At 37.5% G+C, this 144179-nt stretch overlaps 1 protein-coding gene across 9 annotated transcripts; it reads right to left on the reverse strand.

Moving 5' to 3' along the window:
• Positions 1-21392: 21392 nt before the first annotated feature.
• Positions 21393-89204, reverse strand: GUCY1A1 (guanylate cyclase 1 soluble subunit alpha 1). 9 transcript variants are annotated; one of them, XM_050791269.1, is made up of 11 exons: positions 88555-89047; positions 88356-88429; positions 58435-58528; positions 58162-58349; positions 51287-51348; positions 46599-46657; positions 43690-44399; positions 40854-41339; positions 34819-34962; positions 29892-30046; positions 21393-21779 (listed from the first exon to the last, which is right to left on the reverse strand). In XM_050791269.1, exons 7-11 carry the CDS (start codon positions 44068-44070, stop codon positions 21578-21580), a joined length of 1368 nt encoding a protein of 455 aa, XP_050647226.1. In that variant the 5' UTR covers positions 44071-44399; positions 46599-46657; positions 51287-51348; positions 58162-58349; positions 58435-58528; positions 88356-88429; positions 88555-89047; the 3' UTR covers positions 21393-21577. The 9 variants fall into 9 exon arrangements, with proteins under 9 accessions (XP_050647226.1, XP_050647224.1, XP_050647220.1 ...); XM_050791267.1 differs by having other exon boundaries at positions 58162-58528; positions 88814-89204; XM_050791263.1 differs by having other exon boundaries at positions 58162-58478; positions 88814-89063.
• Between the last annotated feature and the right edge of the window lie 54975 nt (positions 89205-144179).

Raw genomic sequence — 144179 nt, forward strand, 5'->3', positions numbered from 1 at the left:
GTTGGCCCTGCCGTGTTTCACTGAGAAAATGGCAATACTGGTGCTGTTTATATATAAGGTAGGATTCCCCTCTCACAGATAGCCACAGCTTTCTTTGAAAGAAGGTACGTTTCCCGAGGATTAGTTGTTAGGGAAATTGTTGGTTTCTCCATCCATCAAAGTTGTGCATCGCCAGCAACAGAAACCAATTATAGCTAACTTAAGGAAAAGAAACATATAAATATTGGGTAGCTCACAATATCATAAGGAAGACTGAAAAGATGGTGAGAGAAACATAAACTATGTATAAATTCTACTCATTTCCTTCATAAAAGGGAAAGCAAAACATCATTGATTTGGGTTAGTTGTGCTTCATATGTTACATAAGTATGAAGATTTGGGGTGACTTTTTACGAGGAGATAGCATTATTTAATCGTTTTTGATTTGGGGAGTTAAAAAAGTATCTTTGCTTTTTTGCTGGTAGGTACATTATAGGGTCTAAAGTTTTTTTCCTACCTTCGTTCTCACAGCTAGAGAACCTCCTTCTACTACCATCAATGTCCTTGATCTGTTTCCCAACATGAATTAACCTTTCCATGTTTTCATTACATTCGAATATCAGGAATGTGTAGATGGAAGTAGTTCATCCTGAGAGGTGAGAATGAGCGTTGAAAGAGCCATCAGTGAAGCCGTAAGGCTGGGAAAGAGAAGTGAAGGGGCACATGGAAGTGTTCATCTCTGGGGCAGGGAAAAACAATCCAGAGAAGATGAGTCACACCTCATTTATAACCCATGAATGAAAATCAATACTGTTACTTACCATAAATTTTACTGAACATACTACTTACACTTGAGTATAAATGCTGTAAAACCACTATGAGCCAACTGATTGACTTTTCTAGATCCAAATTCTATCATTCATCTTCTGGCTTAGCTACTATTTCCTAGCACAGATTCTTAGTAAAGATCCTTTCTCCTTGGTCCCAGATGTAACCCTACGGTGTATGGTCTGGCATTTTAGGGGATATCTATCTCTTCTGTTCTTACCTCAGTGTCCTGAACCATGCATATCATCACTCTAACCTATTGAGGCTAGGAAAGACAAGAACAAAAAAAATAGAAGGGGTTCTAGGAAGCTTGGTGTTTCTCTGTCTCCCTTCCTGGACCTCTGTCTCCATGGTCTAGGAAGTAGGGAAACTATGGATTGACATGCTTATCTAACAATCCACAAAGTTATGGAAATGTTAGCTGTTAGTAGAGCTTGCCATCCGGTGGGCAAATACTAATAGAGTTATCCCAACCCTTAGGGAAGGACTGCAATAGGCTCCTGGAATTGAAAATGCTGATAAATATCTCTTGGGGTATTTCTTTAAAATGCAGATCTCTTGGGTATATTCCCAGTAATGGGATGGCTGGGTCATATGGTACATCTAGTTCTAGATCCTTGAGGAATCGCCATACTGTTTTCCATAATGGTTGAACTAGTTTACAATCCCACCAACAGTGTAAAAGCGTTCCTATTCTCCACATCCTCTCCAGCACCTGTTGTTTCCTGACTTTTTAATGATCGCCATTCTAACTGGTGTGAGATGGTATCTCATTGTGGTTTTGATTTGCATTTCTCTGATGGCCAGTGATGATGAGCATTTTTTCATGTGTCTGTTGGCTGTATGAATGTCTTCTTTTGAGAAGTGTCTGTTCATATCCTTTGCCCACTTTTTGATGGGGCTGTTTGTTTTTTTCTTGTAAATTTGTTTGAGTTCTTTGTAGGTTCTGGATATTAGCCCTTTGTCAGATGAGTAGATTGCAAAAATTTTCTCCCATTCTGTAGGTTGCCTGTTCACTCTGATGGTAGTTTCTTATAAATCATGCTGATATAAAGACACATGCACACGTATGTTTATTGCCACACTATTCACAATAGCAAAGACTTGGAATCAACCCAAATGTCCATCAGTGACAGACTGGATTAAGAAAATGTGGCACATATACACCATGGAATACTATGCAGCCATAAAAAAGGATGACTTTGTGTCCTTTGTAGGGACATGGATGCAGCTGGAAACCATCATTCTTAGCAAACTATCACAAGAACAGAAAACCAAACACCGCATGTTCTCACTCATAGGTGGGAACTGAACAATGAGATCACTTGGACTCAGGAAGGGGAACATCACACACCGGGGCCTATCATGGGGAGGGGGGAAGAAGAGGGAGGAGGGATTGCATTGGGAGTTATACCTGATGTAAATGACGAGTTGATGGGTGCTGACGAGTTGATGGGTGCAGCACAGCAACATGGCACAAGTATACATATATAACAAACCTGCACGTTATGCACATGTACCCTAGAACTTAAAGTATAATAATAATTAAAAAAATAAAATAAAATAAAATAAAATGCAGATCTCTGGAACCCAACCCTGTTGTTTTAATTGGTAAATAAGTTGTTGTTTCTTGGAGTCTGCACTTTAACAAGCACTCCCTCCCTCCAATGACTCTCAAGCAGGTGGGCCACATTTAGAGGCCCACTGTCTGGTTTCCAAGTGAAGTCTCATTCATAGTACTCTGATTTTCTCTCACCTGATCTCAAAGTTGAAAAGTAAATGGCACCCAATGTGCAGAGAACTCCCTGTAAAAAACTATAAGAGATTCCTAAGCAGGTTGCATCAAATATAAGGAAATTACCTACAGATTATTTCCAGCTGTGAGAGTAATGAGCTTCTTTTAGCAACTGCGTGGCCAAACTCCTGCTCTTAGTGCAAAACTCCTCCTGGGAAGAAGCTATTCTTGGTATGGAATTGGCTGGGTGGGAGGCAACCAGACTGCAGGAACTGATAGTCCAGAACTCGGTTTCTTCTCCCTTTAACTAAAGATGGGAGACAGGAGGGAACTCGGAAGTCTCTTCTCATCCCACACTGCAGCCAAAGAGAAGTGGCACCCTGTATCTACATTTTTTTTTTAACCTATCAGTAAGAGATACATACCCGCCTTTGCCAGGTGATAGAAGTCCTCTTTATTTTGGTATGTCCTTTCGGGGGGGGGGGGGTGCCCTACCTCTCCCATCTGAAACCACTCAGGTTTATAATAGGTAGGGCAGGTATTTTCTCAACTCAGGTGCATTTCATCTTTACCTGTAGCTAAAGGATTCTGGCTCAGATTCACCAGGCTAATTGATGGGCACAATCTATGGAGCACTATCAGGGTTTTCTTGATTTGGGAGCAGGAAGAGGGGACTTCAGACTCACTTCATGCAGGATCAGATGGCTTGCCACATTGATTCTTCATTTATTGTCACTTACACTCAGGATTACATTGCTCCCAGGATTCAAGATGGGCCTGGTCTAGACAAAAACTTTCAGTCTCATTATTACGTGAACCTCTCAAATAATGTGTACCATGAAGTGTAGAACATTGCCTGACACTGAGTTAACCCTCAGTAAATCACTTGTAGCAGGAATTGTACTGATAATGCAAATCATTCCAGTCTTCTTTTAGCCTTTCTTGCAGTGAGGTTGGCTGTGTCACTTGTTCAAGGAAACAGAATGTGAACAGAAGAGATATGTGTCTCCTCCAGGACTGAACTTAACAATTTGCCACACATACTCCCCGAGAGTCCTTCTCCAACTGCCCAGTAGATATCTATACTCAAGGTGACATGGAAGATAAGAGCAATCCGTTGGTCCAGATCATGAGTGGCTGGCGAAACTTCAGCCCTCATCACCCCCATCCTTAGACAATATGTGAGAAAGGAACTGCTCCTGTGAGTCGCTCAAATTTTGGGTTTGTTTATTGCAAGATTAGGCTACTTTCAAAGACACAGTACCAGCTGAGGACCTTGCAGCCTGAAGATTGCTTACTGTGATGATAACTCTGCTCCCTGTACCATGAACATCCTTCTTAGGGCAAGAAGCTGAGTAAATTATTTATCCCACACTCTATCCATCCAAACAGGTGAGGGGCTGTGCCTTGCCCTTGTGTGAAGAAACCAGGTTCCATTCAAGGGTGTTACTCTTTCTGTGAACAGGAGGCAAAGGTGTGAGCTGAGACAGACTCTACCTGCTCTCAAAGTCATTAGAAAGAGGGCTCAGAAGGAGTCACAATTACCAAACTGTTGACTGAAAGACCCTCTGGGGACTCAACCCATGGCTATTAATGTCAGTGTCACTGGGCCAGCTCAGATGCAAACCCACCGCTACTGTGTCATCCACAAAATACATACAGCTATCTCATATCAGCATTGTGGGAGAACCGTATTAAAGTGAACCTCACTTTATAGAAACTATATTCCTGACAGCCACATACAGTTCTTATGACCATGAATCAAATCACATTTATATGAACCAAGGCAAGTAATTTAATAGAACTGTATTGTAGAATATAGGATTCTATACAGGAAAGACTTTACGCAGTGAACATTCACACTTAGTTTTATCATTAATTTTCATAGGGCAGGTTTGCTGTACTAGCTAGGCATGCAAAGACCATGGGGTTCAGCAGGTAATATAAAGTGACGAGGCAGGTTGGGTTGGTTTGAGGTAAAAGGGAGCATTGGGGAATGCAGTATATCATGAATATTTACCCCACCCAAATGAGGCAGCTCTCACTCAGGGACAACGATTCATTGGTGAGACGTTGTGGGTCCAGTGATGCCAAATACAATGAGTGATCTCGATTTCTTTGCGAAATCATTTGATTTAAAAATGCTAGCATGATACCCTAACCTGATCCTACTTGGAAGTTAATAAGTTAGCCTGCTGCATTTTGTAAATGCTGGCAAAAACCGTAAGATTTCTGGGTCAGTGAGCAAAGAATGTATTACAGCAATAGCGATAGCCAGAGTAACCAGTTTCTTGAGTCCCAATTCTACAGGGTGATGGAAAGAGGTCCAGGTAATACCTGTCCATGCAGTAGGCTACATTACAAGAGAGGAACCCTGAACGTAGGGAACATGAATCTCTTATATTGAACGGTAAGCATGCCTGCCGCTTGCTCCAGAGAGAAATACTCTTTCTATCTTCCAAGACAATTTGCTGTACAAACACTTTGCTGTACAAACAATTTGCTGTACAAACAATTTGCTGTACAAACAATTTGCTGTACAAAGCTAGTGTAGAACAAAGACACTCAGAACCTTTGCTCATAAGACACGTGTAAATATGAGAGACCACCTCCCAACAATATTCTCCCCTAGTTTCTACACCATCTTGTCTTCTGGAGAATTTTCCCGTGGATACATCATTCCATCAGCACTCTGATTAATCTGATAGAAAGAGCTGGGCCTAAATCTGTTCAATTTGGCTTATATAGCATTGAACTGCAGTTACTATCAACAGGACTCCTAGCAGTAGAATGAAGCCAACCTGCAAAATTGACCTGTCATGCCCTGCCTCACCACCTTATCCAGTCCTGGACTCAACGAGCTGAACAAATCCCTAAACCACCAAGTCTACCTTAGAGAAACAGGTATGTTTTTCTCCAAGTTTCTCTAGTGACCTTTCCCCTTAGCCAAAAGCATTATTCCAGATACTGCAGGGTGTATTTGCAGTTACACAGACTCTACCTTGGCCTGCAAGGGGAAAGTCTGGGATGGTTTTATTATCATTCATAAGGACCCTGGCCAGAAAGTTGTGTATTGACTGAATGCCTTTGGCGGACAAGGCGGTATATTTAATCCCTTCAGCTAAAAGGGAAAATTTTAACTGTGTGATTCCCATCACAGGGATAACTGCATGCATTGTATGCATAAATAATTAATTAGTTATTTCTCAAGAAAGCTTTCCTACAAATTAAGAATGGCTTCCCCTTTGGAAACATCTCATAGTCTCCTGCAGGTATCATGATCTACTCCTGGGATTTCCTTGAAGACACTTGAAGATCTCTTGTCCTTCCTATGGTGGTTAATTTTATGTGTCGACTGGCATCAGGGTGCCCAGATTAAACATTATTTCTGGGTGTGTTTATGAGGGTGTTTCTGAATGAGATTAGTATCAAATTGATGGACTCAGTGGAGTGATTGCCCTCCACAGTGTTGGTAGGCATCACCTGATCCATTTGAAAGGCTGAATAGAACAAAAGGTAAAGGAAAGAAGAATTCAGTCTTTTTTTTCCCTCCCTCATTGCTGAGCTCGACCATCTGTACTAGTCTGTTCTCACATTGCTGTGAAGAAATACCTGAGACTGTGTAATTTATGAAGAAAAGAGGTTTAATTGACTCACAGTTCCACAGGACCGGGGAGGCCTTGGGAAACTCACAGTTGTGGTGGAAAGCACCTCTTCACAGGGCAGCAGTAGAGAGAATGAATGCCCAGTAAAGAGGGAAGAGCCCCTTATAAAACCATCAGGTCTCATGAGAACACACTCACTATCATGAGAACAGCATGAGGTAATCAGCCCCCATGATTTAATTATCTCCTCCTGATCCTACCCTTGACATGTGGGAATTATTAAAATTCAAGGTGAGATTTTGGTAGGGACACAGAGCCAAACCATGTCACCGTCTCATCTCATTGTTTCCTGCCCTTGAACTGGGATTTAGATAAACTCCCCGCATTCTCAGTTCTTCAGTTTTGGAATGAATTATACTGCCAGCTATTTTGGGCCTCTGGCTTGCCGGCAGACAGCAGATTGTGGGACTTTTCAGTTTCCATAATTACCTGAGCCAGTTTCTCATAATAATATGTATTTTTGGAGAACTCTAATACAGATTTTAGTACTGAGACTGGCTCTAAAAGAACATATTAAGGATGAGTTTTCTGAATTCATTCCAAAGTTTATGGAATTGGCTCTCTAATCTGATTAGATTTAAATATACAAAGGACTCTATTTCCAGTAGTAAAGAGTGCAGGGATAATCACTGGCATGATCTGGCAATAGGGATATGCAAAATACCTGCACTGTATACTTCCAGTGAGCCACTAATAGTAAGTAAGGAGTTGGGAGACTTTGTATATGATATTTTTGAACGTTTCTGGAAAACTAATGCATATAACAACATAGACTGGTTGGTCCTAATGTCATTGGAAAAGTTGCACAAGAAAAGAATGAGTGCAAAAGTTCAAATTCCCAGCCATATAAATAATCAAAGAGCTTCTATGTGTACCCTGAAAAAGACCCTTATCTCCTGTAGCCACGGGACTAAAACTGCTAAAAATTAAACACAAAACCTCATTCTGCAACTGGCTAAATTACAACAAAGTTGACTTTCCACCTTTGCAGTATTTCTACGCTAAAGTGAGGACATCAATTAGAAAGAATGGGTTTCTTTAAATTAAAGATAAAGACATGTGCAAAGATCCTGATGAAGCTGGAGACATTGAGTCCCTAAATTCTGATGAGTCTTCTTTGCCAGTGGAAAAAGTCTCCCAACCCCTACTGAAAGTGGCCTCCCCAGCCCCAGTGGAACTAATTCCCCAACCCCTGCAAAGGGGCCTCCCAACCCTTCATGACAGTGGCATCCCCACCCCCAGTTGTATTGGGCTTTCCATCCTCATCTGAGGGGTTAACCCTGCATTACCTGACAAAATGGTAATAGTCTCTCCGAGGTATTGCTATGCAAGACAATGCTGTTTCTTCTCAGGGCCCACCCTGACCATCCCTCTTTCCTTTTTGACCTATAACTAGACTCTAGTTTTAGTAGGCCCCTGAAAGTGAGGTACAGTGTATGACCCAGAGGAGGTGCATCACACTCTAAAAGAACCACTTTTGTTTTCTAATTTATGCAGACAAAAATCCAAGGAATATGGTGAGAATGGATACAAAGCATGTGGGATGATGGTGGAAGCAGTATACAGTTGGATCAGGCTGAATTTATTGACAGCAGAGATTGAATTTAATCTCTGCTCACTGTGCAGAGATTCTGCATTTAGTGTCGCAGCTTAGGGAGTTAGAAAGGGCTCTAAAAGTTTCTTTGGTTGGTTGACTGAATCATGGACCACAAGATGGCCCACAGAGAGTGAACTGGAAATGTCAGACATTCTTTGGATTAATGTAGAAGAAGGGATTCAAAAACTTAGGGAGACTGAAATGTTAGAATGGATTTGTCATGTAAGACTTACTCACTCACACTGGCAGTGTCCAGAAGACATACCTTTGCCAATACAGTGAGAAATAAATTTGTGAGAGGAGCACTGGCATCCTTGAAGGCTCTATAATTTCTTTTCTGTAGGCTAGACCTTACTTTGGAATCTGCAGTCACTGAATTAAGAAACCTACAGACAATAAGGGTAATAAAATCCGGGATGGCAGGGGCCAAGTGGCAGTACTCAACCATCAAGAGCAAAGTGGATGTGGTAACCTTGATAGGGAGCAGAGTCAAAGCATCCATCAGAATAGTGTGACTCCTGTAGATATATATAACATTGGCTAGTTAATCATGATGTTCTTATAAATGAAATAGATAGACTTCCTACTAAATTCTTACCTGACATATGTAAGCAAAAATTTTCAGGTTAAGCAAACAAAAGTTTAACTTGAATCTTAAAAAGAGAGAATCATGGCCCTCAGTCAATTCCCAGATTTGAGTCAGTTTACAAAGGCAGAGCCCCTTGAATGAAGGGAACACTTGGCCCCTTTGAGGATGCACTCAGTATACCACCAAAAACATATACTGTTAATGTTTCTCTCATTCTTCCCCAAAGGAACCTCCAGCCTTTTACCAGGGTAATTGTGCAATGGGGGAAAGGAAATAATCAGACCTTTGGGGGAAGGAGTTACTGATATTGATTTGAGAGCCTTGAAAGGTCACTGTGGTCCTTTATTTAGAGTATGTCCTAATGGAGGTCAAGTGTTCAATGGAGTTTTAGCTCAGGCTTAAATCACAATGGGTCCATTTTGTCACTGAACCCATCCTGTGGTTATTTCCCCAGTTCCAGAATGCATAATTGGCATGTACATAATGAACAGCTGGAAGAAGCTCCACATTGGTTCCCTGACCTGTGGAATGAGGACCTGGTGAGAAAGGCCATTGGAACTTCCTCTACCTAGAAAAATACTAAACCAAAAGTAATACCGCATACCTGAAGGGAGTAGAAAAATCAGTGCCAATATAAAGAAGAAAGATACAGTGGATGGTGTTTCTCACCACATACTCATTCAACTCTCCTATTTGACCTGTGCAGAAGACAGATGGCTCTTGGAGAATGATGGTGGATTTTCTTAAGCTTAATTAGGTGGTTACTTCAATTCCACTGCTGTACCAAATGTGGTTTGGTTGCCTGAGCAAATTAACACATCTCCTGGTAACTGGTATGCAGTTATTAATCTGACAAATGCCTTTTTCTCCATACCTGCCTATAAGGCCCACCAGAAGCAGTTTGTTTTCAGCTGGCAAGGACAGCAATACACTTTCACCATCCTACCTCAGGGGTGTATCAGCTCTCCAGCTGTGTGTCATAATTTAGTTTCCAGAAATCTTGATCACCTTTCCCTTTCACAAAATGTCACACTGGTCCATTACATTGATAACATTATATTGATTGAACATAATGAACAAAAAGTAGCAACTACTCTCAACTTATTGATAAGACATTTGTGTATCAGTGTGTGGGAAATAAATTGGACTAAAATTCAGAGGGCTTCTATCTCAGTAAGCTTTCTAGGGGTCCAGTAGAGTGCAGCATGTCAAGATATTCCTTCTAAGGTGAAGGATAAATTATTGCATTTGACCCCTTGTACAACCAAGAAAGAGGCACAAGGCCTAGTAGGTCTATTTGGATTCTGGAGACAACATATTTGGGTATGTTGCTCTAGCCCATTTATCCAGCAACCCAAAAAGCTTCTAGTTTTGAGTGGGGCCTAGAACAAGAAAACACACTGAAACAGGACCAGGCTGCTGTTCAAGCTGTACTACCACTTGGGCAGCACGATCCAGCCAGTGTCCTTACAGAACAGGTCCTTGCTGTTGTTAATTTACATGAATAATACAGACATAATCGATTGCAATTTGTTTCCAGCGTTCAGGATCCCCAAAATGGGTGCCTCCAATCTGCCAATATGTAGTATTGCAAATGGCAGACCAAACAGCTAGGACATTAGCAACAAACTAAGAATAGGTAAAAATAGGACACAACTGGGTTTCAGGTTAGCTGAACCATCAGGGAAAGAGGCACAGACACACAGGAAAAATCTGTGACTTGAAGGTCCCATTGAGCCAGCAGCTTTGCTGTAAATGGCAAAGTGACAAATAAAGGTTTCCCCAGAGTGATAGCTGCTACTTGTTATGTTAAGACAAGGTGCTGCTGGCAGTGGGATAGCTGCTTTCTTGAATATGCCATTTCCACTTACCAAGTAGGGATTGTCAGGCCCTCTCCATCTTATTAATCAGTGAGTCTGAGTCAACCCACCCAAAATGAAAATATCAGGCTGGGGAGCCACAAGACTTTCGTGGGTCAGGTATTTAGTTTTGAAGGAGCATAGTAGCAAGCCAAAAAGGCTTTAAATCAAAGTGATTTAACAGCTGTGTCAAGGAGGTGATGGGTCCAGACGTCAACAAAGACTTCTGGGTAAAGGCTGGCCCCATTTATCATAAGAGGCTCCAATCACCAAGACTATCAGACATGGAGACTTGTGGCTCAGAGAGCCCATGAGGGTTGTGGGGCCCCTTCGGTACTTGCAGTTATCTACTTACTGCTGTTACTGATCAGGAGGATTTTCCACCACTTCCTAGACAAGGTAGTATGAGCACTTCAATTTCTAATGTATATTCAGACATTTCAGACATAGATATGACAAAAAATAATACACTGTATTGGCCAAAAAGACCACAAACACAAGGTCACACTTGCCTCCTTTCCCTACTCTAATTCCTGCCCAAACTCTATTAATGGAAGGTTTGCATGTCCCATTCTGACAAGGGCCCTGCGTGTCAGTATACAACAGAGGCATGAAATTATGCTTCCCTCCCCTCCCCAAAGTCTCTGCCCGCGGCTATACTTGGGCAGTTGCTTGTGGCCTTTGATTCCACTTGTAGGCAGGGAGAGCTTGACTTCATCTCTAATCATTTATCTCCTTAAAATAGCTGAGATCAGAGTAGAGAGAGAGGGATGGGTTAGGTATAAGATATAGAGAGTAGCTCGTAGCTTTCCACCAGTAAGGGGGGAGCACTTACTTTTAGTTATGAGCAACAGAGGCAGCTCAACCAAATGAATTTGCAGTGTATTCGACCTGGCCAACACTCTAATAGGTGGCAGAGTCCTCATAACTGACACTACCTATTTCAGCTTTGGGGGTCCCTTGACCAGGCAGCCATAGCAGCATTGTATTCCGACTGTGGGCATGGATTTGTACCCATCACCTGACATGGGATTGACTGGCACAGGGACAATGTTTTAAAAAGGGATGCACCTTAATCTGAGACATTTGGTGTCCCATTATCAAGAAAATATACTTAAGTTCTCGCCCAATTTAAATGCAAATGCTATAGGAGTTTTCCAAGGCTACAGGTCTGACCTCAACAATTTATCTACAATGTCAGTCTCTCATTCTCCAGTGAGTCACTTTTATCAGCATTGCAAACCCAATTCAGGGGCATTAAAAGCCCAAAGATTAGTCAATGCCTGTATTAGTTTCTTAGGGTTTCCTTGATAAAGAACCATAATGCTTGGGTGACTTAAACAACAGAAATTATTGCTTCTTAGTTCTGGAGGCTGGAAGTCCAAGATCAAGGTGTCTGCATCACTGATTGCTTCTGGGAGCTGTTGAGAAAGAACATGTTCCATGCCTCCCACTTAGCATCTAAAGGTTTGCTGAACATCTTTAGTGTTTCTTGGTATATCCATGTAACACTGACTCTCTGCCTTCATCTTCACATGATGTTTTTCCTGTGCGTCTCTATGTACACATTTCTCCTTTGTATAAGAACACCAGGCATATTGCATTAGTGGCCCACCCTGCTCTAGTATGACCTCATCTTAACTTACCTCATCATATTTGTCATGACCCTATTCCAAATAAAGACACACTCTAGGGTACTTGAGGCTATCACTTCTGTGGGGACACAGTTTAACACATAACAATGCCTTATGTATGCTTTCCTGTGGAAGTCCGTCAGCTCCAGAGAAATCTCTCCAAAAGGAACAAAGCTCCCATTGGAGCCAGGACCTGCTGGAAAACACTCTGAGACTTTTGACTGTCATCTCTGAAAGAATCCAAGGTTGGCATGAAAGACTGCAGGAAGGACTCAGTCTTAAGGCTTCCCAGCTATTGCCATTCTTCCTCAACAAGCATTATGCGTCTACTGCCCTTATCTCTCAAATGAACTAGCCAAGTTCTAATAACTTACTCGGTTTCTGCTCATAGGGGCCATATATTTTCTACTTTGTGGTCAGTGTAAATGTACACTGTGTTGCTCAAAGGATACAAAATTTCACTTAGGAGAAATAAATTTGGGAGATCTATTGTGCAATATGGTGACTATAGTTAATAAATATGTACTGCATACAAGAGCAGATTTTAAATGTTCTCTCCAAAAAAAAAGTGTGTGAGGAGATGTAAATTAGCTTGACTTAGGCTTTCCACAATGTATACATATATCAACAGATCATGTTCTACATCAAAAATATGTACAATTTTTATTTGTCTATTTAAAATAATTACTTGGCTATTTTTGTTTATAAAATGAATATATCTGTAACTCTTGTCTGAAGAAGGTCAGAACCTTCCTCTAACCTGTCATGCGCGTCCGTGTGAAGAGACCACCAAACAGACTTTGTGTGAGCAATAAAGCTTTTTAATCCCCTGGGTGCAGGCGGGCTGAGTCAGAAAAGAGAGTCAGTTAAGGGAGATAAGGGTGGGGCTGTTTTATAGGATTGGGGTAGGTAAAGGAAAATTACAGTCAAAGGGGGTTTGTTCTCTGGCGGGCAGGAGTGGGGGTCAGAAGGTGCTCAATGGGGGAGGTTTTTGAGCCAGGATGAGCCAGGAAAAGGACTTTCACAAGGTAATATCATCACTTAAGGCAAGGACTGGCCATTTTCACTTCTTTTGTGGTGGAATGTCATCGGTCAAGGCGAGGCAGGGCATTTTCACTTCTTTTGTGATTCTTCAGTTACTTCAGGCCATCTGGGCGTATACGTGCAAGTCACAGGGGATGCGATGGCTTAGCTTGGGCTCAGAGGCCTGACATAACCCAGGATGGTTATATGTTAAGACCTATGAGAGTTTTCCAGGGCTACAGGTCTAACCTCTCCAATTTATCTTGTTGACTTGAGGCTTGAGGAGTAGACTTGAGGCTGACAGCCCAGTGGAGACAGAATCTGCTCACCCAGTGACAGTTAACAACAACCAAGCCACTGTTTAGGCCACTGCTTTTGAACCCACTTTCTGATGCTTGACATGCAATGTTTTCTGAATTCACTCTCAATAGCAGGTGATAAAATTGGGGACCATTTCTCACTCTGCTGATTTGTAATTTGGTTACCATATTTGCCATCGATTCCCATGAACTTTTCCCTCCAATCCCATTAATCAGCTCACAATACCCTTACTCTTTCTCTTCCAGGAAGCCAGGTTTCTGTCAGCATCCCATCCTCATTTCCAAACTGTGAATAATTGTGAAGGGCCTGAGATTTTACTCTACCTGCAAGTTAACCAGCTAGGCTGCCACAGTTTCATGGATGCTGGCAGAAGACGTGAGACTCCTGGGTCAGAGAAAGAGAACTTCACTGACTCACACAACTATTGCACCTGACCAAGAGTATCAGCATTATCTTGCACTGGTTCACTGGGTCACACACAGCAACGTGAAAATAAATAAACTACACTTGCACACAGTGAGTTGCACGGCAGAAGATAAATCCTGAGTTTAGGAACACAAATCTTTTATAATGGGCAGTAAGCCTGCCGGCTCTTTGTTCTTGGGAGAGACATTATCTCTGTCTTCTAAGGCTGCTTGCTATACAAACATCTTTGAGAAGATAATATAAAACAAAGGTAGTAGGTAACCCCGCCCTCTATTAAAGTCAAGAAACATAGAAAACTCTCTCCCAACAGGGTGCAATGGAGACAAATTTATCCCCCAGTTTCTGCTACAAACCACTACACTTGGATAAGCCAAGCACAGTTTTGTTTCTAAAGTTGGTGTTTTTTAAAAAAGTTTTAACTTTATATATGATTTGAAAAACCGAGATTTTTAAATTTTGTTTTTTATAAATAGAAAACAATTTTTATTTTTAAATTTAGGTTTTAAAACAGTTGTGATTTTATGTATGATATGAGTTTTGTTGGAAATAGGCGCTTTAGAAATAAATGTATTTTGATTATTTTAGTACATTATTTTACAATAACTTTTTGAAAAGGGATTTAAATACATTGATTTGTACAGAGCAAATGCCTGACATAATAGTTGTTAATCTGGTTTTCCACACTGTTATGTTGGAAGTTTCCTCTCTCTTCAGTAGCAAGACCTACATCAAAGCAAATATATTTGTATAACTTGGGACAATGGTGTTTTTTTCTTGATACAAAGTTCATTTTTCTTTTTAAACATAACTCATTTTAAATTTTAAGAAGATTTTTATTTAAACACTTTTATTACAATATTTAGGTGGCAGCAATATCTAACAAGCTTCTGAGACAGGAGGTAACATTCTCATAGACTTTGCAACTCTGCCAGAAGTAGAACTCAAAATAAATGTGTCATTTAAAGCAACTATGAAGGTAATAATAAAAGGAGTGTTGTTAGTACTAAGAAGGTTTTCAATGCAGGGTCCAATAGCTATACTTATATATACAGAAAACATGAAATTAGTTACTAAACATAACAAAAACTTGGTATACCTACAGCAATGTGTATTTACCAAAAACTGGTGAAAGTATGTTGAGAGATATGTTAAATATTTGCTGAAAAGAAAACTAATTGTCTGTATGTGAAACCCCATGAATCATTTTATGTATCAGGACCAAAAAACTAACTTCTTTTATTCCTCAAAAATCAAAAGTGGTCTCATCTAAATCAAAAGTCACAGACTTGTCAGTTATTTATTGTCTTCTCATTGTGAACATTATTTACTATTTTCTCTCTCTAAACAGTAAGTTCTTAGTCCAAATTTATTATTTTGTCCCATCTAGACAATATGGTCTATGGTACTTCACTAGGGTGGTCTAAGAGTAGATTCTAGGGAGTTCTCCAAGCTCTGGCAGTATATGTGTCTTGTATGGGGCCATATGCACATTTTTGGAGGGGTGATAGTCTATGTCTTTTATCCAGTTCTCAAAGTGATAAAAGTAAAGACCCACTGGCCAACTGTAGCAGTTTCCCACGTAAAATATAAAGATGATTCACTGAGTTAGGTGAAGAAAATATGAAAATTTCTATTTATATTCATGCTTATTTAGAAAAGAAAAGCTGTACTAATATGTAGTATATGGATTGAGAGCAGCATGTATCAGTCTATAGAATTATTGTGCTACAATATTTTATCAACAGATCACAGGAATCTAAAAGGTTGGAGAATAGTGCTCTAGGGAAGTGAATATCAAGTTCTCGTATTTTCCAAAACATCTTTAATTTACATGTGCAAGGAGGTGAAGGAATAGTAAATTCTCAAATACTAACACATTTTCATTCACTTCAATGTTATAAGATACAATTTATTCAGGGAAGATGGCAGCTCACTGTGATTAAGCAGTGTCTGGATGCTGCACATCCCTGTATCACTGGGAATCACTATTTCTAAAGGCCCAGAATACCTAGACCACTGTTGCCATAACTTTCCAAAAAGCTTCAATTTTGCTGCTCTTGTTCCAGGTGTATAATACTTAACACATTGGGCTGTCCAACTTCTGTAATAGCCTTTTTGTTTTGCTTTGTTTTGTTTTCACTTTCTCTGAAACTAACTCATAGTTCTTTCCTCAGTACAGAAGGATTTGGCAGCATTTCAGATGGAACAAACATCTGAGCAGATACTTTAAGATTTGGGCATTATGCAAAGTCATTTTTGGCCAAGTAATTTTCCTCACAATCTGGAAGACTCATCTGTGATTTAATTTTCTGATATTATGTAATTAAAAAAATTAAAAAACTTGACAGGCAGCCACCACCTTATCTAAATATCTTCTACCAGAACATCTGAGATTAAGTCCTGGATATGCCATTTAAATTTTGTCCAGATTTCTACTCCAATGTTGAAATCCAAGATATTAACATTTTCATAAAACTAAGTTTATGATGATGGAAAAAACTGCACTGGTGATAAAAGAAGTGTGGCTTTTAGAATATCACTTTTTTTTTTTTTCCTTTTGCTTAGGTTTTTCTGACTGAAATCTATACATTGATAAAGCTTTTGCTACTATTTTGGCAGACACTATATAGGAAAACAAATGGATATAAATAAGAAGGTAATGGGATAGTTTTGGTTGAAAAAAGTGTGGGCTCTGTGGGCTAGTCAAAACAGATGCAGGTGTGGCTGTTACTGGCAAAGCCATTTTGAGGGAAATATAGATAGCAATAAAATGTACAGTGATTAATGCAGCTTAAAATGAGAATACTGAATGAGTCCACATCATCAATATAATAAAAGAAACATTTAAAGAGGAGCAACAGTTCATCCAAGATCTAGTAGCTGATGTGCTAAGAACAGAAGAAAACAACTCAACAAAGATGACAAAGGACTAATTGTTTCCGTTGCTGCAAGCTTATGGCTTTCAGTAATTGATTCCTCCTCTTTTCACTAAAGGATACAAATATTTCCCAGGTCTTGAAAAGTATCATAACAAAGACCATAAATTCTAACACTCAATTTTGGTTGAAAATGACAGTTTGCTTTTCTCTGCTTAGTAAGTTAAGCAGTCCCTGCTTTTAGCCTGTGTTTTAACAAGAGAACTGCACTTTGCTACCGTCTCAGTAGCACTGAATTTCTGTTTTGGAGGAGATGGTTAAGTCCCTCCTCACAGGAATTGCAAGGCATCTTGCCCTCCCACCTCTCACATATGCTGTGTTCTCCATCCCTTCACCCTTAAAGTCAGCCTTAATTTAGCTGTCCAAGTACAACCACCTAAAGAGTGAAATTGCATCGAAGTGCAAAATGAGGTGAAATAAATGATCCATGTTTTAGTGTTCAGTGAAAAGTAGTGATCTAACACGCTCCTCAACAAATATGTATCAAAGATTCAATTTTACTTATTAAAATGATTTATGTGGGTATAACCCATGCACCTAAAACCACTGCAGTAATTCATTAACCCATTCTGTTTTGGGCTACTAACATTTGCATCAACAAGGGCTTGATGGTGGATTTAAAGCATTATATAGCACTAGACTTCACTGGAGTTTTGCATTAAAGCTCCATCTGGGCAGTTTTCCAGCTGGTAATCTCAGAGGACTGATGTCTATTCCTCAGGCACTACTTAGACCAGACACTCTTGTTTATTCATCTCTTTGATTTGCTGGGTCTACCACAGACCACCCTTTTCCATCCTATGCCTTCTTTAAACCTAACTGGGACAGGGCTGGGAAGTCTTTGCCTTGGTGTGGCTGGAAATATCAGGGAAGAAATTTGGAAGAAACGTTAAAATGCTGAAGCAACTCTTCTTTCCTCCCTACCAAAGGATCTGAAAGACTAATAGCCTTGAGAGTGATATAAAATTCCAATGCCAGACATCCCAGCTTTATGCTTATACTTATGGTAAAATATCCAGGATATAAAATGAATCATTTTCCCTTGAGGTAAAAACAGATGTTCATTCAGTCACCTGTGCAAGTAAATATCCACCCTATCTATCCTTATCTATGCTGTTTCTGATAGTCTTTGGAAAACACACATCTGATCATACCATTCTCTTCCTTTAAGACTTGATGTTTCTCTTATCTAGTAGCTTTAAAACTGTTGGAGAGGGAGACAGAAGCCAATGGATCTAATTTTACTAGTGTTGCTGTTTCTTTTATTTTTTCTTATGTAAGATCTATTTTGAACAAGTGCCTCAAGTGAATAATAATAACTCTTATTATAGTTATTAATATTACTATTATGGTAATGTTGATAACTAAGGTCATGTAAAGCTGTGTCATATGTAGTTATTAATTACTATATATTAATATTACAATAGCAATACTAACAACTATCATGGCACACCTTTACATGACACACATACCCCTTGGTGATTTTTGCGCAAATGGTCTTTTGTCCTTATTCTCCTCCCTCCCAACTCATCCCAGGCAACTGGCTCTCCAGAATGTACTATGCACCCCCAATACTCCATCTCTTTGTGTCTGCTAATTTATTTTCCTGGATGATGTCCTTCCCCTTCTCTGCTTGATGAACTCTAAGACCAAAGGACTTTTCTAAGAACGAAGTCCCCTACTTTGTGCTCCCACAGAATGTTGTAATTATGTCTTACATTTGTCTCTCACTTTCCGTTCTTGATAGATTGGGCCATGCTCAGCACTTTGGGAGGCCGAGACGGGCGGATCACGAGGTCAGAAGATCGAGACCATCCTGGCTAACACAGTGAAACCCCGTCTCTACTAAAAAATACCAAAAACAAAAACTAGCCCCCCGGCGCGGTGGCGGGCGCCTATAGTCCCAGCTACTCGGGAGGCTGAGGCAGGAGAATGACGTAATCCCGGGAGGCGGAGCTTGCAGTGAGCCGAGATCCGGCCACTGCACTCCAGCCTGGGCGACAGAGCCAGACTCCGTCTCAAAAAAAAAAAAAAAAAAAAAAAAAAGTAATATTCCTGGCACACAATAGGCATTCAATAAATTCTTGATGAATGAATAAATGAAAATAAGTAAATGAATCTATTCTTATTTATGTTTTCTTAAAAATACACTTTGCATTTTCTTACAAAGTCTAGATAGATATAGAAAGACAAAGCAAAATGGGAAGAAACATTTTAATTCTGTATTTCCCTTTGCTTCTTGATGCAAAGCATCTTTAGGAAACTTGAGTATAACTCTGTGCTTGCCTGAGAAAAATGTGTAAGGAGCTAATTTATATAGTGTACTTAACACAAAAAATAGGACAAGAAGCCATGAATGGAAACTATATAACCAGAACAGAAGGATTTTCAGCCCCTGGATTTTCAGGAGAAACTGTTACGGAAGCAGTCTTGAGACCCAGTCTTATTTTTTAGGATAGTTAAATGGCAATATAATTCAGTACCAGTAGTCCCCAACCTGATTACAGGCTGTTTGTCCACTACTTTTCTATCCCCAATACATCAAAGCTCTGACTTGGGCCCCTTACTTATTTTAAGAATCTATTCTCCAGGGTCTCTACTCTGGCTACCATCAGTGGTCTGGATCTGAAAAGTTTCTCCCTAATCTCTATGCTTCAAAGCAGATAAGATAGAGAAAAAAGGAAATTCCTTAAATTTTTTAGCATCTGAATTGTGAATTTCGTGTGGACTCTGTCATGGAAATGTATGTTCATCCTCTTTAAGATCTACAAATTATTCTGTGTTTAATGGGTCTTTGTAGGCTGGTCTGGGGAACCTATCACAGATGATTTAAGTTCTCTGTGAAAATATATTTTTTGGTAATTTTTTATGTAGATAAAAATGCCAAATTCATAGAAAAGTTGCAGGAATGGTACAAGAAACTCCCATACAACTTTTCACCAAGAGTATATACATTCCCCTCGTTTGTTTTGTGTATATGCTAATACATCACAAACACACAAAATACTTTTTGAATTCTGATTGAATTATAAACTTTTTGAGTGCAAATTGAGGTCTGCTGAAATGTTTGATCAAGACTACATTCCATTTCATGCTTTTATATTTTCTTTATTTCTATTATTTCCCCACGATAAGAGTTCTGTTCCAGAAAGAAACATGTATTTACATTTTTGTTTTCCTTGTAAGTAGTGACTTAACTTCATATATTTGTGAAGATGTAACTATACTTCCTCAAGGCCTCTGGTACTTTCCAATAATAGGGTGAGTGTTTATTGAGTCAGAGTCAGTCCTGTAAGACATTGGGCTATCACTTAGTAAACAGCATTATTGTAATATCTATAGTAGTACCCTTGGAATACTAGAGGCCAATCAGTAATGAACATTCCTGATGTCACCATGGGCTAGCCTGGGTACTAATGGAGGCAGTTAAAGAACTTTTAAACTGAATTATTTCTCAGAACCCCAAATAAGAGTTCCGCCTATCTATGGCTCTGCTAATATTGATTTTAAAACTACAACGTTCATTTTTTTTTTTGCTTTAAATTCGAGCTCTTTTTAAAATCAAATCCTTATCCCCAGCCAAAATGTATATTTTTTTAGTTCACCAGAGAACTTCAACTGACCAAATCAAAAATAAAAGTTCCTAACTGCTTAAAGGTTTATGTAAAAAAAAAGAAAAAAGAAAAAAGTTGAAGCTCCGGAAAAAATACTTAGACATTTCCATAATGTAGTCACCGCCTCATTTGCTTCATCAATACTAACAATCTTTTTTTTTTAATCAGGATATTTCAAGTAGAATAAAAACACTTCATATATGTATATTTAATGAGACAAAAACTTGATTCTTAGTTCATAGACATGCACCAAAATGTTCAGCACAAATACTCAAGAAAAATGAGATATCCACCGAACGAACAAGTCTTATTTTCTACTTCTGTACTTAGATTTTCTTCTTAAAACTTTAAATGGCTCAGCATGGCAATAGAAGATGTCTGCTGAAGTAGGTCCATGTTGTTCCAAGTGTGCCTGCATGTGTGTGTACATGTGTAAATGTTTTACCAATGTCCTTTATGGTGAGTCCTCTGTATGATTACTTTACTCCCATGTTGCTTCCAGCTCAATTAGATTTGAATAGTATTACTGCATTTTAATAGAAGATAGAAACCTCTTTTATTTGGAATACTTTGCTATTATGATAGTAAAATGAATTAATAGGAATTAAATTGCTAACATGGATTAAAATAGCTTTTGCCATTGTAGAATTTTTAAACGTGTCAAACAGAAGAAATACTTATTGTTATAAAACACATTACTATGGAGAGTATTTTTAACTTCAAGAACTAAAAATAATATTTGATATTTACAGAACTATTTTATAATTGTATTGCATCTAATCCCTAATTGCTTATTTTCTAAAAAGAAAAAAAGGGGAAAGTGCAATAGAGAAAAAAATGTCAGCCTATATTCAAACATATACTACCAGTTAAATGAGAAAATGCAATACAATGCAGAGTTGAAAGTTTGAAAGAACTGAGGGCGTCAAAGAATGTAATTTCTATTTAGAAACATTTTTAAGACAACACTATCACAAACACAACTTTCATAACCATGGTATTCCACCAGGATATGAGATTGCAGGTGATTCTGCCAGTTTGTATAGCTGACTACAATTATCTGATATATGTACAAGGTGCTGAATTTTGAGTACAGGTAGTAAGTGATGGTTATATAACAGAAATACTCCCCCAAAAGTAACTTTTAAAGTTTTTTTTTGTTTTTTTGTTTTTTTGTTTTTCTCCAGAAGAGCTGAAGTACTGAAGTGAGTACACTTTGTCATGTTAAATGGGAGAAAGAGTGGACTGTGACTTGGCTCCTGAAATTTTAATACTGCTCATTAGCCGTCTACAAACCTACAGTGCTTTCAGAGGCTCTACACATCTTCAATGAGTCAAACCCCAAAGACTTATAAATAGGTATATAGGTTGCTAATCTATTCCTGATGCTTTGCCTAAAAAATTGGCATTGCCATCTTCCACATCTTTCTTTTGGAAGCATGGTTTTGAGTTTGTTCCTTGTTGGTAAGCATCCAGAAAATGGCAGATTCCGGGGATTTCACTAGGGAAGTTCGGTGGAAGTTCTTCCCTTGATCGAGGGGTAAACACGAAACCAGGACAGTCTTTGAGTAATCTGAAAATATTAAAATAAAAATATTAAAATATAATACTGACATAAATGTTTATCAGCTCATAAAAAGAAGGCAATATAACTAACTGAATGTTACTGAGAATATTAATAAACCAGTGATTTTAGGTGTGACTGACAGAAAAAGTCTAATGAGGTTAACAGACATCTTCACAGAAGTACAGTGAAGAATCAATTCACAATAAGAAAATTGTGTCAACTAACGTATTTCACTTACATTGGAAAAAATTATAAAACATTTTTGCAAAAATAATATCCACACAACAGTGCAAGTTGCAGTAGTGAAAAAATAATCCAAAGATTTAATAATAGCAAAGTATCCACACATAACCATGACAGTATTAAGATTTCCTGAGTTGAAAGAGGTAAGATGTCCATTTATTAATTCATTAATTTTGTAAATATTACCGTAATCACGGGCAAAGAAAGTAATCATGGGCAAGAAATTGTGAATCAAAATTACAATGACAAAAATGATGTGACAGCAACTTTTGAATCTTTCAATAGAATTTTTATGAATTCTAGATTAGCAGGACTCAAGTGAGATTTAATTGTACATATCACCACTCTACTTACTAATGATTATTAGCAATATTTTTTCTCTGGAAATTCATCTGTTTACCAAATTATATTGTTTGCTACTTTACTACTTGTTCATTATGCTAAACCCATTTTAAATTCTAATCTTACTGATTAAGCTATTGGTACCTCGTCCCATGTGCTTCCCTAGCTTTCCGTCAAATGAGAACTTAATAAGACTTCTCTCTAACCTAATATTCAGACCATGGACGAAAAAATGTTGCATAGTTGTGGGCTCTCAACCAACTTCTACAGAAAAGCATTTATTATATTTACCCAAACAGACCATGGTCTTCTATTCACCAGTCTGTAATGTCATGTCTAAATTAAATAGAATGATGATGCTGAATTAGATTTTGGCACTGTGACATCATCTATGTACTGAAGAAACCAACCGAATAGAAATCTGTCTCAAGAAAGACAGTTTAATTTTCATCAGTACATCAATAAATCTGTAATCTGCTAAACAATAAAACTAATGAAAATGATGTCTTAGTCATGAATTTATAAATATTTTTGAGTGACTGTTATTTGAAAATATGTAATGAAAAGTTATAGAATTACACAGTATTAAAAGTATAAGCTTCAAAGTCTGATAGCTCTAGCAGCAAAGATGTCCATTGTCCAGGCTTTAAAATGGGGATAATAATAGTACATATTCCTTAGGACAGTTGTGAAAATTAAATAAATTAATTTTTAAAAACTGACTAAGCATCAATTAGAAATCACGCCACACCTATCATATTGGTAACAGTAAGTCTGACAATATCAGGCCTTGGGGAATAGCACCCTTCCTACACTGTTGGTGGAGTGTAGATTGGTAAAATCAGTCTGAACAGCTAATTAATGCCTAGTAAGGTTGAAACTGGGTATAGTCTATGGTCTAGGAATACCATTTTTAGTTATATTATCTAAAGACATACATATTAAGATATCTATTGAATCACTTTTTGTAATAATGAAAAATTGGATATACTCTAATTAAACATGGGTAGAAGATAGAGTCTGGCTCATGCATACTCTAGAATACATATTATATCACATGCACATATAGTAACATGCTAGATCTGGTTCATACTGGCTTGTGAGAACCAGTTGTTAAACACTGAGGAACTTTGTAAGACAGTTAAGCTATCCATAGCCTGAAACCTGCCAGAGTGGACATAGTAATACCAAGGATATTGGCAAATGCTAGAATCGTGGATTCTCTACCTCATCCTGTAAAGCTGGTTTACCAGCAAACCACTCCATTAGCAATAATTAAAATGAATGATCTAGATTTATGACTAGGTATACATTTTATCAAGGAAATTATCCCAGAAACAAACATAATACTGAGTGGATTCAACGCAAGTCATAAAAGGATATGGACATGTTGATTGGGAATCTGTTTTCCTCTGGCTTTATTTTTCTACCTGACAGGACCTAAATGAAAGTGATATTCCTGCCTCTCTCTACCCATTTTCCTTCCTGGAAAGCAGAAGTGACATCTTATTAATGAGTTGTGGAGAAGCTGCTGAACATGCGTCTGTATTTGGGAGACTGTCCGCACAGAGTACATATTCTCAGCTCCTACAAGCTATAAAGCACATAGGATCCACTGTGTCAGCGTGTGTGACAGGGACCATGTAATAGTTGATATTTATATTTCATTATATTAATATCTATTTACAATTTATTGTTTTTATAAAACAGAAACCTGAAATAAATATGGCAAAATGTTGATGTTGAAATATTAGTATTGGCTACATGAATGTCATCTTCTTTGCTTTTTTCTATATGTTTAAAAATGAAATATAAAAATGTATAAAACTATAAGTCTAATAAATAAAAATGTATAAAACTATAGGTGATTGATAAAAATCTATTATTTTTTCTATCTACAGCAACCCAATATTCCCTACTAAATATGGTAATGACAATTATAATCTCATATTTAAATGTATTATATAAAAATATTCAGCCTTTACAAGTGGCTTTAAAGTGCATCGTTTGAATTTATTAAGGGCCTTGCTCTGGATCGCACGTCTGGTAAGTGCTGTGTGTGGGACTCTAAGGCATGTCTTCTGAATACAACTTCTATGCTTTTTAAAGACACTTAGCAGACAAACATAATTAGAATGTTATGGAGTTAGAAATATTCATTATATTGTCTTTTTAAAAATCAGAATAGACAAGGAAAACCATTTAGAAAAACAAACCATTTAGGTGAAAGTTTGAGGACAGCAACACCCAAAAAAGGCAGCAACAGCCCAAATGTCCTCATAGAGCGGACATTTTTCTCTACACCTTCTTCACCAGACACGATTTTCCCCAAATTACTTTATCAACGCTCCAATTCTCTGTTATCTTTCCTATATTCCTTTATTCACTTCATTCTTTTTCTTACAGAATTCAATTCTTGCTTCTCTGGCACAATGTGCTCAGACTTGTCCTACAAATAAGAGATCCTAGGCCTGTTTACTCCACACACTGGACAGCATCCATGCATCCTCCCCACTTGCCATTTTTGTTTCTAATGATCCCTGGATCACCACATAAACCTCTAACATTGACCCACTGACCTGGATCTAATGTAGTAGACATGGATCCACTGACCCACTGATCTGATGTAGTCTCTATTAGTCTGTAATAGTTTTCCTTACTTCAAAAAAACAAACAAAATGCAGAATATTATCCCCTAAAATTAAAGTAAAACTCCTGACAATGTTTAAAAGACAGTAATGTATAATTGTCACTACCCTGCTACATTTTGAATCACTGGTTAGAATTTGGAAGTGGAAATTTGAAGATACAGGGGTTTTTTTTGGTATAGGTATGTATTCTGTGTCCTAAATTTACCTGTATTTCAGAAATATATCATGGAAGCTACATTCAATATTAAACAGATTATTGTATTATTAAAGAAATATCATTCCAGAATTTAATGTATCATCAATAAAGCTCTCCAAAGAAAATTCCGTTTTGTATTTGTACACCTTCTTCAGCATCTGCTTCTTGTACTATACTTTGAGTAAAACTAAAATTATGCCCCTACTGTTGACTAAATTTCCCAAAGCATTGGATGTTTAACTGAAATTTAAATTATTTATATTATTTTACGTTTTCCTAGTATATGGAAGAAAAGTGAAGTATCTCTCAAAGAAAGGAATTTAAAAAGCTGTTAAAAGTATTTCACATTAAGTATTTATATTTTGCCTAAATAAGACAGTATTAACTACTGCTTTCCCTTAGGCAAGACATAAATACCTCATATATGAGAATAAAAGGAAAGTAAATTATTATTGAAATCAATACAAAAGGAAAAAAGATATATCATATTTGTCTATAAAATGTAGAAATGACTTCAGCAAATGAGCTGAAGTTCAATATAAATTAAATTAAAATTTCAGTGTCATCCATGTATGTGCATATAAACATAACTGAAACAAAGAAAGAGAAATGTTAATAGTTACTATCTCTGGGTAGTGAGATTATGACTTATTCCTATTATTTACTTTATAATTTACTAATTTTGTAAATTTTCTGAAATGGGTATGTGTTACTACAGTAATAAAAAATTTATTTAAAAGATAACACCATCTATGCTATAAAAACCTGTATGTGCATTTCTAGTAACATTGCCAATATAGTGAATCTAAGATTTAAGTCATGAGCATTGTCCTGTTGCCAAAAATATATGCCAACGTGTTGTGGTCCTCTGCTGAAATACATGACATCCTGAATTATATTTTGAAGAAAAATGAGTAGTTAACATCAGTGCCTCCTAACATGACTCAAGACCACCAGACTTTGAGATACAAAATGCCAGATTTCTAAAGAGTTTAGTTTTATACTGTTAAAAACAATCAATATAGAAGAAAAAGGAAAATATGCTTTTTATGTGTAGAAGTTTTGTTGTAAGGTAGGATTCCTCAGCATGCACATACACACATAACACATCTTTGCACACTGAAAGAGAAACACAGATATCAGTGAAAGGACAGGTAACTGACTCCTACTTAATAGGATGATTCCTCTTAACGCTTACAGAGAGAGTAGAATCATATTATCTCAGGGTATGGAATCTTATCCCTACCTATAATACCCAGTAGGACCATAGGCCAATTACCATTACAATGAAACCCAGGGATTTTTCCAATTCTTAGGTTATACTGAGTTGTTTTCATATCCAGGAGTCAACAGTCAACCAGTAAATACTTCTTGCTTTCCTTCTGTGTTCCAGGCGCTTATCTAGGAGCTGGGAATATAGAATGTGTACCACAGGAAGCTAACATTCTGCAAAGGGAGGCAGGCACTCAACACATAAATAAATACTGCATAAGACAATTTCAGATACAGGTGTGAACTGAGAAGATGAAATAGGATAATGAGAGTGTATGTGAGGAGAAGGTTGTTGCTATAGTTATGATAGTTAAGGAGTGTCTCTTTAAAGAGAGGAGAAGAAATGATCACTGTAAGGTCGATGGTCTGAGTAACTAGGTGGATGGTGATATCATTTTAAGGTGATTGGTAAGCTTGCCTGGGTGGGAAGGAAGTGGATTTCATCAGTCTGTGTGGGAAATCACTCATTCTAATTCGGTCCAGTTCATTTTAATATGTCAATTAGTCATCCAAGTGGAAATATGTAATAGGATATATGTGTCTGTAGCTCCGCGGAGAATCATAGGATGGGCTAAAGATTTTTTAAAAAATGGTTAGAGTCATAAAAGTTCAGACACAGAAGAGAACAGGAACAGAGGCTCTGGGCAATGCAATAAAGGTTTGGTAGGGAAGGAGTTCCAACAGGAGACACTGAGAAGGTGTAGACATGGGGTAGTGAGAAAACTAGGTGAGTGGGGTGCCAAAAATTTAAAGAAGAACATGTATAAATGAGGCAGTTCTTAGCCTATTCAAATGCTTCTGAGATGGTAAGGAGAGAAAACTGACAGAGTTTTTTGAGATGGAGTCTTGCTCTGTTGCCCAGGCTGGAATGCCATGGCACAATCTCTCCTCACTGCAAGCTCCGCCTCCCGGGTTCCCACCATTCTCCTGCCTCAGCCTCCCGAGTAACTGGGACTACAGGAGCCCGCCACCACACCCGGCTAATTTTTTGTATTTTTAGTAGAGACGGGGTTTCACCATGTTAGCTAGGATAGTCTTGATCTCCTGACCTCGTGATCCATCCCCCTCGGCCTCCCAAAGTGCTGGGATTGCAAGCATGAGCCACCGCGCCCAGCCAACTGACAATGATTTTAGCAGGGCACACTGATGACCTTGATAAGAACCGTTTGAGTGGAGTCAACACTGACTGGAGTGAGTTGAAGAGAAAATAAGAGGTGGAAAAAATACAGATAGTAAGTATAGACAACTTCTTTCAGTTTTGTTATAAAAGAGAGCAGAAATTTAAGATTGTAGCAGAAGCTGGACTTAGAAACAAGGAAGTTTTTATTTTTCAAGAGTTTTAATAGATATGGTTGCATTCTGTTGGGAATAATCATTTCATCAGAGAGAAATTTGATCATAGAAAGAGTTAATTTCCACAGAAAAGTTAATGAGAAGGTGAGAGGAAATAGCACTCACAGTAAAGCTGTATCAATCAGGGGCAGGAGGGGAGCTGGCCCAATGTAACGGGAACAAAGAAGGAGGAGATGGGTACTGGGGTAGCTCTGCTGAGAGAACCTACAGCACGAAGATGGCAAAGTTCCTATCTGACTTCTATCTGGCAGTGAAATATGAGGCAAGATTATCAACTGAGAGTCTGGGCTGGAAAGGAAAGGATGCTGGTGCTTTAAGAAGGGAGAAGGCCAGGTGCAGTGGTTCACTCCTGTAATCCCAGCACTTTGGGAGGCCAAGGCGGGCAGATCACTTGAGGTCAGGAGTTCAAGACCAGCCTGGCCAGCACGGCAAAACCCAGTATCTACTAAAAATACAAAAATTAGCCAGACGTGGAGGTGGGCGCCTATAATCACAGTTACTTGGGAGGATGAGGCAGTAGAATCACTTGAAACTGGAAAGCAGAGGTTGCAGTGAGGCGAGACTGCACCATTGTACTCCAAACTGGGCCATAGAGCAAGACTTGGTCTCAAAAACTAAATAAATAAATAAATGCAGAAGAAGAAGAGAGAAGACGCTATTAAAGAGTTATCTCTGAGAATAGGAAAGTTAACTTGCTTGGTGTAATTTAGCTACTGTATAGATCTGAAAAACTTCTTTGTTACTTAAGAGTTTCCAGTATAGTGAGACAAAATGTACATGATAGATATATTTCTACTTACCACAGATTGGTTTAATTTCTGGTTAAAGGGATAAGTGATACCAAAATGGCAGATTTTTTGACGCAGGCTGTACACTACATGTTGTCAAGGAGACAGTGAAGATAGAGGTTCTTCTGACGTTAGATGACACATGGCTCTTCTGACTGTGTTAACACTTGCTGCCAGTCCATAAAATTGCCATCTTTGAAAAATCCCTGATGACCAGCTAGTTTTCCTCTGGTAAATTCTTCCCTGTATGATAGGGCATTTGACTGGCTTTTGTCCTTGATTGCAGGGAGGGAGCTTCTAAAACTCTTGGAATTTTTTGAGTTATAGGAGTATCCGTTTTCCATGAGGCCCTTGGATCACATTTGAGTTTATATTAATGAGATGAGTCAGAATGGGGACAGGGCCCCAGAAAAATCAGTCTTGTGGATAGAAGGTTGGGGTTTTGTGCTAGCCTAACCTCTGGGGAGGAGAGTGGGGGTGGTGTCTGAGTTCAGTCACATGGCAGTGATTCAACCAATCATGCTTACATAATGAAAACAATGATTCCATACATCAAACTCAAAGCTCAGTGCGGTGGAACTTCCTGGTTTGTAAACCCATTGATGTGGTCGGAGGGAGATAAGTTCTGATTCTATGGAAGCTCTGCATCTGGGACCCTCCCAAACCTTACCCAATCTGTTTCCTCATTTGGTTGGTTCTGATTTGTATCCTCCAAAATAAAACTGTAATAGTAAGTATAGCAATTCCCTAAGTATTTTTGAGTCATTTTAGCTAATCATCTAACTTGAGAGGTTCATGGGAACCCCCAAAATTGTAGCTCAGTCAGTCTAAATGCACACTTAGGTCCTGAAGGGTGGCTAGCATCTGAATTAAGGGCAGGCTTGTTGGGGTCTGTGCCCTCTAACTTGTGGTTATGACTGTGCTCAGTCTGGGTGGTTACTGCCAGAACTTCACTGCAGTGTACTAGCTGATGTCAGAACACCTATCAACGTACTGAGAGTGTTAATATAGGCTTCTAAAAGAGCAATGATGGAAGAATAGGTAATATCTGTCATGGATTTATGGCTGGGCCACAAACACCTCAGGCGAGTCATTCTTAGGCTAATAAGCAGTGTAAAAAAGTTAAAGTGAGGATGATAAAAGTTATCACGTTTCTTTTTTCTTTATGATTAAGGAAGAAAAAAATTATGAACAATGAATCAAATCAATGGGGAAAATGACAATTGCATATAAACAAAAACAAGAGATTCTAGGTGTTTAACATAATTACTACCTGTAAGTTGTTGGGCTGACATTGATTTTTCGTGGTACACTGCAGGACTCAAATTTGTTAGCCAGAGTGACATTGTTTCCAAAAAGACAGTAACGGGGCATTTTGACTCCAACAACGCCAGCAAAAACTGATCCAGAATGCAGTCCAATTCGCATCTGAAAGCAAAAAATAACATGATGTTCCCAGTCACTGGTAAAACACTTCCTACTTGTCAGCATCGTTTGAATACCCTGTCTAAATTATTTTACCATTCACCCTCAGCACACCACCCCTTTCCTCAAAACCTCCAGCCAACTTCCCTCTACTCCGCATATGCAATTAAAAGTGACTAGTGCAGAATCAATAGTCACATTTCTTAACTCTTTTCCATTTAGGTTTATTACACAAACCATCTTAATTGTGTCTGTCTTCAACATCTGAAACAAGTTTCCATGCACAGGGATCATAGTTACCACAGCAGCATAGCAAGGGGGATATGAGCTGTTTATGTGAACCTGCCACCTCTCCATCAAGTGAGACAGACATAATTTCTGGACTCCTGGAGTTGTTTTCCCAAACACTGACAAAGAAGGGCAAATGAAGCTAGCTCCAAGGATATTAAATATATTTTTTAGACATTTTACCTTAAAATAGCTTTATACCAAACACTATCCCACTGTTCTAATGACTTACAACTGAGGAAATGAAATTGTAATATTTAAGCAGAAAATGACAGAGGAAGCAGAAAGTGGAAGTTACTTGAGTCCGATGACGAAGTCTATATACATGAAACTAAAAATCCAGACTGATGAAAGATCAGATTTGTGCCGCGCCTAGATATAAGGGGCAGTCTGGGATATGTTGTGGCAAAATTTTAGGAATTCTGGAAGTCTCCAATGATTTGGAAAACCACTGAGACAGATTGTTTTATTTTATTTATTTTTCAGAGATAGAGTCTTGCTCTGTCACTCAGGCTGTAGTGCAGCGGCACCATCATAGTTCACTGTAACCTCAAAACCCTGGGCTCAAATGATCCTCCCATCTCAGCCTCCTGAGTAGCTGGAACTACAGGCATGCACCACCACACCTGGTTAAATTTTAAATTGTTTGTAGAGACAGGGTCTTGCTATGTTGCCCAGTTGATTCTCAAACTCTTGGGCTCAAGTGATCCTCCTGCCTCAACCTCCCAAAGTGCTAAGATTACAAATATAAGTCACCTTGCCTAGCCAAAGCAGGATATTTAACAATGGAATCTTCAAAGGTCTGATTACTTGATGATCTTAAAGAATTCACAAATACTGAAATTACTGCTACTACAAAGCAAGCTAAAGTGGGGATATTTTAAATGACAATGATGATACCATGTTCATTATTTTCAAACTCTATGTTTACTCAAACATTTTAAAAAGTTGTATTAGATACATGCATTTTGAATGAAGACCAAGAACTCAGTAACTTAGATATAATTTAGAAATCAGAAAAATTCAGTTCTGTCTAGTTTTAATAAGTAATTTCAGGTGTCTGCTGGAAACTTCCCAGACTCATTTACTTTTAAGATGTCATATGAATTCTACAAAATTTTCAAATAAAAGCACTAGATTGTGAATTAGGAACTTTGTATTCTAACAAACTCTACTAGTAACTGGTAGTCTGGCTTCCTTAAGTCTCTTTACTTCCCTCTGATCATATTTTCACCTATAAAATGCAGGGTTTGATTATTTTTAAAGAACTTCCTTCATCAAAGTTTTACATTAACAAGCAAAACTTAGATGTCTGTTATATATCTGGCTTTGTCTCTTTTAGGAAAATATGAATTTACACATATAACAAGTGATAGATAGTTAGAGAGATAGACAGATAGATAGATAGAATAAATACTCTTTTGCCCATAAATATCAACCGCGACTTTAGCATATTTAGATTGAGGAATTATTGCTTTCTGTGAGCATTCTTCTGGTTAAACCAGTTTTTCTTCCTATAGTTACTCCAGCTTATTATATGTTAAATTTACCATAGCATTTTTATCTTATTTCATAATTAAAATGTAAATATATTCTGTTCGTAAAAACCAAAGTCATGCAGACAAGGCAAGTGTCCCTCCTACTCCTTCCATGCCATGCTGCCTTCTTCCCCTTCTCCAGTTTTGAATCTCTCAACCCCAACATTTCCTTAGAGAGCTTTTCAAATTAATCAGCAAGATTTAAATCACAATGTGTTTAAGCCACACATTGTGCCCCGAGCATATCTCTTTTCACTGGTAACAGACTTCCGTGTGAAATAATGAAAGGCAAAGGCAGAACTCTGACTCCTGGGAAAAATTTGAATGGGAACCTACTAAGGGCATCTTTTATTTGGGACCACTTGTGGTATAGCCCATTTCTCATCATAGGCTTCTAGGCTTAGGAAAGGAGGGGTACTAGAAGTTTGCTTCCATGTTCACTTGTCACCTACCGACTTTCACGGTTACACTCAGCCCACTGGTCTCTGTCACCAACCCACCTGCTGCTTTCTAAGCCTGACTGGATGGATGTTAGTGAGGAAAACAATAGGAATAAGTGAATAGATGAATGATTTCCACAAGTGAAGTGCTAGAGGAAAGTACAGAGTTTGAAAAATAAAAAAATGAAATATTTTCTATTCTTTCACTTCAATTCTATACCAAGAGGTAGCAGGGCAAAAGGCAGAAAAAGCCTGGGCTTTGAAGCCACATGGACATGACTCCAAATACTGACACATAGGAGTCTTGACTGCTGGTGTCTGCTGGTGAATTGTAGATTCCTCTTTAAAGTGTTATTATAAGGATTAAATGAGACAATGTTTAAGTCACAATATGCTCCTTTCCGATACATACTTAAAGTTTCCCTACTAAAAATACTCTCCACTCTGCCTCTGTGATGTTTCACAGGTATCTCTTAAGGACGTCAGATATTTCCCAGGACTGCAGGTTAGTACACATAAAAAGGTATGATTAATGACTCCCTTTATAGGTCTTTTAAACTAGCCTATCGTTACCCAGGTAACTATCTTTGAAACTAACTATAAATAATTCTTCCAACTTACAAAAATCTAAAAATACATCTATACAAATAACAAAAATGCCATAAAATTCCTCCACACCAAACATACACGTCTTAATTATAAAATGCATTTGTGTGAAAATCACTGAAAATGTTGTTAATAGTCTCTATTTTTTAACATTTACTTTGATGCTACAAGCCCCCTCAAACAGATTAGAAAGAGAAAGAAATATATAGTCCTCCTCTAAAAAAATGCAATTACAGAAACTAAATCTGAAAAAAGGTATTGTGATGCTTCTAAAACATACTTGCAAATTATTTTACACTCCTTCTATTGATTCATGGGCCCTAAGCCCTCTCTCTTCTGGGCAGAGTTATGATTGCTCTGACGGATAGAATACAGCGGAAGTGTCGCTGTGTGTCTTCCAAGGCTAAGTCACGGAGCTTCCACCAGTCTTGTTCAGTGGGAAATGAACCACCTCATAAGAAATACATACTAGTGCACCACATGTAACACTAACAATCCCAGCTAAACCCAGCCTTTCAGCCATCCCCACCAACGAATCTGACATGTAAGTGAAGCAGCAGTCTTGGAATGAATCTTCCAGCTCCAGTCGTCGCAATCCCAGCTATTCCAGGCACCCTCACCCATTTCAGTATTCCCAGCCGAGGGCCCATAGATTATAGAGCACAGACGAGGTATTCCTGGTATGCCTTATCCAAATTTTTGATGCGCAGAATCCATGCATAATAAAAGGTTGTGATTTTATACCATTACATTTAGAAAAGTGTGTTGCACAGAAACATATAAATGGGATGACAATAGACTTAGAAAATAGTTATGGAGGCTTAAACATATGGCTCCTATTAAGGTTAAAGAGAGTTAAGGATAAACCTCTAAATACATAGTTTTGTTTTTAAATTTCTTCTTTCTTTTCTATATGTTTTATAGCATACCAGATAAGATTTTACAATACCTCAAAGGCTGGGGACTGTCCTATAAAAATTAAGGGACACATTCACTGTGAGACAAATAAAGGTAATGTGCCTATATTCTATCTATTAAACCAATGCCTACCATGCTAACTTTATTTCCTCATGTGTGGTGAGATATTAGTCTGGAATCTGGCTCATCTAGAAATTAACTTTATTTCCCCATGTGTGGTGAGATATTATTCTGGAATCTGGCTCATCTAGAAATTTTTAAATGTCATGTGCCTTGGAAAATATTGGTGGATTAGCAGTCAACATCCATTCAAACGTAATATTCTCTCCTCCAGGGGTTGGGAAACCAAAACTACATTTTCTAGACTAACTTGCAGCTTCTAAATGCAGTTAGGCTTGGTAAATCAGAGGCACAGTTGCACGGGATTTGGCAGGCACCATCTCCACTATAACTCAAGCACAATTGTGGAAGCCTTCGTGTTTTCTTTAGCATGCTTAGTAAAGAGTCCATTTTCCTGTCACTCACTTTGTAACAGTCATGATGCAGGATTGACATCGTGCTGATTATTACAGTAGATATGGTTTTGGAGAGGCAGCAGCTTTCTGAACATGGCAGTTTCCTGACTGTGGCTTTGGTGAGATAGTTTTGGAATGAGCTTCCAGATTTTTGAAAATGCAGTTGTTCTGAAGTTTGCCTTTAGGAGCTATTTTATTTTGACAATGGAAGATCCCCATACTATGGGAGACCTTTTTTTGAAAGTCCAACTTATAGACGTGTTCTTCTGTCCTCTCAATGATTCTGTAAGCCTATACCCTATAATATACTTCTTCCAATGTAAACAAGTTAGAGAAGACTGTGTTCTCTATAGATTTTGCTTTCTCTCTCTCTCTCAACTAAACCCCAGCTGATACACTATGGTTTTGATAATCAACTAATATGCATTTGCTCTTGTGACATCTCCTAGACAATATATCATCTGCCTTACCTTGATAGGTTCTCCATGGGGAGACATAACTTCATCAGAGAGCTCCATCATCTTCAGGGCCATCAGCGCTATCTGAACAGCATGAGTATCACTCTCTTTGTGTAATCCTCCAGCTACACAATAGGCATCGCCAATGGTCTCCACCTAGACATAATATATTTTCCATACTATAAATAAATGCTCAGGAAGAATCACAGGCTACGTCATATAGAAGAAATTAAGTCATACAGCATAAATCTCATTGCTCAGGCCTTCTGGAGGATCAAGGTTAATCAGATACTCCCAGAAATGGCTTTCTCTTTCAGGAAATGCACAAGGTTTAGACCCATTACATTCAGTCACTGCACTGAGAGGCAGTACAGTCCTGTGAACACAATAACAGTTGGCTTCTACTCCCAGATTTGTCACTGACTCATTGTATCATTTCATCTCTCTTTTTTTTTTCACCATATAAGATAGTTTTTGTAGAAACAATACATTTTTGAATTACAATACATTGTTTAAAGATGTTGGGATCATTTACTCGTTTTATATCCTCCTCATCATAAAATAGTATTTTGCCTCAAGTCACTACCCAATAAATGTCATATGAATGTAGTAAAATTGTGCAATGTAAAACCAAGATATTAATAGTCATAAAAGTAAAAAGAAATGGTTTTTCTAAAGGACCCTAGGGGTCCTCATAGAAATTACTTGTTTAACTTAGGATTGTCTTGGAGATGCGGGCTCTTTTTTGGTTCCATATGAACTTTAAAGCAGTTTTTTCCAATTCTGTGAAGAAACTCATTGGTAGCTTGATGGGGATGGCATTGAATCTATAAATTACCTTGGGCAGTATGGCCATTTTCACGATATTGATTCTTCCTATCCATGAGCATGGTATGTTCTTCCATTTGTTTGTGTCCTCTTTGATTTCACTGAGCAGTGGTTTGTAGTTCTCCTTGAAGAGGTCCTTTACATCCCTTGTAAGTTGGATTCCTAGGTATTTTATTCTCTTTGAAGCAACTGTGAATGGAAGTTCATTCCTGATTTGGCTCTGTGTTTGTCTGTTACTGGTGTATAAGAATGCTTGTGATTTTTGCACATTAATTTTGTATCCTGAGACTTTGCTGAAGTTGCTTATCAGCTTAAGGAGATTTTGGGCTGAGACAATGGGGTTTTCTAAATATACAATCATGTCATCTGCAAACAGGGACAGTTTGACTTCTTCTTTTCCTAACTGAATACCCTTGATTTCTTTCTCTTGCCTAATTGCCCTAGCCAGAACTTCCAACACTATGTTGAATAGGAGTGGTGAGAGAGGGCATCCCTGTCTTGTGCCAGTTTTCAAAGGGAATTTTTCCAGTTTTTGCCCATTCAGTATGATATTGGCTGTGGGTTTGTCGTAAATAGCTCTTATTATTTTGAGGTACGTTCCATCAATACCGAATTTATTGAGCATTTTTAGCATGAAGGGCTGTTGAATTTTGTCAAAAGCCTTTTCTGCATCTATTGAGATAATCATGTGGTTCTTGTCTAAGTCAAAAGAACAAAGCTGGAGGCATCACGCTACCTGACTTCAAACTATACTACAAGGCTACAGTAACCAAAACAGCATGGTACTGGTACCAAAACAGAGATATAGACCAATGGAACAGAACAGAGTCCTCAGAAATAATACCACACATCTACAGCCATCTGATCTTTGACAAACCTGAGAGAAACAAGAAATGGGGAAAGGATTCCCTATTTAATAAATGGTGCTGGGAAAATTGGCTAGCCATAAGTAGAAAGCTGAAACTGGATCCTTTCCTTACTCCTTATATGAAAATTAATTCAAGATGGATTAGAGACTTAAATGTTAGACCTAATACCATAAAAATCCTAGAGGAAAACCTAGGTAGTACCATTCAGGACATAGGCATGGGCAAAGACTTCATGTCTAAAACACCAAAAGCAACGGCAGCAAAAGCCAAAATTAGCAAATGGGATCTCATTAAACTAAAGAGCTTCTGCACAGCAAAAGAAACTACCATCAGAGTGAACAGGCAACCTACAGAATGGGAGAAAATTTTTGCAATCTACTCATCTGACAAAGGGCTAATATCCAGAACCTACAAAGAACTCAAACAAATTTACAAGAAAAAAACAAACAGCCCCATCAAAAAGTGGGCAAAGGATATGAACAGACATTTCTCAAAAGAAGACATTCATACAGCCAACAGACACATGAAAAAATGCTCATCATCACTGGCCATCAGAGAAATGCAAATCAAAACCACAATGAGATACCATCTCACACCAGTTAGAATGGCGATCATTAAAAAGTCAGGAAACAACAGGTGCTGGAGAGGATGTGGAGAAATAGGAACACTTTTACACTGTTGGTGGGACTGTAAACTAGTTCAACCATTATGGAAAACAGTATGGCGATTCCTCAAGGATCTAGAACTAGAGGTACCATATGACCCAGCCATCCCATTACTGGGTATATACCCAAAGGATTATAAATTATGCTGCTATAAAGACACATGCACATGTATTTTTATTGCAGCACTATTCACAATAGCAAAGACTTGGAATCAACCCAAATGTCCATCAGTGACAGATTGGATTAAGAAAATGTGGCACATATACACCATGGAATACTATGCAGCCATCAAAAAGGATGACTTTGTGTCCTTTGTAGGGACATGGATGCAGCTGGAAACCATCATTCTTAGCAAACTATCACAAGAACAGAAAACCAAACACCGCATGTTCTCACTCATAGGTGGGAACTGAACAATGAGATCACTTGGACTCGGGAAGGGGAACATCACACACAGGGGCCTATCATGGGGAGGGGGGAGGGGGGAGGGATTGCATTGGGAGTTATACCTGATGTAAATGACGAGTTGATGGGTGCAGCACACCAACATGGCACAAGTATACATATATAACAAACCTGCACGTTATGCACATGTACCCTACAACTTAAAGTATAATAATAATAAATAAATTAAAAAAAAAAAAAGAAATTACTTGTTTAATGGATACTAATCACAGTTATAGAAACCAAGATGTTGAATCAGTAGGTAAAAACAATGGTGATGCTTGAAGGACCACTGGAAATCAAGCTATTATCTAAAATCTAAGTATTAACCTTGTCATTATCATTATCATTGTTGTTGATGTTACAGGCAATTTTTATCTGTCTGTGATACTGGCTGCAGAAAGCAAATAGTTAATTTAAATCCACAAATAACTCCCTAATTCTAAGAGCAGCATTTTTCTTCTCCTCCAAATATTTACTGTAACTATAAGACCCTATTCTGATCCAAAGCCTCAGTTGTAAAAGGATGAGGGTGAGAAAGGAAAAAAGAAAGAAGGTGCAAATCTTCAGAAATTCCCCAGTCAGAGTGAATGCTGATACCCTTATTATGGCTCCAGATTTCTTCTTGACCTGTCTTTCTCCTAGTCTCTGACTTTATCTTCTTATTCTCCATATTTCTCATTTTGTTCCAATGTCACTGCCTTCCATTATCCCTTAAGCATATCAAACATGCTCCCACTTGCTATTCCTTTCTCCTGGAGCAATCTCTCTGCAGATAACCACTTGGTTGTCCCTCCTTTCCTTCAGTCCCTACAAAAACCTCACCTTATTAGAAAAGCCGATTGCCACCACTCTCTAAGAAACAGCAATCACCCCTTACCCACTGCCCTTCTTTTTCCCCTTAACCTACTTTTTTTTTCTTTCATATTATTATACTAACTGAAAGACTATAAATTTACTCATTCGTTTACCGTCTTTCTTTCCCCTAATCATATGTAAGCCCTCTGAGTTTGTCTAGTTTATTCAGTCCTATATTACCTGTGCCCGGTAATAATGAACCAGGTGGCAATGTCACCCATGAGCTTTTTCTCAGCAATGAGCACATAAGAAATGCTCATCATGATGGCTATCACAGGTGCTCAATAAATATGCTAATCAGAAGAAGTTCTACCCCCATCCCTACCTGATGTTAGGGGCCTACCATATCTGCTTTTGCAGCCCCTTGTACATACTGCATCCCTTCGTCATGTCATATGGAAATCTAGCGTTGGTCCATTCTGCCCTCTTCTCCTTCTCCAGATGTGAACTTTCCTCACAGTGATTGTACGCTCTAGCTCTGTAGCCATTGCCCACCCATGCTGGCAAATGCTGGATAACCAGTATATACATGCTGAAACAATTGGTAAATGAACACAGAGAGAAACAGAAAAATGGCCAAAACCCCCAGAAAGACAGAAGAGAGAAAATGAAATTAAATAAAGCCATAGTATAATCAAGTCCTGGAATAAATAAGGTTGACTATTCTTTTGAAGCCATTGGCACCTATAGGGTAGGCCCATGATTATACATTGTGTATATCTGAAACCCTTCTATATTTATTTTCAGCTGTCTCCAACTAATCTCAAGCAAAATCAGAAGTGAAGAAAAAGTAGAGATGAGGACTGGCATAGAAGGTAATTTACTATCTAGCTATGGCTCTAGTTAGATTCATCAGAGAACTCTGTGGCTGTTGTCCTTATACCTTACAGTGAGGAGCATAGTTTCAAAATGCTTGTTAGGATATTTAAAAACTATACCCTATATCCTTGATAGAAATAACCAAAAGTAGAAGAGGGCTACTTCTGTTAGCAATTACAGCAGTTTGCAAGGAAGAAAGACTTCCTTCTCACAATTCTAAGAGAGGAGACAGTCTCAAGATAGAAAATGTCTACAAATAAATACAGTAAACTCCACAAGAGGCCATCAAACTTAACCTAACTGAAGCCAATTATTTTTTCTGTAATTATACATGGGCCTCTTTTTCCCCAAGGGAATCATGGCTCTGTTTGGAATTTCCTGTTAGGAATTTTTTAAAGTAAGGTTTTACTTCTAGCATCTAGAACAGAACAAGACAAGAGCTTATGTATTATCATGAATAATATTTGTTTCTTCCTCAATAATTTATTTATTTCCTGTTGGGTTCAGCTCTGAAACGTCAGAATGTTATGTGGCAAGTTAAGAAGATGATTCAAGCCATACAAATGAGAAGTATGCTTTATTCCTAGTGCCAATGTCTAAAAGAAAGCAAAGTAATTTAAATCAGTAAAAACTTTTAATTCTAAAGAAGTAGACAGAACTTGAAATCTCTTCATTAGCTCTCTTACTAATAGTAGTTACATTTTTAAAAAAATTGGTATCAGGGATGGTCACTGCTATATCTCCAGTGCCTACAATGATGCCTGGCTCATCCTGTATGTCTGATGAATATCATATATTATCTAACATAATCTTTATAACAATCCTGTTCATGAAGATTATGGGACATAATGTGTGTTATTCATATGTATAGACTCTGTGAGTGAGCATTATTTTCTCTTAGAAGTGATGATAAAGGTTTTTTTTAACTTAGTTTACAAAGCGAGTAAGGCAGAGAACAAGATTTGAAGACAGGTCTTTGTTTTTCAAATGTCTCCGCCCTTGGCCAAGCTGCAAAAATGCCTTAAGTAGGTGATTTTGATTTCTGTTAACTGTCTATGAAAAGTATCAGGTTAACTCTGTACTGAAGTAATCTATTTAAAGGCAATTTTTATAATCCTCATGTGTCTTTACTCTTACAGATACAAAGGATAATGTTTCCTTGTATAAGCCATACTTCGAATTATCTCACACTTAATAATTCAACTCAGTTTCCACAGTGAAGTGGCAGGTTCACTGACTATTAAACTTCTCCTATTCACAGGTCCTACATCCCATCCTCCATTCTTTGAGCACCTTATCCTCCCTCCATTCTCTGCTCATTGTTTGAGAAGAGAATGTGGCAGTCCTCTCACAGAACAGTTACCTCTGTTTCTGGGCAGATCCGGAGCTATTTCTGGCTGGAAAACACCCACATAATGAATGTACTATACCTGTTCCCAGGACTGGGCTTGCAAGACTGTGCAGAGGTGGCCTTTCAGTTGCATTATAATTCAGGTCCTAGGCACAGTGCTTGTACCCCAGTGAGTTTGCTGGTAAAATGATCATTGCCCTGTTCCACCCCTACCTTGTAGACATCCAGCTCTCCACACTGCTGGTCGAAGCGAGTGTAGAGTGCATTGAGCATGGTGATGACCTGCAGCGGTGAGCACTGGGAGCAGATGGCAGTGAACCCAACGATGTCTGAAAAGAGCATGGTGACATTACTGAACTTCTTGGCTTGCACAACTTGCCCTTGCCACAGCTGCTGAGCAACCTCACAGGGAAATATGGAGCACAGAAGATCTACCGTCTTTTTCTTCTCCTCCTCTAGGGCTTGGTGGGCTTGCTCAAGAGTGGCCTTCAGCTTCCCTAGCCTCTTCTTCAGGCCATCTTGAGCTCGGGCTTGCTCCCCTATCAAGACCACATCCCTCAGTGCATTGTGAATTGGGATGTCTGACAGGTAGAGCCCTCGTCCTGTAAAATCTTCTAATCTGTCCACACAGGGTGACCCCAAAAACAAGATTGCACTGGATTCAACAATGTAGATCATTTGGCCTTTGAGGTCCATAACCTATGAAGGAAAGGAGAACCAACTGTGGTTTATTCAAGTTTCCAAAATCTTTCTGAGACAAAAGAAGGGGAAGTAGATACAGTAATAATCCCTTTGTGTTCAAACCTGCTGGAGAGGAACAGTTTGCTTTCTTATAGTTCCAATTTGCTATGAGTTCTAAAATGCATGCAGACATTTGAAGAGTATATTGGAGTATACTCTACACATAAATCAAGATTTACAGTGAACAATGCAAAACGCTGTTGCTTCAACACTTTCTCACTAAGCAGCGTGCTGAGGCTTTTGCCACGATATTCTTGTTAATAGTCTCACTTGGTTAACCTGAAGTTCTATTTTTTGTATAATATGGTACTTATGAAAATGTAGTCTTCCTTCCTTTCTTCCTTCTTCCCTCCCTCCCTTTTACTTTTTTCTTCATTCTATTTTTTTTGTTGTTTCCTTCTCGTTTAGCATGTTTCTCTTCTCTTCCCCACTTCTCCCGTAGTACTTGCTCCATCTGGCAGGTATGGAAGTTAAAAAGCCTCCAAAGGTAAGATTTTTATCTGAATTTTTTTTTTTCAGTCATGAGTAGCTCCCCAGAACTACCTTTTGGAAGTCATTATTTTTCCAGAGACTTCAGCATGAGGTATCTGAATCTTATAGGAGAGGCTACTTCCCCATTTCAACTTTGCCTCCAGCACATAAGGCACCCTGCCCTCCACCACACAAATAAAAGAGCAAACCATACAGTAGAAAGGACTGTACCAAGGAGGATGTGAGAGACAGGGGGCTTCAAGTGATCATCCTGAACCACAAGAAGGTTTACTTGCGTACATGTGGACAAAGATGTGCATGTGTGTTCTTGCAGCAAAAAGCCAAAAGCAACCCAAATATCCTTCAATAGGATACTAGTTAAATAAAGTAGAGCTTGGGAGACCAAGGTGAATGGATCACCTGAGGTCAGGAGTTCAAGACCAGCCTGACCAACATGGCAAAACTCCATCTGTTAAAAAATACAAAAACTAGCTGGGTGTGGTGGCGCATGCCTGTAATCCCAGCTACTCAAGAGGCTGAGGCAGGGAGAATTGCTTGAACCTTGGAGTTGGAGGTGGCAGTGAGCTGCGAACACGCCACTGCACTCCAGCCTGGGCGACAGAGCAAGACTCCATCTAAATAAATGAATAAATAAATAAAGTAGAACACAACCATATAATGGGATACCACTAAGACTCCAAGAAAGCCAAATAGACCTATATCTAATGACATGGGAGGATGCACAAAATATATTGTTTCATGATAAAAGAAGTTGTAAAATAGCATTTTTTTTGTTTTAAACAACAATGTGTATAATTAGTTTTTCATTTTTTTGCTACAATAAACACCTTTCAATATCACTCATTTTTAAACATCTCAATATATTATTTTAGGATAGAAAACAATAATAAAGCTATTTTCCTTTTGGGGAAAAAATAGCGCTTCTACTAAAGTTATATATGTGTGAAATCTCTCTCTTAACTTCGCTTGTGTTATCAACTATGAGTTGGCAAACTTCCTTTCCTCAGACTAAATAGTTACCGAAGTTCTCTACCATGAGATGACATATTTTAACCTCCACATTTGGTAACAAATAATCAAATAAATTATTTTTTTATGTCTAGTAAATGTTGATTGAAAATCCATTTAGTTGCCTCCTACAAGAAACGAGTGACTTTTGTTTGTTGTAAAACAATACCTCTTATTATTCAACCTAAGTCAGCGAGATAATTGAAAACATATTTTATATAAACATTTATCAAATTTCATTATAAAACATTCCAAAAAGATATTAAAAGGCAGACTGCATTCAATAAATATTTTTGGAGTAATGAATCGAGTAAGCAAACAAATGCAGAAAGAATTTTGTTTAAGTTTATTACAGCTTTGCAATTCTTTTTTTTTTTTTTTTTTTTTTTTTTTTTTTGAGACGGAGTCTCGCTCTGTCGCCCAGGCTGGAGTGCATGGAGTGCAGTGGCGCGATCTCGGCTCACTGCAAGCTCCGCCTCCCGGGTTCCCGCCATTCTGCTGCCTCAGCCTCCCGAGTAGCTGGGACTACAGGCGCCCGCCACCTCGCCCGGCTAATTTTTTCTACTTTTAGTAGAGAGAGGGTTTCACCGTGGTCTCGATCTCCTGACCTTGTGATCCGCCAGCCTCGGCCTCCCAAAGTGCTGGGATTACAGGCGTGAGCCACCGCGCCCGGCACAATTCTTTTACCATTGTTTTAAATATGTTTTATCAAAACATTTGAAGTGATGCATATATTTTTACGCTTTCGTTTCTTACTCTTAAATATGAAATAGCTTTCTTATTCAAGATAATACTACATTTTCCTTACCCTTGAAGATTTCTTCACAGAGTTGTCCCATCTCCTCACCCGTACAACAAACTGCATATTCAACATAGTCATGATCCCGCTAAATGTCTGGTTGATTTTTGGAGTCAGAATTTCAAAGTATTCTTCAAAATTAGGCTTTCCTTGAAAGTCTCTCCTGTTCATCAGCCTTCTGATGCCGTTGCCAAATTGCAGAATTGTCATATCTTTGTCAAACATGAAATGGAATGGAAATGTCTTGCAGAAGAGCGATGTGGGAATCACCAGCGAGGACTGGGGTTTGCTGGGGGACAGGGATGGCCTGGTGCTTTTCACGTGAACGGAGTACAACAAATAGGGCTGATTCACAAACTCGCTGCAATCGTTATGGAAGCAGGGAGGCATTAACGACACTTCCACTTCGGTTTCATATAATACGTGAGCAGCTGCCTTTATGATGCCAGGAAGAATCAGGGAGGTGGTTCTCTTAGGGAAGAAGTAGTAAACATGTAGAAAATCATCCTCCTTATCCAGGCATAGAATGGAGGCGTCCTCAAGTCTGCCCCTTTTTCCTGCTTCATGGCAATGGCTGCTCTGTTTCAGAAGGGTACTGAAGCTGTTTAAAAAATCTTTAAGAGTGCCTCCAACCACCCCAAGGATGTTTTCATCTTCCTCGTAACATATTTTAAAAAGCTCTTCACCAAGAGATTCTTTGATAACTTCCACTGGAACTCCTGAAATCACATAATACATGTTCTGCCATATCAAATACGCCACCTTGGTAAAGCTGTGCCATTATTCCTATTTTCAACTTGTGCTATTTGCTGATTAAAATGAAACCCCTATATCCAAATTATCTACCTAGGTTAGCTTCTAAAATTCTAGTAACTGAAGAAATATCCCAAATTAATTCATTAAAAAAGAATGACCACTTGAATATAATACACAACTTTTTATCTCTCTGAAACCTAACTATAAAAGATCAATTTGAATTCCTGTAGTAAGTACCTTTTGGCAAAATTCCTCCAATCTTTCTGTTAAAAACAAAAGCAATTCATCCTCATGAAGAGGATCTTCCTCTCTGAGGGTTTCCAGCAGCGAAAGGGTCAGACACTGAAGTTAATTTAAAATCACTGGTCATGAAACTCAGTTTTGTCTAGAAATGATTACAAAGCATTTTTTTTCCTGAGTAAAATAGCATTCTTGTTTTTTAGTGTTAGCAGAAAGAGTATCTGCTTGGAATATGTAATTTACTTTCTATAGCATTTTCATGAGTGCTATGAAGTTAGAAATAAGCCTCTGTATGTCTGTGTCTTTTTACAATGTTAGGCTTTTATTAATATTACTTTTTATCATAAAAGCCATGAGATATATGAAGTTATTAAGGAGGCAATTTTTTTTTTTTGAGACAGAGTCTTGCTGTGTTGCCCAGGCTGGAGTGCAGTGATGCAATCTCAGCTCACTGCAACCTCCGCCTCCCAGGTTTAGGTGATTCTTATGCCTCAGCTTCCAGAGTAGCTGAGACTACAGATGCACATGACCATGCCTGGTTAATCTTTGTATTTTTAGTAGAGATGGGTTTTTGCCGTGTTGGCCAGATTGGTCTCGAACTCCTGACCTCGGGTGATCTGCCCACCTCAGCCTCCTAAATTGTGGGGATTGCAGGCGTCAACCACCACGCCTTGCCAAGTGGCAATTTTTGGGGGACTTTTTGTTTACTCATTTCTTAGAGCTACAGGCACACAGGCTCAAGTCACTCCACAAGTCAGTATTTTAAGTGATACATAATAGTATGCTTAATTAACATAGAAAATAGAAATGTTATAGGTTAAATATTTTGTAACAAAGTAACATTTAACATCGAAAGGAAAAAGAGATAGGAGAAAGAATTAACAAATGAGGGTGGGTATAGTGAAGAAGACAAAAGGAGTCTTGGTTTCAGTCAGGCCATCTGTTGGTCTTATAAGAAAGACTCTGAGGTGGCAGAGGCCTTGGTGGCAGATGTCAAATTTTTATCATGAGTGAATGTAAGAAGGTGTCAGTTAGGACGACCGTTTTGAGTTGTTGAAGGTTTAATTTTTTATAGTTGCAGAGTCCTCTGGTGAGAACTGATAGTGAAAAAGTGTTTTTATCTGGTTGCATGTAGTTTTCACTATTTAAAATTTGTTTATTAAATAAAACATGTTATTTTTGTTGGCAAAATACCCTAGGAAATACAAAATGGAGTCTTTTTTAAAGATGGAGTTAGTTATGTCAAGGGTGCTCTGTACGATCTTCCCTTTCTATAATCTCCTTTAATCTTTACACTCTGAGTACCACATTTTTTCTTATCTGTAATGTGGGAAAAAGAATAGTGCCCTCTTCATAGCACTGTTGTGAAGTGTGGGGCTTATGTTCAGAATAGGAGGGACTCGATATAAGTTAGTCATTATTATTATTATCAATATCATACTTTTAGAAAGACGCAACCTCATGGTTCATGTACTGAAACTTTGGAAAGGACAGCAAGACAAAGTCACACATCAAATTTTTCTCTCAAACTAATGATTAATGTGAGAACACTGTTAACTTTTTTCCCATGACTGCTCCTAACCTTTAAAAGCATTCTTTATTTTACTTTGTTGAGTAGAATTTTTCATGCATAAATGAAGAACACTTAGTTAGATTCAAGATCAAAGCCTGTGAATGTTTGTGAGTTAGCTTCCCATCTAGCCTTATCTACTCTTCAGCAACTAAACATAAACAGAGAAAATGTTTTAGGTCAAACAAAAACATATAGTATCAAAAATTGTTACTCTTTACATTAACAGAATACATAATATTGAACACTTCATACTGGGAGTCACCAACAAATAAACATGAATATTTCTAGAGAAAATGTGAGTTCTAGAGGTATATGGCATACTTTCTAATTACATAAACAATTCTATTACCTGCTGCAACTGCTTGCTCTGCAATTATTTTTTCAAAGTCTTCTCTTTCCAAAGATTTCCTGGAAATATTTCAATATTTTAAGTTATAAACTCATAAATACATGCTAAAAGTTCAGATTATAATATACAGAAATAATGATAGAAAATAGTTTAAATTAGGCGGGGCACGGTGGCTCATGCCTGTAATCCCAGCACTTTGGGAGGCCGAGTTGGGTGGATCACAAGGTCAGGAGTTCAAGACCAGCCTGGCCAACATGGTGAAACCCCGTCTCTGCTAAAAATACAAAAATTAGCTGGGCATGGTGGCCTGTGCCTGTAATCCCAGTTACTCGGGAGGCTGAGGCAGGAGAATTGCTTGAACCGGGACCCAGGAGGGAGAGGTAGCAGTGAGCCGAGATCAGCCAGCCACTGCACTCCAGCCTGGGCAACAAGAGAGACTGTCTCCAAAAAAAAAAAAAAAAAAGAAAGAAAATAGTTTAAATTCCCTTGTCTGTAGAAGCAAATATTGACTATCAATTTTACAGGAAAGCAGCAACGACATGTACTATCCAGAACAATGTTGGAAAACCCCAAAATATATATGATAGAATGTTTTGTTATTCTTCATCATAAGGAATGTTTATCTTTTAAGTGAACTTTACATACGCTAATACAGACAGTCTCAGACTTAGCTTTTTTTTTTTTTTTTTTTTAACACCTTTATATAGGTGCAAAAGCTGTAAGTATTCAGTGGAAACTGTACTTCAAAGTTTGAATTTTGATTTTTTCCCATGCTACAGGTATGGAGTACAATGCTCTTGTGTGATGCTGGGCAGTGGCAGTGAACCCAGCTCTCATGTGGCCATGGAATTTTGAGGGTAAACAACCGGTACTCTACAGTGCACTGTGTTACCAGATGATTTTGCCCAACTGCATGCTACTTTAAGTTGCTGAGCACGTGTAAGGTAGGCAAGGCTAAGCTATTCAGTAGGTTAAGCATGTTAAATGCATTTTCGACTTAGGGCGTTTTCAAGTTATGATGGGTTTATCTGTATGTAACTCCACTGTAAGTCAAGGAGCCTCCATACTAAAGAGAACCTTCCCTGGCTAGCAACCTCAAATGTGAAGTGGCCAAGAAGAGGTTGGTAATTCTGATAACCAAGAAAAACCTACATACAGATAGAATTCACTTTTAAGTAACATTATATGTTTTCCTAAAGCAAATATATAGAATCTTTTGCTTCTTAGTTTAAGGCTCTGTTTATCTCTCAGATATCATTATATTAAACTTTTATCCTTGATTTTGTGTAAAAAATTAGTAATGAAAGAAACCTATTCTTCATTCAATTATTGCACTCGTTGTACAGCATAGAAATTGAGACTATAATAGCATACTTTTTTATTGATAAGAGTTTTTTGCAGTTTTAACTGCACAACTTGTTGATTCATGTTTGCCTAATTGTTTGTGATGATTTCTGATAGTGATGAGTGATTATGATAAAATTTGTGATCGAAACTTGTTAGTTCAAACAGCACGTTGTGCAATTCAAACTACGATTCCTACCCTCACCTTCAAAAAATACAAGTGGGTATAAGAATTGCACAAGCACCGGCCCAGCGTGGTGGCTCAAGCCTGTAATCCCAGCACTTCGGGAGGTCGAGACGGGCGGATCATGAGGTCAGGAGATCGAGACCATCCTGGCTAACACGGTGAAACCCTGTCTCTATTAAAAAATACAAAAAACTAGCCGGGCGAGGTGGCGGGCGCCTGTAGTCCCAGCTACTTGGGAGGCTGAGGCAGGAGAATGGCATAAACCCGGGAGGCAGAGCCTGCAGTGAGCTGAGATCCGGCCACTGCACTCCAGCCTGGGTGACAGAGCGAGAGTCCGTCTCAAAAAAAAAAAAAAAAAAAAAAAAAAATTGCACATGCACCAGCAAACACCTGTGTGCCTCATACAAATACACACACACACACACACACACACACACACACACACACCAGTATGAGTTCATACATATAATGATGTGATCAAAAGACCCCAGAAAAAGAAACTAAGCAAGAACTCTCTGGGCAACCAATCCTGAGGGACATGATGGCTGTACTAAAACTCATTCACTGAAAAAAAAAAAAAAAAAAAAAAAAAAAGAGAGGAGGGGGGCAGCTCTCGTACTTCATTCAAGGACAGTTCATTGGTTGATATATTGGACTTATTGTTTGTCAATTCATAGAAGAGAATAAGCAGCACGAAAAAGGGTTAAGGGGTGTTCAGCAGTTGGCAAACTGACAGCAATAAAAGCGGCAGTGACTTACCAACAAGAAAGTGAAGTAAAAAAGCGTAAAGAAGAGGATACCCCAAAACCAAAAAAAGCACAGAGGAGCCACTTAACATATCAGCAGGCAGGCTTCTGAGCAAAAATCTTCTTTCAACAACTGAATAGTTCTCATCAAGACACTTTAAAAGTATAATCAGATTTCTTTTTTTTTTTTAAGGAAATCAGAGAAGTGGTAAACAAAAATTTCAAAATTTCAAAAAAATAATTATTGTTTACTTAAGTTTTGAGATTATTTTAAGAGATATACTGCTGGAAACACATCACAACTGAGTATTGCAAGAAGCTGTAGGAACAATTCAGAACACAAAGCCCTGAGAATACATTTTGAGTAAACTGGCTGCCAAGGACTTAAGCAGACAGACACAGTAGCACAGTGAGAGACTTGAGGCTATCTTATCAGCTTGACTGGGAATGAAGGTCAGAGGCATTCTGGAATGCTTTTCATATTACTCGTGTAAACAAAGCTTCTGTCAGACACATAGATTCACACTCTCTCCTTCTGGACCTGTCCATGACCCCTTCTTGGCTTGGTCCTGCTGCCTGCAGTCTGGGACCAGCTAGTCAGCAAGGAGAATCAGGCACATATGATCCACAGAGCAGATGATCACTCATGAGTAGGAGACAGATGAATGAATTGTTAAAACATTCCTGACAATAGTACTGTTTTGTAAAACTTCAATGTTCAGTTCTGCAAATTTGAACACCAGTATTTATTCGATTATTTATAAACTAAACCATCCTTGAAATTTCAGGGAATCAAAAACAGGGCCTATTACTTTTTGTTGTTGTTGTTTGTTTGTTTGTTTTGAGACGGAGTCTCGCTCTATCGTCCAGGCTGGAGTGTAGTGGCGCAATCTCGGCTCACAGCAACCTCCGTCTCCTGGGTTCCGGCGATTCTCCTGCCTCAGTCTCCCAAATAGCTGGGATTACAGGCATCTGCCACCATGCCTGGCTAATTTTTGTGTTTTTAGTAGAGACGGGGTTTTGCCATGTTGGCCAGTCTGGTCTCGAACTCCTGACCGCAGGTGATCCGTCCACCTTGACCTCCCAAAGGGTCGGGATTACAGGTGTGAGCCACTGTGCCTGGCCCCTATTACATTTTCTGTCAGCAGTAAATGTGCTAAATTGTGTTTGATTCACTAAATAAATCAGATTTTAAAAATGTAACTTTAGTGATGAGGTGCAGAGGCGCATGCCTGTAATCCTAGCAGTTTTGGAGGCCAACGTGGGGGAATGCTTGAGCTCATGAGTTTGAGACCAGTCTGAGCAACATGGTGAAATCTTGTCTCCACAAAAAAAAAAAAAAAAAAAAAAAAAAAAAAAAAAAAAAAAAATTGGCTGGGCATGGTGGCACATGCCTGTAGTCCCAGCTACTCGAGAGGTTGATGTGGGAAAATGGCTTGAGCCAGGGAGGCAGAGGTTGTAGTGCGCCAAGATCATACCACTGCCCTCTAGCCTGGGCGACAGAGCAAGACCCTGTCTCAAAAAAATGAAAATAAAATTTAAAAAAGTAACTTTAGGCCCATGCCCATAATCTCAGCTTTTTGGGAGGCTGAGGTAGAAGGATGGCTTGAGCCCAGGATTTCTGGGCAGCAGTGAGCTATGATCACACCACTGCATTCAGCCTGGATGACAGAGTGAGACCCTGTTTCTAAAAAAAAAAAAAAAAAAAAAAACCTTTATATTAAACCTCTTCAGAAACCCTTTAAAAGAATACTAGAAAAAAAGTATAAACCAAACTAATGTTCTGCAGTGCAACCAAACTAGTTAGGAGAATACAGAAACACTTCCCTAAGAATTAATAAACAGCTGCTACCCCCAGAACTCTGAGTCTCCTTCCTTTTAAGCCCTTGATCCTTCTACCTCCTCCTGATGCAGACACTAAAGTGTTAACATGCTGTTGAGGTGTCTATGGGGGACGGGGTATCTGCTGGGACCCTGCTCAAAACTTTGGCAGCATCCTTCAAGCAAGAAGATTGTTTGGGATCCATGACTTACGTGTTGTTAAATATTTTAGAAGTTACCAATTAGTATGAAAGAATTGGCCTTGCAGGAGCTTGTTAAAGCAGCAGTATATAACCACATGCTTAAAATAATGGGCTCTGGAAAACCCGCGCTTGAACCCCAGCTCTGTCTTTTCCTTAACCAGCTATAAAATTCTAAACACTTCATATAAACTTCAGTTTAATCATTTATCAAATGTGAAAAATAGATGCACTTAATTTCAAATTAGTATCAGCGAAAGCACTAAGTCCAGTTTCCGACATATCACAATGATTCAATAAAGGGTTGACATATTCAGTAAGTGCTGACCGTTAGCAGCAGTATTAGTCATTGAAACAAGAGGTTCACACAACTAAAGTGGTTTGACTTACCTGCTTTCTTTTATTTTGTGCTTTGCCAATGTTCTCTGAAGTGCAAGATTCAGCCGTTCAAACTGAAAGTTCAAAAGAAATATTTTAAACATTCCCTTAAATAATAATTTGTTTGAAATTATATATTTACAAATGCATCCTGAAGATTTATTTTAGAGAAGCAAAAACATTATACAATTGCTTGAATGATAAATGTTGTGAATTTTCACTTTGGAAACTGGAACTGATTTTCTATGTGTTTTCCAAACTGGAGAAGAAGCAATGTGCTGAGACTAATCTGAGACTGGATATGTGTTGTGGCCCATAGGTTTAGCTTTTGGTGGTGGTCTCACTGACAGCCACGGAATAGTTGAGCTGATTGTGAATCCAAACAGAAGGTTTCAGTTTGGCAGTGTTAGGTCTTCTGCAATATAGGATTCCATGGGTATCACTTCCTCTGAGTCAGGAAATCCCTCTGGATGGGCAACCAATACTTCAGTCTCAGCAAGGACCAAGCCAAGCAAATTTCTGTTCCCTTTACAAACTCCACACTCAGCTGCCCCAGTGACTCTCTGCCCTTAACTACACATTCATATCATCTTCTTGTCTAGCGAACTCTGGAGTTATCTCTGTCTCTTCCTTTTTTGATCTCTTAAATCTAATCTGTCACCAAAGTTAGTTGATCATTTATTTGAAATAAGCTTTGGATTTACCTTGGCTTATACTGATTTCCTTTCTTTGAACCAATAATCCTCATCAAATACTTAAGGTTTTATTTTCTTTTATTGATTTCTGAGAACTTCATGAGTTTTCCTATTTTGCAAGACATTTGTATGTAAGCTTTTATATTTAATAAATACATGTTGAGTAGCTATTAATTTCTCTTAACAGCTGATTGTCTCTAATAAATAAGTGGAAAGCAGAGCATTGATAAGCAGTGGTGTCCATTTTTATGCATTCCATGTAAAAATCATATGTGTTTATGTATGTACCTCCCTCTCTATATATATATGTGTATATGTATAGATATATATAAAACCATTTATTATATATAGAGAACCATTGATTCTTTCTATAGTTTCCCCAGAGGAAAGTGAAACATTTTTTGCTGTTCCAAGTTGAGAAATTCCTTTTTCCTTAAGAACTATTTATATCTCTTGTAGAGTTTCCACCAGTCAAGTGGGGTACTGGAGTAAACCAAAATAGAGCAAGGTTCTGTTTTAATGAAATGAGTTATGAAAAGGGCTTTTAGTTTTAAATATACACATACAAAACTTAGAAAGAAAATTTTAAAATGTATTGAAAGAAAGCACAATTGCTGAAAAAAAATTAAAGAGATTTTAAATTTACAATGTGGAACAATTTTTCAGACTGTTCAGATACAGAGAGAAAGTATAACATCTGCCACAGGATGAAAGAAAAGCTGGTGGAAGACACACCCAGAGGGCACATTCTGAGCAGGGCCTGGTGATCTATGTAAAGGCAAAGAGCAGTTGAGAAACATGTTCAAGAAAGAAACTATGGGCGTATTTCCCAGACATCTTTCTCATCAAGGAAAAAGGAAGGTAACATTAAATTAGTGATGCTGTATGTGAAGTAAATCAGCCAGGGTGCTTGAAATGTTTAAATATCTGAAGAACCATCTACTTGGTAGAGTAGAAAGTTACTCTAGTAACAGAGTATTAATGTGGATACAAATCCATGAAAGCATGAGTGGCTATGAATTCTTTCTTCCTGCAAAATGTATTCATATGAAAAAAGAAGTCTTTAATAAAATAAGGGTTGCTACCTTTGTGCTTGAGCTCTCAGTTTTCCTTCACAGCATTTGCTCTCCACCTTTGTAAATTTTTCATAATCTGTCTCTTCCATTACAATAGAAGCTCCGAAAGGGCAGACAGTGTCTGTTTTGCTTACCCCTCTATGTCGAAAACCTACAATAGTACCTATCCATAGGAGATGTTCAATACATATTTATTGAATGAATGAATGAATGATGTCCACCTGCCAGCTACTCAAAGTCTTGAAGGCTTAATCTATAAAATTTTATCTGTGAAGTGATAAAGCCAAATATAGAGGTGTTACTCTCTTAGCTAGTTTACAAACAAATTTAGGTTGTTTGCAATTTAAACTATTTCAATTATATTTGTGTGTGTGTATATATACATACATATATATATATATATATCTTCTTGGACCAGGAACTTTTTTTTTGGATATAGAGTTTTGCTCTGTCATCCAGGCTGGAGTGCAGTGGTGATCACAGTTCACTACAGCCAAGAACTCCTGAGCTCCAGTGATTCTCTTGCCTCAGCCTCCCAAGTAGCTGGGACTACAGGTATGAGCCACCAAGCTCGCCCTGACCAGGAACATTTTATGGGCCAGGGAGAAAGAAAATCCAACCAATTCTGCCACTGAAGATTGCTTTCTTCTTCCTCTTCAACGCTACTGGAGACACTCTACTCCTCTTTATGTCTCTGATTAAGCCAAGGGGGATACTCTTTTACCCTTTTAGTCAAAATCGTTATTTGTCTTTCATTTTCTTCCTACTGCCACTAGAAATGTCTTTTTCTGGTCTTTTCCTCCTAACGTACACACTATCATCGTAACAGGGGAGGAGAAATGGTCACCTTCCAATTGCTAGGGTTGGTGGAGCAAATGTATTTTTGGCTTTCCATTTTGAATCAAAACTTATTTTCCCAAAGAAAAAAGGAATAAAGTCTGTGCAAAGCATTACTAGCATACTTGACTGAAATTATGAGTGAATAGGCTTTGATGGAAATCTACATTCATCTTATACCATTACTCCTCTGGAAAAGTTTTGTAAATTCAAAGCAAAACCCGTAAGAGACAGAACTCACATGTTTTCCAGGCAGAATATTTATTGGTAGAGGCTGTTGTTGCATCGAGTTTCCTACCTTGGTGCTGTACTTCCTGTGATATATCCTGACCCTGAGATGACATGAGTCCACAATAAAATTATAAGCAGGATTCAACTATAAGTGAGATCTGTCAAACACAGCCAACCTCAGGGCCTCATGACATAAAATCAACCATTTCAGGACTGCTCCAAACCCCAACAATTCTATATATTAATTTTTGGTTTCAGATTTTAGAACTAAATCCAATATTTCCTTCCAAATTCATTCCTTACAGTTCAATATATGTAAATATTGTGTAGCAGTCTTTTGTAGATCTTTTAGTTGTCTATCACTAAAATACCCTACTATTTGGGAAAGCCTTCATTTTGAATTTGGAGGAACAAGTTCTCTTATTTGTACAATCACCAGAACCTGAAGTATTGTAGATTGTGGACCTTCTGATTTACAGAGGGGACACTTGTTCCCCAGTGCAAATAGTTTGTAGTGCTCTCAAGTTTGTTTTTCTTGACTAAACAATTATCTTTTGGCTTCAGAAAGAATAGATCGGATTAAATTGTTAAAACAAGTGCTTTTGCCACAAATATACCATATATGAATACTTCAGGAATAACTGCCATTTGATGCAACATTGCTGTCAATGATGTGAATTTTAATAAAATCTCATTGGTGTGGTTTATGAATAAGTCACTATTTTCATTGGCTTTTTAATTTTTCTACAGTTTTTAATGTTTTTCTAGACCAAGGATATTTTAATTCATAAGATAAGTTGTAACAGTGTTTCTTTTTTTCTTTTTTCAACCTAATATTCTAGAACACATCTACAGACCTCATGATTCTCTTCAAATGCTCCTACTTTTGCTAGGTACTTGATTTGGGATCTTATCATTTATGCAAGCATATCCAATTCAATTGATTCAGTTCAGTAAGTGGTTTCTGATTTGCTGTGACTGTGGCTCCATTAAAAGCTCCTTCAAGACAGTATGCCTGAAGGAGCTTACAGAATTATTGGGAAACAATACCCATGAAAAAAGAGCAAACAATATTATGTTATATTATATTAGGAAGAGCAATGGATCATGAATGAAATGCAGAGAGTTTTCCATTTCTCCAGTTATCTTTTGTTTTAAGAAAGAGATCTAAATTTATGTGCTTCCATTTCTTAAAATAGAAATGATAAGTTTGCATTAGATGATCAAGAAGACTTTTTAAAGCTCTAGTATTCCATTACTTGGGAACGACCTCTCACATGTTGCATTTGCTAAGGATAATACATTTTTACACTTGCCCGTTCACTAATAAAAATATAACCAGGAAGTTGATTCTGATGATCTAAAACAAAAATTGTTATGTCAAATGCTATTTTAAGTATCTTCTTTTGGATTATTAATATAACTGAAACTAAATAGTAGTCTAAGCATTAAATCTATAAACTTAACAGATAATCAGTAGGAAAAAAACTGTAACAAGAATTTATCAAAGATAAGTAGATGTTTGAAGTCATCTAGATTGAGCACTATACAGCTCAAATGTATTCAACACTGGAACATTTGCTGCCATAAGGATAATGTCTCAGTTGGAGAGGAGTTTTAGTCACTAATGCCAAACATACCTCTTCCATTTCCTATACTACAGTCAAATCTTAATGCTTTATTCTTATAAACTAATGAACAAACAACATAGACTACTAAATTTTAAATACACACACACACACACACACACACACACACACATATATATATATATACAATTTTAATTTAGTATTGCATCCTAGTCTTTCAGTAGATTTTCCTAGGAAAAAGAGAAGGGAAGTTTACAGCAGCCTGTATGGCTCTTCAGGATCAGGAGAAGGCACACCACCCAGAAACTTCTCCCTCATCAGGAAAAGAGAGGAATGGAACATGCACATCCATGGAAAATGTTTGAGAGGCTCTCAAAATCTGTAGCTGAGCCAACTGGTGAATGTCTTTTCCTGTCAAAACCAGTCTGAAAAGAAGCAAAGAGGTGACTGCATACTGAAGTGTGCAGGCACCAATGCAAAGCTACAAGGAACAGGAAAAATTGGGGAAATATGACACACCAAATAAATAAATAAATAAATCTACAGTAACTGGCCCTAAATAAATGAAGAATAATGATTTACCTGACAAAAAATTCAACATAATGAAATTTAGTGAGTTCTAAGAAAACACAGACCGTCAACTAAATAAAATAAGAAAACTATATGTGAGCAAAATGTAAATATCAACAAAGAGATAACCACAAATATAGAACCAAGCAAAAATTCTGGAATGAAAGAATAACTAACTGAAAAAAACTCAATGGAAACAATCAACATCAGACTTAAGCAGAAGAATCAGCAAATTCAAGAGAGGTCATCTGAAGTTATTCAGTCAGAAGGGCGAAAATAAAAATGAATGAAAAAGAAGGAAGCCTGTGGAACTTTTGGGGCCACCATCAAGTGAACCAGAATGTTTTTCAAAAAAGAGTCCAATATGTTTATGACTTCCACTGTAGAAAATCAAAATTTACTAAACAAAATAATAAAGCCAACATAGTAAGGACAGGATTCAGGGAAAACATAGAAGCTATCTAGCTTCCTCATCATCACCATCTGTTCATGTCTGTTCATTTCACTCTGTCCTTGGAAATGAGAGCACCGATTTGTTTCCCAGAGTGTGCCACAAACCAACTGCCTGAGGAGGACTGTATCCCTTTTCCTAGCCAATGCTGGCTGTCTAGCAACTAGAGTGGGGTAAGAATAATTAAACATTTCCATTTCAAAGGTTATCTGCCAAAGTACTATTGTGTTAATATCATATCTGAAATAAACTCCCTCAACCTTCTGCTAAGTCCAATTTATCCATCCTTCAAACTTCAATTTCTTCTTTCTCAGTCATTCCAGCCTGGATTGTTTACAGCAGTAATTAATTGCTCTACCCTTTGAAAGCTGTGTAATTTTGGTCAAGTCACTGAACTTCCTCAGCTCTTCCTGGGAGTAAAACAAGGTTATCTGTGAAATTCCTTTCAGTTCTGAAAAGTAGCCAGTCTGTGTTTCTTTGGTGCTTTGCATAAAATAGAGGGTTGGTATTGAGTCAATTAAAAATTATCAATGTATTATGTTAGCCAGTGTCTGATTGAGTCAATGTCCAGCCAAATTCATAGGTTAAGCAAATCTATATAAAACTATGAAGACTGACAGAGGGAGGAAGACATCATGAAGACCTTCAACTGCTCTTCTATTTATCCTACAGAGGAAGAGGAGCTTTCTACATGTCCCCTCTATTCCTAAGATATTTGACCTGTTTAGGTCTGTGTCCTGTTCCCAGAAGTTTCTTTAAAGGTGTTTTGACAGAAGGTGCTCTAGATCTCAACATGACACTATGCTATGCAGCTTGCAGGGCTATATGAAGAGGTGTCAGAGCTAATAACACACAGTTTAGGCAATCACAGGCTCATGACTCCGACCCAAGGGATAAGGTTAAGACTGATTGAGCAGAAACTTCAGAATCAGAGCAAACAGTCAAGGGAGATTTTCACAACTCTGAAAATTGGCGGGGGACGTATGATGCTCTTTAAAATTAGGAGAGAAAACCCCAGCAGAAAATACGCTATTCTTTGAAGAATTTAATTTTAAGATAATAGCTAACAACTACTGACTGCTTATGGTATGGCAAGAGCTATGGATGGTTTCACTTAAAACTCATTAAAACTCTAGAAGATGAGTACTATTACTATTTTCACTTTACGGACAAGGATGCTGAGGTAAAGAGGCATTAAGCCTGTTGCCCAAAATCATAAAGTTTGTCAGAGTGCAATGTTCTTGTGAAAAGAATTCAAGATCATAAACATCTTAAGATAAAACACAACTTAAGAACATAATTGCTATAAAAGAATATTTTTATGTGTTCCAAGAAAATATTCTACATTTATGGTAGCCTTGAAAGTGAGAAAGGAAGTGTTTAAATTTTCCTTAGAAAAACATTCTACAATTTCAAAATCTAAAGAGCAAGCACTCACCTCTGGGAAAATCAGTTTGCAAATACTCTCTGCCAAAGTGTGAAGATAGACTCGGCTCCGACTCGTTTTTCTTTGAGGAAGACTTTCTTGTATGTTCTTCTCAGGAATGTCTTGACAGATGGGCACGGTTGCTTTGCAGCTCTCTGAGCTTCCTGCTGCCTCCTCTGCAGACTCATTAGGAACTTGACCTGGTGCCAGTAGGGAGAAAGGACACTCTCCTGTGATCTTGAGATCCTTGAGCTTCGTGCAGAACATGGTGTTGGTGTCTCTTACCCTGCTGTGATCTCCTCCTGATGAGCTGTAGTTCTTATATGAGACTGACAAACAGAAGCCACTATCAATTCAAGGACACTGGTAACTGGGATGTCTACGGGCAGCAAAAGGTCAGAACAGAAAGAGGAGTGACTTTATGCACTGATGAAAACAGAAAAAGACAGGTGAGAAAAAGCAATAGTCACATCATTTAAAGTTAAAAAAAAAATCTGCTGGAAATGCCAGTTATAAAATGAGCAGGACATTTGGCAAAGAACTTTACTTAATGTGTGTGAATTTCACTATATTAGAAAAATACTTGCTCTTACTATTTTAACTCTTAAAATAAAATATATTTTTCTAAAATGTTCTTAGCATCAACTACTGATTTCCATTTTTTATACTCATCTGGACTCATCTGATCCAGTTTGATTTCACAAGAGTGGAACACCATGGTTTTATGACAAAAGCCACATCTAAGTCTATGTTTTATTAATGCTTGTACTACTACATTCTCATTATGCTCTCCTTTCTGAGAAGTCAGAACAGTAAAAACCAATGGCTTCCAAAAATACCTAAGGGAAAATAATATGCATAATGATCCCCAAGTATATGTTTTCAGATTTGAAACACCAACTTAGAAAAAAAAAGTTCAATGAAAAAAAAGTTCAATGAAGATGATTACGGCGAAAGAAAATTTTTATCACTTTAAATAGTAAAGCAATTTAAAAATATTATCAAAATGAAAAAACATCAGAACTCCTGATCTCCAGGAACATACCATGGGATTTGCAGGGGTCTCTGGATCCAAATCTAGTCAGCACTGCAGTGAGTCAAACACTACCCCACTTCCCACTGAAATCATAAGCATCGTCATTCCAGCATATTTTCCCCTGTACTTTTGTTTTTGTTGATGTTGTGGTTGTAAATTATCTCACAATTCACAACCCATTTATCATTAGCTATTTGTTACTGGAACTGTCAAGGTGTGAATTCAGTTCATCAACAGTACTAATTATCTTGATTAACTGGGTCTACCAGCTATTTCCTACTCTTGGGGAAGAAAAACAAAGAGTGGAAAAGAACCCATATTTGCTAATCCCCACATGTACTAAGTACTATGTGCCTCACACAGTGCTGGGAACTCTATGTTTATAATTAATCCTCACAGCAACCATGTAACACAGGTATTATTATCCCCAGTGGGTGAGAAGCTCAAAATTTCAGGTACTTTTCTCTCATTTGAAATGCTAGAGAATGACTGAACTAGGATTCAAATGCAGATTCAGCTGACTCCGGAGCCTGTGTTTTCTATAACTCTAAACTAATATTACTAAGATAGAGCAGTTTCTATCATAATCAGGCTTAGTTTATTAACTAAGAATAGATTTTTATCTTGAAAATATGCTTTACAAATTTATATTAAAATTCAGTGAGGAACATAATTCTTCTGCTCATTGGCTGGTGGTATCTGAAACATCCAAGATACAGCCTTATATTTGAATCTTTAGAGTTGGAGTTCAATTTTTTTTTTTAATTTTCTATGCTCCTCAATGCTCTTAATATGTTTCCAGTAGGTATAAGCAACAGCCTGTAAATTGTCACATGTAAGTCATCTAATAAGTTTAGAACAATGAACAACTCATTTTCTGAACTGGGACAAACAAGGAAGCTAAATTCAGTATCTGATCCCCATGGGATGTCATGGGACATTAGGTATAGAGGAAGATTATGGATGCTGGCAGGCCAGAAGAAGCTGCCAGGGCTCTGTTACCTAAAGTTATGACCAAAATCTGTGCTCATATATAATTTATGAATCTTCAAGAGGGGACAAAAGAAAATCCTATGCATTTATGAGTAGAAAATTTATTCTGCCAGAATAGAATGGGAGTGGTCTATCTCAGTAGACTACTGCAGTGGTCCAAAGGCAATATGGCTATAGGGGGAATGATTACTTAGATTCTACAAAACCTAAAAATCTAATAATTTTACCCACATTTGTTTTGGGACTTAATGTAATAAATATTTGTTTCTTAGTCTTTACTACATCTCAACATAATTCTATTATTGTTTAATAACTTCTCTTCTGATTTAAGCTTCAAATCAGTGATCAGCTTTAATCTTCAAAAGTGCTTTAACCTTTTCTGTAAAGGTCCTGAGAATAGATACTGTCAGTTTTGCAGGTTATATGGTCTTTATTGCAACTATTCAACCCTACCATTGCAGTGTGAAGTCAGCCAGTGATGATATACAAATGAATGGGCACAGATGTGTTCCAATATAACCTTGTTTGTAAAAGCAGACTGTGAACATAGCCAGTAGTTTGCTGACCCCTGGTTGTAGAAAGCTGAGTATATTAACTTAAGCATTTTAATTAAAATATAATTTTGACTATAGGAGCAAAGTTATTTCCTCATCTCCTCTAGTCACTCCTCTCCAAAAATAACAGCCTACGCAGGTCCAGTTTTGATTGGGGTGGGGGAACTTGGAGAGTTTTTTTCATTATTATTTGTAGAGAAAAAGTCTCACTATGTTGCCCAGGCTGGTCTCTTAACTCCTGGGCTCAAGCAATCCTCCTGCCCTGGCTTCACAAAGTGCTGGAATTACAGGCATGAGCCACTGTGCCTGGCTGGGATCCAGTTTTTAAACAACTTCAAAGTAATCAAAGAGAGTGTAATAGATAATACTAAACATCTATTTATACAAATAACAGTAGCATTATTTTATATTAATTTTCAGGGAAAAGAGCTGTATTATCTGAATGCCACTATTTCAGTTATATCAATATCTAACTACAATAACTAGCAGAAAAGGGTACACAAAAACAAAAGAAAGACAATAAGAAATGGAAGAGTATAGGTTAGGTCTGAGGATGGCATAGAATTATTACTAAAATAAGTTATTTTGGTATACATTAGAATTTTAGTATTGGACTTAGAAGTTTGCCATAATATAGTTTATAATAGATCTTTCCATTAAACTTCACTCTCTCATTCACATTGGATTTCAATGTTGGTACCCAAGCCCAATATTTTAATTCTTATCTTCCTACTGAATCCAGCTGCAGCAGAATACATTTGACCAGTCAACTTTCCTGGAAATAATTTCTTTTCCTGTACTGCACAGTACTATAATTTCCAGGAAATGTGCCGAACAGTGTTTTTTATTAAAGCAAAAACAGCCAACAGGAAACAAGTTGTGCTTACTTTAAGATAGTTAAGTATTTAGTCTCGTTAAATTACATATGTATAAACAAACTAATTAGCATTCTTCATCTGCTCAACTGATGAAATTACACTATGAAGCAGATGCACACAGTGTTGATACCTTGGAAACCTGTTTGTCTTGCTTTTGCCTGCCAGGAATAGAGAATATTTCTGGCAGGCAAAAGATTGTTCCTCAACTAAACTAGTGATGATTTTTATGGGTAACATTAGCAGTAACTTCAGAAATGGTTTGGTCAGCTGAATTCAGTATCCAGTTGGTTGTAGAAATGGTAATAACATGGTAAGGGAAAAAAAAAATAAATTAAAATAATACATTTGGCAACAGGCCTTGGCAAGAAGTGGAATAATATGTTCTCAGAAACTTGAAGAGGCACTTCTCATTCCAAAAGTTGATAATTAAACAGCCTCCGAATAAACTGAATGCTCTCTCTCTTTTTACTAGTGAGTGATTAACTTTGCCGTGGTGAGAATAATGACCCAGCTACTGGCCTAGTATTAATAACGGGGACAGATTATTGTTCAAGTAAGGCAATCCTCAATCATTTAAACTCTAGAATTTAAAATTTAATTAAGCATGAACTTTTTTTTTCTTTTCTTTTCTTTTTTTTTTTTTTTTGAGACAGATTCTCACTCTGTCGCCCCGCCTGGAGTGCAGTGGCACGATCTTGGATCACTGAAACCTCCGCCTTCCGGGTTCAAGCAATTCTCCTGTCTCAGCCTCTCAAGTAGCTGGGATTACAGGTGGCAGCCACCATACCTGGCTAATTTTTGTATTTTTAGTAGAGATGGGTTTTTGCCATATTGGCCAGGCTGGTCTCAAACTCCTGACTTCAGGTGATCCACCTGCCTCAGCCTCCCAAAGCACTGGGATTACAGACGTGAGCCACCGCGTCCATCCTAGAATTTAATTAAGCATGAACATCTTGTTTACTACATGAAACAAGGTCATGTAGACCTAAGGAAAACACCCCCTTCCATACTCTCTGATACTGATATAGTTTTCTCCAAAAGCAGGTCTTAAGGTGCAGATGAAAAGTTAGAAAAAGACACTTTTCAAAAGAAGGTATACATGTGACCAACAATCACATGAAAAGAAGCGCAACATCACTGCTCATTAGAGAAATGCAAATCAAAACCACAATGAGATACCACCTCACACCAGTCAGAATGGCTATTCTTACAAAGTCAAAAAATAACACATGCTGAGAAGGTTGTGGAGAACAAAGGAATGCTTGTTAATTTACACTCTTCATGGGAGTGTAAATTACTTCAGCCGTTGTGGAAGAGAGTGTGGCAATTCCTCAAAGACCTAAAGACAGAAATACCATTTGACCCAGCAATCCTACTACTGGGTATATACACAAAAGAATATAAATCATTCTATTATAAAGACACAGGCACACGTATGTTTGTTGGAACACTATTCACAAGAGTAAAACATGGAATCAACCTAATTGCCCATCAATGATAAACTGATGAACTGATGATAAAGAAAGTGTGGTACATACACACCATGGAACTCCATGCAGTCATAAAAAAGAATGAGATCATGTCCTTTGCAGGGCGATGGATGGAGCCAGAGGCCATTATCCTGAGCAAACTAACACAGGAACAGAAAACCAAACACCACATGTTCTCACTTGTAAGTGGGAGCTAAACAATGAGAACACATGGACACATAGAGGGGAACAACACTCACTGGGGCCTTTTGGAGCGTAAAGGGTGAAAGGAGGGAGACGATCAAGAATAATAACTAATGGGTACTAGGCTTAAAATCTGGCTGATGAAATAATCTGTGCAACAAACTCCCATGACACAAGTTTACTTATGTAACAAACTGCACTTGTACCCCTAAACTTAAAAGTTAAAATAAATAAATAATAAAATAAATAAAGTATCGAAAAAAGTTAGAGGGAAGAGGCAAGCCTAAAAATTATGTATCCATCACAAAAGCAATTAGCTGTATCAAATGTCTACCATCAGACCTGGCACTTGGACATGCCAATATCTGTGATAAAAAAGATATGAGCTTTTTAAGTTTAAATTTTAAAGTCCAGATTTTTAAGAGTTGCCAAAAGGAGGAGAAAACTTAAAAAGAAAATTGCCTTAGTAAGGATCAAGTTTGTATACTTCAGTACAAATTATAGCAACTATTTTCATAAATAAGGAAAAGGCTTAATTTTCAGGTGGACTAAAAACATAAAGTTTTCCTTTCTCAAAAACTGAAAAATATTACATAAAATCCCATACATCTGTCTTTTAAAATAGATTTATTTTCACTTTGTAGTAGAAAATGTTTATAGAACTTTCCCTGCGATGTATCAGGAAAGCAGGACAAAGTAGTAGAAAAATTGGTGAGCATGTCCAATTCTCTCCACCACAAAGTTAAAAACAGGCAAACAAATCTCAGACTCCTTCATCCCATCATTCCTCTCTAGCACTACCATTCTCTTTATTGTTACTCTTTTTGAAAGGCTGGCTTTATGGGCTGTGTTCATTTCCTTACATCATATTTATTCTTAAGTTTAAAACTATCTGACTTTTGCTTTAGTATGTTACTGATATCTCTTTATTAAATTTGATGATGCCTAAAAGTCAAAGCTCAAGACTTTTTTTGGCTTTTAACATAAATTCTCCATTCATCTGCATTTTCTTTTTAATAACTTCGATTCCAATAGATTCTTTGGTATCACTGGATTGTCTTCTACATCATATTCATGCATTCATGCACTTGCTCGTTTTTCTTCTTATTCAACAAATATTTATGGATGTCCTGCTCTGTGCCAGGCATTCTTCTAGACACAAGGGCAGAGCGATGTGCAAAGAACACCCCTTGCTCTCAAGGAACTTACAATCCAGGAGGAAAACTATTTCTGATGTATCAGTTCCAAGCATGGCCTGTGCTGCAAAAAGGGGAGGGATATAGTGCTCTGGGAATGTAAACCAGAGATCTGAACCTAATCCTCTCAGAAACATCTGAGCTGGGCCAGGCCAAGAGAGTTCCAAAAAGAACAGCATGCTTGGGAGCCAACGTTCTAGGAAAGGAAATAATTCCCGTGTAGCAAAGGCATGAATGAGGTAAGAGAGAGCAAGGTAATGATGGTAAGAGACAAAATAGGCAGAGGTCAGGAGTTTGCAGAGTTCTACAAACCACATTAAACAAGATAATACTCTATTGTAAGGGCAATCAACTAAATAACTAAGAAGCAAGAGGGTAAGTGAATTAGATTGCATTTTTAAAAGATTATTTGGAATGTAGAATGAAAAATGGGTCAGAGTGGGACAGATGGTAGATCTGGGTTGGGCAAAAACAGGACCCTGGGGGAAAAAAAAAATTGAACCAATTGCAGAAGTAATTCTGAGAGAGAATCTGCAGGCCTGGGCTACTGACTGGGTGTGGGGGCTGGAGCAGAGGGAAGAAACATTCCTCTGACTTTACTTCTCAATATCCCAGCCAAGGAAAGACTCTAGGGACCACAGAGCACAATCAAAATAGTCCATAATACATTTCCCATGACTTCGGTTGTTCAATCTTAACCAAGCCCAGAGCTGGGATTTCAAATATTATATAACACCTTGTGGGAGTTAGGTTACTCAAATTCTCCTGTTAAAATCTCATTTTGGGAAGCAATTTCTCCTTCTTGTTCAAAAGCCCAGAAATTGTTAATTCCAATTTCTATTACTGAGTAGGGCATTCACCTTCCTAACGGACTGCATCTACATGTAAGTGTGAGCTGTCTCAAGCTATTTTTAAGGAGGAGGATGCTTACCTTAAATTTTTGTAACTCAAGAACCTGTACTGATGATTCTCCCAAAACAAAGAGATCAACTCTAAAGACAACAGCAACCTCACTTTTGGTAATCATATTGGAGTCCCCCTGCCCTCCGACTTGCCGGGTGGCGACCGCCTTGGTAAAACTGCAGTACTGGACACAAATTGTGTTTAATAAGCTGCATTAGATCTTTATTTAAAATAAGATGAGCACAGTCCACAGTCTTTTAAAATTAGATTTAAGAGGCAATTCTGTGGCATCTTTGAAGTAATAGCAAAATTCAGTACACTCTATAGTAGGGAGATTTTAACTATTTGAATTAACATTTTGTTTCTCAGTTTTTATCAAAGTATTTTCAGAATGTTTTATAACCAACTTAAGAGCAAAACCTTTGGCATTATAAATCCTGAAATATATTTTAAAAACTCCAGTGTGATGACGACTACAATTTGAATACATGTAGTTAAACATCTTCAAATTAAGTATCATCACTCCTTACGGTTCATCATGCTAATCATGATGAAATCAGATAAACTTTTCAACAGTTTTTCTCTAAAATATATAAAATAATTTCTTGCATCTTTTTCTATGATTCTCATCATAGTTACATGGCTAAAGTAGCTCCTTGCAGAGGCTTAGTCACTTTAAAATACGCTTACTGAAAAGGTACTAATGATTATGAAATGAGTTAAGGAAGAAATGTGATTCCTTTCTACTCTGTAAAAAGCCATTTTGTTTTTATCTGTTTTCAAAGAAGTACTGTGCATTTCAGGAATGCCGGTCGGCTTAGGCACATCTATCACTAGGGAAACAATGTCAGGATAAAATGGCAGACATGCTAGATTCCCTTTGCTCCCCATTCTTCCTCTTAGCCCAGTCTGACCATATCCTCTGTCATGGAAGTACTGTTGCACAATTTTCATTTATTTTTCTCTTGTCTCCGTAACTCAGCAGACTCAAGGCGTTCTAATAGTTCTTTCCCACCAACTACTTTCATTTTTTTCCCCTTAAGTCAAGGCCTACAATTGCCAAGGTGCAGTATTCATTAGAATTCAATACATCTTTTAACTAAATTTTTATATTTGGGGGATTTTTTTTTTTTGGCTTAGTGCTCCTAAGCATTGAGTAATTTCACTCAAACATATTTTTTCCCCTAAGTCCTTTTATTTTTCGAAGGCAATAAAAGTGCACAGTTTTGAAGCATATGAAGTTGTCCAAGAACATCTATATTGTATTATATCAGAAATATCTCTACTCTAATCGATGTTTGGTTTAAATTTGCAAATAAGGTGAAAAGCCAACCTACCAACCTGGAAGAAACACTCAACAAGATCACATTCTCTGAGACTCCACAGAGTACACTATGGTTTAGGTAAAATAATCTGATGAAATTTTAAAGCTAAAACAAATCCTTGATGATTAAATAATTGGGCTAATTGATAGATTTCATTTCAGTGACATATGAACTTGATGATTACATGACATCATACTTTCTCCATTTTCTCTTCTTTTAAATTTTGGTCAGGCAGGAAGGGCTGGAAGTAAACTCTGTACATCCTTGATGTCATAGACATACGTAAACACACATGCACACATACATACTTACCATACACACACTTATTTTCCCTCTTCTGTGATGGTGAGTTTTTAAGTGCCTGAGAAATACAGGCAAGTGTGTGTGTATGTGAGTGTGTGTGTCTCATGCAGATAATTAGCATGACAGAGACTTCATAATTTGGAGGGTTGGGTTCACATAAATGTGGGTGCCATGCCCAGTTGTGCCCCGAGGCAGTGGAGTTGGCATAGCAGTTAAAAGCTTAGGCTACATGAACAGATGGCCTGTGTTTGCTACCTGCGTCTACCATGTGCTAGCTCTGTGACGTTAGTGAAGTTCTTAAGTGAACTTCACCTCAATTTTCTCCACCTGAAAAATAAGGATAATAATAGCAACGATCTCAAATGTGCTATGAGATTAAACAAAGCAATAAATAGAAAGCACTTAGAAAAGCACTGCCAGCTAGTATGGGAGGAATACATGTTGACTGTCGCAACTGCTACTCAGTGGTAGTGTGACATTGGACAAGTTTCATAACTTCATGAATTCTGCTATTTCACACATAAAATGGTAAAGTCATGATGTAACAGATTCGAATTAAGTGCCTGGTCTTGCCTAGCATCCATAGGTCCATAATTAAAATAAAAGGTAAAAGTCCAGTCTTGGATCAAGTCTTCAGTCACTTGCCTTACAAAAGCTGTGATGCCTCTTCTACTAGAACTCTAGGCAACTTCTTACAACAGGAACAAAATGATCAGTGTCTGCTCAATAACTTCAGGGCAGCCCTAAAATATTTTTTGGTACATACAACCAAAAGTAAATGCTCATTGCATGCTACAAGACAATCGTGCTGACCTAAGTTATTAAATAAATGATTGACAATTTTATTCTATCTTCTCAGAAAGATTCTGTAATGTTTTATACCTGTGAAATCATTTTTTTCATACATCAAAGCTGGTTTAAGGGAACTCTGATAATATATCAAATGCTGATTATCCTGCAACTATAGAAAACAGTCTTTACTTGATGAGCATTAGAGAACATACCAAGAAAGTTATATATAAGTCAATAGTTAGAGTTATTTTTATTGAATTATAAAATAATAGAATTTGCAGCACAGTTGCAGAAAGAGCAGAAACATTCTATTTTGGTTTTATCTTATCTAATTCTATTACATAATAAGTTGCATGTCTAATTCCTTTAACGACATATTAGAATATAAAAATTGGGTGACTATGTTGAATTTTAAACCTCATTTTCTACTTGTTAAGCCGAAACTATTTTATAAATCAAGCAAGCCTTATGCCATTGCCACTACTCACTATTTTTTATTAATTCATATTATTCCCAATGTGGAAATTTGAAAACAAAACAAAATCTTGTAACCATCAAGCTTAAATAGAAATTCTGTGGTATCTGATTTTCTTTTCTTAGAATGCCATATTGGGATATGATTAGTATTTGTTATACAAGGAATCTTGTCTCCAATTATTGCTTTTATAAGCTAGCTGTTCTTCTAAATATTGATTCAGTGATAATTCCTTTTTTTTTCTTTTGAGACAGAGTCACCCTCTGTAGCCCAGGCTGGAGTGCAGTGGCGTGTTCTTGGCTCACTGCCACTTCTGCCTCTGGGGTTCAAGTGATTCTCCTGCCTCAGCCTCCAGAGTAGCTGGGACTACAGGTGCATGCTGCCATGCCCAGCTAATTTTTTATTTTTATTTTTGTATTTTAGTAGAGACCGGGTTTCACCGTATTGCCCAGGCTGCTCGTGAACTCCTGAACTCAGGCAATCCACCTGCCTTCACCTCCCAAAGTGCTGGCATTACAGGTGTGGGCCACCATGCCCAGCAAATAATTATTTTATCTACTTACTTTCTCAATGTTAATTTGGTAGAAAGGTTTAGGTTGTGAGCAGGTAGAGGTGAGACACTAATTGGCATGTTCACTTTAAGATATTTGTGGAACCAATATAGGTCACCCAGAGTCTAGTTAAAGTAAGAGACACAGGTATTCCTGACAAAAGTGAAGTGACTCTGGAATTGACTTGTGGAACGCTTGAATTACCTTTCTGAGCAATGAGGAGATATCAAGGTCAACTCATCCTTGATGGGAAGGAAAGAGTGACCTTGTGAGTACAGAACTCACCCAATGGTAGGGGAAAGACAAACTGGCTGGACTCTAACTTGTCATATTTGTTAGGAAGATTCTGGAATAAGAGACACTACTGACTCTCACAGTTCTTCTAATCCAGCTTTTGGAAATTTTCCCAAGCTCTTTTAGAGAAAGGACCAGAAATTTATACAGCTGTGAAAACTTAAGATGTCTATGCAACGCTGGAGATAGAATCTTACCAAACCTAATCAAGAACACATTAATCGAGAAGTGTAGGCCTGGCTACAGAAAGAACAGCAAAGATAAAAAAAAACAAAAACAAAAACACAAGGAGAACAAAAACAGATGTATCAATGGTGGAGGTTCAGGCAGTGGAGAAGCTGCGGAAGCCGGAGCAGGGCTGAGAGAGTCAGACAAAGCTAAGCTGCCATGCAGGAGAACATGAGGAGCTCAGCGATACATAAGCATTATATGAGACCTAAATTTCTATGTCCACAAATAAACTTTTATTGGAGCACAGCCACACCCACTCACTTACGCACTGTCTATGGCTACTGTGTTCAAACCGTGCAGTTGAGTAACTGCTCTGGAGGTCACATGACTGGCAAAGCCTTAAGTAGCTACTATCTTGTCCTTGATGGGGTCTGTTGACTGAATCCTGCTTTAAAGAGCTGTTGGGGACATCGCATACATTATCTTATTTAATCTTCACAACAACCTTATGGGAAGGGTGTGTGAGCGTGTGTCTGTGTATTTTAGTATTTTTTACACAAGAAGAATCTGAAACGTCGATCATGTAACTTGTCCTTGGCCATAGCTGGTGAGTGGCAGAAACAGGAAATGAACCCAACCCTATCTAACTACAGAGCTCATGCTGTGGAGCTGCCTCGAGAAACCAGGAGCTTTTGACATATTATGGTGATTGCTATTCAAGTTCCCCTACTAATAAATATAATCTGGGAAAACAAAGACTAAATTGTATCTGTTAAATTAGATTATGGAATAAAATGAAAGATCAGATTGCTGGGCATGTCAGTTAAGGTAATGAAGCTTAGATATTCCCAAAATGAAGGCAGGAGAGATGCTTTCAGGGTCCCAGTGAACTCTAAGGAGACTCCCTTTGAAAACTTCACTTTAAGCCTCTCTAGTTTTAGGGATCAGAGAAGACTTGAAAGGCAGCTAAAAAGGCTGTTGGTGTCTCTGCCACATTTAAAAGATCTTTACAACAAAGTCGAGGAATAAACTTTGGCAAAGTACGTTTCTCAGAGAAATTTTCTCTTATGACCGCAGAGAAAAGGCTCATCAAAGTGAAGTTAAGTGTGAGATTGGAGGCCTGGAGACTCAGCAGATGTTTCTTTGGAGGTGCCCAGGGGACCAGGCTACTAAGGTATTAGTAATTGATGGGCAGGCAGTTGCCTTTTCTAGTTTTTAGACCAGCAGTAAAGCTCTTTCTGATTCTTAAGACGGGAAATGAACTTTTGTCACAACAATGGGACACAGATCCTTGATGCTTATGCTGGAACCAACCAGGTTAGCAAAAGACATGTGGCAAATTCCAACACAAATTCAATTCTGCCAAGTTTTTACATAATGATTAGTTTAGAAGAAATCATTACCAGAAATGAATTTTGACTTCTGAACATGTACTCTTGAGGTATATATTTGGATGCTTGCAAAGTCCATGTTGAGAAAGGCTAAGTCTTTTCCCATTAAATCCACATCCACAACTATATTCTTTAAATGCCTTCTGCCATCTAATTATTCAAAATAGAGAAAGCTTAAATAAATACCAAACAATTTTTCCTATTCATTTCAGTTCCTCTTACATAAAAGTCAATATAAAGACAGAGTCATTTGCATAATAGAAGTTTAGAACTGGAAGAGGAGTTAGAGATTATTTATTGCAATCCCTTCTGCTTGCAGATGACAGAGTGCACACTTCAGTGATGTGGTTCAAACCCCAAAGCTCAGGAGGTGTATAGGTGAGACAGGAACACAGGCAGTTTGACCATGACCCTGGAGTTCACCCAATATATCTTGATCACCCCCTCTACTGAAAATGTTGAGAAGCCCTCCTCTCTTTGTGGACCACCAGCCACTGCAGGGAATACTTTGAGAAAACTTGAAAACTTAGTTGTTTTAATTCAAATTTCACACTTCGCCATCTTTTGAGGGTTAAAATAACTACTTCATCTCAGACCAATCAGAAGATGACCTTACGTCTATACATCATGCTAATGTTAACATACATTATAAAATCGCTTTGACAGTCTACAGTTCCTAAAATGTTGCCCCAGACTCTTTTTCATAATTTTCTCATCATCTTTTGCACTTTCTTGAGAAACTATCTTTTAGTCCCTTTTCAAATCTCTAAACACATTTTCTAAATAACCTTCCTCATTATCTTGTCTTTGACACTTAATCAAGTTTGCTATTTTCCAGCCTTAATCAAACCAGCCAATGCAGGTCAAGGTTTATCCAACTTTGGGACTGACAATAATTATTTTCTACTGAAATTGAAAGAACTACTGGCTCTGAGTCATCTATATAAACACGGAAGTGATATAGATAGGTAAACTAAATTGTTATTATCAAATTTACTCACTTTTTTTCCATTTATTTTCCCTGGATTCTTTGTGAAGACACAAACACACCTATGTAAATGACACACGGTTTGACAATAGATTTTTTTTGTTTTCCTATATATTCTCTCTTTCTAGCTTACTTATTATGAGTGTTGTTTTTCAACTTTTTTCAGAAAAATTGAAATCTCACTATACCTAGAGTTTATGCATTTCCAAGGTCTGTGCTTGATAAAGAAGTCAGCAATGTTCATATAATTTCCTATCCTCCTTTTTCATTTTGCTGTGAAATCAGCTAAATGAAAAACCATCCGTGTTTCCTATACTTCACTGCCTTATCAGAAGCACTTAGCACAGAATCAACCATCATTTGGCCATTCAATTAATATTAACTAATCTCAATAAAATGTATTAATATTAGGCTATTAGCTATAATCAATATATGGGGCAAAACATGAACCAAAAAAAACATAAAATACAAATAAAAGAAAGCTAAATCAGAGCTTCTAAAATGTCTTGCTTATTGGAAATAAATTTTATATGAGTTTTCAGTAAATCCATTTACAATTCAATCAAAATTTACTCAGCTTCATAAAAGGATAAAAATGTTCCTTTCTTTAATTTTCTTCAAAGCCTGATATGAGTGGGGTATATATACACACACACACTGAATTTTCTTTTCTTTTTTCTCTTCTCTTCTCTTCTTTTCTCTTCTCTTCTCTTTTCTCTTTTTCTTTTTTTTTGAGATGTCACTCTGTTGCCCAGGCTGGAGGGCAGGGGCGTGATCTCAGCTCACTGCAACCTCCATTTCCCGGGTTCAAGCGATTCTCTGGCCTCAGCCTCCTGAGTAGCTGGGATTACAGGCACATGACACCACGCCCAGCGAATGTTTTTGTATTTTTAGTAGAGATAGGGTTTCACCACATTGGTCAGGCTCGAACTCCTAACCTCGTGATCCATCCCCCTCATCCTCCCAAAATGCTGGGATTACAGGCGTGAGCCACCGCGCCTGGCTGAATTTTCTTATATATACATAAAAGAAATTATATTAGATAGTTAATGGCTATAGTAAAAAGTGAGAATAAGTAAAGATAGCGAGTTAATACTGTTTATAAGAAATATCAGATTTAGGCAATGGTGGCAAAAGAATGATCAGGGAAGCCTTCTTGGAATGTACAGAATTTGAGCTTATTTTTTTAAATGATTAAGTTTTGAAAATTAAGATTTTGGCGAGGGGCATGCCACAGAGAAAGAGCAATGTAAGTGAAAACAAGAAATGAAGGAAATTGTGGGAAAGAGGCAGGAAAAGATGGCTACTAGATATATTATAAAATTAAAGTTGGCATGATGCGGCAACTCACTAGATCGGAGGAATAGAATGACTCTGAAGTTTTGTGTAGAATGATATAGTGCCATTCATGGAAACAGGTAACAGAAGCAGAGCTACTGGCCTGAGAGAAAGGATGTTGAATTTTGTTTTAGATACATGGATCTTGAACTGTTAGCAGGAAATCTAGGGTAGAGGTGCTTTTGAAAATTGGAGTATTTACTTCAGAAGTGTGTAACAGATTAGAGATGAATTTTTGCTCCTCCTCATAGCAGAAACCATTATAGTCAGGAGTTTAATTAAAACTGTTTAAGATCAAGAGGCTACATACCTAGAGAGAAGATAACCAAATTTAGAATTCCAAGGAATCATCATGTTTAAGGACCGGAGAAAGTATTATGACTATGACAGAGAAGCAGCAATTAGAAAAGTATAATGAGAATGAATATGAAAGAGGACACGTGTTCAAGAAGAAGTGTATGTCACAAGTCTGAAGAGGGTAAGGAGGACTGAGAAAATATCGTTTGATTTTTAAATTAAAAGATGTTTATGGCTTTTAAGACAAAATTTTGAATAAGAATAGTAGACTGAAAGTGGAAGAAAATAAGGAGTTATAGTGATAAAGTACTATACTGTAACTGAGTACAGATTACATTAAGATCCATGGATTGGGAAACAGCAAATTTGAAAGAAGGATTGTGAGGATATGAAATCCTTTTCTTTTGTTACCTATATATGTAGCTTTCTGTAAACAGAAATACTATATAGAGCACAAAACTTAGCTCAAAGTACAGGGTCTTTGACTTCTGATTAAATTGCAGAAAGTCACAAGAGACTTCCACTCCAACCCTAATAATGAGAACAAGTGAGCAAGCTATGCAATCATAATTTTTTTAATCCATCAGAAAGCATCTATGAAAACTATAATTATTGAGTCATACTTGATGATGAAAGACCGAACACGTTTCCACTATTATTCAGGAGCAAAGCAAAGATGCCTGCTCTCATCACTTCTAATCGATATTGTACAGAAGTTAGGTCCTAGCCATTGCAATCAGTTAAACAACGGCCAAAAGGTTGCAAGTTTATGCACACGTGTGTGTGCATGTGTGTGTGTGTGTGTATCCAAACAACCCTTGAACAACACAGATTCAAACTCCATGGGTCCACTTATATGCAGATTTTCTTTTGCCTCTGCCATCCCAGATGTAGCAAAACCAATCCCTTATCGTCTTCTTCCTCCTCCTACTCAAAATGAAGACAATGAGGATGAAGATTTTTTATAATGACCCACTTGCACTTAATAAATGGTAAATATATTTTCTCTTCCTTTATGATTTTCTTTGTAACATTTTCTTTTCTCCAGCTTACTTTAAGAATACAGTATATGATGTATAATACATGTCAATCAACTGTTTATGTTATTGGTAAAGCTTTCAGTTACCAGTAGGCTATTAGTAGTTATGTTATTGGTAAAGCTTTCAGTTACCAGTAGGCTATTAGTAGTTAAGTTTTTGAGGAGTCAAAACTTTTATATAGATTTTTGACTGTGCAGGAGTGTCAATGCCCCTAATCCCTGTGTTGTTCAAAGATTATACACGCGTATGTGCACACACACACACATATATATATTTAAAATTTTTCACGTAGGAATTCCCAATGGATCTACAAAATAACTAGAACTAAGAAGCAAATCAAGCAGTGTTTCAGGATACAAGACTGATATACAAAATTCCACTGTAACTTCTGTCCTGGTCACAAATACTGGAAAATAATTAAAAACTCATGATACTGTCAATAAATATAAAATACTTAGCAATAAATCTAACCAAAGGCTTACAAGACTCTTACACTGAAAACTACAAACATTCATGAGATAAGTTAAGGAAGGTCTAAATATATGGAGAGATATATACCATGAATAATATTGTTAGGCTACAAATTTTCTCTAAACTGGTTTATAGATTCAATGCAATTCCAATCAACATCCCAGCCATGATTTTAGTAAAAATTGACAAAATGAGTCTAAGATTTCATTGATGACATATGATAGCCAAATTAATATTAAAGAAGAAAAATAGTGCTGAAGGACTTATATACCTGCTTCGAAACTTAAAAAGTTAAAAGTAATCAAGAGAGTGAGGTATCAGTTTCAAAGGAGTGACACAGAGATCAATAGAGATCCACAACTGCATTTTCAAAAAAGGTGTCAAGGCAATAAAATAAGGAAAGAAAATATGTTTGTTTGTTTTTTAATAAAAATGCCACGGGAACAACTGGAAATCCATATAGAAAAAGAAATAAACTTTTATACACACATCATACTCATACAAAAATTAAATCTTAATGAACCATGCCATGGTTTGGATAGTCAAATCTTCCAAACCTTATGTTGAAATCTAATCTTCAGTGTTGAGTGTGGAGTGGATTTGGGAGATGTTTGGGTCACTGGGCAGATCCCTCATGAATGACTTGGCACTGTTCTCATGATAGCCAGTGAGTTCTTGATCTACTAGTTTCTTCAAGAGCTGGCTGTTACACAAGAGCCTGGCATCTCCTCTCTCTCTCCCTTGCTTCCTTTCTCTCTGAGTAATCTCTGCACACGCTGGCTCCCCTTCATCTCTGCCATGAGTGGAAGCAGCCTCATGCTCTCACTAGAAGCAAATGCTGGTGCCATGCTTCCTGCACAGCCTGCAGAACATTGAGCCAAATAAACCTCTTTTGTAAATAAATTAACCAACCTCAGGTATTCTTTTATAGCAAAATAAACAGACTAAGACAGATCATAAACCTAAATACAAAAGTTACAACTATAAAACTTACAGAGGAAAAAAAAAGAAATTCTTTGTGATTAGGTTTGAAGCAAAGATGTTTAAATTAAAAAAAAAAAAACATGAAATATTTAAAAAGAGCATGATAAAGTGGACTTCATCAAAGTAAAAAAATACTTTGGCTCTTTGAAAGACATTATTACATAAACAAAAACACAAGTCACATACTAGAAGAAAATATTTGTAACACACAATATCAAAGGAGTTTAATCCAGAATATACAGTTTTCCAACTTAGTAAGAAAATAAAGGTGGATTAGAGACTTAAATGTTAGACCTAAAACCATAAAAACCCTAGAAGAAAACCTAGGTAATACCATTCGGGACATAGGCATGGGCAAGGACTTCATGTCTAAAACACCAAAAGCAACGGCAACAAAAGCCAAAATTGACAAATGGGTCTAATTAAACTAAAAAGCTTCTGCACAGCAAAAGAAACCACCATCAAAGTGAACAGGAAACCTACACAATGGGAGAAAATTTTTGCAATCTACTCATCTGACAAAAGGCTAATATCCAGAACCTACAAAGAACTCAAACAAATTTACAAGAAAAAAGCAAACAACCCCATCAAAAAGTGGGCAAAGGATATGAACAGACACTTCTCAAAAGAAGACATACAGCCAACAGACACATGAAAAAATGCTCATCATCACTGGCCATCAGAGAAATGCAAATCAAAACCACAATGAGATACCATCTCACACCAGTTAGAATGGCAATCATTAAAAAGTCAGGAAACAGGTGCTGGTGAGGATGTGGAGAAATAGGAACACTTTTACACTGTTGGTGGGGTTGTAAACTAGTTCAACCATTATGGAAAACAGTATGGCGATTCCTCAAGGATCAAGAACTAGAAGTACCATATGACCCAGCTATCCCATTACTGGGTATATACCCAAAGGATTATAAATCATGCTGCTATGAAGACACATGCACATGTGTATTTATTGCAGCACTATTCACAATAGCAAAGACTTGGAATCAACCCAAATGTCCATCAGTGACAGACTGGATTAAGAAAATGTGGCACATATACATCATGGAATACTATGCAGCCATAAAAAAGGATGAGTTTGTGTCCTTTTTAGGGACATGGATGCAGCTGGAAACCATCATTCTCAGCAAACTATCGCAAGAACAGAAAACCAAATACTGAATGTTCTCACTCATAGGTGGGAATTGAACAATGAGATCACTTGGACACAGGAAGGGGAACATCACACACCAGGGCCTATTGTGGGGACGGGGGTGGCGGGAGGGATAGCATTAGGAGATATACTTAATGTAAATGATGAGTTAATGGGTGCAGCACACCAACATGGCACATGTATACATATGTAACAAACCTGCAAGTTGTGCACATGTACCCTAGAACTTAAAGTATAATAATAATAAAAAAGAAACAATTCCATTTTAAAATGGGCAAAAAGTCTGAATAGACAATTCATTAAAGAAGGTATATAAACAGTCAATAAATATTTCTTCATATGCTCAATATTATTAGTTATTAAACAAAAACTCATCAGAATGTCTAAAATTCTAGAGTTTGGCAATGTCAAGAGTTTTTGGCAATGTGGAATAACTGGAATTCTCATAGAATACTGGTGGGAATGGAAAACAGTTTGGCAGTTTCTTAAAATGCTAGACATTCAACAAATGATATTGTTCGTGAGCAAAACCTGGGTAATTCACAAATCATCAGGAAAACTTACAATGTAGGCAGAAAGGTTACCATAGTAATTACCACAGTAGGTAAAAGTGTGAACCCCGCCTTGCTACAAATACTGATTCCATTATTAATTAAATGTGTGACATTTAGGCAAGTGACTTATCTATTCTGTGTATCATCATTTTTTTCATCTGTAGAACAGTGATGAGAATATAACATTCCTCAAGGGATTTGATTAAAGTAATGCAGTTGTATTAATGCTTGGAATGTAATATGTACTTAAGAAATGTTCACTATTATGAACTGGACTTGATATAAAATTATTGTAAAACTTTTGTGTTTACCTTGTTCAAGACACATTTGAGTTAAAGCAGCATTTCTTGAAATGTGGTTTGCAAACTCTTGGGGATGTCCTGAGACCTTTTCAGAGGATCTGCAACGTCAAAACGATTTTCATAACAATGCTCTAATATTATGCACCTTTTTCATTCTCATTCTCTCACAGATTGCAGTAGAGGTCTCCAGAGACTACATGACATGTGATGATGTAATCATTCTAATGGAATTTATATTTGTGTAGAATTTTCTAAATTAGTAGGTTTAAAGTATAAGTGTACATTTTTGGAGATTAATGCACTTTGTTCTCAGAACTTCTATTTTGATTTTTCCTAACTATCAGTGTACTTGCTATAATGTTTGTAATTTCATTATTGTCTAATAATTTATTATTTTGAAATCTTGAAGTTTTTCTTGGTCTTAGATATAAATACAAGAAGTAATTCCACTTTGCTAAATTTTTTAGATAAACAGTTATTATTTTAGATTTTAATATTTGTTCTAATTTAAGACCAAGACTATTGAATTTTTCATATATATATTTTATACATATATATATATACACACACACACACACACACATTTTTTTTTAAATGGAATCTCGCTCTGTCAGTCAGGCTGGAGTGCAGTGGCACAAACTTGGTTCACTGCAACCTTCACCTCCCAGGTTCAAACGATTCTCCTGCCTCAGTCTCCAAAGTAGCTGGGATTACAGGCACCCACCACCATGCCTGGCTAATTTTTGTATTTTTCGTAGAGATGGGGTTTCACCATGTTGGACCAGGATGGTCTCAAACTCCTGACCTCAGGTGATCCGCCCACTTTGGCCTCCCAAATGCTGGGTTTCAGGTGTGAGCCATGGTGCCTGCCTGGCCTGATTTTTTTCTTATATTAGGATGGATTCTTGGTTTAAAAAGAGGAAACCAGACAACATTTTCAATCCACAGCTGCACTATCTAGAACTGCCATTGTGAGCTTATAGCTATCCAATACTAAAAACTTCCTGATGAGATCAGTGGTGATAGTCATGAAGGCTAACTTCTGACACTGTATAATAAAGTGTGTCACCATTTGGAAAACGTGTAAATTTCAATGGACCAATGTTTTCCAAATGACCGTGATGCTACACATGAGCTGATGAACAAAATCACGTATGAATAAAGGATCCATTCCCAAGTATTCTTCAGGACCTTTCTCTTATAATCATATTACCTAGTCTTCCCTTAGAATCTTTCATCAACTCATCTGATTATTTATTCACTCATTCATTCATTCACATATGCCAAAAATATTTATTAGGCACCTATCACTGCATTCTAAAGGATGAGATCTCAGGTATTAAAAACGAAAGCAAATAAATAAAAACAAGCCAATCCTAGTTCCTTAAGGAATGTTTTGAGTAAAGGTTGGGGTGGACAGACTTAGACCACACAAACTCAGTTCAGTGTGATGTCATGACAGGGTGTGATGGGGACATGAAGAATCTGCATGTGCCCCTGTACAGTACATTGGTAAACATGTCCTTGAAAAAGTGACACTTAAGGTGAGCTTTGTAGAATAAACAGAAAATAGCAAGGCAGAGAAAACAAAGTAAGTCATTGCAGGAGCAGAAAAACAAATGCAAAGACACAGACTTGAAAACAAAAAGAAGGTTAGGAGTAAATTGCAGCTAAGACAACGTGACCATAACACACTATTCAAGGAAGAGAATGATGAAGAATAAAGCTGCAGTCAGGCAGGAAAATACAGCTGTCAGATTACCCATGTAAGTGATAAACACTGCATGACTCCTACACCACTGAAAATGAGTTTTAACACATGCTCTGCAGCAAAAATTCTTGAGACTTACAGTCACTGGCCAATTAGTATTTATCAAGGACAGTGAATGTAAATAGAAACATACCAAATGCCTTTTCACTGTGTACAAAATAGATGGTGACAACATGCAACTACTAATTTCCAGGACATGCTAAACAGATCCAATGTTAAGACAAAAATAACTAAACTGATTTTCCTCTGGTTTGATTTAGGTAGATAATCAAGGCCATAACATGCCAATGTGGAAAAATGTCCTAACCATCCCTAGGAATGAAGAAAACTAATAGGCAACAAAAGTGTAAAAAAACAGCTCTTCTTAGGACATTCTTTGCTTTCTTTTGGTCTTCCTCTTTCTATTTGAGCCCTGTATGGTTGCCCAATACACCCTATTTAGGTCTCATTTTCTTATCTGTGCCCCACATACTGAGCCTTTCAGTTTCCTTTTTCTCTTTACTTTAAAAAGCTATGTCCAAGTGTCATGCTCTTGATTGAAGGCAGAAGACAACATAATAAAAGTAACCACTGCTATTGGGCAACCAGGTTGTGCTGCTCTTCATGGTAAAACAGGTATCTTGTTGACTCTGGGAGATACTCCAAAAGATTACATCAACCCAAAGGAGATTTAGGCCATAGGGCAGGACCAAGTAGGAGAGCAATTTTTGTGGAAGGTGGCCTTGCAATATCCCTCATATACAGCTTTCTTGCTCTCAGCAGGCAAGTCATAAAGCCATAGGTGGTAACCAGTCTAGGTTAAGGTAAACTCTCATAGCTTCAAAGAGGAGGAGAAGGAGAAGAGAAGAAAAGCAGTGACTTTAATTAGGATAATTTGCCCTCCAAAGTATAAACTCTTATAGGCATATCACAGCTCTCCTACATACCACTGCTGAATTTTTGTTAGCATAAGATCAAACAACAAGGGCTTATGAATTATTCCGAGCCGGTCACACAGAAAAGAGGCAGAAATAGATGCTGTGGTGTATTAAATTGTTATTTGGGATAGAGCTGGACAAAGAGGAATATGACTTACAATTAGTGACTGCAAATATTTTAAAACATTAAAAGAAATAGAATTTTACCCAAAGATGTTTGTTTTCACTGGGAAGCCTGCCTTTTGCTAATCATATTTATAAATGTATAGTGCTAATCTAATATATGACTATCTTGCTTTACAACTCGTGTACTGACAATTTTATTGCATTTACCCACATTTCCTTCAATGCTACATTTGTAATTCTCTAAATACTTCACATATAGTGCTAAAGATCTTGATATGACTTTATGCTCACAAATACACAATTTAAAAGTTCATGTTATACTATGGAATACTGAAATTCCTTGTCACATATTTTATTAACTTAATATTGTAATAAAAACCACATATCACTTAACTGCTTATAATGAGCATATTTGAAGCTGCAAAGTGATTGCAAATTGAAAACAATAAGCAGCTAAAAATTCCAGTGCATATACTGTCACACACCAAATAACAATGTTTCTGTCAGCTATGGACCGCACACACAATCATGTTCCCATATGATTATAATGGGGCTGAAAAACTCCCATTCCTTAGTGACTGGCAGCCATTGTAATGTCATAGCACATAACTAAAATGCTTGTGGAGATGTTCGTGCAGGCAAACCTACTGTGCTGCCAGCCATATAAAAGCATAGTACATACAATTATGTACAGTATATAAAACTCGATAGTGATAATAAAGTACTATTTTATTGGTTTATGTATTTACTATACTATACCTTTTATTGTTAGAGGGTACTAGTTTTACTTAAAAAAATAAGTTAAGTATAAAACAGCCTCAGGCAGTTTCTTCAGAAGGTATTCCAGAAGGCATTGTAATCATAGGCGAGGACTGCTCCATGCATGTTATTGTCCCTGAAGATCTTGCAGTGAGAAAAGATGTGGCAGTGGAAGACAGTGAAACTGAAGATCCTGACCTTGTGTAGCTCCAGGCTAAGGTGTGTGTTTTTGTCTTTATTTTTAATAAAAAAGCTTAAGACATAAAAAGAAATAAATTTTAAAAATAGAAAAAATCTGTTAGAATAAGCGTATAAAGAACGAAAATCCTGGACTTGTAATCCAACCCTTCTTTATTTTAAACATTTTTTTACAAGTATTCTCCATATAACTTCACTGTTCCAAGTAGGCTCAGCATAGCACACCCTTCCTCCCTCCCTCCCTCCCTTCTTTCCTTCCTTCCTTCCCTCCCTCCCTCCCTCCCTTTCTTCTTTCTTTCTTTCTGAGATGAGATGGAGTCTCCCTCTGTCGCCCAGGCTGGAGTACAATGGTGCAATCTTGGCTCATTGCAACCTCCGCCTCCCGGGTTCAAGCAATTCTCTGCCTCGGCCTCCTGAGTAGCTGGAATTACAGGCACCTACCACCATGCCCTGCTAAATTTTTGTATTTTTAGTAGAGATGGGGTTTCACCATCTTGGCCAGGCTGGTCTTGAACTCCTGACCTCAGGTGATCCGCCTGCCTCGACTTCCCAAAGTGCTGGGATTACAGGCGTGAGCCACCACTCCCGGCCATAGCACACATTTTCACTGAGTGCTTATGAGCCATTGAGCACTTGTATTCAATGACTGTGTATAAAATGGAGAACTAAACAGAAATGGTACCTCTTTCCACAAGTATCAGTATAATAGTAAAAATTCAGCAAGTAATTATTCATATCATAATAATTCTACAGAGGAAGCACAGTGTGTTACAGGAAAACATAATAAGGCATGCAATTTAGGCTTGGAAGGTCGAGGAAAGGTTTTAAGCAGCAGAGCTTAGTTTGAGATCTACAAGATGAGTAGGTGCGGACCTCACAAAGATTGAACAAGGGGAAACGAAAAGCTAGAAATGGAAAAGTGGTGTTCTCCACAAACAAATACTTCAAAGCTATGACTTGGGAAGGCTTAGCATTGCCCGTTCTGCCATACACAGGGCAAACATACACATACCAAATACACACACACAGCCCCAACACATCTGATCCCTGCAGTGAATCTTTTCCTTTCCTCTGTCTAGAATACTCTTCCTACTATTTGCCACATTTAAATCCTACAGGTCCTATGATGTCCAACATCCTGATCTTGTTTTAAAACCTCAGCTAAGTCTTAGATCTCCTCTGGAAAGCCTTACTCAATATTTCCATCTTACCAAACTCTCTTCCTTCTCCTAACTTCTTTAAAACTTATTAAAACTATTCTACAAATATTATGCTCATTGTCAAGTGCTGACATGTATAATTCTGAGACTATTTCTTGGTTTTGTTCATGCAGACTTTAAATTCCTTCAAGTCAAGGAGTGTGTGTCATAAACTTTGCTTTGTATCTTCCTCAGTGACAAGCATAATCCATAACAAACTTTATTGAGAGAAGTACAAAATAGCAGCTGAGTCTCTAAGAAGAGTGTTATAAAATGTAAGACATAAAATAAGCTGAAGCTTACAAAAACAAGAAAACACATCCTTTTAATTCTTGCTATGATTGCCAGATAAAGTGGTGGTTATGGCATTTTTATTAGATGTAGGAAGAGTGCACTGGATAAAGATATTCAAATCACAGTACATGAACAAACAGGCAGAACCACTCTGCTCTTGTTTTGTTTCATATCCATTCCTTAAGAAACTAATATTCATACTTATAAAAGTAGGACAAAACTAAAAATAACAAATTTAAGGCCCAGAATATAGAATGACATCAAATATTCTAAATGAGTTTAAATCCATTAATTTGGAGAAATTACACTACAAAATACTGAAAGCATACGTTGATAAGATAAAGGAATTGTTAAAGCAATCTGTAAAAATATTACAGTGAAGAGAAGTGTTGACAGAGTCCAACCATTACCTCAATTTTCAAAATCGGGAAGGTGGATTCCATCAGCTACAATTTAGAGAGCTGGACATTAATTGCAGGAACTATTCCAAAGAGATGATTAAAAACATGGCATGCAAGCATTCAAAATGTGAAGTGCTATTATCTACAAGCTAAAGAGAGGTCACAGGAACCTATCCTTATCAACTAACCTAGTTATCTCCTTTTGTTTTTAATAGCAGTTACTCGACATCTATTCTGCAGAAAGTAGAGACTCATTTCAGGGAGGAATTTGACCAAGTCTGTCTCAGTATACTCTCTTAAGCCACACAAAGGAATGTAAACTTCAAAGAGAATTATTCGACTATATAACTGGTTGAACAGCCTGATAAAGAGGAATAATTTATGGACTAACGTAAAGCGGGAGTCTAACGTAAAGGAAGGTGTCTAGGAACATGCCAAAGGTAGTTCCAGTTCAGCATCGTAGATAGTTACTTGGATGAAGATGTTAATTATATCCCGCTAATTCCCCTAAATTGGTGAAAATGGCTAATCTGTATCAAGGACTCGGAATCCAAGAAGACCTTGACTTTCTGGAACAGCAGGCTAACTAAAGGTAACAAATTTAATTGCAGCAAGTATTTGTAAAAAGTCCCAAATCAAGTGGTCAAACAAAAAATTCGGTGGGGAAAAGAAATGTATTTGCAGAAGAATGTGCAAAAAAGACACACAATTAAACAATGTTGAATGAGTGAATAAAAAAGGGAGGGAAAGAGTAGAACAGATTTCAGGTTGATATCCAGAGAAGATAAATATATCAGAGGACAATCCTCTGTGTTCGACTCTGGGGATCATACTTTCATAAAAACAGAAGTGCATCCAAAAGAGAAAAGCCCTGGTAACAATGAGACTCTCAACCCATGGTAAATAAGCATGGGTTGAAGAAACTGATTATTATCTTAGACACTATTAAGAGTTGTTAGATGTAAAAGCATTTTGTATAATACTCTAAGGGGTAAAATTAAAGATGTAAATATTATAGAGACAAATTCGATAGTTGAATATAAGAAAAGAGTTCCTATGCTCAGAGCTGATCAAGGAAATTCCTACTGTATTCAAGATGAGTGTTGACAAATAATTTGACAAAACTGACCTTAATATCCTCTGTGAATTAAAAAGTATGGTCCTCTGCTAAGAATGAAGAGTGGAGATAATCTGGGTAGACTAGAAAACCTGGAAAAAATCCAGAATATGTACCATGGAGAATTTGATATGAAATTAAGAAAGAATAAATAACTGCATAGCACTGCTTAGTATCCTCTAAGCTGACATTGGAGTGAAGCAATTGGTAGTTGGCCACAAGATACAGCTATGTCTCTTTGTCCAGCTAAATCAACAGCAAGGAAGGTAAAGCAAACATTACAAGTGAAGCTGACATTGGGAAGGCAGGTTCTTGTAGGTCTAATGGCAAGAGATTTAAGGGTTGAAGCAGAGTTAAAATTGTTGGTGAAATAAATAACAGTTTACAAGCAATTCTGAAGAGGCTACAAACTATATGACAGACGAGCACATAAGGGTCTCTGTCACCAAGACCATAGCTCCATGTGGTAGCATCAAGGCATAAACAAGCCTTAATTCAAGAATGACAATGACAACAATGTTAAGCTCTTTAGACACCTACTATGCACCAAGCACTATGGATCCAACATTGGATATCGTTAAGGAGATTTGAGTTTAGTGGGAGATGCAGACATTTAAACAGGTTCTTTCAATGACATGTGACATAGCAAAAGAGGATAAATAGATAGGCTGAACCTAGAATAAAAAGTTCAGGATTAAGAAATGGGTCTGCCCCATTAGCTTCCCCCAAGAAGGTGTTCACTCTCAAAGCCACGGTCTCCTGTCGACTTCCTGCTAATTCTCAGTATGATGAGATAGAGGACTCGGTATGTGAGTTAATTAATTTGAGTTGGCCTCAATTTTATAAAAGGGAGGATTTGTTTTAATGAAACATTATTAATGGCCAGAAAGCATGCCATATAAGAGAAGTTAGAAACTACAGGCTGTGAGGCACATTCTTGTGGCAAGGAAGAGCCTGCTCCAGAGTCTCTCAAGTTTTAAGACGTAGCCACTCTCTCCTACTGTGGGCTGAGGGGGAAGTCCGCTCTACAGCTCTTCCTTCACTCTTCCCAAATAACTCTGTTCATCCTCTGTAAGCCTTCGAGGCTATAGGAAGATGAAGCCTATTGGCACGAATCCAGGAAAGAAGAAAAAATACATATATAATAGGTAAGACATTTCAAAGTTCTGAAAGAAAATAAAAGGAGCAGATATGATTCAGGATAGCCAGGACATTACTTCACCCCAAGTACACATCATGTTATTTTAAACTAACCTGTAAAGAAATAAATATTCTCCTCAGTCCACACTAATTAATTGTTAGCAAATGTAAATGCAGGATTTAATTTCCCTTGTATAGTTTCTGAAAAAATTCGAAGTCACACAATATCTCAATTTGTCAATAAAAGTGATGTTAAATACAGATTTAATTGTTTTCAATTTCATTTGAAAAATATCTATGACAAAATTCTTAAAATTCGGTCACAAAATATTGTATTGATTTATTTGTAATAGATATACTTTAATTTTAATATTATCACTTAAGTTTGTAGTGAAATATTAAAATAGCTTTTCAAAATGTCTTAAGAAAGATCCCTTAATGTCACAGTTGTAAGAGTTATAAGTACTAAGCATTGTGAAGTTTTCCATACTTTTTTAGTTTTTGGTATTGCCATAAATAAATAAAATATTTTTACATTTCCTTCCTCATTCTCTGAATGACAGAAAACTATTTTAATCATGTTATTTAATACTTGAAATCTATAAGCAAGACCTTTAAGGGGCTATTTATATTTCATAAATTATGAGACATCATACCAAGTATAAATACTTTATATTTTGATTGGATTTCAAAGACAAAATATGATTTTTATTTTCTGTCATATAATAGAAAGCGATCTTACAATATAAAGTATAAATACACCTTATAAATATAAATATAAGGTCATCTATTAATTACAAATTTCTACTAAACTTCAGAGACCTGTTTCCTAATACACAAAAATACATACATCTGGTCTATTTTATGTGAAATATTTAACTACTGTAACACCATTTAATTGTTCTAGAATTTTCCTTCTAGCCTATGTCTGCAGGCTGTACGTAGACAGCCTGTTATTTTAAGAAGAAAAAATGTGGCTTACGTGTTTTTACCCCGTGGTCCTTAATTTTCTATTAGGGCACAGGTCCCTTTTGGATATTTGACTCTGTACTATCTCCCTTAAAATGCAGCCACTCTAATGTTTAAATACAATTTTAGGGACTTCACGGCCCCATTGAAGAGATCCACAGACCCAGTTGTTTAATGGCTGAACAAAGCATAGACTGCATAGACAACTTACACTGAAGGAATAATAAAGCTTATATATATAACTTTCAGACAAATCAAGTGTTGCTTATTTTGGTTACATCGTTGCTATCATAACGTGTTGATTTTTTAGCACTGTACATAATAGGACACCTGAAATTATCACTCTTAAAGAAAAAATATGTATAGCCATTTTAGGAAAAGCAACAGACCACTTCTACACTACGAACCAAAACCAAAAAAAATTACCTCAAGTGCTTCAACGCTTACCTATATGTAACAGGAAAGTTTGATGTTCCTACAAAGACAGTCCTAGTAAGTGGCAGAGATGTAATGAAATCAAATCAATAATTCATTAAATAGGCATTTAGTGAAATCACCATAGGAGGACTGATCCTAAAATATCACTATTGATACGTTGTAAATGAAGTTCAAATGACATCAAAAAAAAAATCTATTCTATTTAGAACTCAGCACTGCTTCCATAGGTTGAAAATCAAGTGCCTTCAACCAGTCATCGTTAAGTGAGCTGTACAACCTTCTGGCTTACTTCAGAAGATGTAAACTGTTTATGGAGTGCAAAATGAAAGAATAACCATGTGAAAATCAGTGAGCAAAGAAAGACGCACGAAATCCATAGCCTGAAATCACATGACCACATTGCAACGCAGCCCCTCACACCATTGTCACTGTCAGGCAGCTGGGGCGACAGGGTGCAGATAGGCGCGGAGACCGCGGTGGCCCCCTCCTCACGGTTTCTCCAAGAGCTGCAGTCCTAACGAAAACAGAAATGGGACTGCCAAGCAGTAAATCATTGTGTCTCTTTCGCACACACGCGCACACCTCAGGGAGCTGCTGGGCAGCCGCTGGAAGTTAGCCGGCTGCCTTCTCTGGGCAGCCCGGCGATCGCAGCGTTTGCTGTGGAGGAGGACGCACCTCTTACCCACGCCGCAGCCGGCCGGGTGAAGTTGCCCTGAAGCCTGCCGCCGCCTCCAGCCCTGCTGCCTCCGGGGTCCAGGCATCCCCCTGCTGCGCCCGCTCGCTTGCCTGCCGGCGCGCTGGAGGCCGCAGTGCTACATGGGGCTGGCGGGCTCTGCGGCCCGGGCGCCCTGGCCGTGGGAGAGCAGCGGCCCCAGCGCGCCCCGCGCGTTCTCACGGCCCGGCCCCGAGCGCAGCAGCCGGCGCGGCGCTGCCCGGCGCCCACCCCCGTCAGTGCTCCTCCTTCGGGCGCCGCGGGTCCCGAAGGGCCCCAGGCCCTGGGCCGGCCCCCCGGGCGTCGTCTCCTTTCCTCTCGCTCCTCCCCAGCGTGGGAACCCGGCCCTGGCTCCCCAGGGCTGGGCAGCTGGGAGCGTACGGAAGGTTTCTCAGGAGAGGAAGGAGACCCAGCCCAAGCCGGGGTCCCGGAAGAGGGACCGCCTGTCTGAAGAGCCCCGACCGCGTGGGGATGCAGAGACCACTTACTCGGTGGCTTCGCACACCTCGGGGCTGTGCTTGCGGATCTCTAGCAGCTCCAGGGTGCCCTTCGCAAATCCGCACTGCGAAGGGAGAAAGAGAGCGGGCGTCAGGGGTGGCAGGCGGTGAGCGGGAGAGGGGACCCTGCAGTGGCACCTGTGGGTCCCCGCGCGAGTGCACCCTGGGCACTCGCGGCAGCGGCACTTACGCTTGGGTCGCTCGTGTCTACCTGCTCAACAGGCTGGGCGGGACGCTGCGTGCCTCGGAAACTGTATCGCCCGCGTCGCTCCCAGACAGTCCTCCTTGCCTTTGTCTCTCTGTGTCTATCTGTGTCTCCCTCTTTGATCACCCCAAAGGAACCCTTGCAGTTCCTTTCCATAAGCCATTCGATTTTTTCAAACCTCTCCCCGCCTCCTCCCCTTCTCTGCGCCGAAAGACTGAAAAAGAAAGTAGCAGCGAAAACGCACCATGGTGAGATCACGCAGGGCTGGGGTCCCTAGGCTCCTCCAGGCGCTCCCTCCCCCACAGGTGTCCTCCGCCTGGGTTTGTTCCAGACTGCTCGCTGCTCTAGCGCAGGAAAAGTGTAGGAAAACTCTGCACTGAAACCTGCTTCTGGAAAACTGACTCTGCGCTGAGTCCCACCCACCAGGCTCAGACTAGGGCAGGGGAACTGAGTCCTGGTCTCTGCAGCCGCCCAATCGCCATACCAGCAATTACTGTGTGGAGACAGAGACCTGGGGCGGGGGACCAAAATAAAAAAAAAAAAAGAGAGAAAGGCAAAAATTGAAGGGGACTCCAGGAAAATTTGGCCCACTTAAAAAGAAAAACAAAAACATGTCTTCTCCACTATGCACTGGTCCAGAGAAACTGTAGTTTTCCACAGTTAAAAACTCCAACATTTCTGCTGGGAAGTTGACATCTGTGCTGATGACATTCTTGTCCTGGTTTTCAGATTTGAAGCCAATCTACTCATTTGCAGATGCAATTTTATGGTTACAGAGATTTTACATATTTTCAGTAAGGTCTGGCTTCTGCCTGGTTCAATGCATTTAGTTCTATTTGTTACCGATGTGTGTGTTGTGATAGTATGCTTTTAGTCACCTTTCTGACTTAAAAAAATCCCATCATGCTGTTCCATTGTGAAGTAACAATTAATTATGATCTTTATGTGATCCCTTTTCAATTCAGTTCAATTCATGGTTATCTTCCTCTTTTATATCTTCCCCAAATACACCATCTAATCTGGTCCCATTTTAAGCTCATCACATTTGCAGACTTTCTCCCAGTCTTGCATACTGTGATTGCCTCATAGTGAACATTAATCAGAATCAGGAAAAAAATACATTTAAATAAGTCAGGAACAGTTAAGAAAGTCAGCAATGTAAGCACAGGTAGCCACAGAAACTTTTGCCTTCCTGCCATCTCAGAAACTTCTCTTCCTCTACATTTAACCCATGATACTCTCTTAGATCAGCAGGACATTTGTACTAAGAATATTTAGAACTTCAGATGTAGAAGAAAACTTTAAAAAAATACACAGTAATTCATTAGTAAAAGGAAGAGGGAAGTCATACTATTTTTAAGTAGATTAAATGCTACGAACATTCAGAAGAAAATGAGATAGTGTCTGACAGCGTTCATAAAGGAACAGTATTAGAGATAGGACTTGAAGGATTGGTCATATTTGAAAAAAGATAAAATAGAGGACGTTTTTGTTGTTTTTGCTTTTTTCTGACAGAGGGAAACTTGTGAGCAAACATATAGAGATTGGAAAGGCATGGCACTTTTATTCAAGAAACAAGGAGTAATACCATCTGGTAAAAATAAAAAGTACATAAAGAAAAGTGTAGGAAGATATGGTGGAAAGATAGGCCGGTTCAGATGCCTGATCCACAGTTGTCATGTGTTGCAGGCTTGTATAAAGACTTTGTTGTTGCTGTTGTCTTCCCCTACTGATACCATTACCAATATTCCTTTCATTCTGGAACATGATTTGTTTAACCCATTAATTTCTACTTTTACCATTCTCAAGTTTTATAGCACACCAAAGTCCTTGATTAGTATTGCATTTAACCCCAGTACATTCTGCCAAGAGCTACTGAGTTTTACCAAAGGTAGACCCTCAACTGGAGAATATCTTGTCTTCTTCCTCCTTTGTCCTTTCTGACTGTCAGACAATGGGTAAGAAGAGGAAGCAACCAATCTAAGCATAAGGGTGGCTAGAACCACCAAAAGGTGACGGCAAAAGACATTCTGTAATCTGGATGTTTGATATGCTCTAAAAAAGTAACAAGAGTTCCTTGATGTTAGGGAAGTACTAATCTTCACAGCCTAATTTCCTAGCAATGAACTTGGTTCATAACGGGATTCACTAAAATGCCTGCTGAGTGGATAAATGAATACCTGAATATTTTATCATCTTCCAGCTCTAGTCTTCTTTCTTATAGTTGACTTATGGGTTAAAACTTTTCTCCACTTTATTGAGAATAAGAAAGTTGTCATGACAACTTAATAAAAATGTTAACAAGGAAAATTATTCAGTGTAAAGCAATCTCCCTAGCCATGTTAGTGCTGGCAGAAAAGCTCAAGATATTTTTATTTCCTCTCAAGATGCTTTGTTTTTCTTGTACCTACAACCCACAATTGACAACAGTACGAGAGCATTTAAATGTAGGTTACTTTCACACTTGCAAATGAAATGACAATGGCAACTAGAGATAGTATCTAAATCCTTGCTACTCAGATTATGGTTTCTATGTTAGCAGTGTACCATAACCTACAATCTTGTTGGAAGTACAGAAGTTCAGGCCCCTCTCCAAACCAACTGAATCAGAATATCCATTTAACAGAATCCTCAAGTGATTCCTATGCACATTAAAGTTTGAAAAGCACTGATCTACTATCAAGGCATTAAGTATGATAAGCCTCAAAACACATTGTATGAATCTTTCTAAATTCAGGGATTTTTTAGAACCCGCATCTTTATTTTTCTGGGTTACTATTGCCATGTCAGTTCAAATAAAGTAATGGGACTAATGGTTTCATCTCTACTGACTTTGTGGACCATAATAAATTCATAAACCAAGGGGAATTAAGAAAGAGATAGAGAACAGAAAGAGTAGAAATGAGAGAAGTGTTACATATATGTCAGGGGCAGAGCTTTGTTTTATTTTTAGCAAACAAACTATGGATTGTATTGTTTACCAAATTAGGATAACCTCTCAAGTATAAGAAAAATAAGATAAACTTCTGGCTCCTTATTTCCTCCTTTCCTTAGTATTATTCATTTTAAATTTGTTTTAACGTACCTGGTGAGATAAAGTTTACACTGGTAACTTGCAGTAAGATGATGCAAAGACTCCAAAATGTCTCTTTTGTATGAATGTAAAGCTTTAGTTAGAAAAACTAGATCTTATTAGGTTGGAGTCCACACATTTCTAGTCCTGGTACAGACATTCACGAAGCAGCCTGGACTAGAAGAGATTCTGATGGTAACAGAAATGTTGTCCACTATATTTTTGCCAAGGAATTGGTGTTTGTGAGCAGTAAATACAGTGGTAGGTAGAATAATGGCATTTCAAAGATGTCTACCTGCTAATCCTTAGAACCTGTCAATATGCAATTTTACATGGCAAGAGATAAGTGAGGATGCAGATAGAATTAGGGTTACTAATCAGCTAGTCTTGGGATGGGAATATTATTCCAGATTAGGTGGGTGAACCCATTGCAATCAAAGGGGTCCTTGTAAAAGAAAGATTAAAACAATAGAGTCAGAGTGATGCTATGTTAGAAAGACTTGATCAGCAATCTCTGGCTTTGAAAATAGAAAGGGGGCCAGGTGCAGTGGCTCATGCCTGTAATCCCAGCACTTTGGGAGGCCGATGCAGGTGGATCACCTGAGATCAGGAGTTCGAGACCAGCCTGACCAACATGGTGAAACCCCATCACTGCTAAAAATACAAAAAATTAGCTGGACATGGTGGCAGGTGCCTATAATCCCAACTACTCAGGAGGCTGGGGCAGGAGAATCACTTGAACCTGGAAGGCGGAGGTTGCAGTGAGCTGAGATCACACCATTGTACTATAGCCTGGGTGACAAGAGTGAGACTGTCTCAAAAAAAAAAAAAAAAAAAAAAAAAAAAGGAAGCAAAAAAGAAAGAAAACAGAAAAGGGCTTAGCCAAGGAATGTGTGCAGCCTCTAGAAGATGAATAAAGCTAGAAAATTATCCTCTTTTAGAGTCTCTGGAACAGAAAATAGCCCTGCCATCACGTAGGTTTTAGTCTAATGAGACTCATTTCAAACTTCAGACTTCCACAAATGTATGATAATAAATGTGTGTTACTTTAAGCCCTAAGTTTGGGGGTAATTCATTACAATAGTAATAGGAAACTAAATGTCAAAGTGTCTTTGGTGTTGGGCAATGACAAAGGCCGGAAGAATTGTGTGGAGCCAGCATTTTAAAAACCTAGATTGCCCTGAACACAATGTTAGTAGAAATGTGGATGTTAACTCTGCTAGTGAGGCCTCAGAAGAAAGTAGGAGGCATGGTAGAGAAAATCTGCATCATCTTAGGGAATATATAAATCATCATAAATTATCATGAACACACTGCTGATACAAATATGGACATTAAAAGTGCATTGAACAGGATACAGGTGGAAATGAGAAAAGTGTTACTGGAAATTGTAGGAAACGAGATCCTCAGTTGATATGGTTTGGCTGTGTCTGCATTCAAATCTCACTTTGAATTTTAACAATCCCCACATGTCAAGGGCAGGGCCAGGTGGAGATAATTGAATCACAGGGGCAATTTCCCCCATACTGTTCTCCTGGTAGTGAATAAGTCTCACGAGATCTAATGGTTTTATAAATGGGAGTTCCCCTGCACAAGTTGTCTTTCTTGTTGCCATGTAAGATGTGGTTTTGCTCCTCCTTTACCTTCTACCATGATCGTGAGGCCTCCCCAGCCATGTAGAACTGTGAGTCCATAAAACCTCTTTTTCTTTAAAAATGATCCAGCCTCAAGTATGTCTTTATTAGCAGGGTGAGAACAGACTAATATGTCAGTATATGGTGGCAGAAAACTTAGCCGAATTATGTCTCACAGATATGTGGAAATATTGATCTTGGATATTTAACTGAGAAGATTTTTAAGCAAAATGGTGAAGGCACAGCCTACTTTCTTCTTGCTATTTATTGTAAAATGTGAGAAAAAAGAGGAAGATTGAAGGAAGAACTGTTAAGCCAAAAGGAACCAGAACTGGGAAATTTATGTGGGAAATCCTCAACCTATCCACACTGCAAATTATGCTATGTCATCTTTTGTCATGGTAAACATGTCTTTTTACTTTGCAAGTCTGAGAGATTTTATCATTTCTCATATTTGAAAAGCCTGCTACATGTCTAGATACAAAAGACCTCTATATGTTTAACTTATGTTAAAATAATAGTTATACCGACTCTTTTAGTTACCAATAGTTAGCCCTGATATCATTTCATAGGCACTAGTGTTCCATAAATTGTATGCACTTTGAATTAAAACAAAATGGCATCCTGTAGGCCCTGACATATTTAATGCTGTTTCAAAAATACTCCATCATAGAAGTAACTTACAAATTCAATGATTTTGGAATATTGAAAAAATGTAGAGTGGTTACAGTGTCATATAAAAAAGTAAGATGAATGAATTAATGGCTACTGCAAAATAAATGTTTTCGAAACTTGTTCAAAGGTGTTTTTGAGTGTAACTCAAGATATTTCAGCACAAAATATCTCAAACGATCAGTTTCAAAAGAAAGCTTCAGCCATACGAAGAAATTATGTCTGTTTAAAAAAAAAAAAAAGAAAAGAAAATCCATGGAAAGATAGCTGTAGTTAAGCTCTCATTCTAAGTTGGTTCAACAACACTCTGTTTTCAATATATTTTTTTTTCCTCTAGCTTAGTACTCATTCCCTATCTTGTTTCTTAAGAAATTTCTAGACTTTGCAAAATAATTGGCCATTTGAAGACAGAGTCTGTGTTTTATGAGTCTTTGACTTTACTATTTTTTTTTTTTGCATAGAAAACTAATGCCAGGTGCCAATCAAAGAAAAAATTTATCAAAATAAGGACGAATGATCTCTTTGCTGTTGTTCTAACATTTTAATTGTCAAGAGATAATCATCATTAATCATAATAGTTAACATAATAGGATGATAATTATCCACCAGGCATTATTCTAAGCACTTTGTATGCATTGCATTATCTGTTTCCCCTAAAATCCCTTTGAAGGTGAGCATCATTATCATGTCAGCTTTACAGATGAGAAAATTGGGGTATAGGGAGATTAAGCATTTTTCCCAAAATCACACAGCTAGGAAGTGGCAAAATTAGGACTCAAACTCAGGCAATCTGGCTCATAAGCCTGGAGTATTAATAATTCTGGCTACTCTGAAAGGAGCTTGCGAATTATCAAAATAACGATCACCAGTTCAGATTTATTAAGTCATATTATTTGAGTAGGCTCTAGAAACCTATATTTTAACAAGCGTCTGTAGATCATTCTGAGAGTTGAGGATCACACAAACACTAAAAATGTCAAGACTGTAATCTTATTGAAGAAGCCTTTGGGCGTTTGCACTCTGGTGATGCCATTATATAATAGGCTTGAGTTTTCAACATTAGCACATCAAACTGATCTCTTGATGTCTTTGCTTAACATTAATTTCAGCTACTAAGTGACTAGTGGAGAATGAGTTTCAATAGCTTGATTTCCTAATAGAATGGCTAACTACATAGGTGTCTTGTGTTTTCATTTAATTTTGCATTTGTAGAAAAGGAGGGAAGAAGGGGAGGGAGGGAGGGAGGAAGGGAAGGAGAGAGAAACTTAAGCAGGTCAGCAAAGCACTGGAAATATATTCAATAAAGTTACTTACAAAAGAAAATATTAAGGAAAATATACTCAGGTAATTTTCTCCCGATTCTTCAAATGTCACAAAAGTTGTCTTATTCGTGCTTCCTTTCATGGCACAACCTATTCAAAAGTAATCGTTGATTAAATGAAAGCCTTTTACAGAGAGTTGAAAATTTTTAACGTCTTCTATTTTTAAACACTGGATACATAAACAACCTGAAAACTCCTGAAGCTGACGCTCCAAACATCTTCCTCAACCATATGGCTGTCTGCTAGTTCAGGAGGTCTTGCATAGCTGAGTTGAAATAGAGTTAAAAACATAACAGCGTTAAAAGAACATCACATTTACTCAAAATTATTATAGAAGAGGTTTTTTTTTTTATTGTGGAGATTATGAGCATGACCCCTTATATTTTAAGACATATTCCAAAGTAATATGAGCTTCTGATCTATAGGAAAGAGAGAGTCATCTGCATAAAAAGACAGTTTGTAAACTTTCAAATAATTTTTTTTAAAAGTAGCCTTTATTTGCTAAAGTACCATCTCTTTAAAAATATTATAAGAGATAAAACATTTTCTACTTCTTAGATTATACTTTCATAACTTAAAGCTACAAAATATGGTATGAGAAAAATAATATGCCAAATTAAGCTGTCCTGTAAAAATAAGCCCAGGAAATTTTCATTATTCTTACACAGGACGCTCACTAACTGGGGATGTTTTGTATTAATGAGCTAATGTAACTGTATCAGAAACATTTAATGAATGGGTATGAGTTTTGCTTTTGATTCTCACTGTGCCTTAGAAGTCAAACTGTTTTCTTTGAACCTAGCTCCTAAGTGAGTTTCATGGCTGCTGCTTCTCCTGGAAAAAGGGAAGCACATAGATCTCAAAACTGTAAAAGGCAGCCAAAAACACTGAGATACTCTTAAATGATAGTCTCAGCAGACAGGGCCAAAAGGCATATCCTGAGCCATGGTTTAAAAAAAGAAAATAGAAACTGATTCAAGTCTGAAAGTAAAGAGAACTGTTTTGACATAGGGAAAAGGCAAATTATGCAGAGGCAGGCTTGTTGAAATCTCATTTTATGAAAATGACAGCTATGGCTGCCGCTCCCATATTTATAAAATACTTTGTTTAAACAGTTGACAATATTACCTAAGAGAAATAACGTCTTAGCAAATCTTTCTTATTACTTTTTAGAGTATTCTATTTTGGTCTCATTGTAAAATTAATGCAAGGAGCTTTCCTTTTCCAACACTATGGAAGATGTGCAGAGAAACCCTTCCTAGTGCTGAAAAGCTGACAGGCTGAATAAAAATTTAAATATGCTTTTAAGGCTTAACCAGGCTGCCTGTTCAGAAAAGGTAATGTGCTGAGACCAGAAACAAGGAGATAGGGTGCCATTGGTAAGCAAGCATGATATCTGGCAATTGCCCTGAGGTCATCTACTTATACCTGGTGGGCTTAGAGCCTAGGTTATCAGGTGACATGTGCAGGGGAGAGAGAAGACAAAACTAGCTGTGCAAATCAAAAATGACAGCACACTAATAGTAACCTTGGGTGGGGAAGGAGAGTGTTTTCACACAAAGTACCTTGTGTCTTTAAGTATTGGCTCACAATGGAGCAGGGGAAGAAACACATCTCTACTGAAAATTTCTGATCACAAGCCTCTACTTACACGGTTTTTGATTAGAAATTTATAGTAACTCTGTAGGTTGAAAATCCCCAGGCAGAAACTATATTTGAAATGGTCATGTGTTGAGAATGCCCCAGGAGCCAGGCAGAAGCAAACAGTAATCCTCACTAGGAAAATACACTTTAAAGATAAGCTTCAAATAATCACTACAAATACAGTATCAGGGAAAATGAGTCTGTAATAAGGAAGTTATCAAATACATGAGGGAAAAAGCTGCCATAAATCATAGAAAGGAGAACTAAAGAAATTAAGTCAGACCAACAAGGACTATAAAAGCAGAAATTATTCAAAACAGAATATATGTTTTTTAATATATGTATACATGTATATATATATTTAAATAAAATGTATTTATAGTATAACAAAGAAACCAAATAAATAACTTGACCAGTTTGAAACTAAAACCAGAAAGAACTCCTAGAAATTAAAAACACAAAAATTAGGAATAAAGTTTCATGAATGTATTAAATAAATGAGATAAAACTGAAGATAAAATTAATGAACTGGAAAATATATATAAAGAAATACTGAATTTAGACAAAAAGATGGATGAAAATATGAAGGATAGGTTAAGATGTTTGAAAGGTACTATAGGAAGAGCATAGCAATTTAGTGGCAAGGCAGTATTCAAAGTGATAGTGGTTAAGAGTTTCCAGAATTTAGTTCAGTCACCCATCCTTTGCTTAGTCCAACAATTTCCAAGAAAGATAAATACATTTTAAAATATCTAAAAATCCACTTACAAATACATTTGGTAAAAGGACCAAACAAAGATAAATAAATCTTAAGAGCAACCAGAGAGAAAATCAGATCACCTGCATCTGCGGATAGTGGAATGACAATTAGATTGGCTATCAGCTTTGCAAATTGTGTAACAGAAATAATTAAAGGTGGAAGAAAACAGACAATCTTCATAGTGTGAGAAATGCTGAGAGAAAAATTACTGTCTTTAGGATTTTATATTTAGCAAAATTGACTTTGAAGAAATGGTTGGTGGGGATGGAAAGAAGTTAATCTTTGAAATTTTAAAACCAACATACCTCCTATAAATAATTTCTAAAGACGTAGTACAGAAAGAACAATTTCCAATCAGAAGATCTAACTGCCAAGAAACAATAGTGAGGAAAAAAACAACAAATATGTAAAATGTTTAGGTCAAATACAAAAAAATAGAGTGATAAACTTTAAGTACTTCCTTTCCTCAAAACGAATAAAGCAAAAAGCTACAAACTAAAGTTATTTCCAACACATAATTAAAAACAGATGAACAACTTTGTAAATAGTCCGCATGTCCTATATTTTTCTTTGATATGTTCCCAAGAGTTTGGGTTTCAGAGAATGAGTTATTTAATTGTGACTAATACCACTTGCCAGATCATTTAATATTTTAATCAATTTATAATCTTATCTGTTTTGTGTAAAGAATGAACTACATGCTTGCTATTATTTTTACTAAAGATTTATGTTTGATATTTTTCATTAAAAGTGAATCTCAAAGTATATTTCTTTCATAAGTCATTTTAAATATCTTACATGTTTATCTGGTCATTATTATTACCACAACCTCATATTTTTTTGACTGTCAGTTGATGTCCTTTGCCCTTGGTTGAGGTATTAGTGCTTTTCTAATTCATTTCAAGAAATTCCTCATATAGTGAGTTTATGCACCTGAAATATCAAAATTATGAACCTCAACTTTGGATTCATCTTGATTAAATTACAAGAAACTACAGATTACAATAGAATTTAATGAGAAACCATAGACAAAAAGTACTCAGTGCTGGGCTGATTATTATCCTTTTCAAACTAGCTAAAGACTATTTGCATTATGGTGATCATAATAGGACAATGAAAGAATGCAGTTGGAGGGCTAGGCAGATAAGGCAAGGACTTATTTAAAATTAAAGTATGCACACTCTGATTTTCCATGCAACAATTAAAGCCCCCTTTTATCTGTATACTGACATTCAAAAAGAAGGAAAGGCACTCTTGTCAGATTCATTCATTCATTCATTCAGATACTTTTACTGAATAGCAATCATATACCAGGCACTATTCTGTAAACTGGGGAACAAGCAAGGATTCCTATTGTTGTGGCATTCCACAATGACATAACAGACCATTAAAAAGATTAACAAATAATATCAGGATGTCAGGTGGCAATATGTGCTATGGAGAAAAATAGAGCAGAGAAGGATGGTTGGTAGGAGACGGTTAAGGTAGGAAGAGTAGGGAATGTCAGTTGTGCAGCCAATAGATTGTTATTTCTTAAATATCTAAAGTATGAACTATTTAAGTTTTGTTACAACCACGGTATCCAATTTCATTTTCGTTAGAAAAACAGAAATCACTTCACACATTTCAAACTGAAAGGGATACTCATAGAACTACTGAAAGACCTCGGGAAGGAAAGTAGGGATCCCAGGAGGAACATACCCTTGAGGATGCCAGCTGCCTGCAGCAGTCATGAGGTTGATACAGATCTCAACAAAGCCCTCTGCCCCTGCAGGTGTCTTCTGCTGCCAGAGGAGAACAGTGCTTCTCCTGTTCTCTTTCATCTAAATCTGACACAAATTCTGAATCCAAATTAAACCCTGCTGGTGGAGGATTCTGGGAACTGTCCATTCTAAGCTCCCTACTTGCATTGCGAAAGAAAGTATAGAAAAAAAGCAAGTATAGAAAGGGGCAATAATGATGCAGAGTTGCTAACAGCAATCTGATACAACAGCAAAACTTGAAAATACATTTATTATCACAAATAATGCAAAAGTTTGTTTTTGTCCGATTAGTCCACACAATATATTTATTACAGAGTATTAAATTTTCCCATCTAAGTTGTAAATGAATTCCCCAGCTTTGAGTTAATTAACCAGAAGTTTGAGGCATAGAGAGATATTAGGAAAAAAGCAGGCTAAATAATTAATAATGTAGAGAGGTAGAGTTGGCACTGAGAGGAAAGACAGTTCTATTGCAATTTCTTTATGATTCGATTAGGTAAGTTTAATTTGAGTGGTATGAATATTAATTCAATCAGATATATTGCATATTTATTCATTAACTTCACACACTTAGATATTTATTCTATCTTTCTATGAGATGAATTAATATCATTAATGATATGGATATCATGAATGGATATTAATTTATCTATTCAGTCTTTACTTGATTCAATTATATTTTATTCTTTGTTAGCTTAACTGCTGGGGATTTATTTATTTTTAATTTATTCTATTTATTTATTTATTTGAGACAGAGTCTTGCTCTGTCATCCAGGCTGGAGTTCAGTGGTGTGATCTCCTCTCACTGCAACCTCCGCCTCCCAGGTTCAAGCAATTCTCCTGCCTCAGCCTCCTGAGTACCTGGGACTACAGGGGCCTGCCACCATGCCCACCTAATTTTTTGTATTTTTAGTAGAGACGGGGTTTCACCACATTAGCCAGGATGGTCTTGATCTCCTAACCTCGTGATCCACCCACCTCAGCCTCCCAAAGTGCTGGGATTACAGGTGTGAGCCACCGAGCCTGGCCCACTGGGGATTTTTTAAAACTGTGATCTAATCATGGTTCCCCAAGAGTTCACAGTCTAGAGGTGGACAGGAAATTTGAAAAATAATTGCAGCACAGTGATACAAATGATATCATAGAAATGCTCAGAGGGTGTTTTGGGAACTCATAAAGGGCCATGAATAATTTTGAAGAGTTGATGTTTCAATTGAGAATTCAGTGCTGTCTAGTAATTTTCCAAATAGAAGTATAAATAGTTCAATTTTACGGATTAGGAAATTGAAGCTCAGAGAGGCTAAATGTGTGAAGTCATACAGCGTGCCAGCATAGTGACTGACACAGAGTAGGAGTTCCTAATGTTAAGATTTGTTGAATGTGTGGAAGGGAAGGGTGAGGGGTGATTTGGTGACCAGAGAATAGAGTATGAGGGTATGATTGTATTTACTAAAGTTTTCTAAGATTGATGTCTTCAAATTTCAGAAAATCAGATGTGTTTTTGCTTGGTTCAGATTCTTTTTAAAGTCTCATGATGTATTTTAGGAGGAAAAGAATAAAATTCTTACTGTAATAGTAACCTGTCAAACAATACCAACAAAGAATATGAACAAACAAAAATTAAGAACTTCTTAAAATCCACACATAATTAAGTTAGGTGATTAGAATAAAGGGAACCAAGAAGACAAGGAAAAAAACTTATAAGAAAACATGACTATATGCATAAAGTTTAATTATGGTTTTGTGCATCTTTGATAATTCAACAAATACTATTAAGAAGCCCCAAATATGTCATATCTGCTTTTCTCAAAGTTTGCCATCTAACTCAGAGATTAAACATGTAAGAACAGACTGAGACTTCTAATCTTACTTGTATTCCCTTTACAGAACAATAATTTTAGCCTACAGGCCATGGAAAGTAAATGGCCAATGTCCAGGCACTTTTAATGACCTATCTGATGATATTACCTATTTTAACCGTACTGAAGCAGAGAGAGCATTTTTATCTCATTGGCTATCTGCTTTCCTTCTGCAAATAATGTTTGTTTTATTTTTAGAGTTAAGATGAGTAAATAAAAAAAGAAAAAAGGATTTATGGCGTAAAACTTGTCTTATAATTCAGTCTTTTCACAGGTAGGCAATTCTTCCAACAGACATTCTTTCAACTATACAGAATAAATACACAGACGTCATACATTTTTTAACACATCTCTTTCAGTGGGGAATGACAGTTCAAGCAACAGTGACTATTACAAACATTAATTCAAGAAGAAGCATATTTTAAATTTACTTTTGCATTTCTTTAAAAATATTACACTTTGGTAAAAGAACAAGAACAACTATAACTTGAGTTGAAAATATTAATTAAAATAGGATTCAAACTTTATCTAAATTTTGAATCTTTCAGTATAAACTTTATTTTTAGATCCTGCTAACTTTAACCTTGATTTTATTTCATAACTAAGTGAAAGAAATTATTCTACATCATTGTACCTTCTTACAGTTGAAGTCTCTTAAGGATGATTTAAATTTCCTAGTAGATTGACTAGTCATATAAACCTCTGGAACTCATCTACTTACTTTTTAATTGCTATAAGGAAAGAAATAATGCTTTCTCTTAATTTTAGGAAAAGCTCTAACTCATTTTCAAGTGTACTCTATCTAATTTCAGGTTTTCTGCACATTTCCCACTTCTGTAGTCAGAAACTGAGAGTGAAAATACAAAAGTACCTATATAAATGTCTATCACTACTATGGAAAGTTTGCATAAATGCTTATTTTAGTGGTAATAAGGCAATTATCAGAAAGCTGTAACTTGTTTAAGTCATAGGGCATGCATCTCACCATTGGAGGAGGCCAAGTTTACTCATCACAACACAAAAAGGGAGATATCACAATTATACAAATGCTTAGGCTGTACAGATAGCAAAACTAAGTTATTCAGATCCCCAGCATTCATCTTAGTCAACTTAATTTAATCAAATGAGCATTAGCCTTAAGATAATTGAAAATCTCCATTAGAACAGCCTCTTGGTTTGGATATTTAAAGAGAGCAAGATTAATGTCTGTAGGTCTTTTCTTAATGACTATGCGACTTCACTCGTATTCCATTCCACCTTAGGATAGCTGCTAGAGAATCTTAAATCTATAAACCATTCCATGAAAATCGTTACATGTATTAGTTTCTAGGGCCACTGTAACAAATTACCGTGCACTCGGTGGCTTAAAAAAACAGAAATTTCTTCTCTCACAGTTCAGGAGCCCGGTATTCTGAAATCAAGGTATCTCCAGGTTTGATTCCTGCTGGAGACTGTGAGGGAGAATCCTTTCTTAGCCTCCCTCCAAGCTTCTGATGCTGCTGCTGCTGGCAATGCTTGGTGTTCACTGGTTTATAGGTGCCCCACTCTAGTCTGTCTCCATCTTCACATGACGTTCCCTCTGTGTCTCCGTAGCTTCTCAATTTAAGTTTCTTATAAACTCTCATTGTTAAATTTAGGGGCCACCTTAATCCAGGATGATTTCATCTCCAGATCCTTACCTTAATGATATGTGCAAAGATCCTTATTCCAAATAAGGTCACATTCTGATGTTCCTGGTGGAAATATTTTTGGGGAGCCACAATTCAACACACTACACTATATTTGTCAGCAATTGAACACTTTTTATGTAAACTCCATGTTGCATGAGGTTTTGGTGAATGTTCCCCAGGCTGTTTTGTCGTAGACACATTAACCATTATGTCATTTGCAACATTTATGGTCTCATAATATTACCCTTTCATTTTGTGCTATATACAGAACGTGGAAATCAAACCTCTTCTTTATCTTTTCCTTTTCTCTGAGTTTGCCATTTTATTAAAAAGTTCAATCTCTTCTCCGGAAATCTAATCGAATGATTAGAATATCATGATTTTAAAGAAATTCATCAACTGCAAGTAAACAAAGATGTGATGATTAATTTTTTGTGTCAACTTGACTTGGCAAGAGGATGCCCATATCGCTGGTAAAATATTATTTCTGGGTGTGGCTGTGAGGGTGTTTCTGGAAGAGATTAGCATTTGGATTGGCAGACTGAGTAAAGAAGGTTGCTCTCATCAGTGTGAGAGTGGCACACTCTCTAATGGAGGGGCGAATCCTCTCTCTCTCCTTGGGCTGGGACATCCATCTTCTGCCCTGAGATAGCAGAGCTCCGGGTTTTTGGGCTTTTACACTTAGACTGGGACTTATGCCATAACCTACCCACCACCCCAACCCAACCCCTCACTCTCAGACCTTCAAACTTGAAGTCAAAAACGTTTAAAAAGAAGTTTATAAACTAAAAAGTTACAGTAAGCTAAGATTAATGTGTTATTGAAGAAATGAAAAAAAATTAAGTAAATTTAGTGTAGCCTAAGCATACAGTGTTTGTAAAGTCTACAGTAGCATAGTCATGTCCTAGGCCTTCACGTTCACTCACCACTCACTCTCCGACTCTCCCAGAGCACCTTCCTGGTCTGCAAGGTACCTCCATTCATGGTACCAGTTTTTATCTTTTATATCATATTTTTACTGTACTTTTTCTATGTTTAGATGTGTTTCTGTATGTTTAAGTATACAAATCCTTACTGTTGTGTTATAATTGCCCATAGTATTCAGTAGCGTAACAGGCTGTACAGGTTTATAGCCTGGGAAAAATGGGCTATCCCATCTAGCCTAGATGATAAGCTATACCATCTAGATTTGTCTAAGTACATTCTATGATGTTTGCATGATCATAAAATTGACTAAGAATACATTTCTCAGAACATATCCCTATTGTTAAATGATGCATAACTGTTCTGGTTTACCTAGGAATGTCACACTTTACATGTGATCATTTTTATTTATGCCTGTTGTTCAGTTGTCACCGATTAGCCTTTGTTGAGATTTTTTAATATTTTGAAATACAGTGTTAGTAGTAGTTGCATCATAATGATCACAGATCATTATAATGTGTCAGACCTCCACTTTGGGTTTACAGCTTCTGCCATGCTTCATGATAGTGATGTGTATTGATATGGTTTGCCCGTGTCCTCACTCAAACCTCATCTTGAATTGTAGCTCCCACAATTCCCATGTGTCATGGGAGGGACCTGGTGAATGGTAATTGAATCATGTAGGCAGGTCTTTCCCATGCTGTTCTTGTGATAATGAATAAGTCTCACAAGATCTGATGGTTTTATAAAGGGGAGTTCCCCTACACAAGTTCTGTCTTGCCTGCCAACATGTAAGACATCCCTTGTTCTTCCACAATGATTGTGAGGCCTCCTCAGCCATGTGGAACTGTGAGTCAATTAAACCTCTTTCCTTTATAAATTAACCAACCTTGGGTATGTCTTTATTAGCAGTGTGAGAACAGACTAATGCATGTGTCCTATTGCCAAAAAAAAAAAAAAAAAGACTTTTTATTTTAACATATAGATAAATCTGAAAGACAATTATTTATCTCTTTTCAGACGTAAAACGACTGATACCTTTCTTTCAAGGAAACCATGAAGCCCTAGCTGGTAACGACATGTAGCCAGACCATAAATTGATATTTTGAAGTAGTTTGTAGGTAATTTTATAAAGAATGAAATGTAAGAATAATGTATTGTAAAGGCAAATTCTTTAAAAAGTATCCAGTTACATAATAGAAGCCAAAATAGATAAGAAGTTGACTGAAGCTGGTGAAACTATACCAGTTGCATTTATATTACATGTTGCTTATGCCATTTTTAAATCAACTTTTTATTTTAGAACAGGTTTAGGTTTTATAGAAAACTAGCAAACATAGTACAGAGTTCTAATGTACTCCACACCAAATTTCCCCTATTATTTACATCTGACATCAATATTGTACATTTGATATAATGAATGAACCAATGTAGATACATTAAAGTTTATATATTAGGATTTTCTTAGGTATTTTCTGAGTTTTTTTTTTTTTTTTTAATTACAGTCTCGTTCTGTCACCAGGCTGGAGCACAGTGGCGCCATCTTGGCTCGCTGCAAACTCCACCTCCCAGGTTCAAGGGATTCTCCTGCCTCAGCCTCCCGAGTAGCTGGGATTACAAGCACGCACCACCACACCCAGCTAATTTCTGTATTTTCAGTAGAGACAGGGTTTCACCATGTTGGTCAGGATGATCTCGATCTCCTGACCTTGTGATCTGCTCGCCTGGGCCTCCCAAAGTGCTCAGATTAATAGGCCAAAGTGCTGGGATTAATAGGCATGAGCAACCGCACCAGGCTATTTCCTTAGCTTTTAACTGTTTTTTGTTTTGTTTTGTTTTTGTTTTGTTTTTTGTTTTGTTTTTCCTGTTCCAAGATACTACATTACATTTAGTCATGTCTCCTTAAGTTTGTTTTAGGTATGACAGTTTTTCAGACTTGCCCTTTTTTAATGATTTTGACAGCTTCAAAAATTACTGGGTAGGTATTTTGAAGAATGGTCATCATTTTTATTTGTCTGATACATTACTCATGATTAGATTGAGGGTTATGTGTTTTTGGAAAGAATCTCAGAGGTAAAGTGCCATTGTCATGACATCATATCAGGGGTACATCCTTTTGATCTTAACCTTGATCACCTGATTGAGGTAGTGTTTGTCCGGTTTCTCCACTGAAAATTTACTCTTCTCCCCCTTTCCATACTTTCTAGTTTGAGAGGATGTCACTATGTGCAGCCACACTTAAAGACTGAAGGACTAAGCTGCACTTCTTTGAGGCTGGAGTATCTACATCAATTATTTGAAATACTGTAGGAAAATTTGTTATTTCCTCCTCCATTTATTCACTTATTCAATCTACTATTTATATCAGCATGGGCTCAGCCATATGTATTTTATATTTTGAATATAATCTGATACTATATTTATTCTGTTGCTCAAAATTTTCCAGCTTTGTCCCTTGGCCATACATTCATTGTAATGTTTTGTGAGTACTTCCTTACTTATTGACAGTAAAAGCTGCTACAAACTAATGTTATAATGTTGTATATTTCCTGCTGCAGTCCTAGATTCAAGCATCTCCAAGGACCCTTGGTTGTTCTTTATTGAGGAATGATATTAGGATCCAAAATCTGGACAGTAGTTTTGTTTGTTGCTACTAGGTTTGTTGTTGCTTTTCGGCCCCTCAGCTGACACAAGGAAATATATGTGGGCCTCCTACCACTGGATATACTTGTATCTATTAATATTTCCATATTTAGCTGCCTGTATCTATAGTTAAACCTGAGTTCTTAGTGATGTCTCTGACTCTAATCCGTTACCACATGGATTATTCTAGCCCCTTTCCTTTGCTTATTGTAACCACTAACATGGAGAAATGGCAGGAAAAAACCGCTAATCATTTGCTTTATTGCGCAATTGAAGTATTAGTAATCTGTATCCCCATAAGAAAAAGCTTTATCAACTAAAGTACAGTGTTTATGGAGTTTCTTTTGCCTAGTCTTACAGTCGACTCATTTCCAGAGTTACTTACGTCAACACATATTTTCCCGACCTCATTCAGTGAAGCCTTTTCATACATTTGTAATACAGTTAGATTATTGTGTGATTTTGTGCATTCCATTCTGGGATCCCTCACCCTCATGAATAATTTTATGTTAATTTGCATACATTAAGTTTCCCTCTCTGTGCTGTAAAATTCTTAGTGAAAATGCGTGTTGCCATGTTACGCTATTACACTATCATATAGACCAGCTCTAAAAGTCCCCTGTGTTTCACCTATGCAACCTTCCCCCAGAAGCAACTGATGTTTTTACTGTTTCTATAGTTTTGCCTTTCCCACAATGCCATATAATTGAACCCATGCAGTATGTAGCTTGATACAGACTGATTTGTTTCATTTAGAAATTTGTATTTAAGATTCAGCTATGTGTTTTATATTTCTTTGTTTGTTTCATAGCTCATGTCTCGTTATTGCTGAATAATGTTCCATAGTGTTCAGGATGGACCACAGTTTATTTATCCATTAACTTCTAAAAGAACATTTTGCTTGCTTCCAGTTTTTGGTGATTATGAATAAAGTAGCTATAAATGTTCACATGCAGTTTTTATGTGAACCTAAATTTTCAGTTCAATTGGTTGAGTACGTAGGAATGCAATTACAGGATGGCATAGAAAGATTATGTTTATTTTTGTAAGAAACTGCCAACTGTTTTCCAAAGTGGATGTAACATTTTGAATTGCAATCAGCAATAAGTAAGAGTTTCCGTTGCTCTGCATCCTCACCAGCAAGTAGTACTGTCAGATATATCATTTGTAAGTATTTTCTCCCAGTCTGAGATTCATCTTTTCATTTTCTTTTTTCATTCATTTTTTTCCAGTGTCAAGATTATTTTTTAAAATATTTTATTTTAAAAAACAGTTCTATCATTACAGAAAAATTCAGAAATTAGTATAAAGAGTTCTCATATACCACACACTCAGTTTTCCCTATTAACATTTTACATGTAGTATATTCGGTACAAATCAGTGAATCGCTATTGATAAATTATGTTAACAAAATTCTGTAGTTTATTCATATTCTTTGTTTTAATGTAATGTTTGTTTCTTTTCTAAAATCCTATACAGAATATCCTGATTGTATCCTATACACTTTGGTCTATAGTTTTCCCTTCTTGAAGTGTCTTATTTTGAGACGGAGTTTCACTCTTGTTGCCCTGGCTGGAGTGTAATGACGTGACCTTGGCTCACTGCAACCTCTACCTCCTGGGTTCAAACGATTCTCCTGCCTCAGCCTCCCGACTAGCTGGAATAACAGGTGCCACCATGCCCACCTAATTTTTTGTATTTTTAGTACAGATGGGGTTTAATCATGTTGGCGAGGCTGGTCTCGAACTACTGACCTCAGGTGATCCACTCACTTTGGCCTCCCAAAATGCCCCGGTTACGGGTGTGAGCCACCACGCCTGCCTCAAAATGTCTTTATCTGGTTTTGGTATTAAGGTGGTACTGGCCTCATAGAATGAGTTAGGAGGTACCTCTTCTGCTTCTATTATCTGAAAGACATTGTAGAGAATTGTTATCATTTATTTCTTAAATGTTTGATGGAATTAGCCATTTAGGCATGGTAATTTCTTTTGTGAAGATTATCAATTATTTATTCAACTTATTTAACAGATAAAGGCCCATCATATTATCTATTTATCCTTCCTTGTGTGAAATTTTCTTAATTTGTCCTTCCAGGGATCTATTCACCTCATCCAAGTTACACGTTAGATGAAACTGGCCCGTTTCATTTAAGTATATCCCTAGTCTGGGCATAGAGTTGTTCATAATATTTCGTTATTACTTCTAATGTCCACAAGATCAGTAATTATAAACCTTCTTTTATTTCTGATATTAGTAGTTTGTGTCTTCAATGTTTTTGTCTTCATTAGACTGGTTAGGGAGATTTTCAACTTTATCTTTTTAAAAGATCAGCTTTTGGTTTTATTGACTTTCTCCAATGTTTCGTCAAAGTTTATTGATATCACCACTAATTCTTATTATTTCATTTCTTCTGCTTGATCTGGGCTTAAATTTCCATTCTTTCCTCAGCTTCCTAATATAGAAACTTAGATTAATTATTTTAAATCATTTTTCTTATCTAAATATATGAATCTAGTGGTATAAATTTCTGTCTAAGCATGCTTTTACCTTACTACACATTTTAAAAAATTTTTCAATAGTTTTTGGAGAACATGTGGTTTTTGGTTATATGGACAAGTTATTTCATGGTGATTTCTGAGATTTTGGTGCACTCATTACCCAAGGAGTACACACTGTATCCAGTATGTAGTTTTTTTATCCCCTACTTCTCTCCCAAATCCCTTATAATATTCTTATGCCTTTGCATCCTCATAGCTTAGCTCCCACTTACAAGTGAGAACATACAATATTTGGTTTTCCATTCCTGAGTTATTTCACTTAGAATAATGGCCTCCAACTCCATCCAGGTTGCCGCAACAGCCATTATTTCATTTCATTTTATGACTGAATAGTATTCCACAGACTAAACAAATTTTGGTGAGTTAACTTTAATTTTCATTTAATTAAAACTATTTTTAAATTTCATTTGAGGCTTATTTGACTCATCATATTTGGAAGTGCATTGTTTAATTTCCAAATATTTGGGGAAATTTCCAGCAACCTTTCTGTTATTAGTTTCCAGTTTAATTTTATTTTTGTCTAAGAGCATCTGCTCTATTATTTATATTCTTATATTCTTTTAAACCTGTTAGTGTGTGTTTCGTGGCCAACAATGTGTTTTATTTTGATGTATGGTCTACAGAGCCTTACAAAGAATGTGTACTTGTTATTTTTGAATAGATTCTTTTATAAATGTCAATACGATTAAATTAATCTAATTAATGGGGTTAATCTATTTAGGTTAACCATATCCTTATTGATGTTCTGCTTTCTTAATCTTTTAATTACCAAAATAAAGATGTTGAAGGCTTCAACAATCTGTTGTCTATTTTTCCTTTCAGTTCTGTCATATTTTGCCTTGTATATTTTGATGCTGTCTTCTATACATTCAACTTTAGGATTGTTCCACCTTCATGAAGAATTGACCCTTCTAACATTATCTAAAGCCACTCTCTATCTCTGATAATTATCCCATACTGAGGTCTGCTTTATATGAAATTAATATAGCAGTTACAGCGTTCTTTGACTAGTGTTAACATGGTATATCTTCCTCTATCACTTAATGTTTAACCTGTATTTGTGTTTATATTTAAAGTGGGTTTCTTATAGACAACATAGTTGGGTTTTTAAAAACATTTACTCTGACAATCACTGTATTTAATTAGTATATTTATATAATTCACATTTAAGGTGTTTCTTGATATACAGATACCCTGGTGATATTGCAGGTTTAGTTCCAGACCATCATAAAAACTAAACGTTGCAATAAAGGGAGCCACACACATTTTTTATTTCCTAGTGCATATAAATATTTATATTATACAGTAGTCCATTAAGTTTGCAATAGCATTATGTCTAAAAAATTTATATACCTTAATTAAGAATAATTTGTTATAAAATATTAACAATCATCTGAGCCTTCTGGAGTCATCTTTTTGCTAGTGGAGGGACTTGCCTCAAGGTTGACGGCTGCTGACTGATAAGGGTGGTGATTGCTGAAAGTTTGGGTGGCCAATGGCAATTTCTCCTTTTTTTTTTTTTTTTTTTTGAGACAGAGTCATGCTCTGTCACCAGGCTGGAGTGCAGTGGCGCGATCTCAGCACACTGCAATCTCTGCCTCCCGGGTTTAAGTGATTCTCCTGCCTCAGCCTCCTGAGTAGCTGGGACTACAGTCGCGTGCCACCACGCCCCGCTAATTTTTGTATTTTTAGTAGAGACGTGGTTTCACCATGTTGACCAGGATGTTCTCAATCTCTTGACCTTGTGATCTGCCTGCCTAGGCCTCCCAAATTGCTGGGATTATAGGCATGAGCCACCTTGCGCAGCCAGCAATTTCTTAAAATAAGAGAACAATGAAGTTTTCCTCATTAGTCGACCTTCCTTTTATGAAAGATTTCTCTATAGCATGCAATGCTATTTGATAGCATTTTATCCATAGTAAAATTTCTTTCAAAACTGAACTCAATCCACTCAAACCCCGCCATCACTTTATCAATCAACTACGTTTATGTAATACTCTAAATCCTTTGTTGTCATTTCAACAATGTTCACAGCAGCATCGCCAGGAGATGATTCCATCTTAACAAACCACTTCCCTTGCTCCCTCCTAAGAAGCAATTCCTCATCTGTTCAAGTTTTATCATGAGATTGCAGCAATTCAATCACATCTTCAAGCTCCACTTCTAGTTCTTGTGTTATTTTCACCACAGCTGCAGTTACTTCCTTCACTGAAGTCTTGAACCCCTCAACATCATGCATAAGGGCTGAAATCAACTTGTGCCAAACTCTTTGTTAAAGTTAGTATGTTTCACTTCCTCCCATGAATCACAAATGTTCTTCATGGCATCTAGAATGGTAGATCCTTTCCAGAAGGTTTTCAATTTACTATGCCCAGGTTCATTAGAGAAATCACTATGGCAGCTATAGCATTATAAAATGTATTTGTTAAATAATAAGAACTGAAAGTCAAAATTACTCCTTGATCCATGGGCTGCAGAATGGATGTTATATTAGCAGCCATGAAAACAATATTAATCTCCTTGTACATCTTTATCACAGCTCTTGGGTCACCAGGTGCATTGTCAATGAGCAGTAATATTTTGGAAAGAATCTTTGTTTCTTAGCAGTTCTCAACGGTGGGCTTAAAATATTCAACAAACCATGCTATACACAGATGTCTTGTCATTCAGGCTTTGTTGTTCCATTTATAGAGCACAGGCAGAGTAGATTCAGCATAATTATTAAAGGAACCTGGATTTTCAGATTAGTAAATGAGCTTTGGATTCAATCTAAAGTCAGCAGCTACATTAACCCCTAACAAGAGAGTCAGCCTGTTCTTTGAAGCTTTGAAGCCAGGCAATGACTTATCCTCTCCAGATCTGAAAGTCCTAGATGGCATGTTCTCCCAAAATAGGCTATTTTGTCCCCACTGAAAATCTGTTTAGTGTAGCCATCTTCATCAATTATTTTTGCTACATCTGCACATTCATTGTAGCACTTTCTGCTTCAATTTGCATTTTTTTTAAATTTATTTATTATTATTATACTTTAAGTTGTAGGGTACATGTGCATAACGTGCAGGTTTGTTACATATGTATACTTGTGCCATGTTGGTGTGCTGCACCCATCAACTCGTCATTTACATCAGGTATAACTCCCAATGCAACCCCCCCCCCCCTCCCCCCTCCCCATGATAGGCCCCGGTGTGTGATGTTCCCCTTCCTGAGTCCAAGTGATCTCATTGTTCAGTTCCCACCTATGAGTGAGAACATGCGGTGTTTGGTTTTCTGTTCTTGTGATAGTTTGCTAAGAATGGTGGTTTCCAGCTGCATCCATGTCCCTACAAAGGACACAAACTCATCCTTTTTTATGGCTGCATAGTATTCCATGGTGTATATGTGCCACATTTTCTTAATCCAATCTGTCACTGATGGACATTTGGGTTGATTCCAAGTCTTTGCTATTGTGAATAGTGCTGCAATAAACATACGTGTGCATGTGTCTTTATAGCAGCATAATTTATAATCCTTTGGGTATATACCCAGTAATGGGATGGCTGGGTCATATGGTACATCTAGTTCTAGATCCTTGAGGAATCGCCATACTGTTTTCCATAATGGTTGAACTAGTTTACAATCCCACCAACAGTGTAAAAGTGTTCCTATTTCTCCACATCCTCTCCAGCACCTGTTGTTTCCTGACTTTTTAATGATCGCCATTCTAACTGGTGTGAGATGGTATCTCATTGTGGTTTTGATTTGCATTTCTCTGATGGCCAGTGATGATGAGCATTTTTTCATGTGTCTGTTGGCTGTATGAATGTCTTCTTTTGAGAAATGTCTGTTCATATCCTTTGCCCACTTTTTGATGGGGTTGTTTGTTTTTTTCTTGTAAATTTGTTTGAGTTCTTTGTAGGTTCTGGATATTAGCCCTTTGTCAGATGAGTAGATTGCAAAAATTTTCTCCCAGGCCGGGCGCGGTGGCTCAAGCCTGTAATCCCAGCACTTTGGGAGGCCGAGACGGGCGGATCACGAGGTCAGGAGATCGAGACCATCCTGGCTAACACGGTGAAACCCCGTCTCTACTAAAAAATACAAAAAACTAGCCGGGCACAGTGGCGGGCACCTGTAGTCCCAACTACTCGGGAGGCTGAGGCAGGAGAATGGCGTGAACCCGGGAGGCGGAGCTTGCAGTGAGCTGAGATCCGGCCACTGCACTCCAGCCTGGGCAGCAGAGCGAGACTCCGTTTCAAAAAAAAAAAAAAAAAAAAAAAAAAAATTTCTCCCATTCTGTAGGTTGCCTGTTCACTCTGATGGTAGTTTCTTTTGCTGTGCAGAAGCTCTTTAGTTTAATTAGATCCCATTTGTCAATTTTGGCTTTTGCTGCTGTTGCTTTTGGTGTTTTAGACATGAAGTCTTTGCCCATGCCTATGTCCTGAATGGTACTACCTAGGTTTTCCTCTAGGATTTTTATGGTATTAGGTCTAACATTTAAGTCTCTAATCCATCTTGAATTAATTTTCGTATAAGGAGTAAGGAAAGGATCCAATCAATGAATCCAGGAGTTGGTTTTTTGAAAAGATCAACAAAATTGACAGACCACTAGCAAGACTAATAAAGAAGAAAAGAGAGAAGAATCAAATCGACGCAATTAAAAATGATAAAGGGGATATCACCACCGACCCCACAGAAATACAAACTACCATCAGAGAATACTATAAACACCTCTACGCAAATAAACTGGAAAATCTAGAAGAAATGGATAATTTCCTGGACACTTCAATTTGCATTTTTATGTTATGGAGACAACTTCTTTCCTTAAACCTTATGAACCAACCTATTCTAGCTTACAACTTTTCTTCTGCAGCTTTCTCACCTCTCTTAGCCTTCAGAGAATTGAAGAATTGTTAGGGTCTTGCTCTGGAGTAGCCTTTGGCTTAAGGGAATGTTGTTGCTACTTTTATCTTCTATCTAGACCATTCAAACTTTCTTCATATCAGCAGTAGGACTGTCTTGCTTTCTTGTCATTCGGGTGTTCATTGGAGTAGCACTTTTAATTTCCTTCAAGAACACTTTCTTGTGTACACACCTTGGCTGTTTGATTCAAGAGACTTAGCTATGGCCTCTCTCAGCTTTTGAGGTCCTTTCCTAACTAAGCATAATTTCTAATTATTTGTGAGAGACGTGTGACTCTTCCTTTAACTTCAAAACTTGTAGGGTTATGAATTGGCCTAATTGCAATATTGTTGAGTTTCAGGAAATAGGGAGGCCTGAGGAGAAGGAGAGAGATGTGGGGTTGGGGGGACAGTCAGTCAATGGAGCAATCAGAACACACGCAACAGTTATGCAATTAAGTTCATTGTTTCACATGGGCACAGTTCATAATGCTCCAGAACAACTACAACAGTAACATCAAAGATGACTGATCACAGATCATGGTAACAGATACAATAAAAATGAAAATATTTTAAAAATTGTGAGAATTCCCAAAATGTGACACACAGATCCAAAATGAGCATGTGCTGTTGGAAAAATGCTGCCAACAGACTTACTAGACACAGAATTGCCACCAACCTTCAATTCTTAAAAAATTATTATCTGTGAAGAGCAATAAAGTGAAGCACAATAAAACAAGGTATGACTGTAGTTGGAATTAATATCCATCATGTTTTCATTGTTTTCTGTTCATTACATTTTTTATTGTGTCTTTTCCTCCTTTTTTCTGCCTTTTCTGGTTTTAATGAGCATTTTATATGATTCCATTTTTTCTCCTATCTTGGTATATCATATATATTTTTTTAATTTGTTAGTAGTTGCTCTTGAATTTCTAACATATGTTTTTAATTAATTTGGGTTTACCTTTAAGTAACACTTTACCACTTCATGTTAGTGTAGGTGCCATATAACAGAATATTCCCAATTCCTCCCTCCTATCCCTATGACATCAATGTCATTCTTGTCATTGATGCATATTCTATAATTAATCATTGCATTGATAGTAATGTTACTTTAAATAGTTATCTTTTAGCTCAATTACTGTAAGAAAAAGAGAAAAAAAGCTTTTTAATTTTTTCTCCAACATGTCCTTTATTTATGCAGATTCAAGTTCTCACTTGCATCATTTTCTCTCTCCCTGAAGAACTTCTTACATGTCTTACAGGACAGTTCTGATGGCAATGAATCCTTTCAGTTTTTGTTTGTCTAAGAAAGTCTTCATTTCTCTTTCATTTGTGAAGGTTAAATTTTTTAAATATAAAATTCCAGGCTGGAAGATTTTTTTCTTTCAACACTTTAAATATTTCATGACACTCTCTCCTTGCATAGTTTCTTTCTTTCTTTCTTTCCTTCCTTTCCTTTCCTTTCCTTTCCTCTCCTCTCCTCTCCTCTCCTCTCCTCTCCTCTCCTCTCCTCTCCTCTCCTCTCCTCTCCTCTCCTCTCCTCTCCTCTCCTCTCCTCTCCTCTCCTCTCCTCTCCTTTTCTTTTCTTTTCTTTTCTTTTCTTTTCTTTTCTTTTCTTTTCTTTTCTTTTTTTCTTTTCTTTTCTTTTCTTTTCTTTTCTTGAATTGAAGTCTCACTCTGTCGCCCAGGCTGTAGTACACTGGCAAGATCTTGGCCCACTGCAGCCTCCCACCCCCAGGTTCAGGTGAGTCACCTGCCTCAGCCTTCTGAGTAGCTAGGATTACATGCGCTTGCCACCACGCTCAGCTAATTTTTTTTTTGTATTTTTAGTAGAGACAGGGTTTCACCATGTTGGCCAGGCTAGTCTTGAACTCCTGAACTCAGGTGATCCGCCTGCCTCGGCCTTCAAAAATGCTGGGATTATGAGCGTGAGACACCACGCCTAGCCTTCTTGCATAGTTTCTGATCTGAAGTCCACTGTAATTTTAATCTTTATTCTTCTATAGATATTGTTCACTCACTTCCCTTAGATTCTTTCAAGATTTTTCTGTCTTTATATTTTTGCAGCTTAAATATATACTTAGGTGTAAATTTTATTTTATTTTATTTTTAATTTTTTTTGAGATGGAGTCTCGCTCTGTCGCCCAGGCTGGAGTGCAGTGGTGCGATGTCAGCTCACTGCAAGCTCTGTCTCCCTGGTTCACGCCATTCTCTTGCCTCAGCCTCACGAGTAGCTAGGACTACAGGCTCCCGCTACCACGCCCTGCTAAGTTTTTGTATTTTCAGTACAGATGGGGTTTCACTGTGTTAGCCAGGATGGTCTCCATCTCCTGACCTCGTGATCCGCCCGCCTCCGTCTCCCAAAGTGCTGGAATTACAGGCGTAAGCCACCACACCCAGCCTTGATATTTATTTTCTTGGTGTTCTCTAACCTTTCTGGATCTGTGGTTTGAAGTGTGTCATTAATCTTGGAAAGTTCTTGATCATTATTACTTCAGATATTTCTTCTGCTCCATTCTATTTCTTCTCCTTTTATTCTTGCATGTGTTTTAGATAGTTTGAAATTGACTCATGGTTTTTGAATGCTCTAAACTGTTTTCTTTTTTTCATTCTTTTTTCTCTTTAAATATCAGTTTGGACAGATTCTACTGTTCTGTCTTCAATCTCCCTAAGTCTTTCCTTGGCCATGCCCGATTCTACTGATGAGTCAATCAAAGGCATTCTTTATTCTGTTAACATCTTTTTAGACTTTTACCATTTTCTTTTGATTCTTAGATCTTTTATTTCTCTGCTTATATTACTCATCTGTTATTGCATGTTGTCAGTTTTCTCTCATTAGAGATCTTTATATATTAACTGTGGTTATTTTACATTCCTGACCTGATGAGTTCGGCATTTGTTTGACATCTGAGTCTGCTTCTGATGCTTGCTTTGTTTCTTCAGATTGTGTTTTTCATTGTTTGCTTGGTTATTTCCTTTTTTGGGTGTGCCTTGTAATTTTTGGTGAAAGCTAGACATGTTGTATTTGGTAGTAGGAACTGAGGAAAATGGTCATTTAGTTTGTGAATTTGTGTTAGGGTTGGTATTGAACTGTGTTTGATAAGTGCTTTGACTTTAGGTATCAGAGGCTTCAAATCCTTTAGTGTTCTTGTATTTATCTCCCCTCTTGACTCTGGGCTTCCTAACCACTCCTCCTCAGAGAGTGCCTGTTCTTGCAGCAATTTCAGCAACAATCCACTAATATTATACAGAAACCTATCGGTGTGGAGGTAGAGTGTGGGAGATGGAATGAGTTCTATACTCTTGCAATTAAATCTCAGTCTTTGAGTGGGTCTATGACTCAGGGCTATGACTTTCACAAATGTTTCTTCAGTGGCATAGTTTTTTGTTTTTTTTTTTTCCCTGCCCAATGTGAAGCAGGAAGGCTAGAGTTGGAGGAAAGCCTTCACTTAAAAAGGTGACTCCTTTTCTCTATAGACTAGACCATTTTTATGCAGAAGGCACTGTGACTATTTCACAGTAACTTCTCTGTCCCTTTTCCTACCAGAGCCAGGAGGGGATTTTTCTTAAATATTCACAGTGAGAGCCTGGTTAGTTTCCTGGTTAGTTTCACACAAAAGTGTGAAAACTCTTCCAAGATTGTGGCTCCCAAAAGTTCCTCACTGTCACCCTAGGCCACACATAGTGTCTAGAAATTCATCAAAATTGCCACTTATATATTTCTACAAGTTTGTGTTTCCAGTGGCTGCTGCTTATCTATGATCCTCTAGATACTCAGATTTTGTTGTTGTGGTTTGCCACACCACTTCAGCTTTCTGTTGGGTCTAAAAAAAGTAGTTGTTTTTCACTTTGTCAGCTTTTTCTTCTTGTAAAGGCAGAAGTGACAGCTTCCAAGCTTTTTACACACCAAATCTGAAAGTGGAAGTCCTATTTGTTATATTCAAAACAGTTAATAGCAAAAGATTAAAATAGAGTTTGCCTTTAATGTATAGAGCTTTGCTACTTTTTTTTTTTTTTTTTTTTTTTTTTTTTTTGAGATGCAGTCTCGCTTTGTCACCCAGGCTGGAGTGCAGTGGTGCGATCTCGGCTCACTGCACCCTCTGCCTCCTGGGTTCAAGCGATTCTCCTGCCTCAGCCTCCCAAGTAGCTGAGATTACAGGTGCCTGCCACTACACCCAACTAATTTTTGTATTGTTTTTAGTAGAGATGGGGTTTCAATGTGTTAGCCAGGCTGATCTCAAACTCCTGACCTCATGAGATCTGCCCACCTTGGCCTCCCAAAGTGTTGGGATTACGGGTATGAGCCACCACACCCAGACTACTTTTAATTTTTAAAAATGTTTTTGAAAATAGGTATCATTTGAAAATATTTCTCAAAAGTGTTGGATATGGACAATAAACTGAAAAAACTGAAGCGCACCTATAGTTATAAAGCCCCGTGCAAGTGTTTTCCTTTAGTACCTTATGGTCCATTTATAAAGACTGACTGTCCAGTTATTACAAGATTCAAATATGTTCCAAAATTCAGCCATGTCCTTGTATTAGAAGTAAATAATATAGATTGTGCAATGATTAAAGTATACTTACCTATGTTATGTACAAACAGCAGTTATCCCCATCAAGTTGATTAGAACATTGTTTAACATCTGTGTCTAGATAAACCAAATACATTTCTGTGATGAGGAATTTTTTTTTATTTGAATTAAATTACTTTTATTCCTAGGTGGGAGTAGATGTTAGCAATAATAATTTTCTTAGAAGTTAGAGAAAAGGAAACATCTGACTTCCTCTGTTTATAACAGAAATTTCCTTTGCTCTACATCAGAGGGGCCAATGGTTCAGAGGTCTTTTCTTTCTCAGATGAAATTTTCTATATCTGCCAAGTTAGATATATCAAAAGAACAGCAAAAATGAAAAATTAGATGTTAAACACTTGAAAAAAAGTGTTTAACACTTAAGTCATTCTTAAAAAGCAAGAAATTTTGGTTCAGAAATTTTTCCTTTGGGTATTTGAAACTATAGACTAGAGGGTGCATTGGAAAAGAACTAACACATCTATTGTGAGTCCTTTGAGATTCAGAAATGAAGGATATCAATGAAGTAGGCAAAATAAAGGAACATGTCAACAATAACTTCACAGATAAATTTACCAGCCAGGCACGGTCTTGCACCTGTAATACCAGCTACTCAGAAGGCTGAGGTGGGGGAATCGCTTGATTCTAGGAGCTCATGGCTGCAGCGAGCTATGATTGTGCCACTGTGCTTCAACCTGGGCTACAGAGCTAAATCCCGTCTCTACAAACAAAACATGCACAAAAATCAAATTAATGTACTACATATCATTATTTATTACATAAAAATCAAGACTAAATGCTCATTAAGAAAGCATAATATTATATCAATGTTAGGGAAACAGCTACACAATGTTGTTGACTCCGCCATAAAAATAAATTTAACAAATCTGAAATTTGAACTAGTTTTAAAAAGCAATCATCATCTAGTTCCCAAATCTGAGTTTCTAATTCTACTCTCTAATAAAATTAAGCAGAGCTCCATGCAGAAATGGCTATTCCAGGGCTGGGGCAAGGAACATACAAGATGAGACTGGAGCATCTTGTTCTACCAGAAAGTAAGAAGATGCTTTAAAGACAAGCAAACAAACACTTGACCAACCTATGTTCATGAGACAAAGGAGTCATCTGAATGGGCTTTATTTGAGCAATAAGATTAAAAATGTAGTATTGTATTATAACCCAAAGCATAAAATAAATATTCATGAGTCTATACTAATATAAATAATTGATGTAATAATAAATAAGTGGGTGAGAATAGATGAATGTCCAATATTGAAGAATTCCAAATAATTGACATAGATACCATACCCTAAAAGAGCTGGAATGTAACTCTACTCCTTAAGTGTGGACTGCATAATGACTCCCTTTCAAAGAATTCCATCTGGAAAGAGGGGGAAGTTAGTAACTACACAGTGGAGAGACCTGACAAACAGTACTTCAGCCAGGTGGTCAAGGACAACATCAGCCATGATAAGTCGTGTTGGCAATATATATCCTTGGTGCCATGAGGATGGCACTGCCCTCTGTGACCTTCCTCCCCAAAACTGGCAATGTCTGTCTAACCATGACAAAAGGCAAGTAGAGAGACAGTCCTTAAAATATGTGACCAATAACTGAGCATGGTGGCTCACACCTGTAATCCCAGTACTTTGGGAGGCTGAGGCCAGCAGATCACGAGGCCAGGAGATCGAGACCATCCTGGCCAACATGGTGAAACCCCATCTCTACTAAAATACAGAAAATTAGCCTGGCATGGTGGTGTGCACCTGTAGTCCCAGTTACTCAGGAGGCTGAGGCAGGGGAATCGTTGGAACCCAGGAGGCAGAAACTGTAGCAAGCCAAGATCATGCCACTGCACTCCAGCCTGGCAACAGAGTGAAGTTCCATCTCAAAACAACAACAACAAAACAAAAAACAAACAAACAAACAAACAAAAACACCAATACTCTGCAAGGCTGTTAAGGTTAGCAAAAACAAGGGTAGTCTGTCACAGTTAAGGAGAGCCTGAGCTGCGCCCAGTGGCTCACATGTGTAATCCCAGCACTTTAGGAAGTCGAGATAGGAGGATCAGTTGAAGCCAGGGATTTGTGACCAGCCTGGGCAACATGGTGTGTCCCCATCTCTACAAATAATTTAAAAATTAGCCTGCATAGTGGTTCATGCCTAGAGTCCTAGCTACTCAGGAGACAAAGTTGGGAGGATCACTTCAGCTCAGGAATTCGAGGCTGCAGTGAGCTATGGTCCTACCATTGCAATCCAGGCTAGGTGGCAAGGTGAGACCCTGTCTCAAAAAGAAAAAAAAAAAAGAAGGAAAAGAAGAGCCAGAGGAGACAAGGCAGCTAAATAGATTGTGGCATTCTGGATGGGGTCCTGTAACATAAAAAGACATGATGTAAAAACTAAGTAAATTCTAATAAAGAATGGACTTTGGTTATTAGGAATACAGCAGTACTGGTTTGTTAGTTGTGACGATTAGACTATACTAAAGTAAGATGTAAATAACAGGAGAAACTGGGAGTGGGAGTTTTTCTGTAAACTTAAAGACTACTCTAAAATTTTAAAAAGCTCATTAAAAATTAATCAACATAAATTTTCCAGCAGTGTACAGAATTAGCTGGAGGAGGGCTAAGACAAAATGTCAATTAACTTAAAAAAACAGTCCCTTACTTTTGCTTTATTTCTGCTGCACTGAGAATGAGCATCCATTCATTTGTTTACTCAACAGGTATATTTTGAACACAAGTTGTGCACTAAGTTCTTTGCCCAGGTCGGTAGATATACAGTCGTGAGCAAAATAGTTTAATATTTTGGCCACTGATCCATAGCCCATGAGAGGGGAAACAATAGCTAAATATGTGATTCAGAACAGCCGTAAGTGCTATGAAAGGAAAGTACAGAGAAGTATAGACCTTCTCAAAGGTGAATCTGATCTCTGCAGATGGGAGGTAGAAATGTGGTCAGGGCATGTCCCAGAGGGAGTGAAGTTGAGGCTGAGATGTGAAGTGTGTATGAGAATTGAGGGGAGTTTTGGGGCAGGGAAGATGGTCTTGACAGGAGGAACAGCATGTGCAAGAGCACTGAGGACTGGGAACGTAGTATGTTGCAAGAACTGAAAAGAGATGAGCATAGTTGGAGTGGAGAGCACAGGCAGAAAGAAACCATGCTTTTGACAGTGGATCAAAACACCTTTTTCTTACTCTAGGCTGCATTTAGAAATACATTGGTCTAGGGAGGAAAAGGAGGTCACATTCCACTATTTCCCTATCCTCCCTGGACCCCTGTTGTGCTCTACAAACTTACACGTCTGTACCTCTTTCTAGAAGGCATAGTGACACTTCGTTGTAAATGAAGCTGGCTCTATCCTAAGGAAACTCTAGCCCCAGCTCTTTGTACACTCTTCCATGGAGACTTACTATTTTCATATTCCAAAGATCAGAAAGGCCAAACTGGTACTGACCTTCTCCTGGGTCCCAGCTCCACTTCTGCTGCCTCCTTTAGAGTACTCTCGGGTATGAGGCCTTTCCTTCTATGCCCAAACCCTGAACAAAAGCAGATCACGCGCTTCTCATCTGCTTGCTCATAAATGTATTGTAGGACTTAGGATGTGATATTGCAGTATTTTCTTTGCATCTGTTTGTAAGACATCACTATGAGTGCTTTAGGGAAGGACCATGTCTTATTTATTAGGAATTAATAAATACTTATTGAACAGATAATTAAAATAAAGCTCATGTAATTACTTACAAATTAGAACTTTAATGCTGAATTCATTTGTTTTAAGTTTTATCTGAGATGAGTGGCCCAGATAGCAGGTGGTCTCACCTTGCAATAATCATTGACAGGTGGTTGGGGGGAACGTCATCAGATCAGAAATGTGGTATGCCACATGTGCTGCCTGTGACTCCAGGCCTCAAGGGTGTGTGTGTGTGTGTGTGTGTGTGTGTGTGTGTGTGTGTGTGTGCATTTCAGTTTCTCATTTTCATAAAAATGTATGAACTTCTTTGGGCTAGTGTATATTTGAGAGTTCAATCTATTCTTCAGAGTAAAGCTGCTCTTCCTTTATCAGCCCTAGCACACAGAAAATGATGTGCACTACCCTTCATGTTCCCATGGGTCCACCTCTGTTATGGGCTGTGGTACGGACCAGAGAGCCCAGCTTGGATGGAGTCCTAATGGTACTCGCTATGATGTCATTCTTCTGCTTCCACTGAAGAAAACACTTCGAAATGCACATGAGAATGACACTGTTGAGGGATGACCTTGAATACACTGATTTATTTTTTAAGCAAATCTCACACACATTGGAGTGTTTTACTAAAATTAGTAACATTTTGAACACAACTCACAAATGATCTTGACAAACAAAAATGTTTATCTTCTATCTCATTTCATATAGTCACTTTGAATGGGGAAGACATGGGCTGAGGAAATCTTCACTTACCAAACTGTAAAAGACATTGTTTTGGCTGAGCGTGGTGGCTCACGCCTGTAATCCCAGCACTTTGGGGGGCCAAGGTGGGCGGATCACCAGAGATCGGGAGCTGGCCAACACAGCAAAACCCCATTGCTACAAACAAAACAAAACAAAAAAATTAGCTGGGTGTGGTGGCAGGCCCCTGTAATCCCAGCTACTCAGGAGGCTGGGGCAGGAGGATTGCTTGAACCCAGGAGGCAGAGGTTGTGGTGAGCCGAGCTCATGCCATTGTACTCCAGCCTGGGCAACAAGAATGAAACTCCATCTCAAAAAAAATAAATAAATAAAAAATAAAAACAAAAAAAATTTATTTTAGAGCTAATCTTGACATAAAAGTGAGAATCGTATCATGGTCAGACTATTTCATTTCTTTCATCAAAACTGTTGATTAAAACATTAATATGATGTTATTTATGGGCTCTCAGAGCTGCCAAGCGTTGTGAAGGTTGCAAACTACACAGCTCCAGGAGTCACATGTGCTGTTTACTTGCTGTGCTGTTTAACCTTACAGTTGTATGCTCTGAAGACTGAGGTATTTTGTGATGCATCAATACCAAGTTACTGGTCATTGATTTACCAATATCAGACACGAGACAGCTTGTTTTATTGATGAGACTGTTACTTAGGAAATCAAATTATTGACTATGGTTGAGTTATATCTATCAGTAAACACATTAAAACCTTTCACTTAATTGGTTCTTTGTTTAAATGATTGTTATGTGCTGACATTTCACCAGTTTTATTACTATAATAAAATCCTAATTACATGTCATGTAATTCATTTTGAAATTAGAGTCATTGATTTCTGCTCTGAGAAGGAAATATACATTTTCCCCAACCAATATGCTTGAATCATGGAAATTAGATTTCTTAAACTCTCTAGTGTTCATCAATACCATATAATTACAGCATAGGTCATTTTAATTCTCAAATGAGATATGTGGCAATTCAAGAGAGATTAAAAGTGCTATGATCCAGGACAGGAATTGTGAACCTTTTCGGTGTGGCAGCATATTTTCTGTAGTAGAATCTATAAGATTCTACTCAATTTCTCTATGATAAGCTTATTTGTTCAATTAATTTTATCAACAGAAAGAATTAAAAAATGAATGAATCCTGTTAAAAATAAGTTTCTAATAAGCTGACTATTATTATAACTATTATTTACGTAAGAGCTCCAGATTTTTATAACAAGGCCTAAGTTAATTAAGGTAAGTTTCAAATGTAGATTCTCTACAGAGAGATATATTATTTGCTGGTACAAAACACACCTTTAGTGCTACTATTTTTTATAAGTATGTTTACAAGAACTGAATTTCTAAGATCTCACATTATAGTTCTATAGATAATGAGATACCACATTTTTCCATGGTGGCTGAAACTCAATTTCATGCTGTCAACTAAGAACTGTGTATTCCAATAAAGTTGTCCAAGGCTCCCAGCCAGGAGTACTATATACCATATACTTTACCTACATATCAAAACTGTATCCTTCCAGACATTCACTATTAAATGAATAATGACTAAGATTAACCTGTTGAAGAACTGACTTGAAAAGGAGGACAGATATGAGATTTTAGTCCAACAGAAGGAATGTTTAAAAAAGAAACAGTTGCTTACCGTCAACTTGCTTTCCTTAGTGAATCTTTTTTCCTAGTCATTAAAATACTTTTTTCTAGGCCATGTACAATGTTTGAAATAGCTATTTTGTCAACACACATCTGCATAATCTCAAAGGCTACATCATGTGACTTAATGCAATTAGTAGCATTTCATTTGGAGGGGTCCAAAAGAATATTTAAGAAAAAAGAAAATGCCTTCAATAAGAGGCAAATGGATGTGTTCAAGAAGAATAATGATAACTTTCTACATCAGTGCATCATAAATGTCCATTTTGTTATTGCTTTACAGATAGAAATGAAAAGATTAGCAGAAATATGAAAAAATAGACTGTAGTCATGGAAGTGATAAAACAAACTTCACATGACACTTAAAATCAACATACTCTTACTTTGCTAAATTACCAGTTTATTTGAAATAAGTATAGTGATAATTGCTATACGAGTATTTAGCAATTCATTTTATTTTAGTGGTTCATTTAACAATTTTAAAAAGACACTTCAGGGCCAGGCACGGTGGCTCACACCTGTAATCCCAGCAATTTGGGAGGCCGAGGTGGGCAGATTACCTGAGACCAGGAGTTCGAGACCAGCCTGGCCAACATGGTGAAACCCCATATCTACTAAAAATTAGCCTGGTATGATGGCACACACATGCAATCCCAGCTACTTGGGAGGCTGAGGTAGGAGAATTGCTTGAGCCCGGGACACGGAGGTTGCAGTGAGTCAAGATTGTGCCACTGCACTCCAGCCTGGCCCACAGAGTGAGACTCGGTCAAGAAAAAAAACAAAAACAAAAACACTTCATTGTCTTTGTAAAATTTTTATAGGTTTAGGGGGTATGAGTGCAGTTTTGTTACATGGATCTGTTACATAGTGGTGAAGTCTGGGCTTTTAGTGTAACCATCCCTCAAATAGTACACATGAATATCTTTCAAAAGAAGACACGCCACTGTTTTTTGATGGTAATGAAGGTTTATAGAGAGACTACTGGTATAATGGTGATAATTTATTATGTTATACATAGTGTTAACAACTATAGAAAAATAGTTGTCTAAGTACTTATAGCATAAATTAAGTCACAAGTACGATTTTTTTTAATATTCAAAGATAAAATTTCCATATAAGATATATCTGCTATAGATAAGTAAGATGAAATACATATATGATTATTGGTATTTATTATCCTGACTGTTGGCCTCTGGGTGGCAAATAGGTGTCAACTTATGTGAAAATTCTAATTGATCAAAAGGTGCTGCCTGGGTCACTGTGATCAGAAAACTTCTGAGTCCTCATTGAGGAAATGTGTAATGATGGGTTTCTGGTGTTTGGGATGTGGGTGGTGAGAGATGGCCCATGTAGGTACCTAACATTTACTATCCCTAGGACTAACATAGCTTAGATATTAACTGAAAAATCAAAACAAATTTATATTTTATTATATATATTTTATATATATATTTAAATATATATATTTTATTATAAATTATATTATATATAATATATATATATCCCTGAATATATATTTATATTTAACCTTCTATCACACAAAACTAAAGAAATTTAATTAAATGTTCAGTGAAGGTTTTTATTTCTTTTTTTCCCTTTAAATCATAGCTAATGACCAGGCCCAGTGGCTCATATCTGTAATCCTAGCACTTTGGGAGGCCTAGGTGGGAAGATCATTTGATACCAGGAATTCAAGTCCAGCCTGGGCAACATAGCGAGACCCTCTTTCCATAAAAATTACAAAAATTAGCTGGATGTGGTAGCACACACCTGTAGTTCCAGCTACTCATGCGGCTAAAGCAGGGAGGATCACTTGAACCCAGGAAGTTGAAGCTGCAGTGAGCTATGATTGCACAACAGAGCAAAATCCTGTCTCAAAAACAACCACCAAAAAAAAAAAAAAAAAAAATAGCTAATACTTTCTGTGGTACATGGAGCCTTGCATAATGTTTTTATGTTTGGGACACTTTTTGGTTGGAAAAATAAAGTGGAGAGATGATAGCAGAAAGCATAAGTCCTTCTCTTGGCAGAGTATGTAAAAAACCACTTAACATACATATGAACCAAGAGTCAAATTTCTTATAAACTGCTTGGATAGTGAATTCTAGAGTGTTTCTAAATCAGAGTTTACAAGAACTCAAACACATAAACAGTGACAGTGAAGACTGGCTGTAATCCAAAGAGCTAAAACTGGTTGAAAAAATTATAATTACAGCTTGAAAATGTAAGTTATAGAAAATACATTCCTTGAGTCATTGGCAGTATAAACATTCTAACTCCAAATGCTTCTCATCTCTAGATAAATCTTCTGGAATTTAAAAAATAAATGCAAGGATTTTCAAAGCTTTTGGTTAATACTGAGAGCACCACAAGAAAGCTCACTGAAGATTTGAGAAACATAATTGGAAAATTTGACTACTTTTGCCACCATACAAATGTATCTGCCTGAAGGGAAAATCTAAAAATTAGGACTAGGGTGAGATTCGAGCTTTATGTATAGGATAACTTAGATATAACTAATAGACACCTCCCAAATGAGCAATGTGAAAAAGAATAGCAGTCTCATTTTGAAAATACTTTAAAAAAAAGTTTATGTTCCTTAAGCTTCTATTTAAAATGAGTTGACCCTTATCTGATTTCACAGTTAGTTTTCAAAGGAAGAATGAGTCATGTCAGAAATGTTGTCAATTTTGGTTTTATGAGGTTTGGCAAAGGACTTTCTATTTTCTCCATATTTTATGAGATCTCAAAATAGGTTTAGGAATTCCCCCCAACCCACCCCTGCTCTAGAGTGAACATCATAATATTAACTACAATTATTTTAAAAGACCTTTCAGCTCAAAGGGCTTTTCACCTATATTATGTAGCTTTGTTAATCCTGTCATCCTGATTCAGATGGAGTGGAGGTACCAGCATCCTAGGTGCACAAATGACAGCATTAAGACGTGCCTGATTAAGGGGTTTTCCAAGGACACATGGTTGCTATGAGGCAAAGTAGGGAGCTAAAACCCAAACTGTCTGACTCACTGCTGAATTGTTTTCCAGACCGCTTTATGTGGAATACTATGGGAGGTCTTGAGGAATATGACCTCTGACTCTTCTTTAAGAACAAATGCCCTTCCTCTACCGATGGATTAATAAAGGTATAGGAATACATGCTGTTTTGTTTTATTTTGTTTTGAGACGGAGTCTCGCTCTGTTGCCAGGCTGGAGTGCAGTGGCGAGATCCCAGCCCAGTGCAACCTCCAACTCCTGGGTTCAAGTAATTCTCCTGCCTCAGCCTCCATAGTAGCTGGGATTACAGGCACACACCACCATACCCGGCAAATTTTTTTTTTTTTCTGTGTTTTTAGTAGAGATGGGGTTTCACCACATTGGTCAGGATGGTCTCAATCTCTTGACCACATGATCCGCCTTCCTTGGCCTCCCAAAGTGCTGGGATTACAGGCGTGAGCCACCGCTCCCGGCCAGAATACATGCTTTTAAAAAAGGCCCCAGAAAATCTCTCCACAGAAAAAGTTCTAGTGTTGTGCAGCATAATCTTTTTATTCTTTCTCCTTTTCTCCTTTCTTACCATCTCCCTGAATGACTTCAGTCACTCCACAGCTTTGCTCACCATCTGTACTTTGATGGTATTGTATCTGCAGCTCAGATTTCCCTTCTTCTATAGCTTCCAACCTAAATGTGTATCCACCTACTGGATACCTCTACTCAAATGCCTTCCAGAGGAGCCAGACTCAAACTGTTCCAAAAGGAATTTACCGTCTTGCCTCGACACCTGCTTCCCCTCTGTGTTTTCTGTATGGGGATTCGTGTAATCCTTTACTAAACAAACCAAAACTTGAACCGCATCCTTTCTTCCTCCCTGTGATCCCTCAGAGCCATGCACTCTCCAGCTGCTGCTGATTCAGTTTTTCTAGCACTTCTTAAATCCTGTGGGCCTTTTCCATTCTTACTGCATGGATCTAGGTCAGGCCCCCATGACTTTTCACCTAGATTAAGGCCTACACTTTCTGACTGGCCCCTCTTCTTACAATCTGGCCTGTTTCTCATTCAGTTTCCACACTATAGTCAGCCATCAATGGCTACCCAAAGGATTTATGATCATGTTTTAACTCTTCAACGTGGCCTATAGTCTCAGCTATGTGAGAGGCTGAGGCAGGAGGATTGCTCTATCCCAGGAGATAGACGCTGTGGTGAACATGATTGTACCACTGCCCTCCAGCCTGGGTCACAGAGCAAGACCCTGTCTTAAGTAAGTAAGTAAGTAAATAAATAAATAAAGTGACTTGTAGAACTTGCCCCATCTGACTCATGGTTATTGACCCAGCTTCATGCTATATCTCTTTCTGCCTCACTGTCTAAGCTCAAGCTATATAGAAATCAAGTCTTAAGTTATACTGAGTTTCATATTGGGATTCTTCCTTTATTTATGCCATTCGTAGATGGTATCACTCTTCTGCCATAATGTCCAGTTTTTCTCAGTGTGGTGTCCCTTCTGCCATTGGAATATTATACCTCTTTGTCCTGCAGACAAAGCCAGGTGAATTGTTTTGCCTAAGGAAATGTAAACAAAAGTGGCATCTATCATTTTTGGAGGATAACTTTAAGAGCCATGTTAAAGACGATGGCTTATAAGAGCCATTCAATGTGATCTCTTTCTTCACTCTGCCACCAGACAGGCAATGTCCCACATGGAGGATGATTCATCAACCTATGTCGTGGAGAGAAGACGTGGAGCAGAGATGTGGTCAGCACGTGATGGCTACAAATGTGAGACTGTAAGGGTCATCCAATGTCAGGCAGACCTACAGAAGCTTTTACAAGGAGGACTGAGGAATAACAGTCTTCCTTAATCTGGCTTATTTGCATGATCTCTTCTTTATTTTGTGTGTTTTTGTCAAAGATGTTGAGCAATATAATTCTAGAATTGTGAAAATTTTAGTTTTACATTAAATCATACAGACATAGAATGAATACAAAATAAACCTTTCTAGTTCTAAACTATCTAAACGTGGATATCTTTTTTGTTTTCTCAGCATGACTTAGCCTGCTTTTACTGTTACCTCTGCCTTGGAAAGTCGTCTTCGCCCTCTTTGACCAGCTAACTCCTATCCATTGTCTCAGCTGAGATTCCATTCTCTTAGGAATCCATCTCTAACTCCTTGGCTGAACGGCACTCTTGTGTTTCTGTGCCACTCCGTACATCTCCTAATATTGTTGATTACACTGCACTGTAATTTCTTGGTTATTGTTTGTGTCCCTACTAGATGGTCAACTCTGCAAGGGCATGGTGCATCTCTTCCTTGCTTATCATTTTAGTCCTATCTCTTAGTACCTAGCAAATGAAAGTTATGCAATCACTATGTTGTTTGGAAAAATGATAAATAAATAAATGTAGGAAAAGTAGTTAAAAGTAAATCAATTCTCACATCCCCAAACACTGTGAAAGATTTTCAGCTTCAAAATTGCATAAGCAAGAGCCATAATTGGAAATTTTCTTTACTGTGGTGACAGATGGAACACTGAAAGGAAAACTTATCACTGACATTTAACACATACCAGTGCCACTTTCTGTTATCACACATTTGCAAACTGCAGAGCTCTGTGAAAAGTTTTAATTATAAATTGTAGTCTAGATTACATTTTTGTTCTGAATCCCTTGAACGTGTTCAATTTCATTGTGGTAGTAGTGTCCAGTAACAGCTCCACGAGCCATAAAGGACAATTTACCTCAGGATCACAAATGTGAGACAGTAATGGGACCATTCAATTTCAGGCAAACCTATAGAATTTTTTTTTCAAGGAGGCTTGGTGGGTAACAATATTCCTTAATCTGGATTATTTACATTCTCTCTTCTTTATTATGTGTGTTTTTATCAAAGATGTCAGGCAGTGTGATTTTAATCTAGAATTGTGACAATTTTCATTTTACATGAAATCACAGGACAGTTTTAATTCCGTGTTTGTGTTACATGTAACTGACTTCCTAGAATTGTGTTATGTATGCAATAGGTTTTCAATAAAATTTTGTTTCCAATCTACACCTTCCTCTTACTACTGCTTGTATTTTTTCTTTCAGTATTAAGTCTCTTTGAAACATTAAAATAATAATTTATATATTTTCACCTGCATTTTCTAACATCTCTTACTTTTCACTTTTAATGCTCTACCCAGACTCTCTCTCTCTCTCTCTCTCTCTCACACACACACACACACACACCCTTACACATACACACACACACGCAGAGGCCAGGTCAAATATTTTAGCTTGAGGCCATGAAATCCGGTGACAAAGGTCTACTAAACTTTCTAAAATCTGTTTCTATATTGCGTACATTTAAAATTTTCTGTATATTATGATACACAGAAAATCTTAAAAACATTTCTGGTTGGAGAAAAGACTGTCCCTCCTGGACCTAGTCAATTCTCAGAGATCTAAAGCAGGAGTGTGCCTTTCACATCCAAACTCAGAAATCCAGAGCCACGCCTCCTCTATCTGGCTTGTGCATCCCAAATATTAAGGTAATATTTCTCTGCCTTACTCATCCCAGGGCCAGGTGCCAGGCAACTAGGGACCACCCCTATAGTTCAGAGCCCACTGAAATTATTATTAGCCAGGCCTAAACTGTTTTCTCTTTCTTGCCTTCCCGCCCCCCGCCCCCCTCCCCATGGAAACTCTAGTAAAGGCTCTGGCTTAATGCTTACGGTTTTCCCTGACTCCTGCCCTCTGCCATCTGACCTAAATCTGGTTGCTTCCCCAGTGATACTGTATGGTATGCAATGACCCCCTCTCTAGAATATGCAAGTAAAATAAACTTTCTTTTCTTTTCCTTTTTTTTTTTTAAGACAAGGTCTCACTTTCTTGCTCAGACTGGAGTGCAGTGGTGTGATAACAGCTCATTGCAGCCTTAATCTTCTGATCAAGCAATCTTCCTGTCTCAGCCTCCCCAGTAGCTGGGACTACAAGAAGGTACCACCACACCCGGCTATTTTTTGTGCTTTTTGTAGGGACAGGGTTTCACCATGTTGCTCAGGGTGGTCTCAAACTCCTGGACTCAAGTGACCCACCTGCCTCAGCCTCCCAAAGTGCTGGGATTACAGGCTTGAGCCATCATGCCCGGCCCAGCCAAACATTAATTTCTTGTACCTCTCCTGGGTCTTGTCTCGTGGCTGCACTTTACTGAACATCACAAAAAAGAGCTCAGAGCAGCCTCATATATTTTCCTTCTTTTTGCCAAACCCCTTTAGATTGTTTGTTTGGGTGGTCATCTAGGCTTCTGACTCTGATTCTTTCTAAAATGACATCTTGGACTACACCTCTGTGCCATACATTTTAGTCCATCAGCAAGAGATGCCTTAAACTATAATTGACTCAGGCCCCTAGATACTGCACCCCAACTCTGGCCCAGTATTTCTATTCCTGATTACTTAGGAAGGAAAAAATTGAGGATTATATGTTCTTTTGTTCCCCTCGCACCCTGGAGCACCACTTGGGCCTTGTTGAGAATTCTACTTGATCTGAGGGACTCTGAACATTTAGTTTTAATGTCACAACCTGGAAAACAGAGCTTCTAACCCAAAGTCATAAAGTGTTAGGCCTGAAAAGATCTTATGACACATAGACTATTGTCTCATCTCTTAGATGAAAACATTTAAAGTCAGAGACTGTTTAATGGTTTACTTGACCTAGAGCTAATGAGTAGAAGGTGCGGAAGTAGAAGCTAACTCTTCTAAAGTTTTGAGTGTTCTTTTATTTAGACTTTTCTATCTTTTGTTCTCTGTCTCTCTTTTTTTAAAATCAACTTTTATTTTAGAAACAGGGGGTTACATGTGAGTGTTTGTTACATAGATACATTGCACCCAGGTAGTTAGGATAGTACCCAACTGGTAGTTTTATTTTTCTTTCTCTTCTCTTTCTTTCTTTCTCTCTCTCCCTCCTTCCTTCCTTCCTTCCTTCCTTTCTCTCTCTCTCTCTCTCTTTCTTTCTTTCTTTCTTTCTTTCTTTCTTTCTTTCTTTCTTTCTTTCTTTCTTTCTTTCTTTCTTTCTCTCTTTCTCTCTTTCTCTCTTTCTCTTTCTCTCTTTCTCTCTTTCTCTCTTTCTTACTTTCCATTCCATTCCATTCCATTATCACAGTACTTATTTCTCATATAGTTTCTGAACTTCATTGGTCTTGCTGCAGTTCACCCTTTAAATGAAGCCCATCAGTGGACCTCTTGTACAGTACCAGGCATGTTGCACATGAGGTCACTAATGAATAGTAAATTTCATAAGCTGATTTCCTAGATGAATGGATTGGAAGAGAACATAGGAACTAGAGCAGTGGTTAATTGGGGATTAAAAATGGCTCAAGGCTTTCAGCCTGGTGGAAGGCAGCAGATAGTGTGTATGTGCTTGCTCCTGAGGTAACACAGTGCTAAGGCTTTTTTGGGAGAGGGAAGAGGAAAGATGATAAACATACAGAGTTTAAGATGATAGTAATTTATCCAAATGGAAATATCTAATAGACAGTGATGATACAAAAAAAGAAGAAAAATCAGGAATGATGAAAGATGTAGATAGGGAGAGGCTCTTTAAGCAGTGAGTGTGACTGTAAAGAGAAAATACGGAGATAGGCAAGAGAGACGAGCCTGTGGTCAAAATTAGCACTTCTAGCAAAGGAAGCAGAGGAGCAGCCAGACATGTTCTTCTCTGAGTAACAGTGATATGGTTTCCTGGAATCCCAAAGTAGAGAGATTCTGCAGGAACAGCCAGGATTGGGGGTGGCAAGAAGTGTGGAAATGTTATATGGCTTATCCAATCAGATGCTCTTTCTAGGACTTTGACTCTTAGTTGAAGAAGTAAGATTTGACTCCTTCATAAAGAAACCTAGAGGTTGAAATAAGTATAGCGTTTAGGGTGTGAGAACATTAGCCTGCTTCAGCCACCAGCACTTGGCTGCCTGTGGATCCTGCTGCCAAGATCCCTTGATTCCTGCCAGTTTTCCTGGCCAGTCTTCAGCTTCCCATTAACCATGAGTTCCTCCATTCTGCTAAAATTTGTCTTTCATATTTAAGATGGCCAATACTAGTTTCTGTTGCTTGCCTCCAAGTACTTTATTTGACTCACAGGGTGACTTCATCTTATTTATGAAAACTTAGAGAGATACTGATTTCTGTAAGTAGACTCAGTGCTGGGGATGGCAGAGATGGAAAAGGAACTGTATTTCAAGATAAAAATGTCTTCAGTGATCTTAGAGAGGTCAAGTTCAATAGCCTGAGGATGGTAAGATGTTCCATTGTAGCAGATCAGGAAATGAGTAACTGGCGAATCGAAGGAGGCTATAAATGCAAATTTAAGCAATTCTAAAATACTAAAGATCTTCAATTTTGGTTACAGGGAACAGGATGTGCATGTATGAGAGGCAGGGTACAAATGTCATGGGGAGAAATGTGATAAAATCAAACATGGCACTTAGAGCAAGTCGAGCAAAAATGTAACAAAGTGTGTTGGTGGGGATGGGGTGGCGGAGTGGAGAAGGAACCCATTATAGCCACTGAATGAGTAGAATTGATTCCAACATATCACATATGACAATGTGTTGGGTTTTTACTATGATCTATTCATTCATAACACTATTACAATTGAAATAAATCATATTACAGCAGAAAAAAATAAAGAAATTGCTACCATTAACAAATTTGAAGGGATTATGTTAATAATCAGTTTTTAAAAATTGAGATGAGAGGGTCTCACTTTGTCACCCAGGCTAGTCTCGAACTCCTGGATGCATGCAATCCTTCTGCATCAGCTTCCCAAGTAGCTGGGAATACAGTTGCAAACCACTGCCTAGGCTGATCATCAGTATTGTTGACGTTAAAAAAAATTCAATGAAAGTAAGCCCATGATTATTGAGAGAACATTCCCCCCCCACCCAATTCTTGCAGATACCCAAATTGTGAAATATTAATACTTTTAATCTTTGAAAACTCCTTACTTGGGATTAAGGAAATATGTTCCTCTAAGAATATGAAAATCAATGTTGATGTACTAGTTTTCTTGACATATTTTAGCAGATTTCATTAATTTTTTTCCATCAGAAATCACGTTTTTGTTACATAAGTCTTTAGTAGCAACATGAATAAACATTGAATAGCTTTCATTTCTTTTGCCATTACTACAGATAGATTGGCCATATTTTGTGGGGGATGGTTAGCATGTTGCTATTTCGCAGTTGTCAATAAATTCATAAAACATTACTCTTAGCAGTTCTGTAAAAAGTCTTGTTTGCTTTTCTATGTTAAATATATTTTGAATTGCTTTGAAGTAAAGAAACGCTGAAGTCCAAAGAAGATGGAAAAAACGATGTTTTAACATTATAAAATCTAAAATAAACACCAAAAGGAACCGTCATTTTTTCAGTTAATTACTTGACATGCAGCTTCAACATGACGCTACATACAACACGCAGAATACAGCCCAAGGCTTTACGGTGCCTTTAGTCTTTCTTTTAGGTTACCATTTTATTGTTAGAACCTGACACTGTGCTGGACACATGCTAAGTAATCAATAAATACTGATAGGAAAATGAATAAATAAATTGATAAATTGGTGCCTAAATTTATTTTGATTATATGACTATGACTTCTATGTAACTAGTTTCTGTAATTTCAACTCACTACATATAAATTCCAGAGGTGCAATAAGTAGTAATCTCTTTATCTTTGCAAAATTGTGAAATCTAAAGTTTACCAAATAGACTACCATTAAGAATCTCTGCATTTAGCAGGGAATACTAACCTTTCAGTAGGATTTTTTTTTTTCTGGGACGGAGTCTCGCTCTGTCGCCCAGCCTGGAGTGCAGTGGTGCGATATCGGCTCACTGCAAGCTCTGCTTCCTGGGTTCACGACATTCTCCTGCCTCAGTCTCCCCAGTAGCTGGGACTACAGGCACCCGCCACCACGCCCCGCTAATTTCTTTTTGTATTTTTATTAGAGACAGGGTTTCCCTTGTTAGCCAGGATGGTCTCGATCTCCTGACCTCATGATCTGCTCTCCTGGGCCTCCCAAAGTGCTAGGATTATAGGCATGAGCCACCACGCTCGGCTGATGTTTTTGATTATATATATATATATCATTCTTTCATTGTCATATATATATCGTATATATATACACACACACATATATACTTGTGTGTGTATATAGATGCACACACAATTTTACATATGTTTAATGCTAGAGAAACTTGTTTAACGGTCTTTGTTTAATGATCTTAAAGTTGCTCTGTATAATAAGTTAATACAACTAAAAGTAATCTTGCGGGATTTTTTTTTTTTGGTGACCTAAGAATCACCTGACTTTCATAATAATAACTTTTGTACATGGCAATAATTATTTAATGATCCAGGCTGACACTACACATATAGGAACAAGTTTGAAGACCTTTGAGAGTGAACAAATTCCTTCTTTACTTCCATTAAAAGCTTTTTCTAAGAACTGAATAGTTTAAAAATTGTGCTATGATTTGACCAAACTGAGTCAGAAAGGTACAGTGAGGAGGAAAAAGTAAAAAATGTCATTTGGCATTGTTCTAAACTTGTAGAAAAGCTATGATTTAATGCTATCTTAAAGAAATATATAAACTTGCATTTTTCCAAAATGCATCATATCATAACATTTCCACAAAATTACATTTTAAAATGGAAAGTATTATTGTCTTCAGTTTAGAAATAAAATATCAGAATATCATAAGGAGCAGTGAACTTGATAGTGCAGTCATAGAACTAATAAACAAGGACTAATACTAGAGATTCCTGTCTACTAAATACATGCTGAATATATGCATCACATTTTCTTTATGTATATATGTATACTACGAGGCCTTTCAGTATCTTCCAGTAATGGGAGTGATGACTCCCCTAACTTTTACATGAATGAGATTTTTAACAGCAGCATTAAATGACTGCTATTTTCAGGTCATGATATTAAGAGTAAAATGACATTATTTCCATATAGTTTTTCTCCAACAGTAATAAACAGAAGATACTTTTGTTTCATGTGTTAGGATTGGCCATTTATGTCCCAGCCATAGTGTGGTTCCTCGAAGTATAGAGATAGCAAAGAAATGAAAATGACCCAAAGCAGTGGCTGACAATTGGACTATTTTATAACTCTTTTGGAACCTACAGTAATGAGCAATAAAATACTTCCACTGAAAGTCAGAGGAGTCTTTCAAAAGATTTCACGGGTTACACCTTTTCCTATATTGTAATATCTTCGATGTGCTTTTGCCCTCTCCAGATATTTTTTCCATCCTACAGTGTAAAGAGGCAAAGCTTATCAAATAAGTCTAAGGTCTGTTCTCTCTCTCTCTCTCTCTTTCTTTTTCCCTCTCTTCCCCCACCTCCCCGAGGATCCTATCTAAAATTGGGGAAATCAGGAAGAACTACTGTAATAGAAAATCTCCAATGCCTTAGAGGAGATCTTAAAGTCAGTTAACTAGATAAACAAAGAGAGAAAGAAAAGTCTTTAAATACCAGTCGACCTTGAGTAAGAATGTCAGATATCTGTTTTGGATACAAAGAAAGACAGAAAAGATTCAATTTTTCTGCCAGTCAGCATAGGACACTAAAAATGGTTGAATGTTAAGTGTCCTTATGATTCATTCTTAAGTACCTAGGGAATTAGCCTTTGATAATTTCCTTAGGATTCATCAACAGTGTTAGACCACTGAATATATACTGAGACCTCCAAAGTCCTCACTATTTCTTATCTTTATCTCCAATCCACTTGATCCTTGGTTCAAACAATCAGCAGTGATAAAGATCATCATTTATCAAAATGAATTTTGGCAGGACAAAATACATTGTCTTGTGAGTTGTTAAGAATTTGGGGTAGGCATGTATGGGATGTGGTAGGGAGGAAATTTTTTAGCTGAAGTACATTTGAGAAATGCTGTATTGAATAAAGCCAAAGCATTTGTTTAGCACAATGAATTTTTAAATCATTGATAAATTAATAGCATTTCTAAAGCATGTTTAATCATATAGCCCTATTACCCACCACTCCCACCTTTACCACTGTGGATAGCATCTAAATATTTTATGAAACTTTAGTATTTCCCAATCTCGATGTGCAAATGCTGACACAAAGGCTGCTGCTTGCCCGTGTTGTGTCCAACAGATCTGCAGCCCCAGCACTCCCCGTTTCCTATTATAGACTTTTGAAATATTTCCTGGTTGCTGCTATTCCATCAAATGACCTTAGAAGACCTGGTGCATGACTGAAATCATTCATCCCCAATAGTGTCATGTTCCTTCCCTCATGCAGATCAGATTGTCTTGCTTCCTAGCTATTCTCCACATGTTTTTTAAAATCGCCTGCTTTATTTATTTATTTAGCCTGTTCTATTACCCAGGCTAGAGTGCTGTGGTGTGATCATGACTCACTGTAGACTTGACTTGCCAGGCTCAAGTGATCCTCCCACCCCAGCATCCCAAGTAGCTGGAACTACAGGTGTCTGCCACCATGCCCAACTAATTTATTTTATTATTTTTTGTAGAGATTGGGTCTCACTATGTTGCCAAAGCTGATCTCAAACTCCTGGGACTTGACCTTCCAAAGTGCTGGGATTATAGGCGTGAGCCACTGTGTCAGGTCTTATTTTCCACTTTCTAATGAAAGCATCACAGATAAATTTCTTACTTTATTCTCTCCTAATTTAGGAAAAGTAATGATTTCTTAAAATTATTTTGTATTTTCTCTCTTATCAACCATGTACTGTATTGCCTTATTTTAGCACAACTTTGGTCCAATATACATATACACACTGCTCTATGTTGCTCTAATTTATCAATACAGCGTTGTCGGTATAGTAGAGATCTACAAAAAGTTATTTGACCCTTTCAAATTTCTCCTCAAAAGATTACAGTTTTAAGTACTTATCTGTGGTCTATTTCTTAGCATCCTATTACTTATCGGTTACCTAGGAGGGAAAAAGGTATGTTTTTCTAGATCATTCGTTACTACCTCCCTCATGGTCTTTTGTTAGGCTCTTCCCTTGACTGGAATTTCTGCTGAAGTTCAGTGGGTAAAAAGGAAATTCACAAATAAGAATACAAGTCAATCTTAGGTGAAATTTCTAATTACTTTCTCACCTAAATAGAAAATGACATCTAATTGTTGGCCTTTCATCGGGTTAACTGGCAACATGACTAAATTACCACAGTAAGAGCATTGTTAACATCACAATTTGTTTGGAATTAGGCTGTGGGAAAGAGGAGTTTCTACAGAAAGTTAAGCCAAGTTAAACAGAGAAGGGAAAAAAATACAGTTATTCCCTTTACTCCAAGCCTGGGTTAAAGGGTTGATTATGTGGGAAGATGCCAAAGGGTCAGAAATGCAAAACCCATGGAATCTGGCTTCCTGACAAATACCTAAATAGAAATTATGGTTTCAAGTACTTTTTCCTATTTTGTTCCATTAATTTGGGAATTCTGATATAGATTATTATCAAAACCCAAAGGAAGTAGTTTATTCTTTCTTATAAATGGTTGGGATATTTACTAAGTAAATAAAAATTTAATATTGTAATATATTTCTGCAAAGATATTTATATGGCTTTAGAGACACCATATTTTTCAGTTGGAATATAACACATCAATTATACAATTAGCCCTTAATATATTTTTATACATGTATGATCTCATGTCTTCACTGACTCTTTAGAGAAGATTCTTAATGGAATAGAACATTTCATAAAAATTTATATAGTATTGTCTTTAGTTGAAATATAATGCTACATTAATTTGGCATTCCTATGTATTATTTGGAAGTCGACTTAAAATAGTATTACTAAATAATGTAAATTATTGAAACTAAACTGTAGGAATAATTGCTCCAGCTCAAATCAAGGGCCAATTTTATGACATTATTGTTGATGGTTTTTTGTTTGTTTGTTTGTTTGTTTTTTAGTTTTTTTTTTTTTTTGAGATGGAGTCTGGCTCTGTTGCCCGGGCTGGAGTGCAGTGGCCGGATCTCAGCTCACTGCAAGCTCCGCTTCCCAGGTTTACGCCATTCTCCTGCCTCAGCCTCCCGAGTAGCTGGGACTACAGGCGCCTACCACCTCGCCTGGCTAGTTTTTTGTATTTTTTTAGTAGAGACGGGGTTTCACCGTGTTAGCCAGGATGGTCTCGATCTCCTGACCTCGTGATCCGCCCGTCTAGGCCTCCCAAAGTGCTGGGATTACAGGCTTGAGCCACCACGCCCGGCCATTGTTGATGTTTTTAATGGATACTTACAGTGTGAAATAACTTCTCTGAGGTCAACCATGCACTGCATTGCCTTATTTTAGCACAACTCTGGTCCAATATACACATTGCTCTATGTCACTCTAATTTATCGATATAAATATTATAGCATTGTTGGTATAGTAGATGCCTCATATGTACTAATTACTGTATTGAAAAAATATTGTTTCTTTTCCAAGAATCATAGTGCTGTTATTTTCGTTTTAAGCTTTGTGTTGCTTTGGTTATTCTTTTTAGACTTGAAATAAATTCCCTAAACTTGAAATCCAAAACAATTTCTTTCTTTTCCTTTTCTTCTTCTTAACCCAGTGCCTATGGCTGCCCTGATTTAAGTCTGTTTTGAATTAATTGTATTTTGACCAAGAGCTAATCATTTTTCCTCATAGCCCACTAATCCTACTTTAGAAAGTTTGAAATGTTTCTAGAGAGGATTGGGGTTTTTCTTTTTTCCTTGCTAACCAAGGACTGCTGTTACTTGTCCTCTGACACTAAGCAAACAGGAATGCCAGTGAGTGTGCAGCTAAGATCAGATACTAAGTCTACAATTTGATGAGAATAAACAGGCCATACATACTTTTTACTAAAAATGTCTTTTTTCAGTATGTTATATTTAGCTATTGCTCCTGAAAAGGTGCAATATTATCTGTCTTCTATAATATGTATTAGCCTCGTTGAAATAATGCAGTTTCAGGATTGACTCATTGACTCTGGTATAAAGATGTTTCTTAGATAAAATTAATAACAAGTTAGAAGAAATGGAAGATACATAAAATTTTATTTGGGTAGAAAAATTAATAAGTACTGAATTTTATAGTTAACTGTCTAGAATCAATTCTTCTGTTAGAAATAGAAAAGAAAATTGGAGAAGCTGGAATTTTCATTCTAATTATAGATTGCTGAATCTTCCGATAGCTCTGAAACCCATAAGAGAAGATGAAAGGCAATTTCTTTTGTGTTGATTTTTTATTATTCATTAACACACACTTCATGTCAGGTTATAAAGACAACTGACAATTTGAAAACAGCATTTCTCACCCAAACCTTTACATTCTCTGATGTGAATTTTATTTTTAGAAACTGCCTTTGAAAAATTGGATTTAGACAATATATGCTCCTCCCTAAATACGATTTGTTTAGTGTTTCTGTATATGCACGGTGGAAGATTGTCTTTTGAATGATAAATGTTTTACAGGAGTGCTCAAAGTGAAAAAAAGAAGGAAAGTAAAAGGGAAGGTAGAAGTGAAAAAGAAAGAAGTTATGGGGAGCAGAATAAGTTAAAAAAAAAAAGAAAAGTAGAACTAAGAAGATGCTGTGCGAGAGGGAGAGAGAAGAGAACAGGAGAAAGTGAACATCTGGTGGAAGGAAGGAAATGATAAGGAGGGAAAAGAGAAGAGAGAAAAACGGAAAATAAAAATAGAAAAAGGGTAAAGAAAAGAGGTAGAAATTAGAAGAGAGGGTAGTTTGTTGTTAGCAGATGTTTTGTTGCTGAAGCTAGTGCTGAAGATTGAAACTGCACTCCTTTCCCACTGCAGGTGAGACTGACAATGTAAACAGCTTATCTTCACAGGTACAGGACAAACATAGGACTAGATCGTCCCTCTGCCCACCCTGAAACAAATGTATATTTGATTTGTTCCCCTAATCTACGTTTATTTTATCTTATGTTAAATGCAGATTGACTGAGTGTGTAATTGACTGTTCCTCTTTCCTTCCTGCCCTCTCTTTCCTCTTTCAACAGTGAAATCCTCAAAACCATCTTTGGAGAAAGCATAGGCCAAAGAACCTACTGTGACATGTGTCTCTTTTTCCTGGGTATGTCCTCTATATTGGCAAAATAAATCTCTAAATTAATTGAGACCTGTCTCAGACACTTTTTGATTTACACTTGTATGAAAGATTTGATCTTGATCAGGCCAAAAAATAAACAGAATTTTTTTAACTTTGGCATAAGAACATACCAGTTGTCTTTTATCTATGACCAACAACTTCAGCATTGGCAAAAAAAGACATCTTCTTCCAGTCTAATTTATGGATAAGCATTAACAAAGCTTTCTCACACTAATTAGTTCTTATTAGGGAAAAAGAAATAATGACATTAAATTTCAATTGCACAGGATTTTTAAATTAATAAATCTTAAGCTAATAATTTTTTAAAAAATTCAATAACATGTATATTTAAAAAGAATAAAAACCAGCTGCTGATATAGTATAATGGCTGTTGAAACAGGTTTGTGCTAGTGTTCAAACTTCAGAGAGGTAGTGAAGACTAACTGCCCTAAGCATAGCTGTGTAGATTCCACGGACAACTCATATTAGAATGAATTTTGCTTGTGTCTTCAAAACTAAATAATACTTATCCAGCTCTATAAATCTCACAAGTCATGTCCCTTCAAATCATTTTACTGACAAGTTTTGATTTGCATCCCTGTCCTTCCAAGCAAATCTCACTTGTATAAAATCTACTTTTAGCATTAATACCCTTCTCTGCATACATTTTCAGGCATAGATAAAGGAGAGAAAACATCCCTATGCTTTGCTACTGATGATGTCAGCACTTTCAACCTTCAACCTTTAGTATTAATTTTGAGCATATGACAAATAAATAAATGACCACCTCACATGTCTCTTGTGGTGTTATCCAAGTCCAGGTACAAAATACAGATTCTGATAAACTTTTCTTAAGTTCAGACTGATCATAGACTCATGTTAAATAATATGGGTTCTCATTCCTCATTTTACAGATGAGAAAACAGAGAATTAAAAAGATATAATTACTTAAACTTCCTTTTTTTTTTTTTTTTTTTTTTTTTGAGACAAAGTCTGGCTCTGTTGCCCAGGCTGGAGCGCAGTGGCGTGATCTCAGCTCACTGCAACCTCCACCTCCTGGGTTCACACCATTCTCCTGCCTCAGCCTCTCGAATAGCTGCGACCCTGTAGTCTGCCACCACGCCTGGCTAATTTTTTGTATTTTTAGTAGAAACAGGGTTTCACCGTGTTCACCAGGATGGTCTCGATCTCCTGACCTTGTGATCCACCCGCCTAGGCCTCCCAAAGTGCTGGGATTACAGGTGTGAACCACTGCGCTCGGCCATAATAACTTAAACTTCTAAGAGCCACAACTGCTCCATGATTTTGGATTAGGTCTTTAAATTGTGCATGAATTTATTAAAAATTCAGATAGACTGTTAACCAAAAACTTGTGCTTGTACCTTCTTGTAGTTACTAAGTTTCTAAATATGAAATTTATATTCAAATTAAAATGTTAATATTACATTTAATATTGTAAGTCACTTATCATTTTTATCAATATTAGAAGCAGAAGCTATGTTCAAGCCACCGTTTACCAGAATTCTCATCTCTAAGAGGGAATCCTGCTGTATCAACTTCATGATACTAAAATAGGCAGTAGTGGACACAAAGATGGGGGGTGAGAAAGAGAAGTGGAGAAGCAGAAATTGACTTCAGGATTCTTATGCTATAAGATGTTAGGTTTATCTTCTTTCCTGTCAAAAGTGTTACTCAGATTTTAAAAAAATCTGCTCACTTGTGTGTGTTCCAGGTACATATTAATTGGTGGTTATGAATGAGAAAGAATGCTGTGCAGTCTAGTTAAAATGTCAGAGTCGGAAAGAAAAGGTGAACTTCATTAGAAAATAAAGAAGTCTTACTTTTTTCACGCACTTGGGGCCAAGACACGATGAAAACATATTTCCACATATAAGAGATTTCCATTATTTGTTGTTCATTTTCTGTCTGTCAGTCTGGAGATGCTGGAGAAGGGGATCCAGTTTTAAAGGAAGAAGATAAATTGGAACTAAGATAAGAAGACTCTATCGAATCATTCCATCAATCACTTATCTTTTAGGGCTGCATCCAGGAGGCCTGCTTCTACTTCATGGGTGTGTCCTTGCTCCCTATAAAGCAGAATTTTTTGATGATTCTGATCACTGAAATATACACTTTTTCTATTATCTCCAGAGTCTCTGTGCTTGCACAGTAATGGATTAACTCTAGTAGTTGTGGGTGAGAGATGGAAAGTCACAATTTTGTTTGAACTCCTCCTTACCTGATCTTTCCATCGAATCACCAAACTTTTATTCCAGCTCCAGGAGGGCATATGATGCTCTAATAGGGTGCATAAATTTTCTAAATTTAACATTATTAATAGGAGAACCAAATGCATAGAATTTTTGATGTTTTATACTTAATAGACTTAAGTATAAATATGTACCTTAATATGTACTTTT

The sequence above is a fragment of the Macaca thibetana genome, chromosome 5 (assembly GCF_024542745.1).
Source record: "Macaca thibetana thibetana isolate TM-01 chromosome 5, ASM2454274v1, whole genome shotgun sequence".
Taxonomy (NCBI): domain Eukaryota; kingdom Metazoa; phylum Chordata; class Mammalia; order Primates; family Cercopithecidae; genus Macaca; species Macaca thibetana.

Bases quoted from the DNA above. Each gene is read 5' to 3' on its own strand.
- GUCY1A1 (XM_050791267.1), bottom strand. From the start codon at position 58,416: ATGTTCTGCACGAAGCTCAAGGATCTCAAGATCACAGGAGAGTGTCCT. The intron at 30,047-34,818 runs GTAAGGCAGATG...TTTTGCTTTCAG, and splicing joins CCCATGGAGAACCTATCAAG to ATGCGAATTGGACTGCATTC. The intron at 21,780-29,891 runs GTAGTAATTATG...TAATATTTTCAG, and splicing joins GTCAGCCCAACAACTTACAG to ATTACTCAAAGACTGTCCTG.